Genomic DNA, 140,001 nt, shown 5'->3' with positions numbered 1-140,001 from the left:
TGTATCGGGTCTCGGGCCCCTTCAAAGCATGGCTTACGTAATAAACTGGCTTTTGATCTCCTCCCTCTTCCTTTATTAACACCGTGCTCACAGCAAACTCTGTCGTGGAGATATAAACCCACAATCTCTCCCCTGGTTCGGGCTTAACCAGGATGGGCAGATTTGCCAGATGCTCCTTTAATTCCTGGAAAGCCCATTCACAATCCTCACTCCATCCAAATCTCTGAGCCTTCCTCAACACCTGAAAGAAAGGATGACTCCGGTGGGCAGACCGAGCAATGAAACGAGATAGGGCAGTGACTCTTCCAGTCAACAGCTGCACTTCCCTAATGGATGAGGGTGATGACATCTCCCTCAGGATTTTTACTTTCTCCGGGTTTACCTCTATTCCTCTCTCGGTCACTACAAATCCCAAGAATTTCCCATTTTTCACTCCGAACACGCACTTGGCCGGGTTAAGCTTCACCCCGTACCTTCGCAAGGTACCAAAGGTTTCTTCAAAGTCAGGAATAAAATGGTCCCGGGTCCTGGATTTCACCAGAATATCATCCACATATACCTCGACATTCCGGCCCAATTGATTTTTGAAAACTCTATCCATCATTCTTTGATAGGTGGCTCCTGCATTCTTTAACCCAAAAGGCATAACCACATAACAAAATGTTCCTCCTGACGTAACAAAACTGACCTTATCCTGATCCTCCCTAGCCAGGGGAATTTGATGGTATCCCTGGTAAGCATCCATAAAGCAAAGCAGCTCATAACCAGAGGTAGAATCTACTAACTGATCAATCCGGGGCAGGGGATAGCAGTCCTTGGGGCAGGCTTTGTTTAAGTCTCGGAAATCTATACACATTCTCCATTTCCCTGTACTTTTGGGTACCAGCACTACGTTAGATAACCAAGTAGGAAACTGTACCTCTTTAACGTGCCCTGCTTCCAGAAGTTCCCGGACTTGCTCAGCAATGACCTTGTCTTTTTCTGCCCCAAAGTGTCTCTTCTTTTTCCTGACGGGCAGGGATCCTGAGAGGATATTTAGCCTATGCTTTGCCAAATGGGCCGGGACTCCAGTTATCTCCTTAGGAGACCAGGAAAACACACCCGCGTTCTGGGTCAGATAGTTCTTTAATTGCTCAAACAAAGCAGGCTCCATCCCCCGAGCCACCCGGGCGATCTTCCCTGGCTGTCCAGGCACTACCTCCACCTCCTCATATTCTTCTTTTACTTCTCCTACTGCGCACACCTCTTCTTGTCTGGAACCATCTCTCCTATCCGTCCCTCGTGCCCTCTTTTTATCCACCCGGATGGTGTCCGCATAACACCGTCGGGATGAGTGTTGATCTCCCTTTACTTTGCCCACTCGATCCCCCACCGGGAATTTGATCTTTTGGTGGTAAGCGGAAGCGACAGCCCTAAAGGCATTTAAGGCCGGCCTTCCCAGGATAATATTGTAGGAAGATGGGGCCTCCACCACGGTGAAGAGGGCCATGACAGTCTTCTTTGTATCGCCCGATCCTAACGTAATAGGCAACCGCACTTCTCCTTTAGGCCGAATGGTATGTACTGCAAACCCATACAGGGATGTTTTTACAGGGTTAACCTCACATCCCCGCAAGTCCATTTGCTCAAATGCATCCTGAAAAATGACATTCACAGAACTCCCCGAATCCACAAACACCCTTCTTATGTCATAGTTAGCCACCTGCGCTCGGATGAGTAAAGCATCGTTGTGGGGTAGACACACTCCCTCCAAATCCTCGGGCCCAAATGTAATGACTAGGCAGGGATCTGGTCTTCGGGCCTCGATTCCTAGGACCTCTCTTTAGCTCCAAGATTTCCGAGCCCTATTAGAGTACCCGTCAGTGGATCCTCCCGAAATCATGTTGATCACCCCTTTGGAAGATCCCTCTCGGGGTCCTTTGTCAGGCCCCCGTGGCGTTACCTCCCGGGCTTTTGAGGGGTCAGGCCTATTGTTTCGCGGGGTGTCAAACCGGGGTACCCAGGGGCGTCTCCGCTGTTTTTTCTCCACATGCTTTGTTTTTTCGGGTATAGGCTGCCCTGGTTCCACGATGAGCCTCCGGCACTCATTAGTATCGTGTGTGTTAACCCAGTGTATCGAACAATATTTTCCCGGCCTTTTTGGTGGTAACGGCTGAACATTCTCCTCACACAAGTGGATTTCCCTATCCCGGGTTACCCTGTGAGGAGCAAAAGTGTAGTGACCCTTACCCGGATCACCTACTAAACAGAACTTAGGCATGCAATTAACTTAATTAAACAGATATCAGAATAAAACTGCGGAATCCAATAACATTATACAATCCCAAGTAAAGGAATCTGTAATTATCCAATAATATACAACCAAATCGAATAGCTGTATAAACCCAAACAACAGTAATAAAACCTAAGCGAAGCTCCAGCCGGCCAACCACTGACTAGCCTGTCCTGGATCCACCCTCCTCGTCCAATCGCAAACCTGCCCCATGGAATAGGGTGTCCAGAAAATACAGAGTACGAGACGTGAGCATAAAACGCTCAGTGCGAGAGTATGAGTATACATGCATGCAAAGTGAACTCCCTATAGACTCGAGGTCAAGGATCAGATAACAGAGACAGACCGGGCCCTGGTATGTAGCACGCTGTGCCGTCGCTTCAGGAGGTGGCTCCCATACCGAGATAATCGTGGAAACGCCGGACCCAAATCGATGGAAGTCCATCCACTAACAGGATAGGGTACAACCCTACTACAGACATCTCGAAGGAGATACAGCAAGATGCAAATGAATGCAGCATAATATCATGGCATATAAATCATGCAGTCATATAATACATGCATACTCAGTTAGGATATCTCGAACAGTACTTTCGTACCTCAAAACAGTGAAAGCTCTACCAACTCTAGGTCCACGCCTATAGTCTGCTCTACACTGTCAAATGATACCACTATCATTAAAGTGCTCTAAAAGCCTTAACTAAGCTATTGCATACTCCTAAATATTTATAGGAAGCAAAAGCTATACCTTCGTCCGTCGTTAGCCCTTTGATGTCGATGCCTCCAAAACTTGGGCACAACTCCGCTACGACTACCGAACGCCTCTCCGACCTCCGGACCAAGCCTAAGAAGACTAGAACAGCTCCAAAAGGACTAGAAAGGAAAGGAGAACTCGGAATTGGCAAAGAGAAATGAAGCCTCGGCCTTCTATTTATAGACAACGATCGGAACTTCCGATCCCTGATCGGAACGTCCGAACCTCGATCGGAATGTACGATCCTGCCATCGGAGCTTCCGAAGATCCTGATCTGCCACGTGTCAAAATATCACTTGTTGACTCCGGATAGGGGTGATCGGAGCTTCCGGTCCTGATCGGAGCTTCCGATCCAACCACACGTCATGCCTGACGTAATATCGATCGGTGCCTCCGATCGCTTATCGGAGCTTCCGGTCCTGATCGGAGCTTCCGATCGTGCCTTCGGAGCTTCCGATCCGTCCGATGCCTAATTCAATTAATTAGCATTAGTCCTTTAATTACCCAAATAGGGCACGGGCTACTACATTCTCCCCCACTTAAGATATTTCGTCCTCGAAAACAGATCTTAAGTACCGAACGCAAATACAGAAATCAGAAACATTCTTTATTCAAATCAAACGTTTACAGAGTTTGCAACTGAATACAACTTAAAGAATGAAATCAAAACAACTCAGGATGGTCTTTACGCATCCTGTCCTCAAGCTCCCAAGTAGCTTCCTCAGTGCCTCGGCGCTGCCACTGAACTAAAACTAAAGGAATGACTTTGTTCCGTAAAACCTTATCCTTATAATCAAGGATGCGAAGAGGTTTCTCAACATAAGTCAAATCCTTGTCTACCTGAACCTCAGATCGCTGCAGAATATGAGATTCATCCGCCACATACCGTCGCAACAGAGATACGTGGAACACGTCGTGAATGCTGGATAGATGCGGTGGCAATGCTAGTCGATAAGCCAAATCACCAATGCTCTCCAAGACCTCAAACGGACCGATAAATCTGGGAGACAACTTGCCCTTAAGGCCAAATCTGAGAATCTTGCGGAAAGGTGACACTCTCAGAAACACTTTCTCCCCGACCTCGAACTGCAAAGGCCTACGCTTGATATTAGCATAACTGGCCTGACGATCCTGTGCAGTCTTAATCCGTTTCTTGATTTGATCAACAATATCTATCGCCTGCTGGATAAACTCCGGTCCTTCAGCCTGTCTCTCCCCCACTTCTTCCCAGAAGAGTGGAGTACGATAACGTCGCCCATACAACGCTTCAAAAGGTGCCATCCCAATACTAGTGTGATAGCTGTTGTTGTAAGCGAACTCGATCAACGGCAAATGATCCTGCCATGCTGAACCAAAATCCATGACGCACGCTCTAATCATATCTTCTAACGTACGGATAGTGCGCTCTGACTGACCATCAGTCTCCGGATGATAGGCTGTACTCAAACTGAGAGTAGTACCCATCGCACGCTGAACACTCCCCCAGAATCTAGAAGTAAACCTGGGGTCCCGATCGCTGACAATGCTCACAGGCACTCCATGAAGTCGGACGATCTCCTGAATGTACATCCGTGCCATGCGATCCACAGAGTACTCTCGGCTATAGGCAATGAAATGCGCTGACTTGGTGAGTCGGTCCACCACCACCCAGATAGCATCACAGTTCCTCGGGGATACCGGCAAATGGGTCACAAAGTCCATAGTGATAAACTCCCATTTCCATTCAGGAATAGGCAGACTGTGAAGCAATCCTCCAGGTCGTCGGTGCTCTGCCTTGACCTGTTGACACACCAAACATCTCGAAACAAACTGATAAACACTGCGTTTCATTCCCTTCCACCAGAAACGAGTACGTAGATCCTTGTACATCTTGTTGCTCCCAGGATGAATACTCAACTTAGTGCGATGCGCCTGAGACAAAATCTCCTCTCGCAACTCTTCATCCTGAGGAATCACAAGCCTACCAGACAAACACAGAAAGCCATCTGACTGATAATGAAATCCAGACGAGCTACCCTCGTTAGCTAGACGAGCTAAACGCTGGGTCTTTGAATCAGACATCTGAGCATCTCGAATCCGCGAATACAAGGCTGGCTCAGATAATATTGCAAACATCTGGATACTCTGCATACCTTTCTTATGCTTGAAGGTAAAACCTGAAGTACAACAGTCACTGATCGCACTAGACATCGAACAAGTCTGAAGTGCGGATAATCGCACCTTGCGACTCAAAGCATCAGCAGTGAGATTAGCAGCTCCCGGATGGTACTTAATCTCGCAATCATAGTCCTTAAGCAAGTCCATCCAACGTCTCTGTCTCATGTTCAATTCCGCCTGAGTGAACAAATACTTGAGACTCTTATGGTCGGTGAAGATCTCAAATTTCTCGCCATAAAGATAATGACGCCAGATCTTCAAAGCGAACACAATGGCTGCTAACTCCAAATCATGGACTGGGTAGTTGTCCTCGTGAAGCTTCAGCTGTCTAGAAGCGTATGCGATCACATGCCCATTCTGAGTCAGGACACAACCTAACCCCTGAAGAGAAGCATCCGTGTAAACTACATACCCTCCAGATCCTGACGGTAATGCCAACACCGGCGCAGAAGTCAACCGCCGTAGAAGCCTTACGGAAATTCTCCTCACACTCGGAGGACCACTCAAAATCCATACCCTTGCGGGTAAGCTGCGTCAACGGTCGAGCTAACTGAGAGAAGTTCAGAATGAAGCGACGATAATACCCTGCTAGACCCAGAAAACTACGGATCTCAGCAACTGTCGTCGGACGCGACCAATTAAGTACCGCTTCAATCTTGCTTGGATCAACAGAAATCCCCTCCCTGGATATGATATGGCCAAGAAAGACCACTCTATCCATCCAGAACTCACACTTGCTCAGCTTGGCGTACAATTGCTCATCTCGAAGAGTCTGCAGTACTAACCGCAAGTGAGAAACATGCTCTTCCGTATTACGTGAATAAACCAGGATGTCGTCAATGAAGACCACGACAAACTTGTCCAAATACTCCCTGAAGACACGGTTCATCAGATCCATGAATATAGCCGGCGCATTAGTCAAACCAAATGGCATCACTAGGAACTCGTAATGCCCATAGCGAGTACGGAATGCAGTCTTGGCTACGTCCTGATCACGGACTCTCAACTGATGATACCCAGATCTCAAGTCAATCTTGGAGTAAACTGATGTGCCCTGCAGCTGATCAAACAAGTCATCAATACGAGGCAACGGATACTTGTTCTTCACAGTGACTCGATTCAGCTGCCGATAGTCAATGCACAGCCGCATCGACCCATCCTTCTTCTTCACGAAGAGAACAGGAGCTCCCCAAGGAGATACACTAGGACTAATGTACCCCTTGTCCAAAAGATCCTGTAGCTGATTCTTCAACTCACGCATCTCTGACGGTGCCAGACGATACGGTGCTCTAGAAATAGGCGAAGTACCCGGCATCAACTCTATGCCAAACTCGACTTCCCTAGCAGGAGGAAAACCCGGAATCTCATCAGGAAACACATCTGGAAATTCATCCACAACAGGAATGCTCTCTATCCCAATACTCTCAGCGGACAAATCAACTGCATAGATAAGGTAGCCTTCCCCGCCAGACTCTAGAGCTCGACAGGCTCTCAAAGCTGATACCAAAGGCATCGGGGGCCGCGCTCCCTCACCATAGAAAAACCAACTCTCACTCCCTTCCGGATGAAAGCGTACTAATCTCTGATAGCAGTCCACTGAAGCTCGATAGGTAGTCAGCACATCTATTCCCAGAATGCAATCAAAGTCGTCCATCGCCAGGACCATGAGATTCGCTAACAGAATGTTCCCTTCGAACTCTAAAGGGCAACCCATCACTAGACGCTTAGCCAAAGCAGATTGGCCCGTCGGAGTAGAAACAGACATCACTACGTCTAGTGCAATGCATGGTAACTTATGCCTCTTAACAAAACGTGCAGAAATGAAGGAATGAGATGCACCAGTGTCAATAAGTACAAGAGCAGGTATACCATAAAGCATAAATGTACCTGCGATGACTTTCTCATTCTCCTCCACAGCCTGATCATGTCTCAGGGCAAACACCTGGCCAGAAGCTCGTGGCCTCAAATGAGAACTCCCAGCAGACTGTCCCTGCGACCTCTGCTGTACGGTAGCCTGAGAACCCGATCCTGAACCAGAACCGCCTCCCCCAGACTGTGGACAATCCCTCCGGATATGACCAGTCTCTCCACAATGGAAACAAGCTCCAGAAGCTCTGCGGCACTTGTCGGATGGATGGTTCTTCCCACAGTGATCACACTTGTCCTTCTTACCATAACGGACAATACCTCCAGAACCAGAGGAAGAAGAAGATCCAGACTTCTTGAAAGTTTGGGCACGGGGACCCAAAGAACTAGTAGGCCTCGACTGAGGGAAAGACCTGTTCCGCCGAATGCTGTCCTTCGCTTGGTGACAACGACTCACCAAACCCTCGTAGGACATGTCGTCACCAACCGCCACACGGTCATGGATCTCAGGGTTAAGGCCCTGAAGAAACAGATTATACTTCATCTCTGAGCTATCAGCAATCTCGGGGCAATAGGATAGCAGATCAAAGAACCTCTGCTGATACTCATCGATAGACATGGTTCCCTGTCGCAGACTCAGTAGCTCGCCTGCCTTCGACTGACGGAGTGCAGGAGGAAAATACCGCTTTTTGGAAAGCTGTGCGAAACTCGGCCCAGGTGGCCACTCCTCTTGCCGCAACAAAAGGTGTAGAAGTAAACCTCCACCACCTGCGCGCACGCCCATCCAGAAGATAGCCAAGGGTCTCCACCTTCTGCTCATCGGTGCATTGGAAAGTCTGAAAAGTCGTCTCCATGCGGTCTAACCAGTTCTCCACATCCTTCGGAGACTCACCTCCAACTAAGGGCTTAGGACCCATAGCTAAGAATCGACGCACAGTGAAACGCTCGTCGTCATGGTGACGATGACGCCGTTCTCGACGAGGCTCCCGGTCGGCATCACCCCAACGTCCGCCAACACTGCCATGAGAACTCTGGTCGTCACGATTTGACATCTACAAAAATACCTCAAGATGAGACTAAATCCCAAGAAATCTTTTGCATGCTCTGATACCATAAATGTAGTGACCCTTACCCGGATCACCTACTAAACAGAACTTAGGCATGCAATTAACTTAATTAAACAGATATCAGAATAAAACTGCGGAATCCAATAACATTATACAATCCCAAGTAAAGGAATCTGTAATTATCCAATAATATACAACCAAATCGAATAGCTGTATAAACCCAAACAACAGTAATAAAACCTAAGCGAAGCTCCAGCCGGCCAACCACTGACTAGCCTCTCCTGGATCCACCCTCCTCGTCCAATCGCAAACCTGCCCCATGGAATAGGGTGTCCAGAAAATACAGAGTACGAGACGTGAGCATAAAACGCTCAGTGCGAGAGTATGAGTATACATGCATGCAAAGTGAACTCCCTATAGACTCGAGGTCAAGGATCAGATAACAGAGACAGACCGGGCCCTGGTATGTAGCACGCTGTGCCGTTGCTTCAGGAGGTGGCTCCCATACCGAGATAACCGTGGAAACGCCGGACCCAAATCGATGGAAGTCCATCCACTAACAGGATAGGGTACAACCCTACTACAGACATCTCGAAGGAGATACAGCAAGATGCAAATGAATGCAGCATAATATCATGGCATATAAATCATGCAGTCATATAATACATGCATACTCAGTCAGGATATCTCAAACAGTACTTTCGTACCTCAAAACAGTGAAAGCTCTACCAACTCTAGGTCCACGCCTATAGTCTGCTCTACACTGTCAAATGATACCACTATCATTAAAGTGCTCTAAAATCCTTAACTAAGCTATTGCATACTCCTAAATATTTATAGGAAGCAAAAGCTATACCTTCGTCCGTCGTTAGCCCTTTGATGTCGATGCCTCCAGAACTTGGGCACAACTCCGCTACGACTACCGAACGCCTCTCCGACCTCCGGACCAAGCCTAAGAAGACTAGAACAGCTCCAAAAGGACTAGAAAGGAAAGGAGAACTCGGAATTGGCAAAGAGAAATGAAGCCTCGGCCTTCTATTTATAGACAACGATCGGAACTTCCGATCCCTGATCGGAACGTCCGAACCTCGATCGGAATGTCCGATCCTGCCATCGGAGCTTCCGAAGATCCTGATCTGCCACGTGTCAAAATATCACTTGTTGACTCCGGATAGGGGTGATCGGAGCTTCCGGTCCTGATCGGAGCTTCCGATCCAACCACACGTCATGCCTGACGTAATATCGATCGGTGCCTCCGATCGCTCATCGAAGCTTCTGGTCCTGATCGGAGCTTCCGATCGTGCCTTCGGAGCTTCCGATCCGTCCGATGCCTAATTCAATTAATTAGCATTAGTCCTTTAATTACCCAAATAGGGCACGGGCTACTACAAAAAGCGGCAAGCCTCCCTGGTTGATCCTGCCTTCTTCTTCCTTGATTACTCTTGTTTCCTTTCTCCTTCTGTTCTTCCCTCCTGTCCTTTTCCCTATTCTGTCGCTGGGCCTCCTCCATATTGATATATTTCTCGGCTCGAGACAAGAGGTCCTCAAAATATCTGGGAGCCCTCTTGACTAAAGACCGGAAGAATTCTCCTTCTTTAAGCCCTTGCGTGAAAGCAGTGATTTTGGTTTCAGGTGCACACGCAGGCACTTCCAGGGCCACTCTATTGAACTTTTTAATATAATCTCTTAGAGACTCCTCGTTTAGCTGCTTTATCTCGAAGAGGCTAAGAGTGGTTTTCTTGTATCGCTTGCTGCTGCTGAAATGTTGCAAAAAGAATTCCCGGAATTCTTTGAAAGTCTTAATGCTTCCTTCTTCCAGATTTTTGAACCATCTCTGGGCGGAGTCCACCAAGGTAGTTAGAAACACCTTGCACTTGATTTGATCGCCATAGCAATGCAACATTGCCACGTTTTCAAACCGGGTTACATGCTCCTCGGGATCAGCGCTGCCATCATACTTCTTGATTTTGGCGGACTTGAAATAGACTGGCAATGGCTCTCCAATGATTTCCGAAGAGAAGGGACAGCCCAAACTTTTGACCCGCGAAGATTCCCGCGGGTCAGTATTCTCCAGTTTTTGTATTTTTTGTTTCAACATTTCCAGCTCCCCTGCCATGGTGACATTTGCCGATCCTGCATGTGAATTTCCCTCCTCCTCCATGTGTATGCCTTTATTCTTCTCTTTCTCGGGCCTCGGCCCTGGTTCTTCTTCCCCTTCTATTTCCTTTTCATTATCCTTCCCTTGGCCTTCTTTTTCTCCTTGTTGTATCGCCATGATTCTTTGTACAGCCGCATCCACCATAGCGTTCATTTGTTCCTGGAGTGCAGCCACTGTTCGACGAGAGCTTTCAGGATCATCCATGATGGTCATATCTACGCCTTAGACTCACTTCCCACAGACGGCGCCAATGATGCGATTATCACAAAATGACTGCCCGGGGATGGGTAAATTCCCGAGCGGAAAAGGTAGGTGAAGATACAAAATATATGAATATCTTATCCGTTTGGAGACGAAATTCTACCAATATTTTTTAGAGAGTGAGTCCATAGCCCTACCTTGCCCCACAGGATGGGCTTTTATACTCGCCCACCCGGGTCCTCAATGATTACTGGGTATGGCCTTACTGACAACTTTTAGGGTGATAAGATGGTTATCACGTGTGATTTAGACCCCCACAATTTTCGGACAGAGCCCACTCCTTTGGATCGTGTTTAGTAATGATTGGATTTGTGATTTGTACCTGACACACTTCAAATAAACGTGGCCATTTCTTGGCCCTAAAAATAGAAAGGCCGGGGCCCCACTGGTTTTCCTTTCCTTTCCTAACTTCCGAAGGCTTACTCCGGGAGGTTCTAGCTCCCAGGCCCCTTACCTGGGTTCCTTTCGATCTCCTGTATCGGTCCGGGTGTGGGGACCCGGGTTGCTAATCTCATCTTAGGGCAATGAACGATTAATAGACAATTAATCGAACAATAAAAGAATATTCAAACCAAGAGCAAACAAATTTTTTTTTTTTAAAAAATCTTAGCACCTCGCTCGATCGGGTAAACTCACCCGATCGAGCGAGCAAGAAAATCCTGCTCTCGGGGCTGAATCCATATTGGCCTCGCTCGATCGGTGGAAATCACCCGATCGAGCGAGCCCAAAAACTCACTTCTCGGCTTTGGAAAATCACAGGCCGCGCTCGATCCGCAAAAGTCACCCGATCGAGCGGGCTCCAAATTCTGGAAATTCTGCTGCAACTTAATGCTGTCAAACTTGGAATATAAAGATATCTAGTCTTATACAAGCTACAAAATAATATACATGCATTGAAAAATAAATCCTAACTCATAAATACATCAATTCATGAATATAAACTAGGATTTACCAAATAGAAACATGTACAAAATTCTTTGTCTTCTAACATGTTATTAACAATACATATCATCTGCTTAAAACCCGAATCACCACATGCTATCTCTCTTCTCAAGCTATCCAAGCCAACTCTAGCTTGATCATGCTCCAACCTGATGCAATGCACACATACAAACAAAACAACAGCCGGATAACTCCGGTGAGAATAAATCTCAGTATGAAAGACATGCATATACATCATGAAAGCATATGGAATCTATATGCCATACTAATCTAAAATCATAAAACATGTAATAACATGTAGATCATAGAATCATCATCTATTCTTAAATTCTTAAAGCATAACGATTCATCTACAACAATAGCACACATTCATATCTAGAATAGCGTATTACAACATGCTAGCATTTATATCTGCATAATCTAAATCATAGAAAACTCTAGGTTAATGCATAAATGCAATGCATGTGCCAAGGAATAGGCTATCAAATCTGATACCAATAAGCTTAGTTCTTGGGATCCCGAGGAATAAAATCTTCAACAAACATCAACTCACCCAATCGAGGTGAAGTTGAATACTTCATTTCCCTTGACTTTGGTGAAACTATAGTGAGTCTTCTGGCTCTGGATATAAATCTATATTTCGTGCCATGAGTCATCTGACTTTGGAAGTAAATCTACATTCTATGCCACTCAACTACAGTTCTCCAAACGTCATATGCACTCTAGGCCATTCTGCCCTCTGTGCTATTCAAGGTAGGGTTCAAGATGAATGCAACATAATCTGTATGCATTAATCAAATAAATACTGATAAAAATCTTGAACACATAAGTCAATATTCATAGCAACAAAAGCAAGTAAATCACATAAGAGCACTTAAACAACTAAGTATGTGATTTCAGGTTAACTCGAAAACCACCACGTTTCCGAGTTGTTCTACCTAGCAATAATAATGTCAACTCATACCTTTCATCGCGCTTCAAACATCTTGAATCTGTTGCCAATGCTGAGTATCTCAAAGCTAGCCAAATCAGTCATACAATGCTGCTTATTTCAATCAGTGCTACTTGAAGGTAGTCTTGCTTCAACTTCAACACTTCAAGTCATTCGAACTCGAACTCGTCGATTCGACTTCGATAATCTTCAATTCAAATCTGAAATAGATTATACCATATCTAAAAATCAAGTTCCAATCTGAATCGATGATTCTTTAGAGCTTATTCAATTCAAATCTTGCTAAGACAATCAGAATTCAAACCGACGTCGCAACTATTCGAGTTCGATAAATATTTCGATTCAAATATCATTATATCTTCATTCTCAACATAATCACATATTCAATTCATCCACAATAAACTTGAAGATGAGCTCTAGACATTGAGAATGCATAACAATTCAAAATCTTGAACCGACGACGTAACGGTACGATTTCGAAAATCCCAAAGGCTTTAACATCTTCATAACAAGCATTTAAACTCAATAGCATTACAAATTCAGTAGCTTACACACGTGCATATCAATCCCTAAATTTCAGATTTTTGATAAATCTTTCAAAATTCATAAACATGTTCTGTGAGACCTCGGTTCCAAACAACTAATCTCGGGATTAAACAACAATAAGGCATACAATAACCAAAGGTTAAAAGCAATAAAGGTTTTTTTTTTTTTTTTGAAATAGTGCCTCGCTCGATCGGTAAGATCTTACCGATCGAGCGAGCAACTTTTGAAAAAGCTACTGCCCGAGAAAACCCATCGCCACTCGATCTGCAACATTTTGCCGATCGAGCGGCCAACAAAATTTCAAAATAGAAACTGCATCAAAATGCCCTCGCTCGATCCGCAACATATTGCCGATCGAGCGGCGACAGAAACAGAGCAAAAACAGCAGAATTCATGCTAGAAACTTAAGTCCAACATCAACAAAATATAATCATGCATTACAATCCAAAATTCTCCAATTAATGCATGAAGTACTGGAGTTATACAACCGTTCCAAATATAGAATATGCAACTATAACAATTCAACAAAGCTCGCATAATCAATACAACAACATAACGAAGTTTGATATCTAAACATGTTCCAATATCACTAGGTAGACATGCTGACATGACTTCTAAACCGAGTCTCACTACTAGCTCTCCCTCTTGATGTTAACCAGGCCTTCGCTGACTTGGTCCGGCCCCACTGTTGGAAAAATACGTGTTCAGATCAATTAAGAATTGATACCCGGTGCAGCGGAAGTTTAAAAATTTTATTTTTATATATGGAACGGTTCCATATCATGGGTATCAAAACTTTACGATTAAATTATGCAAGTAAAAATAAAATCACAATTAAATTTTTTCCTCTTCAAGCAACGGCTTGATTATGGACACCAACAGAATTTAATCTGCTCTTCTTGTATATCCCGGGAATGGATGGCTTCACGATCAATCTCCGGAATAAGGTCCACGAACAGAAAACAGAAACCCTCTGATTGATTGCACTATAAATCAATCAGATGTTTATCGATGAGAATAAACAGATTTGATATGTTAATTCGGAATGTAATTTTTCACAAAAATCACAGACCGAATTTTTTCTAAAGGGACAGAGGAATTTTCGAAAATTCCCCTTGAAAATATATGTGTGATTTCAAAAATTGCAAGAGTGAATTCTTGTGATTTTCGAACACTACTCATCTATTTATAGATAATTTCTAGACTAGATTAAGTTATGATTGTATTAGGACTCTAACTCCTTAAGGCCCACAATCCATAACTTAAGCCCAACAAGCCAAGCCCGTTATTATAGAAATTAATATAAAATTCATCATGACTCCGATTGATAAACCGATTTCACCAATGTGCACAAAAACCATTTCTGCACCTTTTAAAGTCAAGATAATTTTTCTGAATCCGAATTCAGTGATTTCCAAAAATGCTCATCCCTATGTCATTTTAGGAAATTTCACTCCCTTTTAGTTAAGAAGTCTAACTTCTCTTTCATTAAATTTAACTCTTTAAATTTAACTATCTCAACGGGGTTTAGTAATCCATTACTTGTGTGACCCTCAATGGTTCAGGGATACAGCTAGCCGTGGGCTCACAACTCCTTGTGACTCGGAACAACAATTTCCGACTTGCCCAACGAATCATGGTAAGAGCGTCTAGCAACATCGCCCCATGATTCCCTAGGTATCACTGATAGTGCCTGCAAGAACCAGTAGATTTTGGTTAGCGTACAGTACGGTCCCTTCATCCATATATCCCGATCGAATCAACAACCATTGGTGCATCGAGAGTCGTTCGAGATTCGATAACTATGCATTACATCTTGAAGATCAAATAGTGACATCGCATGTGTTACTAGGAAAACCGAGTAACCTAAAACACATCATGTACTCTGGCCAGAGATTCGTCACACTAATATCTCCTCAGATCGCATAGGATATCCACACTCGCAAGTATGTGGTGAATCCTTGACAACAAAGCATCGACTCCTATATGTGTCGTAACTGTACCCAATCCCGACACCTGATGACCCCAATAGAGTCAGTAAATGAGTCAAAGTACAGTACTAGCATATAGAGTCTCAATGATGTTTCAAGTAGTAAGGACTAATGGTGTACAACCAAAACCGCGGACTTTATCCACTCGATAAGTGATAACCACTTGGAAAGTCCGAATAGGGTAGTTCGATCATTCATCATATGAATATCCATTTGCATGCTTTGAACATCTCCATGTCTATTACCAATGAAACATGGTACTTGGCATCACAAATGCTAGTCTCAATCTCGAGCGATCCTTATCCTTATTAGCGGACGACTCAATTGACTAGGAACTGTTTAGAATATACAGTGACTATAAGATGTGTTTCATAATAGTGATCTCTCTTTATTCACTATCTCATCTTACTTACACTATAGTATATTCAAGGTCTTTATCAAAACAACAATAGTATATCACAATATAACAATATGAAGAAAGACAAAGATAATGCCATTAATGAATGTAAATTATATTAAACAAAGATTGTTTATACATAGAGTCACAAAAGCCCTTAGCCACAAGTTGGCTAACCGGGCACCCACTCTTTCAATCTCCCACTTGATCTAAAGCCAACTAGTCATACTACGCAATCCCATTGCTTCGCGATGTTTGTCAAACAATGGTCCTGGCAAGGGCTTAGTAAGTGGATCAGCGATATTGTCTGTAGAGGCCACTCTCTCGATAGTGATGTCTCCTCTTTCCACAATCTCCCGGATGATTTGGTATTTCCTCAGTACGTGTTTGGATCTTTGATGAGACCTTGGTTCCTTTGCCTGAGCAACGGCACCAGTGTTGTCGCAGTACACCGGAACTGGACCAACAGCTTCAGGAATTACGCCCAACTCTTGAACGAAATTCCTCATCCAAACAGCCTCTTTAGCAGCAGCTGATGCTGCAATGTATTCTGCCTCAGTGGTGGAATCCACTGTGGTGTCCTGCTTGGAACTCTTCTAAGAGACAGCACCGCCATTGAGCATGAATACAAATCCAGAGGTTGACTTCGAGTCATCCACGTCGCTTTGGAAGCTAGAGTCGGTATAGCCTTCCAATTTCAATTCTCTTCCTCCATAAACCATGAATATATTCTTAGTCCTTCTCAAGTACTTAAGAATATCCTTCACGGCTTTCCAATGCATTTGACCGGGGTTGGCCTGATATCTGCTCGTGACACTCAGAGCAAAGGCTACATCCGGTCTGGTAGATATCATCCCATACATAATACTACCTATGGCTGACGCACATGGTATGTGTGTCATTTTCTCTATCTCTTCGTCAGTCTTGGGACATATAGAATTGGATAGAGAAACTCCATGACACATAGGTAGATGTCCTCTCTTGGACTCATCCATAGAAAACCTTTTCAATATGGTGTCGATGTAGGTTGCATGAGTGAGTCCTATCATTCTCTTAGATCTATCTCTATAGATCTGTATCCCTAGAATATAGGATGCCTCACCCAAATCCTTCATCGAAAATCTACCTGATAACTATATCTTTGTTGACTGCAACATCCCTAAGTCATTCCCAATGAGTAGGATGTCATCAACATAAAGCACTAAGAACGTCACCGCATCCTTAACTACTTTCTTGTACACGCACGGTTCCTTCGGGTTTTTGATGAAACCAAAATCCTTTATTGTTTCATCAAATTTCTGGTTCCAACTTCTTGATGCTTGTTTGAGACCATAAATTGATCTCTGAAGCTTGCATACTTTATGCTCGCTTCCCATGGATGTGAATCCCTCGGGCTGCATCATATAGATTTCTTCCTTAATGTTTCCATTAAGAAATGCAGTCTTCACATCCATTTGCCATATCTCATAGTCATACCATGCTGCTATGACAATAAGGATTCTTATGGACTTGAACATTGCGACTGGTGAAAAAGTTTCATCATAGTCAACTCCTTGTCTTTGAGTATAACCTTTTGCTACCAATCGTGCCTTGTAGGTAAGTACCTTACCATCAGGCCCAAGTTTTCTCTTGTAGATCCATTTACACCCTATTGGAACAATTCCATCGGGAGGATCTACTAAAGACCAAACTTGGTTTGTATGCATCGAGTCTATTTCCGACTGCATAGCTTCAAGCCATAAATTAGAATCCGCATCAGAAATTGCTTCCTTGAAGTTTCTTGGATCACATCCAATGTCGGGTTCACTTTGATCCCCTTCAAGAAGAAGACTATATCGAATAGGAGGTCTAGAAGTCCTCTTGGATCTCCTAGATATAGGCGTGTCCGTTGAAGGTTCTTGAGGTGTGTGGTCGTTATTTTGTATCTTGGGTTCTTTTCGAATTTCTTTGAGTTCCATCATCTTGCCTTTCTTATCTAATAAGAACTCCTTCTCCATGAAGGTGGCATTCCTCAAAACGAACACTTTTGTTTCAGTAGGATGATAGAAATAATATCCGATTGAATTCTTTGGATATCCTACAAAATAACATAAGGTGGATCGACTATCCAACTTATCTTTCACTGTCTGCTTCACGTAAGCAGGACATCCCCAAATCCTCAAGTACGAATACTTAGGAGCTTTGCCATTTCATAACTCGTATGGAGTTTTATTCACTGCTTTGGTGTGAACATTGTTCAACAATAATACCGCCGTTTCAAGTGCATAGCCCCAAAACGAAGGTGGGAGCTCAGTGAAGCTCATCATAGATCGAACCATGTCCAAAAAAGTTCGATTTCAACGCTCCGAGACACCATTCAGCTGAGGTGTCATAGGAGGAGTCCACTGAGAGAGAATCACATTCTCTTTTAGATAGTTCAAAAACTTGGTACTTAAGTATTCTCCACCTGATCCGATCGAAGTGCTTTAATACTTCTACCTTGTTTGTTTTCTACTTCAGACTTGAATTCTTTGAACTTTTCAAATGATTCAGACTTATATTTCATTAAATATAAATACCCATACCTAGAATAATCATCAGTAAAGGTAATGAAGTAGGTGTGACCAAATTTAGTACCGATACTAAATGGTCCACAAACATCTGTATGGATCAAATCCAACAGGTTTTGACTACGCTCAGGCTTTCCTTTGAAAGGAGATTTAGTCATTTTTCCTTTTAGATAGGACTCACAAGTAGGTAGAGAGTTAATATCAGACATATAAAACATGCCCTCTCCCACTAGCTTGTTCATCCTCCTTGAGGAAATATGACCTAGCCTAGCATGCCAAAGGTTTGCCGGGTTTTGACTATCGTTTTTCTTTTTATTACCGGTTTATCAACATAATCAACTGGAACATCTTTTAATTTTAAGTTATATAGATCGTTTTTAAATTTTCCATTTCAAATCAAACATTCATTCTTGTAAATATTGCAAATCCCATTCGCAAATTTTCAAGAAATATCTTCTCTATCAATAATAGAAAAAAAAAAATGTTTTAATGAAATCTTGGTATAAATAAAAAAAACATCTCTCTCAAAATATAGCTTAAAATTGTTTTTGCAAAATTAAACAAATTTTTTCCATAGCTTTTGGATTCAACTCTGGAATTATTCCCGAGCCTTAACTGGGTCTCACCCATCCTAAGCTTACGACTTCTTGTCATCATCTGCAACTCATTGCAAATGTGAGATCTACATCTGGTATCCAATACCCAAGAAATAGCATTAAGTGAAATATTTATAAAATATATCCTTTGTAGTTTGTAACTACTCGATATACATTCTTTGCAGTTTTGCTTCCAGTAATCGGGTTTCTTGCAATGATGGCAAACTTATTTAGACTTGTCCATCTTTGCATGTAACATTTGGACTTGAGATCATGGTCCTACCATTTCTCTAGTTCGGCCAACCTTTCCGAAGTTACATCAGCCGAGGCTGTTTTCGGAGGAGCCTTTTCTAACACTTAGAAAATCTTTTCCGAGCTCAAGACAATCTTAACTTATGGAACCATTCCGTATAGTTTGCGCCAGAAAGTTTGTTTTGTTCGAGAATTGAAACATGTGGATTACGAAGATTCATCATAATGATATACTGAGATGAAACAGACAATAATCGATGATTGTTTAATTAATTTACTAAGACATAAAATATGGCGAAATTTATTTTATGAATTTCACTCCCACTATTTTAACGATTTCACTATCCTCTATTGAAAACGGGAAACTCCTTTCCTTAGTGGGAACATGGAGTCCAATTGACAAATCATAGTCCCGAATAATATCAGCCAACCATAATTTTCAAAAGGTAGAGCCCAATTACTTCCAAAGTAACCCCCATGTTTTTACCTCATGTCCAATAAGGGCCCAATAATATGACGCCGCTTATTGTGACATGTCAAGATAACCCATCAATATTAAGTTGAAATGGACGGTCGCCATGTGGATCCCCCAATAATATGAGCCAATCCCATGGGAGTTCCACCCAACTTACATAATGTGTCGATCCAATGTACAACTTTCCGACGAACGGGCCCCCCCAATAATATGAGCCGGACCGTGCCCGCGGGTAGCATCTCATACATTGATCGTTGATGGAAGGTAGGAATATTTAAACAATATTTAAATTCCCTTTTGTTTATCTTGATATCAATTTTAAATCATATTTGAAATGAAGGATTTTTAATTTTTGAAAATTTGTCTCATCATGCAATTTATGTATTCTTGTGGGATTCATACAATTTAGTCTAAACATGCATACATCAATAATATCATATATTATTTAAGGATGATCGATCCCATTATTTAATCGACTCGTGGTTGTCAATCACGAGTTTAAGTCCAATCCTAGGTGATATGCAAGTATTTAATATAATCCTATTACATTGAGCTTCCATTTACATTTATTCGGTCTTTATCGTCTGCTGGGCCCACCATTGTCTTCAAATCTTTATCTCCCACTAAGTTTAACAAATTTACAATAAATTTCGATGAAAAGTAGGGGATACATATTTAAGGGGTGGGAACGGGCCATAAACCAAGCCCACTTTTTATTACAAATGACAATTCAAATTGGGCTATAAACCAAACCCATTAATAAAACCCAACAACAATAAAACCAAATGTAAATAACCTAACATACACCTACAAACTTGGTCATGACAATCGATCATCCTTTTATCCAATAATTAAATTAATAATTAAATAATTGGATAACATGCAATGGCATCATATTTAAAAAGATAAAATCAAATTTTATCTTATCCTTTCATAAGATCATATCTTATCATCAATTGTACCAAAATAATTGATTTTATAAAATCTAATTTAATGGATAAAATTTATAAATTTTCCAAAAATTCAAATTTATCCAAAAATTAATTTTAAAAATTTCGGACTCGAACAATTCGATCCGATGCCTCGTGAACCAATCAAAAACAATTTTCGATCGGAACAAAAACTAGAATTTCAAAATTTTAAAATTTTAATTAAAAATGAATTTTAATTTTCCCGGACTTCCCGGGACATTCCCGGGCAGCCCCCTCCTCCACGTGGGCAGGGCTGCCAACGTGGAGGCGGGAAGCTTCGTCGCTGCCCTGGGCAGCGACGATCGCTGCCCCGATGCCCCTGTTCCGTCAAAATTTTAATTTTTTAAAATTCGTTTTGTTTTTCAAAAAAACCGAGGCCAAATATTTTGTACAGTCGATTAATTTAATCGTTTGATCTGAGCAACCTGTCTCTGATACCACTGTTGGAAAAATACGTGTTCAGATCAATTAAGAATTGATACCCGGTGCAGCGGAAGTTTAAAAATTTTATTTTTATATATGGAACGATTCCATATCATGGGTATCAAAACTTTACGATTAAATTATGCAAGTAAAAATAAAATCACAATTAAATTTTTACCTCTTCAAGCAACGGCTTGATTATGGACACCAACAGAATTTAATCTGCTCTTCTTGTATATCCCTGGAACCGATGGCTTCACGATCAATCTCCGGAATAAGATCCACGAACAGAAAAAAGAAACCCTCTGATTGATTGCACTATAAATCAATCAGATGTTTATCGATGAGAATAAACAGATTTGATCGTTTAATTCGGAATGTAATTTTTCACAAAAATCACAGACCGAATTTTCTCTAAAGGGACAGAGGAATTTTCGAAAATTCCCCTTGAAAATATATGTGTGATTTCGAAAATTGCAAGAGTGAATTCTTGTGATTTTCGAACACTACTCATCTATTTATAGATAATTTCTAGACTAGATTAAGTTATGATTGTATTAGAACTCTAACTCCTTAAGGCCCACAAAATTCATAACTTAAGCCCACAAGCCAAGCCCGTTATTATAGAAATTAATATAAAATTCATCATGACTCCGATTGATAAACCGATTTCACCAATGTGCACAAAAACCATTTCTGCACCTTTTAAAGTCAAGATAATTTTTCTGAATCCGAATTCAGTGATTTCCAAAAATGCTCATCCCTATGTCATTTTAGGAAATTTCACTCCCTTTTAGTTAAGAAGTCTAACTTCTCTTTCATTAAATTTAACTCTTTAAATTTAACTATCTCAACGGGGTAATCCATTACTTGTGTGACCCTCAATAGTTCAGGGATACAGCTAGCCGTGGGCTCACAACTCCTTGTGACTCGGAACAACAATTTCCGACTTGCCCAACGAATCATGGTAAGAGCGTCTAGCAACATCGCCCCATGATTCCCCAGGTATCACTGATAGTGCCTGCAAGAACCAGTAGATTTTGGTTAGCGTACAGTACGGTCCCTTCATCCATATATCCCGATCGAATCAACAACCATTGGTGCATCGAGAGTCGTTCGAGATTCGATAACTATGCATTACATCTTCAAGATCAAATAGTGACATCGCATGTGTTACTAGGAAAACCGAGTAACCTAAAACACATCATGTACTCTGGCTAGAGATTCGTCACACTAATATCTCCTCAGATCGCATAGGATATCCACACTCGCAAGTATGTGGTGAATCCTTGACAACAAAGCATCGAATCCTATATGTGTCGTAACTGTACCCAATCCCGACACCTGATGACCCCAATAGAGTCGGTAAACAAGTCAAAGTACAGTACTAGCATATAGAGTCTCAATGATGTTTCAAGTAGTAAGGACTAATGGTGTATAACCAAAACCGCGGACTTTATCCACTCGATAAGTGATAACCACTTGGAAAGTCCGAATAGGGTAGTTCGATCATTCATCATATGAATATCCATTTGCATGCTTTGAACATCTTCATGTCCATTACCAATGAAACATGGTACTTGGCATCACAAATGCTAGTCTCAATCTCGAGCGATCCTTATCCTTATTAGTGGATGGCTCAATTGACTAGAAACTGTTTAGAATATACAGTGACTATAAGATGTGTTTCATAATAGTGATCTCTCTTTATTCACTATCTCATCTTACTTACACTATAGTATATTCAAGGTCTTTATCAAAACAACAATAGTATATCACAATATAACAATATGAAGAAAGACAAAGATAATGCCATTAATGAATGTAAATTATATTAAACAAAGATTGTTTATACATAGAGTCACAAAAGCCCTTAGCCACAAGTTGGCTAACCGGGCACCCACTCTTTCACCCACCTGTTGCCAAGTACAGATACAAAACAAAGCAACAGCCGGATAACCGGTGAGAATGATAATCCCAGTAAAAGAGACAAACATGCATATCATAAAAACATCTCAAACGAAATGCATCAACTTCCAGATATTCAATTAACAACCATGCAATTCCAAAAGCATATATAAACTCAATTCAGATGCATAAATGCAATGCATTTCTTTAAATCTGGGATTATCAAGTCGGATAATCAAAAGAGTTGCTGCTTTTGCTTTTGGGATCCCGAGGACGAGATCACGTAAACAACTCACCGACTCTCCCGATCGAGGTGGTGCTACGTATCTCCATCCTCTAGACTTTGGTACGACTATAAGGAGTATGCTAGCACTAGGTGAAATGGCTACACCCAGGCCACTCACAATATAATCCCCAAAACGTCTATCATAAAAGGGCCGTCCTGCCCACTGCTCAAATCAAGGATTTTTAGCTCAATATGAATGCAATGCAAAACATAACTCAAATAATCAAATAACATGCAAGTACGTGATTTTTCCGAAACACTCGAATCAAGTCGGATTCGAGTCACACGTTCCATTCCAGTCTAAGTCATATTATACCTCTTTCAACAACGTCGATGCTCCAAAACCTGGAAACAACAATGATTCCTTAATTCAAGATTCATTCTAACATTCAACGATAATAAGCAAGTCGATACTATACCGGCTACAATCTTCAAAGCGATACAACTCTTGAAATCTCGAAACTCAACGGAATCCAAACGAATCTGTAAAAGAAGTAATAAAGGCTCGAGATCAATATCGACAATCCAACTCGACTGAAAATGGTTCGATTCAATTCAAACCAAACTATAGCCCAAAATTCAAACCGACGGCATAACGGCTATAATCTGATAAAACCGGAAATGCAAACAGCATAATATCAATCCAATAGACTCCATTCAACCAAAAATCCATCAAAACAACCAATTCTAACAAATCACAAACTCACTTTTCGAATAATCTTCCAAAATTCACAACAAATCCGAACGACGCTCTATTTCAAAACGACAGATAATAAATGATCAGAACTCTGCCGAGATCAACATACTCGAATCTCGAACGATTCTAACAACATCCAAAAACTAGAATGAACCTGATCTTAGAAAAACTTACGATAGAACAAAGCTCTCGCAGCTGTGATCGCTAATCTGCCTTCAGAAATAAATTCCAACGGACGGATCGAGCTCGGGAGGAAATCTGGAAAGCTTGGGAGTTTGGGAATCGTCTTCAATGGCGTAATCGGTGGAGAGGGTGAAGAGGAAGGAGAAAGAATAGTCAAAAAGCTTATAAATTGTTTGAAAACTGGCGAGTTCCCAGACCAATTACGATTGATACCCGGTGCAGCGGAAGTTTAAAAATTTTTCATGGAACGTTTCCATGGTATGGGTATCAACCGTTCATCAATTGAATTACGTGTGTGTGTAAAAATTTAAATAACAATTAAATAAATTTTACCTCAAATCTCGCAACGAGATTAATGGACACCAACAGAACAATTCTGCTCTTGTTGTCTCTCCCTGGAACCGATGAACGCCTTCAATCAGGTCCACGAACAGAGGTTTAATCCCTCTGATAGATTGCACTAGAAAATCTATCAGAAGTTTTCTGCGAAGAGAATACACGAATTTGATTCGTTATTCCTTACTGCGATTCAAAATCACAGACCGGAATTTTCTCGGGCAGAGGGGGAGGGTTCGGCCGATTTGTTGAGAGAGAGGCTAGGGTTCGATTTTTGCTCTGTCTCAAAAATTATGACCTGTTGTGTATAATTTCTGTACTGAAATAACTTATTTATAATGCAGGCCACTAACACCTTAGGGCCCATTAGTCATAAGCTGGGGCCCGACAAGCAAAGCCCGCTCGTTCAGAAATTAATATAAAATTCATCGTGACTCCGATTGATGAAACAATTTCACCAATGTGCACAGAAACCATTTCTGCACGTTTTAAAGTCAAAATAAATTTTCCTGAATCCGAATTCAGTGGTTTCCAAAAATGTCCATCCCTATGTCATTTTAGGAAATCCTACTCCCTTACTCTTATTTAAGAAGTCCAACTCCTTAGTTCATTAAATTTAACTCTTTAAATTTAACTATCTCAACGGGGATTAAAACTCCATTACACTGTGTGACCCTCAATGGTTCAGGGATACAGCTAGCCGTGGGCTCACAACTCCTTGTGACTCGGAACAACACTTTCCGACTTGCCCAACGAATCATGGTAAAGCGCCTAGCAACATCGCCCCATGATTCCCTAGGTATCACTGATAGTGCCTACAAGAACCAGTAGATTTTGGTTAGCGTACAGTACGGTCCCTTCATCCATATATCCCGATCGAATCAACAACCATTGGTATATCGAGAGTCGCTCAAGATTCGATAACTATGCAATACATCTTGAAGATCAAATTAGTGACATCGCATGTGCTACTAAGAAACCATTTCTTAAATCACATCAAGTACTCTGGCCAGAGATTTGTCACACTAATATCTCCTCAGATCGCATAGGATATCCACACTCGCAAGTATGTGGTGAATCCTTGACAACAATGCATTGACTCCTATATGTGTCGTAACTGTACCCAATCTCGACACCTGATGACCCCCTCAGAGTCGGTAAACGAGTCAAAGCACAGTACTAGCATATAGAGTCTCCATGATGTTTCAAGTCGTAAGGACTAATGGTGTACAACCAAACACGCGGACTTTATCCACTCGATAAGTGATAACCACTTGGAAAGTCCGGATAGGGTAGTTTGACTATTCATCCTATGAATATCCATTTGCATGCTTCGAACATCTCCATGTTCCCTACCAATGAAACGTGGTACTCCGCATCGCAAATGCTAGTCTCAAACTCGAGCGATCCTTATCCTTATTATCGGACGGCTCAATCGACTAGGAACGGTTTTAGAATATACAGTGACTATAAGATGTATTTCATGATAGACATCTCCATGTTCTACCACATCTTACATACACTATAGTATATTCAAGGTCTTTATCAAAACAACAATAGTATATCACAATATAACAATATGAAGTAATATAAAGTCATTGCCATAAAAGTGTAAATAATATTAAACAAAAGATTGTTTATACAAAGAGTCAACAAAGCCCATAGCCACACAGTTGGCTCACTGGGCACCCACTCTTACAATCTCCCACTTGCCCTATAGCCAACTAGTCATACTACGTAGACCCATTGCTTCGCGATGTTTGTCAAACAATGGTCCTGTCAAAGGCTTAGTAAGTGGATCAGCGATATTGTCTGCAGAGGCCACTCGTTCGACACTGATGTCTCCTCTTTCCACAATCTCCCGGATTATGTGGTATTTCCTCAGTACGTGTTTGGATCTTTGATGAGACCTTGGTTCCTTTGCTTGAGCAACGGCACCCGTGTTGTCGCAGTACACCGGGACTGGACCAACAAATTCAGGAATGACGCCCAACTCTTGGACGAAATTCCTCATCAAACGGCCTCTTTAGCAGCAGCTGATGCTGCAATGTATTCAGCCTCAGTGGTGGAATCCGCTGTGGTGTCCTGCTTGGAACTCTTCCAAGAGACAGCACCGCCATTGAGCATGAACACAAATCCAGAGGTTGACTTCGAGTCATCCACATCACTTTGGAAGCTAGAGTCGGTATAGCCTTCCAGTTTGAGTTCTCGTCCTCCATAAACCATGAACATATTCTTAGTCCTTCGCAAGTACTTAAGAATGTCCTTCACGGCTTTCCAATGCATCTGACCAGGATTAGACTGATATCTGCTCGTGACACTCAGAGCAAATGCTACATCCGGTCTGGTAGATATCATCCCATACATGATACTACCTATAGCTGACGCATATGGTACATGTGTCATATTCTCTATCTCTGCATCAGTCTTGGGACACATAGACTTGGATAGAGAAACTCCATGACACATGGGTAGATGTCCTCTCTTGGACCCATCCATTGAAAACCGTTTCAATATGGTATCGATGTAGGTTGCTTGAGTGAGTCCTATCATTCTCTTAGATCTATCCCTATAGATCTGTATCCCAAGAATGTAGGATGCCTCACCCAAATCCTTCATCGAAAATCTACCTGATAACCATTTTGTTGACTGCAACATCCCTACATCATTCCCAATGAGTAGGATGTCATCAACATAAAGTACTAAGAATGTCACCGCATCCTTAACTACTTTCTTGTACACGCAAGGTTCCTCCGGGTTCTTGATGAAACCAAAATCTTTAATTGTTTCATCAAATTTATGGTTCCAACTTCTTGATGCTTGTTTTAGACCATAAATTGATCTCTGAAGCTTGCATACCTTATGCTCGCTTCCCATGGATGTGAACCCCTCAGGCTGCTTCATATAGATTTCTTCCTTAATGTCTCCATTAAGAAAAGCAGTCTTCACATCCATCTGCCATATCTCATAGTCATACCATGCAGCTATGGCAATTAGGATTCTTATGGACTTGAACATTGCGACTGGTGAAAAGGTTTCATCATAGTCAACTCCTTGCCTTTGAGTATAACCTTTCGCCACCAATCGCGCCTTGTAAGTCAATATCTTACCATCAGGCCCAAGCTTTCTTTTGTAGATCCATTTACACCCTTGGAACAATTCCTTCGGGAGGATCCACTAAAGACCAGACTTGGTTAGTATGCATCGAATCCAATTCTGACTGCATAGCTTCAAGCCATAAATTCGAATCCGCATCAGAAATTGCTTCCTTGAAGCTTCTTGGATCACATCCAATGTCGGGTTCATCTTGACCCTCTTCAAGAAGAAGACCATATCGAACTGGAGGTCTAGAAGTCCTCTCGGATCTTCTAGGTGCAGGCGTGTCCAGCAATGGTTCCTGAGGTGTGGGATCGTTATTTTGTATTTCGGGTTCTTCTCGAACTTCTTCGAGTTCCATCATCTCGCCTTTCTTATCCAATAAGAACTCCTTCTCCAAGAAGGTGGCATTCCGTGAAACAAACACCTTTGTTTCAGCAGGATAATAGAAATAATATCCGATTGAATTCTTCGGATACCCCACAAAATAACACAAGCTGGATCGACTATCCAACTTATCTCCCACTGTCCGCTTCACGTAAGCAGGACATCCCCAAATCCTCAAGTATGAATACTTAGGAGCTTTGCCATTCCATAACTCGTATGGTGTTTTGTCCACTGCTTTAGTGTGGACGTTATTCAACAACAATACCGCCGTTTCAAGCGCATAGCCCCAAAACGAAGGTGGAAGCTCAGTGAAGCTCATCATGGATCGAACCATGTCCAACAAAGTTCGATTACGACGCTCCGATACACCATTAAGCTGTGGTGTCATAGGAGGAGTCCACTGAGAGAGAATCCCATTCTCTTTTAGATAGTCCAAAAACTCGGTACTCAAGTATTCTCCACCTCGATCCGATCGAAGTGCTTTAATACTTTTACCTAGCTTGTTTTCTACTTCAGCCTTGAATTCTTTGAACTTTTCAAATGCTTCAGACTTATATTTCATTAAATATAAATACCCATACCTAGAATAATCATCAGTAAAGGTAATGAAGTAGGTGTGGCCATGTTGAGTCCCTACTCTAAATGGACCACAAACATCTGTATGGATCAAATCCAACAGATTTTGACTACGTTCAGGCTTCCCCTTAAAAGGAGATTTAGTCATTTTCCCTTTTAGGCAGGATTCACAAGTAGGTAGAGAGTTAATATCAGACATATCAAACATGCCCTCTCCCACTAGCTTGTTCATCCTCCTTGAGGAAATATGACCTAGTCTAGCGTGCCAAAGGTTTGCCGGGTTTTGACTATCGATTTTCCTTTTGTTTGTTGTCGCCGGTTTGTCAATACAATTTACTGGAACGTCTTTTAGTTTTAAATTGTATAGATCGTTTTCAAGTTGTCCATTTCCAATTAAACATTCATTCTTGTAAATATTGCAAATCACATTCACAAAATTACAAGAATAACCATCTCTATCAAGCATAGAAATAGAAATAATGTTTTTAATTAAATCTGGCACAAATAAAACATCTCTCAACAATAATTTAAAAACCATTCTGCAAAATCAAACAAACATCTCCAATGGCCGTAGCTTCAACTCTGGAACCATTCCCGAGCCTCAGCTGGGTCTCACCCATTCTAAGCCTGCGACTTCTTGTCATCACCTGCAAATCATTGCAAATGTGAGATCCACATCCGGTATCCAATACCCAAGAAGTTGTATTAAGTGACATGTTTATTTCGATATAGAACATACCCTTTGCAGTTCCCAACTGCTCAAGATACTCCTTGCAGTTGCGCTTCCAATGACCCGGCTTCTTGCAGTAATGGCAAACATCCTTGGATTTTCCATCGTTTGAAGCCTTTGTCTTTTGCTTCTTCTCGGGTTCCACTTTCTTGGGTGGGGCAGAACGTTTCTTGCCCTTCATACTTGGCCCCTTCTTAGCAGAAGATGAGGAGCCCACCAAGAAAGCTGGCTTATCCTTCTTAAGTGTGGATTCATATGTAACGAGCATATTGACCATCTCTTCAAGGGTGGCCTCTATCTTGTTCATATTAAAATTTATCACGAATCCATCAAATGAAGAAGGAAGAGATAGAAGCAGCAAGTCCACATTGAGTTCATGCTCCAACACCAAATCAAGGGTCGCTAACTTCTGTATGAGCCAAATCACTCGTATCCCATGATCACGGACCGAAGTCCCTTCACGCATGCGGCACGTCATCAACTCCTTAACAGTAGAGAACCTTTCAGCCCTCGACTGAGCCCCAAAAAGTTCCTTGAGTTGCGTGTGAATGTCAGCAGCATTCACCGTGTCCTCAAATCGCCTCTGGAGTTCATCAGACATCGAGGCTTGCATATAGCATTTGGTCTTGATGTCATGGTCACACCATGCATCAAGTTTGGCCAATTCCTCCGGACTTATGTCAGCTGGTGCTTCCTTCGGAGGTGCTTTCTCTAACACGTAGAGCATTTTCTCCGAAGTTAAGACAATCTTCAACTTCCGGAACCATTCCGTATAGTTGGCGCCAGTCAGCTTGTTTTGTTCGAGGATCGAGAATAAAGGATTTCGCGAATTCATTGTATGAAATACTGAAAAGGAAAAACAGACATATATCAATGATTGTTTAACAATTTACTAAGACATAAATAGGCGAATTTAATTTTATGAATCTCACTCCCACTATTTTAACGATTTCACCACCCTCTAGTGAAAACGGGAAACTTTTTCCTTAGTGAGAACATGGAGTCCAATTGACAAACTTATGGTCCCGAATAATATCAGCCAACCATAATTCTCAAAAGGTAGAGCCCAATTGCTTCCAAAGCAACCCCCATGTATTTACCTCATGTCCAATAAGGGCCCAATAATATGACGCCGTTTAAAGTGACATGTCAAGATGACCCATCAATATTAAGTTGTGATGGACGGTCGCCATGTGGATCCCCCAATAATATGAGCCGATCCCATGGGAGTTCCACCCAACTTACAACATTTGTCGATCCAATGTACAGCTTTCCGACGGACGGGCCCCCCCAATAATATGAGCCGGACCGTATCCGCGGGTAGCATCACATACATTGACCGTTGATGGAAGGTAGGAACATTTAAACAATATTTAAATTTCCTTTATTTATCTTGATATAAATTTTAAATCATATTTAAAATGAGGGATTTTATTTATAAAAATATTTGTCTCATCATATTTAATTTATTGCATGCATTGCCGGATTCACGCAATTTATGTCTAAACATGCATACAATCATAATATCACATATTATATAGGATGATCGATTCCATTTCTAATTGACCGTGGTTGCCAATCACGGGTCTTAGTCCAATCCTAGGTAATATGCAGTATGCAAATGCAATCCTATTACATATGCTTCCAATTTACATTTCTTCAGTCTTCATTGTCTGCTGGGCCCACCATCTTCAAATCTTGATCTCCCACTAAATCTAATGTATTTACAATAAATAACAATGACAAGTAGGGGATACATTTTTAGGGGGTGGGAACGGGCTATAAACCAAGCCCACTTTTATTACATATGACATTCATATCGGGCCATAAACCAGGCCCATTAATAAAACCAACAACAATAAAGACAAAATGTAAATTCCTAACATACACCTACAAAATTGGTCATGGCAATCGATCATCCTTATCCAATAACATTTAATTCAAAATTAATTTATTGGATAACATGCTGTGGCAATTCAAATTTAAACAAGATAAAATCATATTTTATATATAAAATCACATTTCACATATAAAATCATATTTTATCTCCATATCAAATAAAATCATATTTTATCTATAAAATCCAATTTTACAAATAAAATCATATTTTATCTAATATATCATAAGATCATATCTTATCATCAATTGTACCAAAATAATTGATTTCAAAATTCAATTTACGGATAAAATATTAAAATTTTCCAAAAATTCAAATTTATCCAAAATCAATTTTAAAATTTACGGACTCGAACAATTCGATCCGAAATCTCGTGAACCAATCAAAAACAATTTTTGACCGGACCAAAAATAAAATTTTAAATATTAAAATTAATTTTTAATAAAATATTAATTTTTCCCGCGGGCCACCCGGGACACTCCCGGGTTGGCCCGCACCCGGGGCGCGGGCCGGGGCAGCCCGGCTGCCCCCTTAGGGCAGCGCCTGGCGCCGCCCATGGCCGGCGCCGTGCGCTGCCCTGGGCGGTGGGCGGCGACGGTCGCCGCCTTGGGCGGCGCCGTGCGCCCCCTTTGGGCGGCGCCGTGCGCCGCCCGGGGCAGCAACAATTGCTGCCCCACCGGGCAGCGATCCAATCGCTGCCCGGGTTTTGCCCCGAAAATTTTTTTTTTTTTTATTTAAAAATATTTATTTTGTTTCATAAACCGAGACTGAAAAATTTTGTACAATTGATTAATTCAATCGATTGATCTGAGCAACCTGGCTCTGATACCACTGTTTGAAAACTGGCGAGTTCCCAGACCAATTACGATTGATACCCGGTGCAGCGGAAGTTTAAAAATTTTTCATGGAACGTTTCCATGGTATGGGTATCAACCGTTCATCAATTGAATTACGTGTGTGTGTAAAAATTTAAATAACAATTAAATAAATTTTACCTCAAATCTCGCAACGAGATTAATGGACACCAACAGAACAATTCTGCTCTTGTTGTCTCTCCCTGGAACCGATGAACGCCTTCAATCAGGTCCACGAACAGAGGTTTAATCCCTCTGATAGATTGCACTAGAAAATCTATCAGAAGTTTTCTGCGAAGAGAATACACGAATTTGATTCGTTATTCCTTACTGCGATTCAAAATCACAGACCGGAATTTTCTCGGGCAGAGGGGGAGGGTTCGGCCGATTTGTTGAGAGAGAGGCTAGGGTTCGATTTTTGCTCTGTCTCAAAAATTATGACCTGTTGTGTATAATTTCTGTACTGAAATAACTTATTTATAATGCAGGCCACTAACACCTTAGGGCCATTAGTCATAAGCTGGGGCCCGACAAGCAAAGCCCGCTCGTTCAGAAATTAATATAAAATTCATCGTGACTCCGATTGATGAAACAATTTCACCAATGTGCACAGAAACCATTTCTGCACGTTTTAAAGTCAAAATAAATTTTCCTGAATCCGAATTCAGTGGTTTCCAAAAATGTCCATCCTATGTCATTTTAGGAAATCCTACTCCCTTACTCTTATTTAAGAAGTCCAACTCCTTAGTTCATTAAATTTAACTCTTTAAATTTAACTATCTCAACGGGGATTAAAACTCCATTACACTGTGTGACCCTCAATGGTTCAGGGATACAGCTAGCCGTGGGCTCACAACTCCTTGTGACTCGGAACAACACTTTCCGACTTGCCCAACGAATCATGGTAAAGCGCCTAGCAACATCGCCCCATGATTCCCTAGGTATCACTGATAGTGCCTACAAGAACCAGTAGATTTTGGTTAGCGTACAGTACGGTCCCTTCATCCATATATCCCGATCGAATCAACAACCATTGGTATATCGAGAGTCGCTCAAGATTCGATAACTATGCAATACATCTTGAAGATCAAATTAGTGACATCGCATGTGCTACTAAGAAACCATTTCTTAAATCACATCAAGTACTCTGGCCAGAGATTTGTCACACTAATATCTCCTCAGATCGCATAGGATATCCACACTCGCAAGTATGTGGTGAATCCTTGACAACAATGCATTGACTCCTATATGTGTCGTAACTGTACCCAATCTCGACACCTGATGACCCCCTCAGAGTCGGTAAACGAGTCAAAGCACAGTACTAGCATATAGAGTCTCCATGATGTTTCAAGTCGTAAGGACTAATGGTGTACAACCAAAACCGCGGACTTTATCCACTCGATAAGTGATAACCACTTGGAAAGTCCGGATAGGGTAGTTCGACTATTCATCCTATGAATATCCATTTGCATGCTTCGAACATCTCCATGTTCCCTACCAATGAAACGTGGTACTCCGCATCGCAAATGCTAGTCTCAAACTCGAGCGATCCTTATCCTTATTATCGGACGGCTCAATCGACTAGGAACGGTTTTAGAATATACAGTGACTATAAGATGTATTTCATGATAGACATCTCCATGTTCTACCACATCTTACATACACTATAGTATATTCAAGGTCTTTATCAAAACAACAATAGTATATCACAATATAACAATATGAAGTAATATAAAGTCATTGCCATAAAAGTGTAAATAATATTAAACAAAAGATTGTTTATACAAAGAGTCAACAAAGCCCATAGCCACACAGTTGGCTCACTGGGCACCCACTCTTACATAAATATCTAACAAATCCCAAATTTGCATTTTAGTCCCTGAAAAATCCAAAATTTGCAAAAAGGACCCTGATCAAAATCAAGTCGGCTCTTGAACTCTGGAATCTCCGATTATCTCAAATAAAGTCGATTAAGATAAAATCGGGACGTTACAATTCTCCCCCTCTAATAAAAGATTTCGTCCTCGAAATCAACACGATTCCAACACGAACTGTGTCTCTCAACTTACTCCTTCAAGTACGTCAATCCAAAGTCGACTCATTCTCGTCAGAATAATCTTCCTCTGCTTAGTCACAATTCGTTTCATCTCTGGTTCCAAAACAGGTGACACAGAAAATCACTTCCAAACAACGGGGATCTTCTTCTCTTCTCGTACAACTCTTGAAAAGTGCATTCAAGAATTTACCAAAAAGCTGTCGTTGTACGAAGTCTCCACAAGAATCCGGAGTTCTGCCAACTAGTGCTAAGTCGAGCACTATAACTCCTGAAATAACGTCAAAAGTTCAACTCGTCTAATCTGGCTGTCCGTCGTTCTGAGGATATCGAACTGAAAAAGTTAAAATCAGACAACAAAATTTCATCGAAGTCCTTGCCGAAAGCATGAGTGCATCAAGGATCTCTGTCTAAACTGACAGACTTTGGCAAAACATGACATCTGACGACCTCTGACAAGATCTCAATCCTCTAATCTTGAATGAAAGTCATTCTGTACGGAATACGGTTGCAGATTCCAACAATCGGTCAATCAAATCAAATAGTAGATAAAATAAGAACAGCTCAAAACATCGGTTGCTGCATACAATTCCTCAGTTAAAAATTCGCAGTAAGAAATCTCATACAATCTAATCCTCTTCTCTGCTTTCAAATCAGTTCCATCTGCTAAAATAATTACTCCAACTCTTAAGATTAGAGCAGATAACGCGAATTTCCTCATAAGACAATAGAAAACAGATCTTCTAATCAATAAGATCGCTGCGAGCTCAAAGTCCATATTCAGACATTGAGTCTCGAGCGTCTTCAACTGTCTCTACGTCTAGACTATAGCGCAATTCCAATTAATAAGAATACATCCCCAAAATCTCGATAAGAAAATATCGCTGATCGGCATAAATTCCATCATCAAATCATACAATCGAAGAAGACCATTCGATCCAAAAGAATTCAGACATCGAAGAAAAACATACAACTGCTCGGCACAAACATCTGCTATACGATTCTCAAAAGCTCTGAAAGATCAGTATAATTCTCATTCCAAAAAGATAAGAAATCAACGATAAGAATTCCTAGTCTCAACTAATTCTTCTAAAAGATCCGGTTAACAGAAGTTAACAACACTACTGGAGTATTCATCAATTCGAACGATTCAACAATTTAAAAGAGGCACGTTAAACATATACAGATTCTTCAATAAGAAGGCAAGAGATTCGCCAGTATCTAACAGTCCAATAAGAATAGGAAACTCAATATCGAACGTTACCTGATCTGTCATTATCGGGTGCAGCCTGAGTCTGCGGATCCTCAGACAGAGCAAAAACTCGTGCCTGCTGTCTGGGAGGCTGACTTGCATACTGATTACCTTCCTGCACATTCTGTTTCTGAGGTTGGAAAGAGTGGACAGTAGGTGCTTGCTGTTGAGGCTGAGCTATCTGTCTCGGGAAAATTCCACTCTGAGCTTGCTGAGGAACACGCTGAGGACACGTTCTCGCAAAATGCCCCGCCTGGTTACAAATATGACACCTTCCAAAAATACCTCTACATTGATCACTGTACTATCCCGAACTCTGTCCCGATCCATACTGCCTCGAACCACTAGAGCTCGAAGAACTGGTTCCGTGCTTCTTAAACTGCTTTCCTTTCGGATGATAGTAATCCCTCTTATTACATCCACTACTACCACCTTCCGAACTCGGTGGTTGATTCTGAAATTGAAAGGACTGGTTCTGGTAATACGATGGTTGGTTCTGATATTGGTAAGGTTGTGCCTGAAACTGTCCTTGCTGTTGCTGCGGCACAAACTGACCTCCTCTCTGTCTCCACAAACCTGCTTCAGCTCCTTTTGCGTGATTCATGGCATTCGCAAAATTATCTGGCCTATGTTGGAAAACTGGCGTTCAGATCAATCACGATTGATACCCGGTGCAGCGGAAGTTTAAAATTTTATTATGGAACAATTCCATAGTGTGGGTATCAACCGTTCAACGATTAAATTATAAGTGTGTGTAAAATTAAATAACAATTATTAAATTTTACCTTCAATCTCGAAGCGAGATTATTGGACACCACACAGATTTCTCTGCGCTTCTTGTATCTCCCAGGAACTGATGAACTCCTTCTATCAGGTCCACGAATAGAGGTTTAATCCCTTTGATAGATTGCACTAGAAAATCTATCAGAAGTTTTCTGCGAAGAGAATAAACGAATTTGATTCGCTATTCCTGACTGCAATTCAAAATTACAGACCGGAAAATTCTCTGACAGAGAGGGAGGGGTCGGCCGAATAGTTATGAGAGAGAGCTAGGGTTTTTTCGATTTCTGTCTCTCAAATTAATGACCAGTTGTGTGTAATTTCTGTACTGCAATAACTTATTTATAATGCAGGCCACTAACAGCTTAGGGCCCATTAGTCATAAGTTGAGGCCCGACAAGCAAAGCCCACACGTTCAGAAATTAATATAAAATTCATCGTGACTCCGATTGATAAACAGATTTTACCAATGTGCACAGAAACCATTTCTGCACATTTTATAGTCAAGATAAATTTTCCTGAATCCGAATTCAGTGGTTTCCAAAAATGTCCATCCCTATGTCATTTTAGGAAATCCTACTCCCTTACTCTTATTTAAGAAGTCCAACTTCTTTATTCATTAAATTTAACTCTTTAAATTTAACTATCTCAACGGGGATTAAAACTCCATTACACTGTGTGACCCTCAATGGTTCAGGGATACAGCTAGCCGTGGGCTCACAACTCCTTGTGACTCGGAACAACGATTTCCGACTTGCCCAACGAATCATGGTAAAGCGCCTAGCAACATCGCCCCATGATTCCCTAGGTATCACTGATAGTGCCTACAAGAACCAGTAGATTTTGGTTAGCGTACAGTACGGTCCCTTCATCCATATATCCCGATCGAATCAACAACCATTGGTATATCGAGAGTCGCTCAAGATTCGATAACTATACAATACATCTTGAAGATCCAATTAGTGACATCGCATGTGCTACTAAGAAACCATTTCTTAAATCACATCAAGTACTCTGGCCAGAGATTTGTCACACTAATATCTCCTCAGATCGCATAGGATATCCACACTCGCAAGTATGTGGTGAATCCTTGACAACAATGCATCGACTCCTATATGTGTTGTAACTGTACCCAATCCCGACACCTGATGACCCCCATAGAGTCGGTAAACGAGTCAAAGTACAGTACTAGCATATAGAGTCTCCATGATGTTTCAAGTAGTAAGGACTAATGGTGTACAACCAAAACCGCGGACTTTATCCACTCGATAAGTGATAACCACTTGGAAAGTCCGGATAGGGTAGTTCGATTATTCATCCTTATGAATATCCATTTGCATGTTTCGAACATCTCCATGTTCCCTACCAATGAAACGTGGTACTCCGCATCGCAAATGCTAGTCTCAAACTCGAGCGATCCTTATCCTTATTCTCGGACGGCTCAATCGACTAGGAACAGTTTAGAATATACAGTGACTATAAGATGTATTTCATGATAGACATCCCCATGTTCTACCACATCTTACATACACTATAGTATATTCAAGGTCTTTATCAAAACAACAATAGTATATCACAATATAACAATATGAAGAAAGATAAAGTCATTGCCATTAATAAAAGTGTAAATTGTATTAAACAAAAGATCGTTTGTACAAAGAGTCATCAAAGCCCATAGCCACAAGTTGGCTCACTGGGCACCCACTCTTTCAGCCTAGCAGTGTTTACCAGCGTGAAGATGTCAGGGTTCAAGCCATTAATGAAATGGTCGGCTTTAGCTTCCTCATCACCGGAAATAAGTGGTGCAAAACGCAACAGACTATCAAACTTGGCTACGTACTCCTCAATATTCAAATTCCCCTGCTTCAAATTGGCAAACTCTGCTCCCTTGTCCTTTCGGTACGACACTAGGAAAAACCTCTTATAGAATTCAGACTTAAACAGATTCCAGTTAATAGCTGTACCTCGGTTCTCAATGGATCTCTTCGTCGTGATCCACCAGTTCTTAGCCACACCACGTAGCTGATGAATGACCAACCTGGTTCTGCGGTCATCAGAATAGTCAAGGGAATCGAACAACTGATCTACGTCATCCAACCAACTCTCACAATCAACTGGATTTTCTGTACCCAACAACAAGGGAGGATTAAATGACTGAAACCTCTTCAGCAAGGTTTCCATCGGCGTCGCTGTAGCATCCAACTGATCAATCTCGGTACTAGCTTGCTCAGTCGCAGGAGTAACTAGCGGTGGGTTCCTATTAATAACTCGTCGAGGACCCATATGATAATCAAAGGTTAGGACACAGGATATCTCAATCGCTGCAATCGGTGCCCTTGCAACCTCTCAGAATTCCGGATACAGGTGAAATACAGTTCATATCTCAAATAATTCATGCTTTATAATTCAAATCACAAAATCATGTAACTCAAATAATTCTCAACAATAAAGCATGCTCGCATGGTATTTAAATAATTAAATTTAAATAACTCAATCACATGCGAGAATCAATTCATGCGGACTCGATCTACCCCGCTCACTTCTAAATTCAGTCCAAGAATCTTATCGCTCTGATACCACTTAATGTGAGACCTCGGTTCCAAACAACTAATCTCGGGATTAAACAGCAATAAGACATACAATAACCAAAGGTTAAAAGCAATAAAGGTTTTTTTTTTTTGAAATAGTGCCTCGCTCGATCGGTAAGATCTTACCGATCGAGCGAGCAACTTTTGCAAAAGCTACTGCCCGAGAAAACCCATCGCCGCTCGATCTGCAACATTTTGCCGATCGAGCGGCCAACAAAATTTCAAAATAGAAACTGCATCAAAATGCCCTCGCTCGATCCGCAACATATTGCCGATCGAGCGGCGACAGAAACAGAGCAAAAACAACAGAATTCATGCTAGAAACTTAAGTCCAATATCAACAAAATATAATCATGCATTACAATCCCAAATTCTCCAATTAATGCATGAAGTACTGGAGTTATACAATTGTTCCAAATATAGAATATGCAACTATAACAATTCAACAAAGCTCGCATAATCAATACAACAACATAACAAAGTTCGATATCTAAACATGTTCCAATATCACTAGGTAGACATGCTGACACGACTTCTAAACCGAGTCTCACTACTAGCTCTCCCTCTTGATGTTAACCAGGCCTTCGCTGACTTGGTCCGGCCCCACCTGTTGCCAAGTACACATACAAAACAAAGCAACAGCCGGATAACCGGTGAGAATAATAATCCCAGTAAAAGAGACAAACATGCATATCATAAAAACATCTCAAACGAAATGCATCAACTTCCAGATATTCAATTAACAACCATGCAATTCCAAAAGCATATATAAACTCAATTCAGATGCATAAATGCAATGCATTTCTTTAAATCTGGGATTATCAAGTCGGATAATCAAAAGAGTTGCTGCTTTTGCTTTTGGGATCCCGAGGACGAGATCACGTAAACAACTCACCGACTCTCCCGATCGAGGTGGTGCTACGTATCTCCATCCTCTAGACTTTGGTACGACTATAAGGAGTATGCTAGCACTAGGTGAAACGGCTACACCCAGGCCACTCACAATATAATCCCCAAAACGTCTATCATAAAAGGGCCGTCCTGCCCACTGCTCAAATCAAGGATTTTTAGCTCAATATGAATGCAATGCAAAACATAACTCAAATAATCAAATAACATGCAAGTACGTGATTTTTCCGAAACACTCGAATCAAGTCGGATTCGAGTCACACGTTCCATTCCAGTCTAAGTCATCTTATACCTCTTTCAACAACGTCGATGCTCCAAAACCTGGAAACAACAACGATTCCTTAATTCAAGATTCATTCTAACATTCAACGATAATAAGCTAGTCAATACTATACCGGCTACAATCTTCAAAGTGATACAACTCTTGAAATCTCGAAACTCAACGGACTGCAAACGAATCTGTAAAAGAAGTAATAAAGGCTCGAGATCAATATCGACAATCCAACTCGACTGAAAACGGTTCGATTCAATTCAAACCAAACTATAGCCCAAAATTCAAACCGGCGGCATAACGACTATAATCTGATAAAATCGGAAACGCAGACAACATAATATCAATCCAATATACTCCATTCAACCAACAATCCATCAAAACAACCAATTCTAACAAATCACAAAACTCACTTTTCGAATAATCTTCCAAAATTCACAACAAATCCGAACGACGCTCTATTTCAAAACCGACAGATAATAAACGATCAGAACTCTTCCGAGATCAACATACTCGAATCTCGAATGATTCTAACAACATCCAAAAACTAGAATGAACCTGATCGTAGAAAAACTTACGATAGAACGAAGCTCTCGCAGCTGTGATCGCTAATCTGCCTTCAGAAATAAATTCCAACGGACGGATCGAGCTCGGGAGGAAATCTGGAAAGCTTGGGAGTTTGGGAATCGTCTTCAATGGAGGAATCGGTGGAGAGGGTGAAGAGGAAGGAGAAAGAATAGTCAACAAGCTTATAAATATCTAACAAATCCTAAATTTGCATTTTAGTCCCTGAAAAATCTGAAATTTGCAAAAAGGACCCTGATCAAAATCAAGTCGGCTCTTGAACTCTGAAATCTCCGATTATCTCAAATAAAGTCGATTAAGATAAAATCGGGGCGTTACATGTTCAAACGACGATCTTTTCTCAATCCGTCTGAGATGTGCTATCGTCGTATATGCTAGAACATATTTATACAATCAAATCTTAATTCTAACAACACTATAAAATTCAAACATGGTAGAAATTCATAACACTTACGTCAAAACGTAGCACTCGGAGCTGTGATCGCAAATATACGATCAATCGAAAATTCTACCGGACGGATTGATTTTTATCGGAGCTTAAAGAGGAGCAAAAATGGCGTGTGAAGCTTCTGATTTCTTTTCCCCCTTAAGTCTGCTGATTCACGTGAGAATCAGAAGGAAAAACGTGAAGTTTAGATATATATTAGTCTATTTGCAGTTTAGTCCCTGAACTATGGCATAATTGCAATTCAGTCCCCGGACAAGCGATTTAATTCAATTTCAATCCTAAATAATTTAAGAATAATAGAATTTAATTCTAAACTCTAAATATTCTCAAATTAAATATTCTTGGATTAAAATTAAATCATTTCGGACCTTATCGCATTTTAGTCATTGAACTACTCAATATTTGCAAATGGGTCCTTGCTCGGATTTCATCCTCAAATTCAATCTTTGATATTTATCATCTTGGAATTCACATCTTAAATTCCATAAATATCAATTCAAATATTTTTAATCTTTTCATTTAAGAATTCCGGATATTAAAATCTTAAAATCCGAAAATCCTCAAATTAAATATTTCTGACCCGTAATTGAAATCTCTAAGTTCCATACATTCTTAAATTCATCTTTTCACTTTTATTCGGAATTTAAATCTTAAATCCCGTCATTAAGAACTTAATATTTTCGGGCCTTACACCGGGTGCTAAGGCCTCCCAGGTTAAGCCTTCCTCGTAGATCCCATGTTACTGCCCCCTAGTCCCGGGTTCCTTAATATGTTGCGGTTACACCATTCTCTCGGGTCCAATCCACCCGGGATATCGTAATATGATATCACCACACTTTCTAAAGATAGTCGGGCTAGGACCTGCTCCGCTGTTCCGAGAAGCTAATACCATCTTCCCGGGTCCAATCCACCAAGGTATCGTCATCCCGGGTATGTGATATCACCACACTTCCTAAAGATATTCGGGCTAGGACCTGCTCCGCTGTCCCGAGAAGCTAATACCATCTTCCCGGGTCCAATCCACTCGGGGTATCATAATATGATATCACCACACTTCCTAAAGATAGTCGGGCTAGGACCTGCTCCGCTGTCCCGAGAAGCTAATACCATCTTTTCGGGTCCAATCCACCCGAGGTATCGTCATCCCGGGTATGTGATATCATATATATATATATATAGATATATTTCTTTTTTTTTTTATAATCTATATTAAGACTCGTGCAAAATTTAGATTCACGGGATAGCTTGCGGGGTTTAGGAAGCTAAAATATTTTATCGATGAGAATTTGATTTGAATGTTTTTGTAAGACTGAGCGCTTGCTGCTTTACCAAAAGCTATATGTAACGCCCCAAAATTATCTTAATGGACTTTATTTGAGATAATCAGAGATCTTAGAATTCGAGGGCCGATTCGATTTTGATCAGGGACTAGAATGCAATTTTTGAAATTTTCAGGGACTAAAACGCAATTTTGAGAATTGATAGATATTTATAAGGGATTGTCTTATTTCTTTCACTTCATCCCCTCCACCATCTCGCCTCCCTCCATTAAAGAACCACCCAAACCTTCCAAGCTTTGGGATTTCGGTTTCCGGACGATCCATCCGTTGGAATTTATTTCTGAAAGCAGATTAGCGATCACGACTGCGAGAGCTTCGTTCTATAGTAAGTTTTTCTTATATCAACTAGACTTCTATTTTCGGATGTTTTTAGAATCGATTGAGTTTGGAGTATGTTGATCTTGGCAGAGTTCTGATCGTTTATTCTCTGTTGGTTTTGAAATAGAGCGTCGTTTGCAATTGTTTTGATTTTTGGAAGGTTATTTCGAAAATGGAGATTTTAGATTTGAAGAATTTGAATTGTTTTGATGATATTGAGATGATTATGAGTTTATTGAATTGATATCTTGTTGTCTGCATTTCCGGTTTGATCAGTTTATAGCCGTTATGCCGTCAGTTTGAGTTTTGGACTTCGTTCAATATTTTGATCGTATCGAGTTTGATTGAGCTTTTGAATGTCGATATTGATCCTTATGACTTCTTCTGATAGATTGAATTGAAGTCAGCAGAGTTGCGAGATAGCAGCTTTGGCCAGTTGGAAGATTGAAGTCGGTATAGTATCGATTTTCTTATTTATCGATTGAAGAAGTTGATTGAGTTTCGAATGAATTTGTTTGGATATTGATTATTATCCTTATTATTGATTTTCAGATTTCAGTACCTTCGAAGAGAATAAGGTAAAATACGACTTAGAATTGAATGGAACGATTAACTCGAATTAGACTTTATTCGAGTGTTCCGAAGAAACCACATACTTGCTTGATTGAATGTTTATTTGAATGCATGAGATTATATATGCATTTATATTGACGAAATCATGTTTGAATGATTATTTGAATTGATGAATGAAAGCATGATTGAATGCTTATATGAACTGATGATTGAAATGATATTAGAATGCATGAGATGACATATGCATTCATATTGAGCCTTGATTCATTTCAATTTGATTAGACGATCTAGAGATTGTAGTTGAGTGACCTGGTTGGAGATTTTATACCTTGTCAAATAAACTCTCTATAATGCTCTGGAGTCTAGAGGATTAAAATATGCCTCGTCCACCTCGAGAGGGGAGTTCGGTGTGATTGTTGGATATTTTAACCTCGGGATCCCAAACCGAAGAAAGAAAGAAGAATTCCATTTGATTATCTGAGTCTGATAATCCAGAAGTTTTAAAGACATGCATATCATTTTAATTCAGTACTTGGATTAATTACTTGAATTCTATCTTGATGTGATAGATATATGGAAGTTGATATATGTCATGACTTGATATGTTTACTTGATTTATATCTGAAGTTGATATACGGGGTGAATTGATGCATATCATGTTTGATATGTTTATTTGATATAGCATGTTGTCTCTTTTACTGGGAATTGTATTCTCACCGGATTATCCGGCTGTTGTCTTTGTTTGTATGTGTACTTGGCAACAGGTGGGGCAGGGCCGAGTCAGAGGCAGCATGGCTAGGTGATTGAGAGGATAGAGTGAGGCCCTTGGTTTTAGGGGTTGAATTGTATTCAAACTCTTGTTGTATTTTGGTGTTGTAAACCCTTAACCAAATAATGTTCTATTAGTTTGGATGAATGTATAACTCTAGAACTACCTTGTATTTGATTATGCATGATTTTTGGATGATTGTTGCATGTTGAATGGTGTTAGTTTGAAAGAATTGGATTTGAATGAGTTGAGCAGCATCTGTTCTTTTCTGCAGAATTGGTGCCGCTCGATCGGTAGGATCTTACCGATCAAGCGAGCACCTTTGTTCAGAGGCAGAGGTGAGTCATTTTGCTGCCGCTCGATCGGTAAGTTTTTACCGATCGAGCGGGCACTGTTTCTTTAAAAAAAAATTATTTGTTTTAGTCTTGTTCTTGTATTGGAATCGTTGTTTAGTTCCGAGATTAGAAGATTAGAATCAAGGCCTCACATTAAGTGGTATCAGAGCGATAAGATTCTTGGACTGAATTTAGAAGAGAGCGGGGTAGATTGAGTCCGCTTGAATTTAATTTCTCGCATGTGATTGAATAATTCTATGATTGAAGAATATGCGAGCATGCTTTATGATTGAGAATTTTTTGAATTACTTGGATATGTGATTTAAATTTTAAAGCATGAATTAATTGAGATATGAACTGTTTCGAGTTACTGGTTGCACTGAATACTCTAGAGATCGAATGAGTATGTCGATCTGAGGTTGTTGGACACCGGATAGATGTATTTGAGATGTTGTGTCCTAATCCTCTTGAATAAGATTTTCTACTCGGCAAGTTTGAACATGATTCAACTAGTAGCGAACCCGATTGTACAGATTTGTTTTGTGACTGAACTGATGGAAGCATTACTGATGAGATTTCAGTCTATTAACCCTTCAACTCTGAGGAGTTCTGAGAATGAGTTTGGGTGCGAAAGCTGATTATAAGAGATCGATCAGTTGTTTGATTCTTTTAAACTACAGCGACGAATGACGGATTCAGTTAGTTGGTTACCAACTGCAAGGCTTTAGTACTTGCTCGAGGATTCACAGACTCTAACTGCTCTTGACGATGATGAAGTAGGTAACTATTCGATTCTAGTCTTTCGACTCTGTTGCTGTTAGATATTGATGCAACTTTTTCTTCGTATTGAGAAGTTAGATTAATACTTCCTCTACATTTGAGTATCTGAATTAGTTGCGGTGAGTTTAGTTCGAATTTTTGAACTTTGATTTGATGGGAGTTGATTGTACTGAACAGTACTATACTTCGGTTATCAGATTTGATTATATTATCGATGCAGTATATTAACCGAGTACAGGGCAACCGAGGTTGATTTCAGACAGTTGCCAGATTCAGATCCGAGACGATAGACGAATGGATTTCCTCCGGTAAAACTCCTGAATTAAGAATTCCTTTCTTATTGATTGTTGATTACCGTTTGTTACAGAATAGTACAGAGGAATGTTTGATGTATGTAGATGATGTCTTCAATCAGCCCGTGTTGGTTGATTTAACAGAGATGTTAAGTTTGCTGATATTGTCTAGTTGAGATTCCAGATTTGCCTCTGAGTCGAGAGGATGAGTTCAACATTAATTTTAGATCAGACATCATCGACTGATGATCTGAAGGGAAGAAGTTTCAGAGATTGAATTCGGAATGAGGTACGACCGATTTGAATTTTTATCGTACAGATTGAATTGGAATTGCATCTGCAATAATTATGAGTCCTTTGAACCGAATCTTCCAGAGAGTTGTAGATAAGTTCTTGAGTATTCTTATCGATGAATCTCTTATCCTTCGAAGAGCCGTATTGATCTTTCAGATTCTTTAAGGATTGTTCGCAGATTTTCTTGTCGATCAATTATGCTATTCTTCTGACGTCTGAATCTTGTTGAGAACGAGTTGTCTTTTCCTCGATTTTTTCTTTAAGAAAATGGAATTTTATTGAATACCTCAAGACTAGAGCTGTTATGAAATGATTGGATCGACGTCCTTATCTGAATTTGAAGATTTTTGGATTTAGCGAACTCTATCGCGAATACTTTGAAGAATTCTTATTGTTGATTAGACGAATACTCAGCAGATTATGTTCTTCTGTTTAGTTTGTATCTTGAGACCAGTTCTTATTGAATTGAAGGAGAGATTGATCAGCACCTCAGTATTATTGATTCTTCGGTATTGATGACCTTTCGGTGCTTTGCACTCCTTCTTATTGAGAGTTGAGACTTATTCTTGTTCAGAAGAACTCCTTGTTATCTTGAGCATCGAAGAAGTTGAAGACGCTCGAGATGCATTATTAGTTTCCGATTCGAGTCTCACAGAGATCTTATTGCTTGTAAGATTTCAGTAATCTGTTCTGATCTTAAAAGATAGAAGTTTTGATTGTCGCAGTCCGAACCGATTATGAATTGGGAAAGAGAGTTTTAGAGGACGATTTATCTGACTGCGAATTCTATTGTTATCCAGAGAACTGATTGAAACAGCTAAGATTTTGAGCTGAATGATCTGATCTTATTTTATCTACTTCAGTTGTCCTCTTTGACAAATGATTGCCGCATTTCTGATAGAGTCTGGAACAGATGGAACGTTTATTTTGACTCCTTCATTCGACTTCGAACCAGAGTTGATTGAGAAGATTGAGAATGCTTTGGAATATGATTTGACCTTTCAGAATCCGATGAAGATAGATCTGATCTGAGTATAATCTGAGTTTCAGGTTTTTATTGATGCCTTATTAGCGAATAACTTTTGTGGTGCCAGATGTTTTGGTTTGAGGCAGAGTATCAGGAGATTGGCACTTTGAAGTTTATTCAGAGTTCTTCCAAATGATCGGAATATGTTTGATGAATTGAGGAATCAGATCGAATAGAGGATGATGAAATATGAAGTTCGATGTATGGATTCTGATGTTTTGAACTGTCAGCAGTCAGAGAGAGAACAATTTAAATTTCTGTTGTACAGTCTATTCTGATTCAGAATGGAATTGGGATCACAATCCGATGATTTGTAGCAAGGCTAATTTGTGAGTCCGAGATGAGATGTTATCTGATTATTGTTGATCGAGTAATGGAATCTTCCATTAAGAATTCTCGATTCTAAGAATTCTTGATTTATTCTGTTGAATGACTGCTGTTACAGAATAGTATGAACGAACTCTCGAAGCTTTACATTTGATGTTTTGAATTGTAACCTGAACTGGTTGATGTGCCAGTGGTTATTGAACGACTGAAGTTGTTCGGATTGAACTTCTAGATTGGTTCCGATTGTCAGAACGATTTCGACACTGAATGGGGATCCGAATTTTATCTTCAGGAAGTTCGTGAAGAGAATTTTCTCAGAATCGTTTCCGAATTGAGAAGGAGCGAATGCAGCAACTGATGTTTAGAACCGAAGAATTTGTTCTTATTTTATCTACTGTCTGATTTTGATTGACCGATAGATAGGATCCGTTACAGTTTTCTGTACAGAATGATTTTGATGAAGAACAGAGAATTGATATCTTGTCAGATGTTGTCAGATGTCATGAATTGCCGAAGTCTGTCAGTTTAGACTGAGATCCTTGATGCATTGTCCTTTTGGCATAGACTTTGAAGAGAATTTTGTTGTCGATTTCAACTACTTTTGATTCGATACCCTTAGAACGACGGACAGCCAGATCAGATGAGACGAACTTTAGAAAAATTGCATTGAGTAGTAGTGCTCTAATTAGCACTAGTTGACAGAAATTCTTGATGTTTGTGAAAATTTCGTGCAACGACAGAGTTTGACGAGTTTTTGGAGGCACATTATAGAAGTTGTGTGAGAGTAGATGATGATCGAATTGAATTTTGAGATTAATTCCCTTTGTCTCTTGGTTTAGAACGTAAGATGATTCGAATTGTGACTGAGTTTAGAAGAATTTTCTGACGACGATGAGTTGACTTTTGATAGACGGACGGAATGTTGATGAATTATTCGACTAGAGTTTCTGACTTCTCTGATTGATTGAGATGTCGAGCTGTTGAGACGAACGATTCAGAGTTAAATTGGAAGAAGATTCTGGACTTAGTTCCAAGTTGTAAATTCTTATTGCAGTCCTTTGATTCAAGCCTCGACCTTGTGATAGAATCATATTTGATTTCGAGGACGAAATCGATTCTTAGAGGGGGAGAATTGTAACGCCCCGAAATTATCTTAATGGACTTTATTTGAGATAATCAGAGATCTTAGAAGTCGAGGGCCGATTCGATTTTGATCAGGGACTAGAATGCAATTTTTGGAATTTTCAGGGACTAAAACGCAATTTTGAGAATTGATAGATATTTATAAGGGATTGTCTTATTTCTTTCACTTCATCCCCTCCACCATCTCGCCTCCCTCAATTAAAGAACCGCCCAAACCTTCCAAGCTTTGGGATTTCGGTTTCCGGACGATCCGTCCATTGGAATTTATTTCTGAAAGCAGATTAGCGATCACGACTGCGAGAGCTTCGTTCTATAGTAAGTTTTTCTTTGATCAACTAGACTTCTATTTTCGGATGTTGTTAGAATCGATTGAGTTTGGAGTATGTTGATCTTGGCAGAGTTCTGATCGTTTATTCTCTGTTGGTTTTGAAATAGAGCGTCGTTCGAAATTGTTTTGATTTTTGGAAGGTTATTTCGAAAATGGAGATTTTAGATTTGAAGAATTTGAATTGTTTTGATGATATTGAGATGATTATGAGTTTATTGAATTGATATCTTGCTATCTGCATTTCCGATTTGATCAGTTTATAGCCGTTATGCCGTCAGTTTGAGTTTTGGACTTCGTTCAATATTTTGATCGTATCGAGTTTGATTGAGCTTTTGGATGTCGATATTGATCCTTATGACTTCTTCTAATAGATTGAATTGAAGTTAGCAGAGTTGCGAGATAGCAGCTTTGGCCAGTTGGAATATTGAAGTCGATATAGTATCGATTTTCTTATTTATCGATTGAAGAAGTTGATTGAGTTTCGAATGAATTTGTTTGGATATTGATTATTATCCTTATTATTGATTTTCAGATTTCAGTACCTTCGAAGAGAATAAGGTAAAAGACGACTTAGAATTGAATGGAACGATTAACTCGAATTAGACTTTATTCGAGTGTTTCGAAGAAACCACATACTTGCTTGATTGAATGTTTATTTGAATGCATGAGATTATATATGCATTTATATTGACGAAATCATGTTTGAATGATTATTTGAATTGATGAATGAAAGCATGATTGAATGCTTATATGAACTGATGATTGAAATGATATTAGAATGCATGAGATGACATATGCATTCATATTGAGCCTTGATTCATTTCAATTTGATTAGACGATCTAGAGATTGTAGTTGAGTGACCTGGCTGGAGATTTTATACCTTGTCAAATAAACTCTCTATAATGCTCTGGAGTCTAGAGGATTAAAATATGCCTCGTCCACCTCGAGAGGGGAGTTCGGTGTGATTCACTACAAGATAAAAGGCAAACCACAACGCTTTTTCCGCGTTGTTGTTGTCCCAAAAAAAGCGTTGTCGTAGGCAGTGTTGTAAAAGACTGCGGTCAAAGACAACGCGGAAAAAGCGTTGTGGTATTTAAAAAAGACAACGCTTTAAAAGCGTTGTGGTATTTGGAAAAGACAACGCTTTAAAAGCGTTGTGGTATTCGGAAAAGCGTTGTGGTATTCGGAAAAGACAACGCTTAAAAAGCGTTGTGGTATTCGAAAAAGCGTTGTGGTATTCGAAAAAGACAACGCTTAAAAAAGCGTTGTCTTTTTTTAAATAAAAAACAAAAAAAAAAATTAAATCACAACTTTTTAATATTATCAATCACTCAAAATTCAAAAAATTCTAAAATAAAATTTAATATACAATCTTCCAATGTTATATATAATTCAAATATAAAAAATAATCGAATTCTAAATTAATGAACACAAGGAAAAAAATATGCATTAATCTTGAAAAACTTTGATTCATCACTTCAGCACATGCTAACATCCCGAGCTTTCATAAAAGCCGCAACAATCTCTTTTCCTTTAATTTGTATCTCCATACTGTAAATTATTAAAAATAAAAACAAACATAAAAAAAATATGAATAGATTAAAATGAAAAGTAAACTTAAAAAGATATTTATCAGTAAAAGAACATGAACTACGACATAAAATTATCATTAATACACTGGTTTGATAAGTACCTGTTCTTGGTCACATATTCTCGAATGGAAGATGCCATCTTTTTATGTATAAAGCATAGATGGCCAAAAAGCCAACTATTTGTACATCGTGTAGGTAAGTATAAAGCCATCCATCATGTAAAGAATACAAATTAATGCGAAAATGCTTTCATTAATGAAGAGCAAAAGGTTCCTCCAAAAAACTAGTTCGATTGCCTACATTTTCCCCACTGACCATCTCCTGACCTCAATATTTCTTCCATTTCCCTATCATATAACCCCACTGACGGAGCCGTTGGTTTACCAGGACAGAAGGCTTGAAGTCACACAAACACGTGAATTGGAAATTGAAAAAGGAAAAAAACCACTCAATGTATTTTCTTCCTCATCAGCCTTCAAAAAACATAAGCTTCAACACCCCAAAACGAATACTTTATCATTTATCGTCCTTGAGAATTACTAGCCAATTTAATCCATGAATGTGGAGAAAGGCAGCAGTACAGCATCAACATTTAATTTTTCTGATATATCAAATGTAATAAACATGTCACAAATCATTTGGGACTTGCAAAATTTCCTTTTGTTGCTAGAATCAAATTCCAAGGAATACAAAATGGAAAATTTAGATTCTTCATAAACAATTAGCTTACTAGTGCAACCATAAGATATTACTAAAGACGTTAACTTTCAAAAAGTTCTCTTTTCGATGACCAAACAAATTATATTCATAACAAACTTATATGATCTAATTAAGTCGATAACAAAAAAAAATCATGGGGATGTAACGGAATAAAAAATGTTACCTCTGTAATATCTCAATTGCAAAGAAATCTACCTCTCGTACTTGAGCTGGTTACGGAATTTTTCGATAAATGCATCCGCCCTTTTATCTATGTCAACTTCCACGGGATGACTATGAGTCCGATGATGGAGCTGCCGACTTGATCCGGGGAGATGATCACCGCCGATCGAATCCGAATCTTCCGCATATTCCTTCAACACTGGCCTCACGTTGAAACTCAGCCTTGATCTCTTCCCCAGCGACTTCCCCAACAAGGATGGGTGGATCTTGTTTAAACATAGAGACCTAAAGCAAAGAGGGTCATGGATTTATTTAAGCATTCATTGTCCGATTCAAGATTGTAAAATTTCATATCTTATACTCAGATATAGTGATATACTATGATATGAGGTACTTTCTACCTACCAAATCTATTTGAATCATGCAATTTCATAAATTTTGGATGCCTACAAGATCCATTTGCATCTACACAGAAGTAGAAAACATAACGTAAGTATTAGTCCTTAGCAAGGTTAGAAAAATAAATGCAAAATCGGCTGCAAACCTTCTTTGTTATCTTCAAAAGCACATCAGCCTCTGCCTTTGCCACAGATAGTTTTGCTTGTTGCAACTCATCATTCGATGGAATAGCAGAGGGAGGTTTTTCTCGGGAAAGATTTTAGTAAAAGAATCTCAGCAGGTTAAAAGAGTCGTAGGATAAAATATAACTCATTTATAAAAATCAACTATATGATAATATAATATTAAATAATATGAAATATCAAAATATGAACATATGATTCAAGATGCAAAACCTTGATTATGTCGTGTCATTCGGTGGACAATATGATAATATAATATTAAACATCAATCATGCCGTGTCATTCGGATATCTACAAGAAATAATCAAATATATACTGAAATAAATATTGCTATTACAAAGATAAGATTTAGCTGGAAAGAATATCTGGGCTATTTAATAGCATTAAAGTCTTTAAAGTATTTACGTCAAGGAACAAAATGGGAGAAAAAGGAAATAAGGGAAAAGCTAAAGTTACAAACTTTTAGCTTTACTAATTTAAGGTGTTCTGGAATCTCTGCATCTGAGTCTTCTACTAATTCAGTTTTCAAAAGGCCAGCCTGTGATTCAAATAAAATTAAGTTTTAGAAAAAATGACTATATTATCACACAATCTATAAGACCAATAAATTAATTTATCAGCATCCTAATGAACGTTGTCTTCCCTGCACCTTTTTCACCAAGCATGACAATGACTTGAGAATAAGTGAACTCCCCTTCCACGACCTTAGGTTAAAAATTACCCTGAGTCTTAGTCATGATTGGATTCTTGTACCTTGCATATGTCTCAATTTCCTCTGCACTTTCCTGGGGAGTTTCTGGGACCTGAAAATAAAAGAAATGTACTAATTCAATCTCGCATAATACAAAAATTCCTGTTATGAGGTATATATTCACAAATGAATCATTGCAAGTTACCTTACAAGTAAGAGATTCATCCCCAAATCTTAGATTCTCTGTTGGGACAAAACCAGAAACAAAAATATAATTGTTTTCCTGTATTTATTATTCATAAATAACTCGCACTCCCCTAAACACTTCACCATATTTCTTTGTCATTATATACACATAATTTTCATAGCCAGTAGCATATCTCCTATGAGCAAGTGAGGAAACAAAATCTCATACAAACAATTATTTCTAAGAACTATGGTTTCTCCAACAAAACAATAGGTTTTCCTAATACAGGGGCTTTGCCCAAAGTACTCCATCCGTCTTGGTCAAAATTCATCGGTTGGCCCCAATTTTTGGGAACAATCAACTAATTATGCACAAGACAAACTAATCAACATCATCCAGCATTATATATACAACACAAAATTGAATTTTTCTGTTGACATTGATGCATACGCGACACGAAATTGAAAATATCAAATAAAGATGTTAAACATGAAAGAAAAAAGGCTTAAATTTTCTTCCAAACTTGAACTTGTTTCTCCTTGCGTTCATACTCTTGTTTGATCTTCTTCTTCCACCAGATGTAATTTCTCGATATTAAATTCCCGTATAAAAAACAAATCGATGAAATAACTTCCACTCCAAACCAAAAACATATGCAAAACGCATAAATCCAACAACTAAATTGACGCATACTTCGTCAGCGGAGACGGAGATCTCATTAGCTTTCTCCTCCGCCTCCTGGAGGATGAATCGCTTCATCTGCTGGACCTGCTTTGAAAAACATCTGCATCGTTCATCGTTCAATCTTAAATTTTGTGATTCCGGTGAAAGATGTACGACAATGGAAAAGAGTCCGTGAAGCTTTGAGGGAAGAAAGGACCGACAGATCTAGCTTCGAGGTCGTGATTTACATACCTTGAAATATAAGTAACAAAAGATATCCCAAATCTTGCTTCATCCGAATCTGTAATGCTTTTGAGTTTTCCGGCGATACAACGGGTTGAAGTGGACGGCTATGGTTTTGGGAAAAGGGTATCGGGTAAAAAAAAGAGTAAATAGAAAGAGAAATGGGAGAAAATGGCATGAAATAAACGTAAGCAATGGAAATTTGAGAAAGAGCAGATGAGAAATCGAAGAACAAAAAATCGAAGGATCTTACACTTTGAAATCTTGAATCGCGCAGCTAGATAGGGTTTTCGATAATGTGTGAAAAGGGCCGATAGAAATTTGGGTTTAATTATTTCTTCTATTTACATTATACTTTTTAAACAAAGCGTTGTGGTTTTTCAAGAAAAGAACGCTCATCTACAACATTTGTTAAAAAGCGTTGTGTTTTTATAAATTAAAGAAACAAACACAACGCTTTTAAGTAAAAGCGTTGTGTTTATGTCTTTTACAACGTTTTTTGTAAAAAGCGTTGTCTTTCAACTGTTGTCAATGACCATTTTTGTTGTAGTGATTGTTGGATATTTTAACCTCGGGATCCCAAACCGAAGAAAGAAAGAAGAATTCCATTTGATTATCTGAGTCTGATAATCCAGAAATTTTAAAGACATGCATATCATTTTAATTCAGTACTTGGATTAATTACTTGAATTCTATCTTGATGTGATAGATATATGGAAGTTGATATTTGTCATGACTTGATATGTTTACTTGATTTATATCTGAAGTTGATATACGGGGTGAATTGATGCATATCATGTTTGATATGTTTATTTGATATAGCATGTTGTCTCTTTTACTGGGAATTGTATTCTCACCGGATTATCCGGCTGTTGTCTTTGTTTGTATGTGTACTTGGCAACAGGTGGGGCAGGGCCGAGTCAGAGGCAGCATGGCTAGGTGATTGAGAGGATAGAGTGAGGCCCTTGGTTTTAGGGGTTGAATTGTATTCAAATTCTTGTTGTATTTTGGTGTTGTAAACCCTTAACCAAATAATGTTCTATTAGTTTGGATGAATGTATAACTCTAGAACTACCTTGTATTTGATTATGCATGATTTTTGGATGATTGTTGCATGTTGAATGGTGTTAGTTTGAAAGAATTGGATTTGAATGAGTTGAGCAGCATCTGTTCTTTTCTGCAGAATTGGTGCCGCTCGATCGGTAGGATCTTACCGATCGAGCGAGCACCTTTGTTCAGAGGCAGAGGTGAGTCATTTTGCTGCCGCTCGATCGGTAAGTTTTTACCGATCGAGCGGGCACTGTTTCTTTAAAAAAAAAATTATTTGTTTTAGTCTTGTTCTTGTATTGGAATCATTGTTTAGTTCCGAGATTAGAAGATTAGAATCAAGGCCTCACACTATAGCTGGTGGTAATGGTGCAATAATCTTTTAAACCGTACAACAGCACAAGCGTCATGATTCGATCTCTCTATCCAGCAGGGACAATTATTATACTTCAACAATCTCCATCCCAATAATTGCACTCCTTGCAATCAATGAGAATCGAACGCATGACCTTGACTCTGATACCAATTGTAGGATCAAGTGGTTGTCGTTTTACCAAAAGCTATAGCTGGTGATAATGGTGCAACTCAAATCTTTTAAAGTGCACAACAGCCTTAGCATCATGATTCGATCACTCTACCAAGCAGGGACAAATATTACACTCCAATAGTTTTAATAAATCAGTAGAAATTTTATATTATTCTCCCATAAAACTCAAGAATTGACCTCATATTTGCTGCTTATGATTCACCCAATGAAGGTTTGAGGTTGTCATTCATTTTGCTGGATTAAAAGCAGTCTGATAAAGTGTGCAAAACTGTCAATTGACGGACATATGAGACCAATTGGGCTACAGACCTGGTTCAATAGCTTTTGAACAATTGGAATTGAGCATGGTCTTTTGACCATACATTTTGATTATTACATTCAAATATGTGATCCGACCGGTGCCAATTTTCGAGAGAATCAGCGCATTTCCAACGAGATGTATCCATTGACAAAAAAGTAAAAACTCAATTACTTTAATTATTGAATATTGAATATTGATCATCCTAATATAAAATGGGCACAAAAAGTTTTGAATATCTGAATTTTTTTAAAAATTAAGAACTTCTACTGAAAAAAAATAGTTCTAATAATATTTCTCCTTTTCCCTCTAGTGCAAACTTGTGATTTCTTGATCCATTGAAATTCAAAAAAGTGTAAAATTTGAATTTTCGAGATTATAGGTTTGTATTATGGAAGGTTAATTCCTTGACAAACAACATCTATGAGATGAATTGATATCTTTATAGAAATAATCAATTTGGTGGGCCAAACCTATATATATGAATTTCATTTGCATTCTTGTATTCTTATTTTACATAACAATTTTTTTATTAACCGGTGTCAATTAGAAAATTTTATTTGTTGTACGAGTAGTAATGAAATTATATGAAAAAAGGAATTTCTTTGGGATACAAAGGAGAGCAAATTTCGGAGGTGATCCAAAATAAAAGGAGGCCCGTGGCGAAAATTAAAACAAATTTGCATTCTACATTTGAAGTACAGTGTAGGTAATACAAAATAAAATGTAAATATCAACTCTTATTTAAAAAAATCAAATATAATTAAGCTATATGAAATTATCTTCATATTTTATGAATATAATTATGAAATTATCCAAAAAAAATCACATTGAACTATAAAAACTCACAGTTTAAGTACTAATTTAATTTAAAAGTAGTTAATTTATCCATTCAATGATAAATTTCAAAATTAATTTTTGAAATTCGTACCTTCAATTCATAAATTTTCAACCACGACATTAAATTAATTATAAATATTAAAATCTAACATTAAATCAAAATTAAATTGAACGAGTAATAAATCAAATTTTAACTCACACAGAGGCCGAGAATAAATTGATCGAACATCAAATTCTATAAAACTCAAGGCTAAAAAATTCGATGATCGAGAGAGGCAATGAAAAGTGATGGTAAACGAAAAACAACGCCAAACTGAGAAGTGATGAACGAAGCAAATATTAAACATATCAGTTTGGGTGATAACTTTATTGTTGACGATGCATAAATATTATTCGATTTTTTTTAATAACTATTATAAAATAATAATAATTAATTGAACAACATAATAAATAATATTTATAATATATATAATAAATGTTTTTAATACATTTGAGGCCCCACAATGGCATGGCCCCCGCCCGCCCTAGGACAGGACCGCCCCTGGCAAATATATAGCAGTTTTTGCCTTTTTTCTTAGTCCGAAATTCGTTACAAACATAAGATTACACATGGAGTAGCCCTTTCTATTGATTATATCTCGACGAAAATCATCTATTAATTGTGTGTTTTCTATTTCTCTTTTTTTTTTTGTGGCGAGGAATCCGCAGCCGCTACCCTTAGATACGCTCTGGGTAAACCCCCGGACTAATGCAATAGTCTGCAAACTACGCTAGTCAGGTAAACCACACTAGGCAAATCCTGTGTGACATGCTAGTCCAAGAAAGTGTTGGCAGGGGGAATCAAACTCCTAAATTTTGGCCAAGAGTTCACCTGCTCCACCAACTTGGACACCCTCTTGGGAACGTGTTTTCTATTTCTCTTGTTCCATATCACGGAAACCTAAGAACATTAACTTTGTTTTAGAAGAATGTCCCAAATCTTATTCGAAGTATGATGTGATTGTGGTTGATGCATGGCTGAAATCATATTATAAAACAAGATAAGGCCAGATTTGGGGTTGTAGGATTTGTTACTTGTTATTTGGGAGGATGATAATCTAGAATTTACAGACTTGTGGTGTAATTAATGCACAAATTGGGAAATATATATATAAATATATATATATATATATATATATATATATATATATATATATATGAAATAAAAGACTAAATGAGACTCTCATGAGCTTAACTTTGGACTAAAAATTTGTGACGTCGACGATGAATTTATGAATGTGTTCGAAGGACACATGTGAAAGCTCATTTTGGTAATGATATTCGTTTAGATGAAATATATTTATGATTTAACAAATAATGGCGGGATTGATATTCGTTTAGATGAAATATATTTATGATTTAACAAATAATGGCGGGATATAAACGATAATTATGGACAAACGATCACAATGATTTTTTTTTTAAAAAAGTTGTGAATGATTGGAATTGGGATTTAAACTTGAGGATAAAAGTAAATTTAGAAATATATTAATTTAAATCGGCTCATCAAGATACTTATAATTTAATCAAGTGTTGTAGGACCGAGCGCTTGTCGTTTTACCAAAAGCTATAGCTGGTGGTAATGGTGCAACTCAAATCTTTTAAACCGCGCAGCAGCCCAAGCATCATGGTTCGATCGCTCTACCAAGCAGGGACAATTATTGCACCCCAAAAATCTATCTCCCAATAATTGCACTCCTTGCAATCAATGAGAATCGAACCCATGACCTTGGCTCTGATACCAATTGTAGGACCGACTGCTTGCCGCTTTACCAAAAGCTATAGCTCGTGGTATTGGTGTAACTTAAATCTTTTAAACCGCACAACAGTCCAGATATCATGGTTCAATCATTCTACCAAGCATGGACAATTATTGCATCTCAACAAGTGTATTCGGGATTTGAGTGACACGAGAAAACGAGTTTGGAATCCACAAGTATGAGTCATTCATAAGTCATTTCTATATTCATCTTTTGTCATTTATTTACTATTTTACAGTTTAAATCTAAACGGTAACTTTTTACTAACTTTAAAAATATTAATATGTGCATCTAATGATTATGATGTGTCACACTAATTATTGTTACTAGAAGAAATACACTTATTTTATTGAATTTTCCCAATTATAAATTACTTTGGATATATTTTTTGTCTCCTCTGAAACAATGTCTATCTACTTCCTTTTATCACAATAGTTTTTTTTTAAAATTTATTAATTAACCGCTCTTGAATTATCATTTGGATTCACCTAATTTTTTTTATCAAGTACTTATATAAGGAGAAATGTATTTTTTGATTTTTAAACTATATATGTATTGTTATAACATATATTTTTTTCTTCAAAACTATACATAATGCATGTATTTTGTCTGTATATATTATTCTTTATTAGTTATTGAATTATGTAAATGTAAATGTATGTTTTGTCATTTAATTTTTACATCATAAATCTAAAAGGTAACTTTTTACTAAATTTAGAAATATTAATATGTGCATCTAATGATTTTGATGTGCCACAGTTATTTTTGTTACAAGAAAAAATATATTTTATTGAAGTTTCTCAATTATAAATTCCTTTGAATATATTTTTTTTGTCTCATCTCAAATAATATTTATCTATTTCCTTTTATCACAATAGTTTTTTAATCTATTAATAATTGTCATTTCGATTCACTTAATTTTTTTTTATCAAATATTTACAAATAATTTTGAAATTTATTATGTACATTTATTTTAATTACTTAATTTTTTTTTCAAGTTTTTTTTATTCAAATAGAAAATTCAGACATTATCTATGTTATATAATTCAAATATACTTTTAACACATATAACATAATTTTTGGCAGATCTTTGAGACGTGAGCTCGACCGTAGGAGTGCAAACGAGTCGAGCTACTCGTGAGCATCGCGAGTAGCTCGGTCAAAACTAGACTCGAGCTCGAGTTCGAGTAGCTCGAACACACATCGAGCTCGAGCTTTTCAATGCATGTGATTGAGTAGCTCACGAGCTACTCGATCATATATATGTATATATATAATATAATATAAACATAAATAAATATATATTATATTATATTATATTATATTTATTTATTTATTCATATATTATTTATTTATTTACTTATTTATTTTTCGAGCTCGAGTAACTTGAACTATAGTTGAGCTCGAGCTCGAGCTCGAGTACAAAAATAATTATTCGATTGAGCTCGAGCTCGAGCTCGAGCTTGAGTAATCAAATACGAGTCGAGCTCGAGCTCGAATAGTATGATACTCGGCTCGACTCGACTCGATTGCACTCCTACCCGACCGACTCGTGTTGCTCGAGTGGGCGCATGCATTTATACATAAACCGTCAAAAGTAGCATCGTGATCGTCGATCATAAACCAGATCTTTGATTTTTATTTTTTAAATTTTCTGACCTTTTACGTTCATTAATACAGAAAAAGATAAATGGGTTAAATGACACCAGAATCCAGATAATGGAGATGATCTTTTATCGACGACTCTTCCTCCCCGAAAGCAACAGTTTCATTATAAAATTAGTATTTCACGTTGGTTTACTCATGGCCCTTTTGTCTCTCATCAATAATATTAAATTCTTGATAATGTTTTGATTGAACGGGTGATCGCCAACGACCGAAACCCGTCTGTTCTTCACTAACTATACATGTTCGGATTGGGCTTTAAGATGCTGTTTGCGGCGGTGCTTGCGGCTGCCGTCGGGGTCCTCGGTGCTGATCAGTACAGTCGAGCTGATTTTCCGGCGGACTTCGTTTTCGGTTCTGGAACTACAGCTTACCAAGTTAGTTGGTTTTCCTTCCCTTTCCATATGGCACATGTTAAGAATCTTGGCATCAAGATGATAAATTGAATGGATCATGCTTACCAAAATGATGATATTAATTACTTGCACTTTTGTCTATTCTGAATTTTGATGCGTTCAAAAATTTTCGCATCAAATAAATTACCTCGAATCGTAATCAACGAAATGATCCCAAATATTTATGTGTATAAAAGCAAATATGTGAGATGACTCGTCGGAAGACGAAACCACTACGACGCCAATAAAAAAGGTATGAAAATTGAAAGTGATGGAAAACATGTAAAAGACGTATGAAAGATACATGAGAAAACATATGTAAAAGCTTAGGTAAAACTTACTACCTTAATAAGAATTAGAGACCCCTATTAAATAAGATAGTATCATTCCATGTATATAAGTCAACTAGAACTATGAATATTCTAATATATCAAGATATAATAGGAATTTTATCATATTATCAGATTCCAATGAAAATATGAGCCAAATCATTCGGTGATATTAGGATATCGATATGATTAATTAGATGACCCCGTGTAGCAAGCATAATTTGAGCTTTAACTTGTGAAATCTTCAACTCCTGACAATCATTTGAAACTTTAGTACGAGGGTGCAGCATTTGAGGATGGAAGAACACCAGGCGTTTGGGACACCTATTCTCATTCTGGTTTGAACTTTGAACTCCACTTTCTTCCTCCGCCAGTATCTTTTAATAGCTGAAATGACATGATGTTTCTCTTCTTTTTTTTTTTTTTTTTTTTTTTTTTGGTTTTCCCTCTGTTACTTTTGATGGAAAAAGGACACGACTGCATCTTTTAATTAAGAGAAGGGTGATGATCATGAAATTAGAAGTTAATTACCACAATGTCTACTGTTATTTGATACTGGATATACTAGACTCTTACTCCAAATTTCAGATCGCTTCGATGGAGCCAATGGCGACGTAACGTGTGATGGATATCACAAGTACAAGGTGTTTACTCTCAGCTATGGAAGGATTTAAGAATAACATTTTTCCTCATATCATGATTAGTTTTCTTTATACCTGAGGTACAAAAGCACATTGGTTTTTTGAAATATTGAGCAAACTGATACGTGTCAGGGTTCTTCAATTCGACGTGTTAAAAGTTTTTATAAATTGGAAAGGGAATACATGTCCTTGAAGCTCCTCATGGTTGTGGTCTACACTGTTGAATATTGTCCCACATCGGTTGGATAGAGTTCCTGGAAGCCCTTAATATAGACAAGGACAACCCTCACCTCTTGAGCTAGCTTTTGAGGTGAGTTAGGTCCTAGTCTCAATTTCTAACATGGTATCAGAGCCCAGACCCTCCGTGTGTGTTGGACCGCCCATAATTGTTCTGCCTATAGTTAGGCCACCCGGGACATCGGTTGGATAGAGGGGTGTGTTGAATATTGTCCCACATCGGTTGGATAGAGAACTTTTGAGGTGAGTTAGGTCCTAGTCTCAATTTCTAACATACACAATATACATTATCAGAAAATATGTTCCCATGTTCAATGTTATTTTTGTTCTCTACATTCTTCTCTATTCTTCATTTCAGCAAACCTTTTGAAATCATGTAAATAGGAATTTGGGCGACGCATGGATCTTATAAAAGCATATACTTTGATTTTCTGCAAAATGATCATACTTATCCAAACATTTAAAATATGCGTGAAGGACTGAAGGCTACTGAACTTTTGCAGGAAGATATAAAATTGATGTCTGATATGGGTTTGGAGGCTTTTAGAATCTCCATATCATGGTCAAGACTCATTCCCAGTATGTATACTTGCACCGTGATAACGATGAGGAACCTGCAGTTTTTTTATTTGATTTGTTACTTACATGATGTTTGCTTTCTTGCAGATGGAAGAGGACCGGTAAATCCTCTGGGATTGCAATTCTATAATAACTTCATCAATGAACTAATAAGTCATGGTGATAACTGGTTTTCCTTCAAAATTTGATCAGAGAATTTTTCCATTTCACTTGCATGTTAAAAACTTTGCACGTATATAATCATGCAGGAATCCAACTGCATGTCATTTTGCATCATGCTGATCTGCCACAAGTGCTTGAAGATGAGTATGATGGATGGATTAGTAGAAAGATAGTGTATGTCTGAATTCATCACCACATTACTACAATATATTATGTTTTTTATCTGCTAATTCTCTGTTTGTGCCTACAGGAAGGACTTCACCGCCTATGCTGATGTATGTTTCAGGGAATTTGGTGACAGGGTTTTATACTGGACCACAGTTAATGAAGCCAATATATTTGCAATTGGCGGTTACGACCAAGGGGCTATGCCCCCAGGACGGTGTTCAATGCCGTATTCAGATCTTTGTTCGAAGGGCAATTCCACTACTGAACCATATCTTGTGGGGCATAATATTTTGCTGGCTCATTCAGCTGTTGTGAAACTCTACAAGGAAAAGTATAAGGTAAAATTTCTGACTTTGTACTGATTATTTTTGCTCGATGAAACTATTTGGTTTTATTCTTGAGTCCTCATGTTCATGTTTATCAAATGACGTGTTAGTGGAAATGTGTGTCTATGATTGCTTCTAAAAAATTTTGGTAATTTATAAAGAAATGTAGCATAAGATAAGCTAAAGCTTGTTTGAGTTTGTGAGATCTTGTTGTCTCAAGGCGGACTGAAACAACCCTAACTTTCTAAATAATAAATAAATATGCGAAATTTTTTTTTTATATATATACTTACTAAGTAAAAATATGTACATACATGCCCATACATATATGCACAGAATAAATAGATTTAAAAATAAATAAACTAAATAAAAATACAACCTTTAATAAATTAGATATCTGAGTCAAACATTTAATAAAATACTGACATAAGCAAAAATAAATAAAATTTGCATGCACTGAAAACATTTAAATAGAATATCCCATACTGTCAACCACTGAAAATAAATAATTGTATAACATGCTAAAATATTCAAAACATGCATAAAGACTCAGACGACTATCACGGTCACGGGGTCACTGCATGTCCGCTCATATGTCCTCGCCGCCGATGGGTACCACATCCTCCTCTACGTACTCACCTGCACCATACCAGTGTAGTGAGCCTAGAGGCCCAACATGCTAACATAACAAGAGTTTAAAATAATTTAAATCACTTTAATACTAATACATAACATATACATGAATGAGCATGCTTAAAAATATCATGACATAACATAACTTAAATTAACTTAAATATCATAATCATACATAATACATAAACTTTGTTGAGCAAAGTATTTTCTAACATCGCATGGTTGTATCCATAGTGTAACCTTAAATCATACATTAAATACTGATCAGCGTGGAAACCAACGTACGTGGCGGTGACGAATAACCTCTTAAATTGGCAGTAAACTGCCCTTCAATAGTTCACATATGGGGACGAATCCCCCTCAAATTGTCACACTACTTCAACTTCCAACATAAAAATTATTTTTCTTTTGCTCAACCTTAAACATTAAATCATGCCATAAAATTATTTCATGAATGTATGTACTTAAATAAAATGTGTGTCCTTCATATATATTTAATTTAATTTTTATACTAACATATAAATACTAAAATAACATTCATGCATAAAATAATTAAATATATATTTAGGACACATGCAATTTCTCATGGTTTGTGCTGAACTGCTGGCCCTAACACTCAAGCTCATTTTCTTAAATTCTGGCCCACTAACACTGAGACTGACCCATTAACATACTTAAGCCCAATAATTAATTATTCTAAGCCCACTTAATTAATTAAAGCCCATTAAAAGATTCTTGGCCCAATAACATTATATTCCGGCCCAATGGGCCCAAAAGCCCAAAGTCTGGCCCAATAATTCCCATGGGCTCTCAAGCCCATAAAAATTAGTGGACTAACTTAAATTAATTATTCAAGCCCATTAATAAACTTAAATGTAGCCCATGAATTTAATTAATCTAATTAGCCCAATAAAACACTTAAACGTAATAATTAACTTAAAATTAAAAATACTCGAGCCCAATTAACTTAACCCGGACCCGGACCCAACTAACTTAACCCATGACCCACGGACTTGACCCGGACCACTAACCCGACCCGAAACCCACTTGGAACCCTAGAACCCGACGCCCCCTACTCCCGTTTTCCCTTCGGCCGCGAGCAGCTCTTGCTGCACGCCTTCGGCCGGCCGGCTCCGACCGCCCCTGGCCGGAGCATCACCGCCCAGACGTCGCCCACGTCTGGGCGGTCCAAACCAGCCCCTAGCCTTGACCCCATGCTCCCTTATGACAGCACCACAATCATCCTTCCATCAAACCCTAAACTGCACCCCCCTTGGACCAAAATCGAACCAGCGTGCCTCGGCCCTTTTCCAGCCCAAAACGGCCGAACCACACCAACCTAGGGACCCTAAGGAACCCCCTGCAACCTCTGACCAGCAGCCATACGAGTCATGAAGCAAGAAAACGTGAGCATGGAAGAAAAACATGAACAAGGTGCATACAACCAAAACTAAACAATTTTTCTGAAATTTCCTTGATTAATTCTAATGCATACACACGCACACTATTAACCACTGATATGACACAAATTTGAAAAAGAAACATGCCTTGCACCGAAGTTTGAAGAGAAAAAGGCGCGTGGAACGATTCCGGAACGACGGGGCGATGACAACTTGCTTTGGACCTTCAAAAACGTGGCTATGGAGTCTTCCTTGGCTGTTGGATCGACGAAGAAGATGATGGAGATGGGGGTGAGGCGGCTGATGGAGAGTTTGGGCGTAGGGTTGGGTAGTTTTAGGATTAAAAATTTTAAATATAATTACACTACATAATTTACTTAATTAATATACCAAAATATATAATTTAAAACTCCACTTAAAATATTTAAATCTGATACTAAATCATAAATCTCGAAATATATAATTAAGGAAATTTTAAAAATACTAAAAAGTCATTATTTTGGCTTATTTTGAATAAAAACGGACTCCTAAAATTATATAAAATTAAATTTTAAAAATATTGAGGAAATAAAACTCAAAATAATATTTTTGGGCTCTAAAAATGCTCATTAAATAAATTGGATAGAAAGTTGTCATCTCGTCCGTCCACGGTCCCGTCAACGCGATAAAATAATTCAAATACCAATAATTCATAAAAATCACTAATTATGGGTTAAATGCTTAAAAATCAATTAAATCATGCACAAATAATTCACATAAATATTTAACCCATAAATCTAAAATTTTAAATAAATAATTTCCCTAATTATGCATGCGAATTTACGTATTAAAAATACCGGGTGTTACAATTCTCCCCCCCTTAAATTGGATTTCGTCCTCGAAATTAAAGTACTTACCCGAACAACTCCGGGAAACGAGTCCTCATCTCTGCCTTGGTCTCCCAAGTAGCTTCCTCCTCCGAGTGATTCAGCCACTGGACTCTGACCATCGGTATGACTCGCGTCCTCAATCTGCGCTCCTCCCTAGCCAAGATCCGTATAGGCCTCTCCTCAAATGCTAACTCCGGTGTCAACTGAAGAGGCTCAAAATCCAACACATGTAACGGGTTCGAGATGTATCTCCGAAGTATGGATACATGGAATACATTGTGCACTGCCGCTAGCCCTGGTGGTAGAGCTAAACGGTAGGCCAACGTGCCAACTCTCTCCAAGATCTCGAATGGCCCTATATATCTCGGATTAAGCTTGCCTCTCCGGCCAAATCGCACTACTCCCTTCATAGGTGACACCTTCAGGAATACGTGATCACCTACAGCGAACTCCAAATCTCGTCGTCGAGTATCTGCATAACTCTTCTGACGACTCTGAGCAGTCCTCATGCGATCCCGAATCTGTGTCACAATATCAGCTGTCTGCTGCACAATCTCAGGTCCAAGTAAAATCCTCTCACCGACCTCATCCCAATGCACAGGAGATCTGCACCTCCTCCCGTACAATGCTGCATAAGGAGCCATACCTATAGACGACTGAAAACTGTTGTTATAGGTAAACTCCACTAATGGCAGTCTAGTCTCCCACGAGCCCTGAAAGTCAATGACACAAGCTCTCAGTAGATCCTCGAGAACCTGGATCACTCTCTCAGACTGACCATCTGTCTGGGGATGGAACGCTGTACTGAACAAAAGTCTAGTCCCCAATGCAGTGTGCAAACTCCTCCAAAACGCAGATGTAAATCTCGGATCTCTGTCTGATACTATCGACACTGGTATGCCATGCAGTCTAACAATGTCCTTGATGTAAAGCCCTGCATACTGTGTCAACGAGTAAGTAGTCCTCACCGGTAAGAAATGAGCTGACTTGGTGAGTCTATCCACGATCACCCAAATAGCTGTGCATCCTCTGGCACTCCTCGGTAAGCCAACTACAAAGTTCATAGTAATATTCTCCCATTTCCATTCCGGAATAGGAAGAGGTCTAAGAAGTCCTGCTGGACGCTGATTCTCGGCCTTGACCTGCTGACAAGTCAAGCACTCTGCCACAACTCTCCCGATGTCTCTCTTCATCCCAGGCCACCAATACAATAGCTGCAAATCTCGGTACATCTTCGTACTTCCGGGGTGAATGGAGTACGGAGATGTGTGAGCCTCTGCTAGAATCTCAGCTCTCAACTGATCGACGTTCGGTACCCACATCCTACCACGGTACTGAACAATGTCATCCACAACTGTATACAGAAAACCACCCTTAGCCTCATCTCTCTGTCTCCAACGCTGCAACTCCTCATCAGTAGGCTGTCCCTCTCTGATCCGATCCCATAGAATCGGCTGCACCGTCAATACTGACAAGCTCGGTGCATGACCACTCGAGTAAATCTCCAAGTCAAACCTCTGAATCTCACTCTGCAGTGGTAACTGCACTGACAAACACGATACCACTGACGACTTCCGACTCAAAGCATCGGCCACTACATTAGCTTTACCTGGATGGTAGCTAATGTCACAGTCATAATCCTTCACCAACTCCAACCATCTCCGTTGCCTCATGTTCAACTCCTTCTGAGTGAAGAAGTACTTGAGGCTCTTGTGATCCGTGAAAGTCTTGCATTTCTCTCCATACAGATAGTGCCTCCAGATTTTCAAAGCGAAGACCACTGCCGCTAACTCCAAGTCATGTGTCGGGTAGTTCTGCTCATGAGTCTTCAACTGCCTCGACGCATAAGCAATAACCTTATCACACTGCATAAGTACTGCGCCTAAACCTAGCTTAGACGCGTCGGTGTACACCACTAACTCCTCGTGTGGTACTGTCATCGCTAAAACCGGTGCGGTAGTGAGTGCTTCCTTCAGCTGATCGAAGCTCCTCTGACAGTCTGAACTCCAAATAAACTTCGCGTTCTTCTTGGTTAAGGAAGTCAAGGGTACTGCAATAGAGGAAAAACCCTTGATAAACTTTCTATAATATCCTGCCAAACCTAAGAAACTGCGAATCTCCGAAGCATTCCTCGAAATATCCCATTTCTGCACTGCCTCAACCTTCGACTGATCCACTGCAATCCCATCTCTCGAAATAACGTGGCCAAGAAATGCCACCTGCTCTAGCCAAAACTCGCACTTGCTGAACTTGACATGCAAACGATGCTCCCTCAAAGTCTGCAAGACTGTCTGTAGATGTTGCCTATGCTCCTCAATGCTCCTAGAGTAGATCAAGATATCATCAATGAAGACTATGATGAACTGATCAAGATACGGCTGAAATACCCGGTTCATGAGATCCATGAAAACCGCTGGAGCATTAGTCATCCCAAATTGCATCACTAAGAACTCGTAATGCCCATAACGTGTCCGGAAAGCAGTCTTGGACACATCTGCCTCTCTAACTCGCAGCTGATGGTAACCAGATCGCAGGTCGATCTTGGAGAACACTGAAGCTCCCTGCAACTGATCAAATAAGTCCTCTATCCTCGGTAGTGGGTACTTATTCTTCACTGTGACCCTGTTGAGCTCTCGATAATCGATGCACAGTCTCATACTGCCATCCTTCTTCTTCACAAATAACACTTGAGCTCCCCATGGAGAAAAGCTAGGATGAACAAAGCCTTTCTCTAATAATTCCTGTATCTGCTCCTTCAACTCTTTCATCTCGGTAGGAGCAAGTCTGTATGGTGCCTTAGAGATAGGCACGGTGTCTGGCACTAAGTCGATGCTGAACTCCACATCTCTCACTGGTGGAATTCCTGCAACATCCTCCGGGAAGACGTCCAGAAAGTCACGAACCACCTCTATCTCTGATAATGATCTGCTAGGTGATTCTGAGGCCGTGACAATACTTGCTAGAAAACCTTGGCAACCCCGTTTCAACAACTTTCTCGCCTGAATAAGAGATATCACCTGAGGAATATCACTGCTTTGAGATGCATGAAAAGTAAACGGGTCGCCTCCCGGCGGTTTCACTGACACTGTCCTCCGACGAAAATCAATCGAAGCTCCATTGACTGTCAACCAGTCCATACCCAATATCAAATCAAATCTACTCAACGGAAAAACCACCACATCTGCGCGAATAGAGTGCCTCTGAAGCTCCAACTCCAGTTCTCGAATGACACTAGAGGTAGAAATAATCTGTCCTGACGGCATAGTGACATCATAACCACTGTCAACAATCTCGGGTGTGATGCCTATCCGTCTGATAAACTCCAGGGAGATAAACGAATGCGTAGCCCCTGAATCTAGCAATGCAAACGTGGAGTTGCCTCCAACTAAAATTCTCCCTGCACGCAGAAGAATCCCAACAATTTCATACCACTACTAAACTTTTCCCCCCAAAGATATGTCACTAACCCTTAATTCTAGTCACAAGTAAAACATGCTTCTTATTCTAACATGCAGATAGAAAATCCCAAATACAAATTATTTTACAAAGAATAATCGAAATTCTTAACCAAAGGAAGAAATTATAAAATACTAAGGGTAAGATATACCGGTGATCAAGGAGGTGTCTGGGTCTGCCTCCTCTGCCTGCATAACGAACACTCTACCAGTAGTGTTCTTCTTCCTCGGGCAACTAGCTATCTGGTGCCCCGGCTCTCTACAGTGGAAACAAACTCCTGCTCCCAAAAGACAAGGTCACGAATGCATCTTCTGACACTTCGGGCAAGTAGGAAAACCTCCAGTATTAGGGGGCCCGCCCCTCGGCTGCTGTGGCCTTTGCTGCTGTGGATTCCCCACGTCTGTTCATCGGTCTGGGAGGCATTCTGCACCACCACATATTTCTTTACGTAAATCGTCATGCATAACTAAGTGTTTTAACATTAATGCTAACTTCAATTCTTAAAAGTAAATCATGCTATAAACACTTAAAACTTACAGACCGGTAGCGTGGATTTCTGAGCTCGCATAGCAGTAATGACCCCTCCAAGGACCGTGCTTTGATACCAACTGAAACAACCCTAACTCTCTAAATAATAAATAAATATGCGGAAAATTTTTTTATATATATATACTTACTAAGTAAAAATATGTACATACATGCCCATACATATATGCACAGAATAAATAGATTTAAAAATAAATAAACTAAATAAAAATACAACCTTTAATAAATTAGATATCTGAGTCAAACATTTAATAAAATACTGACATAAGCAAAAATAAATAAAATTTGCATGCACTGAAAACATTTAAATAGAATATCACATACTGTCAACCACTGAAAATAAATAATTGTATAACATGCTAAAATATTCAAAACATGCATAAAGACTCAGAAGACTATCACGGTCACGGGGTCACTGCATGTCCGCTCATATGTCCTCGCCGCCGGTGGGTACCACATCCTCCTCTACGTACTCACCTGCACCATACCAATGTAGTGAGCCTAGAGGCCCAACATGCTAACATAACAAGGGTTTAAAATAATTTAAATCACTTTAATACTAATACATAACATATACATGAATGAGCATGCTTAAAAATATCATGACATAACATAACTTAAATTAACTTAAATATCATAATCATACATAATACATAAACTTTGTTGAGCAAAGTATTTTCTAACATCGCATGGTTGTATCCATAGTGTAACCTTAAATCATACATTAAATACTGATCAGCGTGGAAACCAACGTACGTGGCGGTGACGAATCACCTCTTAAATTGGCAGTAAACTGCCCTTCAATAGTTCATATATGGGGACGAATCCCCCTCAAATTGTCACACTACTTCAACTTCCAACATAAAAATTATTTTTCTTTTGCTCAACCTTAAACATTAAATCATGCCATAAAATTATTTCATGAATGCATGTACTTAAATAAAATGTGTGTCCTTCATATATATTTAATTTAATTTTTATACTAACATATAAATACTAAAATAACATTCATGCATAAAATAATTAAATATATATTTAGGACACAAGCAATTTCTCATGGTTTGTGCTGAACTGCTGGCCCTAACACTCAAACCCATTTTCTTAAATTCTGGCCCACTAACACTGAGACTGGCCCATTAACATACTTAAGTCCAATAATTAATTATTCTAAGCCCACTTAATTAATTAAAGCACATTAAAACATTCTTGGCCAAATAACATTATATTCCGGCCCAATGGGCCCAAAAGCCCAAAGTCTGGCCCAATAATTCCCATGGGCTCTCAAGCCCATAAAAATTAGTGGACTAACTTAAATTAATTATTCAAGCCCATTAATAAACTTAAATGTAGCCCATGAATTTAATTAATCTAATTAGCCCAATAAAACACTTAAACGTAATAATTAACTTAAAATTAAAAATACCCGAGACCAATTAACTTAACCCAGACCCGGACCCAACTAACTTAACCCATGACCCACGAACTTGACCCGGACCACTAACCCGACCCGAAACCCACTTGGAACCCTAGAACCCGACGCCCCCTACTCCCGTTTTCCCTTCGGTCGCGAGCAGCTCTTGCTGCTCGCCTTTGGCCGGCCGGCTCCAGCCGCCCCTGGCCGGAGCATCACCGCCCAGACGTCGCCCACGTCTGGGCGGTCCAAACCAGCCCCTAGCCTTGACCCCATGCTCCCTTATGACAGCACCACAATCATCCTTCCATCAAACCCTAAACTGCACCCCCCTTGGACCAAAATCGAACCAGCGTGCCTCGGCCCTTTTCCAGCCCAAACCGGCCGAACCACACCAACCTAGGGACCCTAAGGAACCCCCTGCAACCTCTGACCAGCAGCCATACGAGTCATGAAGCAAGAAAATGTGAGCATGGAAGAAAAACATGAACAAGGTGCATAACAACCAAAACTAAACAATTTTTCTGAAATTTCCTTGAATAATTCTAATGCATACACACACATACTATTAACCACTGATATGACACGAAAATTTGAAAAAGAAACATGCCTTGCACCGAAGTTTGAAGAGAAAAAGGCGCGTGGAACAATTCCGGAACGACGGGGCGATGACAACTTGCTTTGGACCTTCAAAAACGTGGCTATGGAGTCTTCCTTGGCTGTTGGATCGACGAAGAAGATGATGGAGATGGGGGTGAGGCGGCTGATGGAGAGTTTGGGCGTAGGGTTGGGTAGTTTTAGGATTAAAAATTTTAAATATAATTACACTACATAATTTACTTAATTAATATACCAAAATATATAATTTAAAACTCCACTTAAAATATTTAAATCTGATACTAAATCATAAATCTCGAAATATATAATTAAGGGAATTTTAAAAATACTAAAAAGTCATTATTTTGGCTTATTTTGAATAAAAACGGACTCCTAAAATTATATAAAATTAAATACTAAAAATATTGAGGAAATAAAACTCAAAATAATATTTTTGGGCTCTAAAAATGCTCATTAAATAAATTGGATAGAAAGTTGTCATCTCGTCCGTCCACGGTCCCGTCAACGCGATAAAATAATTCAAATACCAATAATTCATAAAAATCACTAATTATGGGTTAAATGCTTAAAAATCAATTAAATCATGCACAAATAATTCACATAAATATTTAACCCATAAATCTAAAATTTTAAATAAATAATTTCCCTAATTATGCATGCGAATTTACGTATTAAAAATATCGAGTGTTACAGGCGGACATTTTCCGATGCAGGCCTCACAAAAAGGTTATGTTGGATTTAACATCTATAACATGTGGATGGTTCCTTACACCGATTCAAAAGAGGATGTAATAGCAACTCAAAGAGCTAATGATTTTTATACGGGTTGGTAAGATATATGGCCTGTTCTTGTACTTGACAATTTTTTTCATTCTATGCACCTCCCCAGTATCTCTAATCAATATCCCTCGGCATAGACGAAAATTTCATCCTGGATCTTACTTGTACATCCTGCAGGTTACTCGATCCCCTGATTTTTGGAGATTATCCTGAAATAGTGAAAAAGAATGCTGGGACAAGGATTCCAGTTTTCACCAAGGATGAGTTGGAGCAAATACAGGGTGCCATCGACTTCATCGGAGTGAACCACTACACAATTGTTCTTGTCAAGGACTATCCCCTTGCCCTTCAAACAGATAACAGGGATTTAATTGCTGACATGGCGATTGAGTTAAAATGTATGTATGACTTCTGCGATTAACTTGTCTGGCCTCCTCGCACAATCACGCCATTCCCTTACATGCATCGTCATAGCTTTTCCTATGTTCTTTAATTTCTTTAGAAAGATTGGACTTTGGAATTGCTCTTTGAGGCACCTTACTTTGTTCATACATGTACCTGTCTCTGTGGACTGATATTTTAAGTTGCCAAAATGCACTTACTCTTTAGTTTCATTTTTCAGTGGTTGTAGAGGGCAAACCCCCTTTGCCGCTGCCTGATGAGGTGAATTTGAAACGCAATATCGTCCATATATCTCTACTTCTTTGTAAATAAGTTGCTATCACGGTGGTTTTTTCTTATTTTTATTTTTGTTTCAGTATCCGGTGCGGCCGTGGGGTCTTTATGGATTGCTGGAGTATATAAAACAAGTTTATGGCAATATTCCTATTTATGTCCATGAAAATGGTTATCTCTCTGTCTCTCAAACACACTAACATTCGTGTTTGCACACCAAACAAGAACTCACAGCAATTAGTATCATTACAAATAGGGGATTTAAATTTTCCTCTTCAATTCAATATTCATAAAAAAAAGGGTATGTTTGAACTATTTCGCAGGTCAGAGGACACGACGCAATCAAACTTTGGACGACACCACGAGGGTTGAGTATTTGCATGGTTACATCGGGGCAGTGCTTGATGCTGTTAGGTAAGCCCACTCAAATTCTAACAGAGCACTTTTAAAATATCAACATTGCATTACAATTTTACATGGAACAAGCTAGCATCTGCAAATCCTTAATTATCCTTGCTCGGGCCTTGAATCCCATGCATCCTTTATGGTTGAAGGAATGGATCGAACACGAAGGGATACTTTGCATGGTCCCTGTTAGATTGTTTAGAGTTATTGGACGGCTTCGACTCGAGCTTCGGGTTGTGCTATGTAGATTTGGATGACAAAGACTTGAAGAGATATCCGAAGCTTTCTGCTCGTTGGTATTCTAATTTCTTGAATGGGAAAAGCATCTTGTCACCCAATATCACCAAACTAGGGGATAACCCTTCTGTTCTTCTATAATCATGGTTACATCTGTGGTTCTTATTACTGACCTATATGGCTATGAAAACAAGTTGGGATTTTGTTTTTCTTGCATCCTCTGTTGTTGGAAAATGAAGTGATTGTAATTTTACATTAATTAATGTGTTTGTACTTGCATATGGAATTTTTAAATGGAGAAAAACATTTCTCTTCGGTTATCTGGATAAGTTCATGTATTACCAGAATTTCCATAATATTTGCATATCCTAAAAACATTATTTACTGCTCAAAAGAATTATTTTCCTATAGATATAATAAGTGTAATTTGGGATTGTTGTGTATTTCGACAGAAGATGAACACAATTTAAATTTATGGGTCATGACTATCTATATGGGCTAAGTAGATTATGATCCACGAATACTTGCAACTCGTGCTTGTTGCGTATTTTGACAAAAATTAAACAAGTTTTAAATTTATGGGTCATGACTTCATATATATATAGGATAAGTATATTAAAAGGATTAAAAGAATTGGGCAAGAGTCTGCTGGGCAAAACCTACTCTTGGGCCACACATTAGTCCGCCCTTGCTCTACTTAGATGAATTAAAAAATATTTTAAATTATCATTTTATTGGATAAACTTAAAATTCATCCTAATTATAATGAATTACTATATAAACATAAAATAAGTAGATTTGATATTTGTGGTGCTACTTCTCTAAACAACAAAAAATACATTTGAAATCCATTAATTTGAAATATTTGTTTGAACAACAAAAATAAGTTCTTTGTTTTGCACTGACCATGAGAAAGCTATATATATGGATTTAGATGGTGGATTGTCAGAGTTAAGTCTATCATTTTAACAGATTTTAGCCAACATTTTTATTTTCAACTTTATAGTTTATTTTCAAATTCGATGGTTTGGGAAGAAATAATTTTTTTTGCATGAATTTGTCTCATGTAGTGATCACTAAACATTCAAATTTTGGTTTTACGTATGTTTAAAATTTTTTAATGTTAAAAAGGAAAGAAATAATTGACATTCATATTTTCTTTAAAACTATATGTTATGTTACGAAATCCAGATTGATAAGATTAATAATATGAATAGATGAATTAAATGCACAAGATAGCATATGAAAATAAATTTGAAGAAGTCGTCATTAATAATGATATTAAAGTGAGAATTAGGGAATGGATTACATGCATATTCCATAATCATGAATTTAGCAAAACAGAAGGGTCATCTCCCAGCTTGGTAATATCATACGACCCCAAGCTCACCCCTTTCAAGAAATCAGAATACCAATGCGCAGAAAGCTTAGGGTATCTCTTCAAATCTTTGTCGTCCAAATCCACGTAACACAGTCCCAAACTCGTCTCGAATCCGCCCAGTAACTCCAGACAATCTAAGATTATGACCATGCAAAATATCCTTTTGTGTTTGATCCATTCCTTCCAAACACAATGACCACGGGAGTCAAGAAATGAGTAAAACTGAAAATCTTGGTGAGGAGAGAAAGAAAAAAGAAAGAAAGAAATTTGTATCCACTATTATTATAAGTATGTTATGATCATCAATCCTCATATTTCAAATTATAAAACAAAAGAACGAAATGCATACAAATGTGAATAAAAATCCCAGAGTAAGCTTCTGTAGCTCCCTAGCTAAGCTAGTAGTTTTCCAATGACAAATATCCTGTATGAATCTCTACATTCTCCCGCCCCTTAGAATATATTGGCTTCCGTAAGTATCTATCAATCCCAACTATCTTAAGCCCATAATAATATAGGCCCAATATTGGACTTCTAAGCCCAATTCCCAGGTACGTAACAATACTCCCCTCCTTCAAATTAGCCTTGTCCTCAAGGCTAAGAGTCATTGGTTGATTCTTGTTCTCTTCCATTGCTTCAGCAACCAGTTGTTGGAACTTGACTGCAGCCTAGCCTCCAGTGCCCATTGTGTTGTCATCACCGCTGTTACGAACATCATGTCTATTTCTCTCCCATCCTCTCCAGCCTCTGCGATCATTTGAAACCAAACTCCCACCACCAGTACACCTATCTCTTCCATTTGGATGAAGTAGTTGTTACCATCATCATGTAATTTACTAATTGAACAATCAACTCGGCATATATCCATCTCCTCACCCACAATTCATTTTCATTGGCACAGAGGGTAACTTCTTTCCCTCTGTCCCATATCTTGTTAGCATCAATCAACCCATCAACTCGGATAATAAAGGAACAGCCATTTCCCCCTTGTCCAGCCAATACAATTGTTGAAACCCAGCATTTATGGCAAAAATCAGTCCTTGAATAGCATGGCTATCTGCATCTAATTTATTTCCGACATCAGCCCAGAATTTTGCAACAGGACCAAGTGATATGGTCCCAGTAATCACTGAGCATGGAGCATGTAAGCCAGGAACAAAGTCAATCCTCTCCTGTTGAACATCAGCCATCACGTTAGTCATGGATAATTGCACTTCAATCCAACTCTTTGAGGCCAATGCAAACCTTCCACTATGCAAGATCTCACCAAGATTCGTGTCTTCACGGACTGCAACTGGAAACATGTAGGTTTCCATCCCAATAACAATATGAGCACCAGCATATCGACTTCCAAAACTTGGACAAAACCCACTTAGACCCTTCCAACCAATATAGTCTCAAAACCAAGGTTAGCCAAAACATTACCAAAATCCAGAAAAGGAAGAGGATCAACAGCAAGAGTAATACCCTCAACTTCTACCCGATACATCAGCAACCCAACCAAATTGAATGTGCAACTTACCACACTTTCTCCTCTCAATTCTTTTTGTCTTCTCAACTCTTCTGCCCTAGCTTTTTCCCACTCTTGTTCGGAAAACCTTTTCCCGATTGATGGCAACAAAAATCCATCTGTTGTTACGTTCCTCACCTGGCCCATATTGAAGTTTTTGTCGCGCTGCTCACCAATATTTTCCTCTATTAATCGCAACAAACAGTGGGCCGCTGGGATCATTTCTGAATTCCTACACCTAAAATGGTTAATAAATGGTTTATCTAGGCCCAGCCCAATGTATCTGTAAAGACCCAACCCATTGCTTCTCAATTCGTCCTCAATCTCGCTACTCATCTCCCAAACCCTAATAATTGTAATTGGGCCATGGGCTTCCTCTTCTTTCCAATAGACAAGTTTAGGCTTAATAGAAACATAGCCCATGTATCCCTTTTCGGTCTTAGCCCACTCTTGGGTTGCCCAATACTCATTCCTTACAATCTGAAGTCCTAACCTCTTGCACTCTTTCGACCACGTCACAACAGTAGCCTGGGAATTCACCACCTTACGACCATCGGATGGGTCAATTGAAACCATCGGAGCTTTGGGTATACATCTGAAACTCGCACGGGAATTCTAACCACCGGATCCCAACCAACCGCCGATTGCTCTCGATACCTCTTTGCCATATCTGTGAGGTTAACAAACTGGAACTCCTTCGCCTCCTTCCTTTTGGTCCATGATTCCATGGATGTTTCTATCAGAGTACGCTTACCATCGAAGTTGCACCGTAACTCCTCTGCCCACTCACCTATGGCAACAACTCTTCCCAACCCATGATGTTCAAGTTTTCTCACGGTCTGGCTCGATTTCTCACTGCCTTGGACCTCCTTGTTCTGAACCGAGATCTCCTCTTCAACAATCTGGTTAGTCTCTTGCACTTCGGTTGCCAGATCTTTGGACTTGTCGACCAAATTTTGCTTCCCTTTCTCATTTTTATTTTGTGCTTTTTGTGATTCTCGGCCTTGGATCACAGAACGAATTCTAACTGCCGCTGGAATGAGTTGTTCTACCAATGGCTTCAATCCCAGCAGAGATCTGAGAGAGTGGTTAAGTGATGTCATCTCCTCCGCCATGTTTTTTGTAGTTTCTGTCATACTTTTCATTTTCTCCCTCATTTCGATCAACGCCGTCTCCATGACTTCCAATCTTTCTTCCTCGCTGGCTGTCAGATCGTCTTCTTTCTCGAACTGATCCGGCAGGTCGGACCAATTGTTAGGATCCTCAATCCTCATATTTCAAATTATACAGCAAAAGAACGAAATGCATACAAATGTGAATAAAAATCCCAGAGTAAGCCTCTGTAGCTCCCTAGCTAAGCTAGTAGTTTTTCAATGACAAATATGCTGAATGAATCTCTACATTCTCCCGCCCCTTAGAATATTTTGGCTTCCGTAAGTATCTATCAATCCCAACTATCTTAAGCCCATAATAATATAGGCCCAATATTGGACTTCTAAGCCCAATTCCCAGGTACGTAACAAAGTACCTCACAGCATCAAGCACAGCCCCAATGTAAGCCTGAAAATATTCTGAAACATCTAGACCTTCTTAAAACTTAAAATGCGGAAAACTTTTTTATTTTTTTATATACTATACATATATGCCCATACATATATGTATCACATTTAAAATCAACTACTGCTACACGTAGTAATTTAAATAAAAATAAACAATTAAATAATTTAAAAGGGTTTCATGCATGAAACAAAATAGTAAGTATTCCATGTTTAAAACTCAACATAATAAAATAAATGTATCTTATAACATCCCATAAAAACTGCAACAGTCACGGGGCCACTGTTCCATGAACTCATACGTCATCACCACCGGTAGGATCTATATAAATATCATCTGACTCACCTGCACCATATAAGCATAGTGAGCCTAGGGGCTCAACATTTCTAAACTTGAATATCAAGGTTTAAAATAATACATCACATAATCATATACTAATACATATACATGATACATGAACATGCATGACAATATTTTCCATAACATAAATACTGAAACATAAATCTTAATCATAAACATCATCTTTCTTCATCATAACATAACATAATTGAGCATGGTATTTTTGAAACAGTCTATAGTCCTATCCGTAAGTGTGACGCTTATCTGTGCCGACTGATCAGTCTCATGAACCAACGTACGTGGCGGTGATAAATCACCTCCTATGGTAGTAAACTACCTCATAAATCATATATCATATGGTGGATAACCATCCTTATGTCACACTACTTCAATTTCCATCAAGAAAATATTTTTGCTCAACTCATACATAATCATAATCATATAAAATTTCATGAATGCATGCACTGAAAATTTGTCCGTAATATATATTTAATTGATTTTTTCATAATAAATATACTTATACTTAAAATATAAACTTCATGCATAAAAATAATTAAATATATATTCTGGACTTAATTATTTTTCATGGGTTGGTCCAGACTGCTGGTCACTCACTCTAAGCCCATTAAACTTAAATAAGAGCCCAATTATCATATTTTAGCCCAAATAACTTAACTAAACTTAACTGGGCCTAAATAAAAATATTTAAGCCCATTAACTTAAATAAACCCAATAAGACACTAGACTGGCCCAAAAATCCTCTGACTGACCCAAAAATTCCCATGGGCTCCCAAGCCCATAAAAATCATTGGGCTAACTTAAATAAATTATTTAAAGCCCAAAATAAAATTATTTGGAAGCCCAAATAATTTTATTTCTAATTAATTGGCCCAAAAACCAATTAAAACCTTAAACACGTAAAAATTAAAAATACTCAAGCCCGGCCCACCTAACCCGGACCCGGACCGACCTGAACCGACCCACAAATTACCAGACCCGATCTTGGCCCCAAGACCCGACCCGGACCTGCCCAAAACCCTAAACCCATTTCCCTCTTGTTCCTTACTCTTGGCTGCGACCAGCTTCTGTTCAGAGGCATCGGCTGCCCTACTCCGGCCACCAAATGGCTGGAGCACCACCAGCTACACCTAGAAGACTTCAATACGTTTCCAAAAAGCTAAAAACCAGCCCAAACGGAGTCCTAACAAAGGAGAACAAACCAAAACAAAATCTGCCTAATTTCTGCTCGCGCGCTGCGCGCGACGCCGGACTTCCGGCCGTTCGGCCGCCCAAATCCGACCATCACTGGCTAGAGAACTACCTGAGATAACTTCCTCTATGTCTTGGGGTTCTAACCCAATTGGAATCACCCTCAAACCCTTCCTATACAGTGCACACAAACCGTCCACGGTCCCGTCTATGCGATCAAAAATAATAAATTTCTTAAAAATCTAGAATTTCCATAATTATGGGTTAAATGCTAAAATAAATTAAATCATGCATATAAATCACATAATATCACATAAATATATTTAACCCTTAATTAAAAATTAATTTCTCCTAATTATGCATGCGGATTTACGTTTTAAAATTTTCAGATATTACAATTCTCCCCCCCTTAAATTGAATTTCGTCCTCGAAATTAAAGTACTTACCCGAATAGCTCTGGGTAGCGAGTTCTCATGTCTGCCTCGGTCTCCCAAGTGGCTTCCTCCTCGGAGTGATTCAACCACTGGACTTTGACCATCGGTATGACCCGCGTCCTCAGTCTCCGCTCCTCCCTAGCAAAGATCCGAATCGGCCTCTCCTCAAATGCTAAATCCGGTGCTAACTGTAGAGGCTCGTAATCCAACACATGTGTCGGATTCGAGACGTATCTCCGTAGCATGGATACATGGAAGACGTTGTGCACTTCCGCAAGCCCTGGTGGCAAAGCCAAACGGTAGGCCAACGTGCCAACTCTCTACAAGATCTCAAAAGGCCCAATATACCTCGGATTCAGCTTACCTCTTCGACCAAATCTCATCATCCCTTTAGTAGGTGATACTTTCAGAAACACATGATCACCAACAGCAAATTCAAGATCTCGTCGTCGAGTATCAGCATAACTCTTCTGACGACTCTGAGTCTGAGCAGTCCTCATCCGATTCCGAATCTGAATCACAACATCCGCAGTCTGCTGTACAATCTCAGGACCAAGTAGAATCCTCTCGCCAACCTCATCCCAATGCACGGGAGATTTGCATCTCCTCCCGTAGAGAGCTGCATAAGGAGCCATACCTATAGATGCGTGAAAGACGTTGTTATAGGTAAACTCCACCAATGGCAATCTAGTCTCCCAAGAGCCCTGAAAGTCGATGACACAAGCTCTCAGTAGATCCTCAAGAACCTGGATCACTCTCTCAGACTGACCATCTGTCTGGGGATGGAACGTTGTACTGAATAATAATATAGTCCCCAATGCTGTGTGCAAACTCTTCCAGAAAGCAGAGGTAAATCTTGGATCCCTGTCTGAAACTATTGACACTGGTATGCCATGCAGTCTAACAATCTCCTTGATATAAAGCTCTGCATACTGTGTCAACAAGTAAGTAGTCCTCACCGGCAAAAAATGAGCTGACTTGGTGAGTCTATCCACGATCACCCATCTAGTTTCCAAGTTTCAGTATCTCAAAAGTCATGCTTCTGCTGCGCACTCTGATAAACAAAATATTAACTTTACTAATCATTTTTTCCTAAACACAATAATCACACTATGCCAAAACTTGACTGATTTTATATGCTTATACACTCTACTTATCAATCCTCCAACATTCGTGAGCCGAACTTTTGTTCCCAAGTTTACTTATTAAAGCATATGATTACAATATCAACCCCAATAAATTCAACTTGTAAAGCTTATCCACTGTAGTGACCCTTACCCGGATCACCTACTAAACAGAACTTATGCATGCAATTAACTTAATTAAACAGATATCAGAATAAAACTGCGGAAACCATTAACATTATACAATCCCAAGTAAAGGAATATGTAATTATCCAATAATATACAACCAAATCGAATAGTTGTATAAACCCAAAACAACAGTAATAAAACCTAAGCGAAGCTCCAGCTGGCCAACCACTGACTAGCCCCTCCTGGATCCACCCTCCTCGTCCAATCGCAAACCTGCCCCATGGAATAGGGTGTCCAGAAAATACAGAGTACGAGACGTGAGCATAAAACGCTCAGTGCGAGAGTATGAGTATACATGCATGCAAAGTGAACTCCCTATAGACTCGAGGTCAAGGATCAGATAACAGAGACAGACCGGGCCCTGGTATGTAGCACGCTGTGCCGTCGCTTCAGGAGGTGGCTCCCATACCGAGATAACCGTGGAAACGCCGGACCCAAATCGATGGAAGTCCATCCACTAACAGGATAGGGTACAACCCTACTAACAGACATCTCGAAGGAGATACAGCAAGATGTAAATGAATGCAGCATAATATCATGGCATATAAATCATGCGGTCACATAATACATGCATACTCAGTCAGGATATCTCGAACAGTACTTTCGTACCTCAAAACAGTGCAAGCTCTACCAACTCTAGGTCCACGCCTATAGTCTGCTCTACACTGCCAAATGATACTACTATCATTAAAGTGCTCTAAAAGCCTTAACTAAGCTATTGCATACTCCTAAATATTTATAGGAAGCAAAAGCTATACCTTCGTCCGTCATTAGCCCTTTGATGTCGATGCCTCCAGAACTTGGGCACAACTCCGCTACGACTACCGAACGCCTCTCCGACCTCCGGACCAAGCCTAAGAAAGACTAGAACAGCTCCAAAAGGACTAGAAAGGAAAGGAGAACTCGGAATTGGCAAATGAAAGTGAAGTCTCGGCCTTCTATTTATAGACAACGATCGGAACTTCCGATCCTTGATCGGAACGTCCGAACCTCGATCGGAACGTCCGATCCTGCCATCGGAGCTTCCGAAGATCCTGATCTGCCACGTGTCAAAATATCACTTGTTGACTTCGGATAGGGGTGATCGGAGCTTCCGGTCCTGATCGAAGCTTCCGATCCAACCACACGTCATGCCTGACGTAATATCGATCGGTGCCTCCGATCGCTCATCGGAGCTTCCGATCCTGTTCGGAGCTTCCGATCGTGCCTTCGGAGCTTCCGATCCGTCCGATGCCTAATTCAATTAATTAGCATTAATCCTTTAATTACTCAATTAGGGCACGGGCTACTACATCCACACTCTAGCCTTCTATAACAAGTTAAACATCTTTGAGTCGAACATCTGTCATTCATCGCAATTTTCTTCAACTTATCCATTTACCACTACACTTTCAACTATCGAACGCTTGAAAATCTTAAATCTCGAGTGCTATAAATCCATGAAACCCAAAAAGTGAATTTAGTGTCAAACGTCATGCACAACATAAATTCTCCTAACATCAGGAATATGCTTAAAATATATGAATTCTAATTATGTGGTTAGTTTAGGCTTAAGGCACTTAGATTCTCCTATTGGATGAGTGAAATTCCCCGAATAGTATTTACATGTCATCATCTCTAAATAGCATAATAATATAACATTCAATAGTTAATTTCATATCATTTCCTAGTTGCCTCTATTTATATTCCATGGAATCTGAACTCCTCAAAATCAAAATACTAAGTCAATTACCTAATAAACTGAATAATCCGCTCACAAGTAATACATGTTGGTCCCATGTACAGTCAAAACACAACCAGTACCTTTTTGCTCATGCATCCCAAAAATTTTGGTGGAGACACTCCTATAACATGACCCAATAATTTAAGTTTATACAACTCAAGGATATTGAAAGAACATCCATACAAATACTTATATACAATTAACCCCAACGTAAAACGAAAGTATCGAGATAACAATTATAATATCAAGTCATTACGCTGACTCATGATTATTCCAAGTGCTTCAACTACCCATATAAGCGTAGAACCAATAACCCAAATTCTCAAATGACTCAACTCTTAACAAAAAAACTCACTCCATTAAATATATATATATATATATATATATATATATATACCGTCAACTCTTAGGTCATATCTAAAGCTTATATTACACTTGACATCGAAACCAAAATTTTATAACAAGTGTTATGCCACACCTGACCAATTACACAAGCCTATAAAAATTTACACCTACATCATTCAGTCATCACAATATCTATAAGTCAGGCTGACAAGTTCCCAAATCTATTTATTTAAACGTAGTGACTTGAACGTCAAACTCAATACAGCTTACTTGGTAACACAAACCATGCGAACCCTTAATTCTTATCAAAGATTACCCAATTCTTTATCAAACTAACTCCACGATTATTTTTTTATTCTCAAAGATTCAAGAATCTAATACAAAACATACTTATCATCAATTTATACCTCATATAATTAAGAGTACAAACTTAAAACTACAAACCATCAAACTATAACCTTATGGTACCAGTGTCATCTCCAAAAAAAAAAAATCATGACTTCTTCGTCAAGGGAAAAACCTTAATAGTTAAATGAATGACAATATGATATCTGTGAACCCAACTAGCATAAATTGACACATGCGGACTTAATTCCCAAAAATATATACTAGCCTCTAAAAAGTAACATTTTTAATTCACCAAAGAAGAAAAAGATACAACCTTCGATTAATCATTCTTGCGAGAAATCCTACTCTCGCCTCAAGCAATAATTCTATTGCTATTACATAAACTTAAAACCTCTTATCGGAATGTACTTTTATTGTTATATCTATCGCTATACATTCATAAAAATTTTCTAGATAGACCCGCTACCTCTTACCATCACAAACCCAATAATTTACCAATGAAATCATTCTAACTTAAAAATCAATAAGTTACTACAAAAATTCAAGTGACAACCCATATATCATAAATATCAAACTTAGTTTCAACAAAATAAAACCGAATTCCCAAATTCGAAATTCCTTGTGGTCAACCTGTCGTATAACATGTCTAGGGGCATACTGCATCACCAAACATTCTTCACGTAAATCGCAATGCATAACTAAGTATTTTAAAATTTTGCTAACATGAAATCTTAAATCGTTACATATGCTCCTTATAGATCATAAGAAAAACAATTTAAAACTTACAGACCGATAGTGAGATTTCTGAGCTTCACATGGTAGATGGGCACCCTCCAAGGACCGTGCTTTGATACTAATTGAAACATCTAGACCTTCTTAAAACTTAAATGCGGAATTTTTTTTTTTTTAAATAATAACAATACATATATGCCCATACATATATGTATCACATTTAAAATAAAATACTACTTCTTAGTAGTAACTTAAATAAAAATAAACAAATAAATAATTAAAAAGGGTTTCATGCATGAAACAAAATAGTAAGTATTCCATGTTTAAAACTCAACATAATAAAATAAATGTATCTTAAAACATCCCATAAAAACTGCAACGGTCACGGGGCCACTGTTCCGTGAACTCATACGTCATCACCACCGGTAGGATCTATATAAATATCATCTGACTCACCTGCACCATATAAGCATAGTGAGCCTAGGGGCTCAACATGTCTAAACTTGAATATCAAGGTTTAAAATAATGCATCACATAATCATACTAATACATATACATGATACATGAACATGCATGACAATATTTTCCATAACATAAATACTGAAACATAAATCTTAATCATAAACATCATCTTTCTTCATCATACATAACATAATTGAGCATGATATTTTTGAAACAGTCTATGGTCCTATCCGTAAGTGTGACGCTTATCTGTGCCGACTGATCAGTGTCATGAACCAACGTACGTGGTGGTGATAAATCACCTCCTATGGTAGTAAACTACCTCATATAAATCATATATCATATGGTGGATAACCACCCTTATGTCACACTACTTCAATTTCCATCAAAAAAATATTTTTGCTCAAGTCATACATAATCATAATCATATCATATAAAATTTCATGAATGCATGCACTGAAAATTTGTCCGTAATATATATTTAATTTATTTTTTCATAATAAATATACTTATACTTAAAATATAAACTTCATGCATAAAAATAATTAAATATATATTCCGGACTTAGTTATTTTTCATGGGTTGGTCCAGACTGCTGGTTACTCACTCTAAGCCCATTAAACTTAAATAAGAGCCCAATTATCATATTTTAGCACAAATAACTTAACTAAACTTAACTGGGCCTAAATAAAAATATTTAAGCTCATTAACTTAAATAAACCCAATAAGACACTAGACTGGCCCAAAAATCCTCTGACTGACCCAAAAATTCCCATGGGCTCCCAAGCCCATAAAAATTATTGGGCTAACTTAAATAAATTATTTAAAGCCCAAAATAAAATTATTTGGAAGCCCAAATAATTTTATTTTTAATTAATTGGCCCAAAAACCAATTAAAATCTTAAACACGTAAAAATTAAAAATACTCGAGCCCGGCCCACCTAACCCGGACCCGAACCAACCTGAACCGACCCAAAAATTACCAGACCCGATCCAGGCCCCAAGACCCGACCCGACCCGGACCTGCCCAAAACCCTAAACTCGTTTCCCTCTTGTTCCTTACTCTCGGCTGCGACCAGCTTCTGTTCAGAGGCATCGGCTGCCCTACTCCGACCACCAAATGGCCAAAGCACCACCACCTACACCTAGAAGACTTCAAGAAGTTTCCAGAAAGCTAAAAACCAGCCAAAACGGAGTCCTAACGAAGGAGAACGAACCAAAACAAAATCTGCCTAATTTCTGCTCGCGTGCTGCGCGCGACGCCGGACTTCCGGCCGTTCGGCCGCCCAACTCCTACCATCACTGGCTAGAGAACTACCTGAGATAACTTCCTCTATGTCTTGGGGTTCTAACCCAATTGGAATCACCCTCAAACCCGTCTTATACAGTGCACACGAACCATTCTCTCAAAACCGCTCAAACTGCGACCTTATATGCAACCAGAAGATATTGTTTCGGTTCAGACCAACCTTGGCTCAAAACACTCAAACCACTCGACCCTAAGGCACCCTAGGACACCCCTTGACCGAGCCCCAGCCTCTGGACCATACCATGCTTGGCAAAAACGTGAGTCATGACCAATCAAGCAAGAACATGCATCAATACAAGGCATACGTGCATAAACTCAAAATTTCCATGAAAAATCTGGAATAAAACACATCATGCAAGAGTAATAGCTTATATGGTGACCAAATAAAAGTTTTAGACATGCCTTTTAATCTTTGAATGGAGATTGATGCGTTTACGAGACTCCGGGACGATGAACGGACCAAAATCTCCAAAAATCTATGAAGGATCGGCTATGGACTGTGTTTTCTGCTGGAAGCCGATGCAAAATTGAAGAATGGGGTGGGGGAGGTGGCTGATGGGAGAATCAACGTAGGTTTAGGGTAGATAAGATAAATTTTTGGTTAATTAGAATTTAACTAGGATAATAACTAATTTAGGATAAAATCATACCTAAAATATAATATTTAAAACTCAAACATAATATATTATTCTGATAATGAAAACAAAATCCCGAAATTAATAATTAAGGGATTTTTAAAAATCAATAAAAGTTATTAAAATGACTTATTTTGGCCAAAAATCAATTCTTAAATAAATATGTAATTAAGTACCTAAATTTTCTTGACAAAATACCTTAAAAATTATTTTAAGGCTCATAAAACTCATAAAATATTTTTGGCTAAGAATTTTGGTATCTCGTCCGTCCACGGTCCCGTTTATGCGATCAAAAATAATAAATTCCTTAAAAATCTAGAATTTCCATAATTATGGGTTAAATGCTAAAATAAATTAAATCATGCATATAAATCACATAATATCACATAAATACATTTAAACCTTAATTAAAAATTAATTTCTCCTAATTATGCATGCGGATTTACGTTTTAAAATTTTCGGGTGTTACATATTCAACCCTTCCAGTGTCTTCCAGAGTTCCATTGCGCCGCGTCCCCCGACCTGCAATATATATAGTTGGAACTAAAAAAGTGAGCTGTCAACTACCCTTTCTGATAACACTTAGCGAGGCGATTGAAGCATGGATGAAGACGTTTAATCCGGAAAACTGGTGGAATGTTAATCAAATTCTGACAACATGTGTGAGGTTTAATGGTGCATGTGAGAAGGGAGATGGAGAAAGAACAAACCATTTTCATGGACATAAATAGGGATATTGCCATAAACTTGTTTTAGATACTCCAGCAATCCGTAAAGGCCCCAAGGATGCACAGGAATCTGAGACAAACAAACAAAAAAACCAAGAAAAAAGAGAGTTAATTATTTACAAAGGAATAGAGATATACATTTTGCTGTTGAAATTTTACCTGTTCCGGTTGTGGCACAGGGGCAAGGACGTTTTTCTCTGCACCAACTGGGGCAAAAAAAAAAAAAGAAGATTAAGAATGTGTATATGTATGATCAAAGTACAGTGCCTCAACTAGTCTAATACAGATTGCACAGCACAGAACGCATCCCAAAGATTAATCCATCTAAAAAACAGAAGAACATAGACACGACAGGAATTCACACAAACTGGATAAGCTCTGAGAGCACATCTAACGAAATGACATGATTGAGAAAGACAACACGATAAATTTGAGTTTGGTTCAAGAAAATCTGAGAAAATTCAAGGGAATCATTGAGGCTATACTTATCAACTTAATTGCCATGTCAGCAACTAAATCCCTGTTGTCCGTTTGAAGGGAACTTGGATCATCCTTGACTAAAGCAGTTGTGTAGTGGTTCACTCCAATAAAATCGACGGTATTCTTTATTTGCTTCGACTCAGCCTTTGTGAAGGCTGGAATTCTTGTCCCGGCATTCTTTTTTACTATTTCAGGATAGTCACCGAAAATCAGGGGATCAAGCAACCTGCAAGAAGTGCCAGTAAGCTCACGAGTAAAATTTTCTTGAATGCCAAAGTGATCATGAGAGATCACTGGAACGTATACAAAATACAAATAAAAAAGACAAACTAATGTTTGTTATGTATGAGAGGCCATCTTACCAACGCATATAAAAAGCGTTGGCTCTTTCAGTTGCAATCACATCCTCTTTTGAATTTGCGAAAGGAACCATCCAAACATTATAGACGTTAAATCCAATGTAACCTTTCTGGGTAGCCTGCATTGAAAAAATGTCACATTGAGACAACATGAACTCAAAACCTCAAGAATGGTTTGGCTTCTCCGATTTAGTGCATCTTCTTAATCACAAAATGCTAGAAGCAACCACAAACATGAATTTCACTGATCGTATGGGATTTGATGAAGAATGTAAACTTCAAGACAATCCATCATAACCATATGCTATAATCTAACAAAATTAATCAGAAAAGACAGATAAATACCCTGTATTTTTGCTTATACAATCTGGCAATAGCTGAATGAGCCAGCATGAGGTTATGCCCCACAATGTATGGTTCAATGGAGGAATTACCCTTGGAACAACCATATGAGAATGGCGGCGAACACCGTCCTGGGGGACTGATTCCTTGGTCATAACCACCAATTGCGAATATACTGGCTTCGTTAACAGTGGTCCAGTAGAAAACCCTGTCCCCAAATTCCCTGAAACACACATCGGCATATGCTGTGAAGTCCTTCCTGCAGTTGCAAACAGCGAGTTGGTACATATATAAAACCATTATATACTACACTTGCATGGCAATTATAGATTCAGACATACACCATCTTTCTACTAAGCCATCCACCGTACTCATCCTCAAGTGCTTGTGGATGATCAAGGTGATGCAAAGTAACATGCGGTTCAATTCCTGCATGATTATAAATGTAGAAAATTTTAATCTCGCAAGTGAAATATAAAATTCCCGCCAAAAATATTTGAAGGAGAGTCGGTATTCACCATGGCTTATTAGTTCATTGATGAAATTATTGTAGAATTGCAACCCTAAAGGATTTACCGGTCCTCTTCCATCTATAGACCAGCAAACATCATATAAGGAAAAGAATTAATAAAAAAACCACAGGTTTCTCATGTCTATCGTGTGGCAAGCATACATACTGGGAATGAGTCTTGACCATGATATGGAGATTCTAAAGGCCTCCAAACCCATGTCAGACATCAGTTTCATATCTTCCTGAAACAGAAAAAGTAACCTTTGAGCATAGAAATGCTTATGTATTCCATATTGGCACAATTGTTATTTTTGCGCAGCAAATCAATGTATATTCTTTCGCAAATCCCATGTGTCTGCCTCATTATGTTTTCAAGCACTAAAAACTTAGCATAAATGAAGCACAGTGACACGCGGACGCTGATACTTCCTAAATAATTGAGAAGACTACAGAAACCAAAAACATGATTGATACCCGGAGGAGAAAACCGCCTCAGCTCATCGATGATCCTAAAAAGGAACATCCCCTTAATCAACCATAGCTGGTTCAGGAGTTCATCTCGCGAAGCTCGGCCAAGCTCCTCCACCATCACCTCCAGCTCGGGTCGGAAGCTCAGCCAAGCTCCTCGACCATCACCTCCAGCTTGGGTCAGGAGCTCAGCTGTTGGAACACGGTCGTTCTCCGGATTAAAAAAAAAATGATATCCGATGCAGCGGAAGTTTTAAAGTTTTATATGGAACGATTCCATATGGGTATCAAATTCCTACGATTAAAATTGATAGTATAAAATTTAAACAATATAAATTTTACCTTAAAATCTCGAAACGAGATTATGGACACCAACAGATTAAACTGCTCTTGTCATATATCCCAGGAACTGATGAACGAACAATTCTTCAATCAGGTCCACGAACAGAAGTTTAATCCCTCTGATAGACTGCACTAGAAAGTCTATCAGAAGTTTCTACGGAGAGATAGAACAGATATGATCTGCTAATTCAGACTGCAAATTCGAAATTTGCAGACTGAAAATTCTCTAAGACAGAGAGAGGGGGCGGCCGAAATTCCTAGACTGGAGGCTAGGGTTTTCAAAAATCTGAGTGTAAGTTGTGTGTAATTTCTGTACTGCAATAACTTATTTATAATGTGGGCTGCTAACAGCTTAGGACTCATTAGTCCTAAGTTCAAGCCTGACAAGCAAAGCCCGCATGTTCAGAAATTAATATAAAATTCATCGTGACTCAGATTGATAAACCAATTTCACCAATGTGCACAGAAACCATTTCTGCATCTTTTAAAGTCAAGATAAATTTTCTGAATCCGAATTCAGTGGTTTCCAAAAATGTCCATCACTATGTCATTTTAGGAAATCTTACTCCCTCTACTCTTAAATAAGAAGTCCCACTTCTTTATTCACTAAATTTAACTCTTTAAATTTAATTATCTCAACGGGGATTAGAAATACATTACTTGTGTGACCCTCAATGGTTCAGGGATACAGCTAGCCGTGGGCTCACAACTCCTTGTGACTCGGAACAACAATTTCTGACGTGCCCATCGAATCATGGTAAGAGTGCCTAGCAACATCGCCCCATGATTCCCTAGGTATCACTGATAGTGTCTGCAAGAACCAATAGATTTTGGTTAGCGTACAGTACGGTCCCTTCATCCATATATCCCGAACGAATCAACAACCATTGGTAAATCGAGAGTCGTTCGAGATTCGATAACTATGCAATGCATCTTGAAGATCAAATAGTGACATCGCATGTGCTACTAAGAAACCATTTCTTAAAACACATCATGTACTCTGGCCAGAGATTCGTCACACTAATATCTCCTCAGATTGCATAGGATATCCACACTCGCAAGTATGTGGTGAATCCTTGACAACAAAGCATCGACTCCTATATGTGTCGTAACTGTACCCAATCCCGACACCTGATGACCCCAATAGAGTCGGTAAACGAGTCAAAGTACAGTACTAGCATATAGAGTCTCAATGATGTTTCAAGTAGTAAGGACTAATGGTGTACAACCAAAAACGCGGACTTTATCCACTCGATAAGTGATAACCACTTGGAAAGTCCGGATAGGGTAGTTCGATCATTCATCGTATGAATATCCACTTGCATGCTTTGAACATCTCTATGTTCCATACCAATGAAACGTGGTACTCGGCATCGCAAATGCTAGTCTCAATCTCGAGCGATCCTTATCCTTATTAATGGACGGCTCAATCGACTAGGAACTGTTTAGAATATACAGTGACTATAAGATGTGTTTCATGATAGCCATCCCCATGTGCCACCACATCTTACATACACTATAGTATATTCAAGGTCTTCATCTAAACATCTTATAGTATGTCACAACATAATAATATGATAAAAGATAAAGTAAATGCCATTATAAAAGTGTAAATTATATTAAACAAAAGATTGTTTATACATAGAGTCATAAAAGCCCTTAGCCACAAGTTGGCTCACCGGGCACCCACTCTTTCAATCTCCCACTTGCCCTAAAGCCAACTAGTCATACTACGTAGTCCCATTGCTTCGCGATGTTTGTCAAATAATGGTCCTGGCAAGGGCTTAGTAAGTGGATCAGCGATATTGTCTGCAGAGGCCACTCTCTCGACAGTGATGTCTCCTCTTTCCACGATCTCCCGGATGATGTGGTATTTCCTCAGTACGTGTTTGGATCTTTGATGAGACCTTGGTTCCTTTGCCTGAGCAACGGCACCCGTGTTGTCACAGTACACCGGGACTGGACCAACAGCTTCAGGAATAACGCCCAACTCTTGGACGAAATTCCTCATCCAAATGGCCTCTTTAGCAGCAGCTGATGCCGCAATGTATTCTGCCTCAGTGGTGGAATCCGCTGTGGTGTCCTGATTGGAACTCTTCCAAGAGACAGCACCGCCATTGAGCATGAACACAAATCCAAAGGTTGACTTTGAGTCATCCACATCACTTTGGAAGCTAGAGTCGGTATAGCCTTCCAATTTCAGTTCTCTTCCTCCATAAACCATGAATACATTCTTAGTTCTTCTCAAATACTTAAGAATATCCTTCACGGCTTTCCAATGCATTTGACCGGGATTGGCTTGATATCTGCTCGTGACACTCAGAGCAAATGCCACATCCGGTCTGGTGGATATCATCCCATACATGATACTCCCTATGGCTGACGCATATGGTATGTGTGTCATTTTCTCTATCTCTTCGTCAGTCTTGGGACACATAGACTTGGATAGAGAGACTCCATGACACATAGGTAGATGTCCTCTCTTGGACTCATCCATTGAAAACCTTTTCAATATAGTGTCGATGTAGGTAGCTTGAGTAAGTCCTATCATTCTCTTAGATCTATCTCTATAGATCTGTATCCCTAGAATATAGGACGCCTCACCCAAATCCTTCATCGAGAATCTACCTGATAACCATATCTTTGTTGACTGCAACATCCCTACATCATTCCCAATGAGTAAGATGTCATCAACATAAAGTACTAAGAATGTCACAGCATCCTTAACTACTTTCTTGTACACGCACGGTTCCTCCGGGTTCTTGATAAAACCAAAATCCTTTATTGTTTCATCAAATTTCTGGTTCCAACTTCTTAATGCTTGTTTGAGACCATAGATCGATCTCTGAAGCTTGCATACCTTATGCTCGCTTCCCATGGATGTGAATCCCTCGGGCTGCATCATATAGATTTCTTCCTTAATGTTTCCATTAATAAATGCAGTCTTCACATCCATTTGCCATATCTCATAGTCATACCATGCTGCTATGGAAATAAGAATTCTTATGGACTTGAACATTGCGACTGGTGAAAAAGTTTCATCATAGTCAACTCCTTGTCTTTGAGTATAACCTTTTGCCACCAATCGTGCCTTGTAGGTCAGTACCTTTCCATCAGGCCCAAGTTTTCTCTTATAGATCCATTTACACCCTATTGGAACAATTCCATCGGGAGGATCTACTAAAGTCCAAACTTGGTTTGTATGCATCGAATCTATTTCCGACTGCATAGCTTCAAGCCATAAATTCGAATCTGCATCAGAAATTGCTTCCTTAAAGTTTCTTGGATCACATCCAATGTCGGGTTCACTTTGATCCCCTTCAAGAAGAAAACCATATCTAATATGAGGCCTAGAAGTCCTCTCGGATCTTCTAGTAATAGGCGTGTCAATCAATGGTTCCTGAGGTGTAGGATCATTATTTTGTATCTTGGGTTCTTCTCGAATTTCTTCGAGTTCCATCATCTTGCCTTTCTTATCCACTAAGAACTCCTTCTCCAAGAAGGTGGCATTCCTTGAAACAAACACTTTTGTTTCAGTAGGATGATAGAAATAATATCTGATTGAATTCTTCGGATACCCTACAAAATAACATAAGGTGGATCGACTATCCAACTTATCTCCCACTGTCTGCTTCACGTAAGCAGGACATCCCCAAATCCTCAAGTACGAATACATAGGAGCTTTGCCATTCCATAACTCGTATGGTGTTTTGTTCACTGCTTTAGTGTGAACGTTGTTCAACAACAATACCGCCGTTTCAAGAGCATAGCCCCAAAACGAAGGTGGGAGCTCAGTGAAGCTCATCATGGATCAAACCATGTCCAACAAAGTTCGATTGCGACGCTCCGAAACACCATTAAGCTGAGGTGTCATAGGAGGAGTCCACTGAGAGAGAATCTCATTCTCTTTTAGATAGCTCAAAAACTCGGTACTCAAGTATTCTCCACCTCGATCTGATCGAAGTGCTTTAATCCTCTTACCTAGTTTGTTTTCTACTTCAGCCTTGAATTCTTTGAACTTTTCAAATGATTCAGACTTATATTTCATCAAATATAAGTACCCATACCTAGAATAATCATCAGCAAAGGTAATGAAGTAGGTGTGACCAAATTTTGTACCAATACTAAATGGTCCGCAAACATCCGTATGGATCAAATCCAATAGATTTTGACTACGCTCAGGTTTTCCTTTGAAAAGAGATTTAGTCATTTTTCCTTTCAGGCAGGACTCACAAGTAGCTAGAGAGTTAATATCAGACATATCAAACATGCCCTCTCCCACTAGCTTGTCATCCTCCTTGATGAAATATGACCTAGCCTAGCATGCCAAAGGTTTGCTGGGTTTTGACTATCGATTTTCCTTTTGTTCGTTGTTACCGGTTTATCAACATAATTTATTGGAACGTCTTTTAATTTTAAGTTATATAGATCGTTTTCAAGTTGTCCATTTCCAATCAAACATTCATTCTTGTAAATATTGCAAATCTCATTCACAAAATTGCAAGAAAAAACCATCTCTATCAAGCATAGAAACAGAAATAATGTTTTTAATCAAGTCTGGAACAAATAAAACATCTCTCAAAAGTAACTTAAAATCGTTCTGCAAAATTAAATAAACGTCTCCCACGGCTTTGGCTTCAACTCTAGAACCATTTCCGAGCCTCAGCTGGGTCTCACCCATTCTAAGCTTGCGACTTCTTGTCATCACCTGCAAATCATTGCAAATGTGAGATCCACATTCGGTATCCAATACGCAAGAAGTAGTATTAAGTGAAACATTTATTTCAATATAAAACATACCCTTCGCAGTTCGCAACTGCTCTAGATATTCCTTGCAGTTACGTTTCCAATGACCGGGTTTCTTGCAGTGATGGCAAACATCCTTGGACTTTTCCATGTTTGAAGCCTTTGTCTTGTTCTTCTTCTCGGGTCCAATTTTCTTGGATGGGGCAGAACGTTTCTTACCCTTTGTACTTGGCCCCTTCTTAGCAGAAGAAGAGGAGCCCACCAAGAGAACCGGTTTATCCTTCTTTAAAGTGGCTTCATAAGTTACAAGCATATTGATCATCTCTTCAAGGGAGGCCTCTATCTTGTTCATATTGAAATTCACCACAAAACCGTCAAACGATGAAGGAAGAGAGAGAAGTAATAAGTCCACATTGAGCATGCTCCAATACCAATTCAAGCGTTACCAACTTCTGAATGAGCCAAATCACGCGTACCCCATGATCACGGACCGAAGTCCCTTCACGCATGCGACACGTCATTAACTCTTTTACAGTAGCGAACCTTTCAGCTCTCGATTGAGCCCCAAAAAGTTCCTTGAGTTGTACGTGAATGTCAGCAGCATTCACGGTATCCTCAAATCGCCTCTGGAGTTCATCAGACATCGAAGCTTGCATATAGCATTTGGCCTTGATATCATGGTCCCACCATTTATCAAGTTTGGCCAACTCTTCCGGACTTATATCAGCTGGTGCTTCCTTCGGAGGAGATTTTTCTAACACGTAGAACATCTTCTCCGAGGTCAAGACAATCTTCAACTTACGGAACCATTCCGTATAGTTTGCGCCAGTCAGTTTATTTTGTTCGAGAATATAGAATAGTGGATAGCGCGAATTCATCTTAATGAAATACTGAAAAGAAACAGACAATAATCAGTGATTGTTTAATTAATTTACTAAGACATAAAATAGGCGAAATTTATTTTATGAATCTCACTCCCACTATTTTAACGATTTCACTACCCTCTAGTGAAAACGAGAAACATTTTTTTTAGTGGGAACATGGAGTCCAATTGACAAACTATAGTCCCGAATAATATCAGCCAACCATAATTTTCAAAAGGTAGAGCCCAATTGCTTCCAAAGCAACCTCCATGTTTTTACCTCATGTCCAATAAGGGCCCAATAATATGACGCCGTTTATTGTGACATGTCAAGATGACCCATCAATATCAAGTTGTGATGGACGGTCGCCATGTGGATCCCCAATAATATGAGCCAATCCCATGGGAGTTCCATCCAACTTACAACATGTGTCGATCCAATGTACAGCTTTTCGACGAATGGGCCCCCCCAATAATATGAGCCGGACCGTATCCGCGGGTAGCATCTCATACATTGATCGTTGATGGAAGGTAGGAACATTTAAACAATATTTAAATTTCCTTTATTTATCTTGATATCAATTTTAAATCATATTTAAAATGAGGGATTTTAATTTTTTGAAAATTTGTCTCATCATTTAAAATTTGTATGCTTGCGGGATTCATACAATTTAGTCTAAACATGCATACAACGATAATATCATATATTATATTTTAGGATGATCGATTCCATTACTAATCGACCCGTGGTTGCCAATCACGAGTCTAAGTCCAATCCTAGGTGATATGCAAGTATGCAATGCAATCCTATTACATTGTGCTTCCAATTTACATTTCTTCCGTCTTTATCATTGCTTGCTGGTCCCACCTCCATCTTCAAAAACTCCCACTATTTCTAGTGAATTTACAATAAATTACTATGACAAATAAAGGGATACATTGTAGGGGTGGGAACGGGCCATAAACTAGACCCACTTTTATTACAAATGATAAAATCAAATTTGGGCCATAAACCAGGCCCATTAATAAAACCCAACAATCAATAATAAAGTCAAATGTAAACAACCTAACATACACCTATAATATTGGTCATGACAATCGATCATCCTTATCCAATAATATTTAATTCAAAAATTAATTTATTGGATATCATGCAATGACAATAAATATAAATAGATAAAATCATATTTCATACATAAAATCTTATTTTATATATAAAATCATATTTTATCTAGTTTATCCATAAAATCATATTTTACATATAAAATCCAATTTTATACATAAAATCATATTTTATTATCAATTGTACCAAAATTAATAATTAAAGATTTAATTTATGGGATTAAATTTATAAATTTCCAAAATTCAAAATTTATCCAAAAATTAATTTTCTTAAAAATTTTGGGCTCAAACAATTTTGACTCATTGCCTCGTGGACCAACTGAAACAATTTTCAATCGGGCCAAAAATTGGGCCCAAAACCATTTTGGGCTAGAATTCATAATTCACGAAAAAATTTAATTTTTAATAAAAAAAAAATTTCTGGGCAGCCCGGGACAATCCCGGGTTGCCCGCCCGTCGCTGGGCAGGACTCGTCCAGCCCAGCCGCTGGGCCGCTCCATGCGGCCCAGCTGCGCGGGCTAGGGCAACGCTTGCCCTAGCTCGCGCAGGGCTGCTGCGTGCAGCCCATCTGCGCACAGCCAAGCTGCGCGCAGGGCTGCACGCGGCGCTGCTCGCTGCCTTCGGGCAGCGGGCAGACCTGAAAATATTTTTTTTTTCTTTTCCGTTTTATTTTTCTGAAAAATCGAAGCTTTGTACAATCGATAAAATTTTAATTGTAAAATCCGAGAACAGCCTGGCTCTGATACCACTGTTGGAACACGGTCGTTCTTCGGATTAAAAAAAATGATACCCGGTGCAGCGGAAGTTTTAAAGTTTTATATGGAACGATTCCATATGTGTATCAAATTCCTACGATTAAAATTGATAATATAAAATTTAAACAATATAAATTTTACCTTAAAATCTCGAAACGAGATTATGGACACCAACAGATTAAACTGCTCTTGTTGTATATCCCAGGAACTGATGAACGAACAATTCTTCAATCAGGTCCACGAACAGAAGTTTAATCCCTCTGATAGACTGCACTAGAAAGTCTATCAGAAGTTTCTACGAAGAGATAGAACAGATATGATCTGCTAATTCAGACTGCAAATTCGAAATTCGCAGACTGAAAATTCTCTAAGACAGAGAGAGGGGGGCGGCCGAAATTCCTAGACTGGAGGCTAGGGTTTTCGAAAATCTGAGTGTAAGTTGTGTGTAATTTCTGTACTGCAATAACTTATTTATAATATGGGCTGCTAACAGCTTAGGGCCCATTAGTCCTAAGTTCAAGCCTGACAAGCAAAGCCCGCATGTTCAGAAATTAATATAAAATTCATCGTGACTCAGATTGATAAACCAATTTTACCAATGTGCACAGAAACCATTTCTGCATCTTTTAAAGTCAAGATAAATTTTCTGAATTCGAATTCAGTGGTTTCCAAAAATGTCCATCACTATGTCATTTTAGGAAATCTTACTCTCTCTACTCTTAAATAAGAAGTCCCACTTCTTTATTCACTAAATTTAACTCTTTAAATTTAATTATCTCAATGGGGATTAGAAATCCATTACTTGTGTGACCCTCAATGGTTCAGGGATACAGCTAGTCGTGGGCTCACAACTCCTTGTGACTCGGAACAACAATTTCCGACTTGCCCATCGAATCATGGTAAGAGCGCCTAGCAACATCGCCCCATGATTCTCTAGGTATCACTGATAGTGCCTGCAAGAACCAATAGATTTTGGTTAGCGTACAGTACGGTCCCTTCATCCATATATCCCGATCGAATCAACAACCATTGGTAAATCGAGAGTCGTTCGAGATTCGATAACTATGCAATGCATCTTGAAGATCAAATAGTGACATCGCATGTGCTACTAAGAAACCATTTCTTAAAACACATCATGTACTCTGGCCAGAGATTCGTCACACTAATATCTCCTCAGATTGCATAGGATATCCACACTCGCAAGTATGTGGTGAATCCTTGACAACAAAGCATCGACTCCTATATGTGTCGTAACTGTACCCAATCCCGACACCTGATGACCCCAATAGAGTCGGTAAACGAGTCAAAGTACAGTACTAGCATATAGAGTCTCAATGATGTTTCAAGTAGTAAGGACTAATGGTGTACAACCAAAAACGCGGACTTTATCCACTCGATAAGTGATAACCACTTGGAAAGTCCGGATAGGGTAGTTCGATCATTCATCGTATGAATATCCACTTGCATGCTTTGAACATCTCTATGTTCCATACCAATGAAACGTGGTACTCGGCATCGCAAATGCTAGTCTCAATCTCGAGCGATCCTTATCCTTATTAACGGATGTCTCAATCGACTAGGAACTGTTTAGAATATACAGTGACTATAAGATGTGTTTCATGATAGCCATCCCCATGTGCCACCACATCTTACATACACTATAGTATATTCAAGGTCTTCATCTAAACATCTTATAGTATGTCACAACATAATAATATGATAAAAGATAAAGTAAATGCCATTATAAAAGTGTAAATTATATTAAACAAAAGATTGTTTATACATAGAGTCATAAAAGCCCTTAGCCACAAGTTGGCACACCGGGCACCCACTCTTTCAGCAGCTCGGGAGCTCAGCCAAGCTCCTCCACCATTGCCTCCAGCTTGGCTCGGGAGCTCAGCTAGGGAGCTCGGGAGCTCAGCCAAGCTCCTCGACCATCGCCTCCAGCTCGGGTCGGGAGCTCAGCTCGGGAGCTCGGGAGCTCAGCCAAGATCCTCCACCATCGCCTCCAGCTCGGCTCGGGAGCTCAGCTAGGGAGCTCGGGAGCTCAGCCAAGCTCCTCGACCATCGCCTCCAGCTCGGGTCAGGAGCTCAGCTCGGGAGCTTGGGAGCTCAGCCAAGCTCCTCGACCATCGCCTTCAGCACGGGTCGGGAGCTCAACTCGGGAGCTCGGGAGCTCAGCCAAGCTCCTCCACCATCACCTCCAGCTCAGGTCGGGAGCTATGGAGTTCATCTCAGCTCCAATGTCAGTAGGGAGTTAGCTTAGTAGAGGGGTTGAACAACCTTGGTGAGCTAGCTAAGATGTTAGGATCAGTGTTCAGGTTGAGTTCAGGGGTTCAGCAATAACTCACTCACCCCTTTTTCATATGAACCTAGGGAGAGCAGCAATATAGTGTCCTCATGATGACAGTTCAGCTCAGATTAAGTGTATTGTTATTTCCTTTATTGAGAAAAGATTCGGGCGAGATCTCAGCCTAAATATTCGGGATTGTGATCCCAGGATTCGCGGATTCTTGATAAGGAAGGTAGGCGATAAATCCGGAGCCCTCTCCTATAAATATGAGGTTCATTTTCATTATTTGAATCCTAATTTTTCACTCGTGCACACACCACTCTCTATATTTTCGCTATCCTAGCATCTGACTTGAGCGTCGGAGGGGATACACCGGAACACCTTCCGGCCCCCCTTAACACTCTTGTTAGTGGTTTCAGGTCAGCAACATTTTATCTTTTATTTGGAGGAGCTTCTTCAGCTCGTCCAAGGAGATCACTTTATTAAGGTATATCAATTGGCGCCGTCTGTGGGAAATTCAAGCTAAGACGTAGATATGGCAGGAAGAGGAAGAGGAAGGGGAAGAGGAAATGTGGCTGATATGACTGTAGATCAGCTCAGCCAGTTCATCACTCAAACGGTGCAAGCGGCCATGGGTCAAAATCCACCACCTCCTCCCGTAGGTCAGCCGAACCCAATGGATGTGGTGTGGGAAGAGATCAGGAGACTAGGTCGGCAAGTTGGAGGTCGGCCTGTGCCTATACAGAGGGAAAGTCCTTTTGCTTGGGCTATTCTAGATGAAGAACTCTCTGCAAATTTTAAACAGCCTACTTTAGGGGAATATGACGGGAGCTCAGATCCGGAGGAACATTTGGGGAGATTTGAAAATGCAGCCTTGTTGCATAGATATTCAGATGCAATTAAATGTCGGGTCTTCCTCACTACTCTGGTAAGGTCAGCCCAGCAATGGTTCAACCTTTTACAGCCTGGTAGTATTCAGAGTTTCAATGACTTCAGCTCAGCTTTTCTACACCAATATGCGAGTAGCAAGAGATATTTGAAGACTTATCCCAGTTTGTTCAGTATAAAGCAATCTGAGGTGGAACCATTGCGGGAGTATGTTCAGCGCTTCAATACAGCAGCTCTGGAAGTACCTGCTGCCACTGCTGACACCTTGGTCAACTCTTTCACTCAAGGGTTGAGAGGAGGAGAGTTTTTCAGATCCTTGGTCAAGAAGTCTCCTTTGACTTATGATGAGCTCTTTAGTCGAGCTGAGAAGTACGTGAATTTGGAGGATACACAGAGGCAGAGGAGACAGGAAGGAACGTCTGGGAGTAAGCCCAGTGCCAAGGTGGGAGCAAAGGCAGAGGGGAAGACAGAAGGAGGAAGGAAGAGGGTTGCAGAAGATATTAACAGGGTCAAAGGACCCTACCCCTATGTACCACTCTCGGTAAGCCTGGAGAAGGCAATGCAAGTATGTGAGGATAGGCGAGCACTTGTGAGGCCCTGTAATGCTGAGAAAGGTCCGCGGTTACCGCCATCTGACAAGTTTTGTGATTTTCATCAGGAGTATGGGCATATCACCAATGATTGTCAGAGGCTAGGTGAGGAGGTTCAAAGAATCATGTATGATGACCCTCGAATCAGAGCTGAGCTGACTCAAAGGGCAAATCCTCCTCGCCAAGTCCGAGCTCCCCAATGGAGGAATCAAAGGAATGAAGTTAGAGAGAATCAAGGTGATCATCAAGGAAGAGCTCCTCAAAACGGTCAAGGAGATAGGGTGCAGAAAATTGCAAATCATCCCAATCGGGGTGTTATCCATATGATCTCAGGGGGTAGTACGGATGGAGATTCGGGAAGGGCTCGCAAAGCTCACGGGCGTAGGTTGGAAAATTTTGAGATAAATTCTCAGCTTAGCTGTCCCACTGATCCGAACATCAGTTTTGAAAGGGAAGATTTAAAGGATGTGGTGCTACCTCATAATGATCCCTTACTGGTCACCTTGACCATATCCAATTATGACGTGGCTCGTATCTTTGTGGATACTAGGAGTTCAGTAAACATTATCTTTAAAGAAACTCTGGACCAAATGAAATTGGAAGGATTTGAGTTGGATCCAATCACCACAGAGTTGTATGGATTCACGGGTCATGCTCTGCAACCGTTGGGACAGATAGTGCTCCCCTTGTCCCTTGGGAGTGGAGAGCAGAGAGTAACCAAAATGGCTTGCTTTACAGTGGTGGATGCCCCATCTTCTTTCAATGGAATATTGGGACGCCCTGCCCTGAGTGATTTCCGAGCTGTGGCTTCCACCTACCACCAGAAATTGAAGTTCCCAAGTGGAAAAGAAGTGGGGGTTGTTAGGGATGATCAAAAGGCAGCACGTTTGTGTTATGTGAATGAAGTGAAGGTTGATGCAAAGAGAAGTAGGAGGGAAGTAGGAATGGTTTTGATAGGCCGAGCACCAAGGGTGTTGGGTCAAAAGGTATTTTTAATGTCTGAAGAAGATCATGAGAAAGTAGAGCTAAGTCCTGGAGCTCAGATGGTGAAGTTAGCCGCTGATCTAAGTTCTTCAATGAGGCAAAGCTTGATTGATTGCTTGAAGGAGAACAAAGATGTTTTTGCTTGGTCTGTTTCAGAGCTCACAGGGGTTAGTGCAGACGTTATGGTTCATCGGCTCAACATTTTCGCGGGAGCGAAGCAGGTAAAACATAAAAAAAGACACTTTGGGCCTGAAAGGATAAGGTTATTAAGAAAGAGGTGAATGAACTCCTTAAGGCAGGTCATATTAGGGAAGTCCAGTTCCCCTTCTTGGTTGTCAAATGTGGTCCTTGTCCCTAAGAGTTCAGGCAAATGGAGGATGTGTGTTGATTTTCGAGACTTAAATAAGGCATGCCCAAAATATTGATATCCACTGCCTCGAATTGATCAGTTGGTTGATTCTACGGCAGGTCATCAGTATTTGTGTTTCATGGATGCCTATCAAGGGTACCATCAAATTCCGTTGGCAGAGGAAGATCAGGATAAAGTAAGTTTCACTACCTCTCATGGAATTTTCTGTTACAGAGTGATGCCTTTTGGTTTGAAAAATGCAGGGGCTACTTATCAGAGTCTCATGGATAGGGTGTTTGCTTCCCACATTGGCCAAAATGTGGAGGTTTATGTGGATGATATCCTGGTAAAATCCCAGGATGATGCAGGTTTGATGACCGACTTGAGGGAGACCTTTGCCACGCTCAGGTCTTACGGAATAAAGCTCAATCCTGAAAAATGTGTGTTTGGAGTAAGAGGAGGCAAGTTTTTGGGATACATGGTGACTGAGAGATGGATTGAAGCAAACCCCAAGAAAGTGCAAGCTATCCGATCCATGTCTCATCCTCGAAACCTGCAGGAAGTTCAGAGGTTGGCAGGAAGGATAGCAGCTCTATCTCGGTTCATATCCAGATCAGCTCATAGAAGTTTACCTTTCTTTAAGGTTCTTCGGAAAGCTAAGAAGTTTGAGTGGGATGCTGAATGTGGGAAAGCGTTCGAGGACTTAAAAAATTATTTAGCCGAACTTCCTGTATTGGCTAAGGCAGTTCCGGGTGAACCGTTATACATCTACCTCTCAGCTTTGGAGGGGGCGATCTGAAACATCTACTACTAATAAAATGCGGAAAAACCATTTTTTTTTAATAATACTATACATATACGCCCATACATATATGTATATAAAAATAACATATATTTCTTAAATAACCTGAAAAATATTAAATAAATAAATAAATCCTTAAAAATGTTTCATGCATCAATTTAAAATGATAAACAATGCTGCTGAAAAATCTCATATGCGAAATAATAATAAAATAAAACATGTTTCAAAATTCCATCATAATAAACTAAATAACTGCGACGGTCACGGGGTCCACTGCTCCGTGAGCTCATACGTTCTTCCCACCGGTAGGAGCTACATAAATGTCATCATGCTCACCTGCACCATATAAGCGTAGTGAGCTTAGGGGCTCAACATGTCTAATCCTTTATAACAAGGTTAAAAATAATGCATCACGTAGATACTAATACATATACATGTACATGAGCATGCATGGAAACATTTTTCATAACATAAATGCTGAATCATAAATCATAAACATAACATAACTTTCTTCATCATACATAACATAATTGAGCATGTCATAAACATAAAAACTGAGTATGGTCATATCCATGAATGTGACTAATAACTGTGCCGACTGATCAGTCTAAAGAACCATCGTACGTGGCGGTGGATAAATCCACCTCTATGCTGGTAGTAAACTACCTCTGTGTCAGTGGTAAAACCACTTCTATGCCGGTAGTAGAACTACCTCTGTGTCAGTGGTAAAACCACTTCTATGCTGTCACATCACTTCAATTTCCATAAAAATATTTTTCATGCTCAATTCTTAATCATAAACACATCATAAAATATTTCATGTATGCATGCACTTAAAATATGTCCGTAATATATATTTAATTAATTTTAATAATAAATATACTTTTACTTAAAATAGACTTCATGCATAAAAATAATTAAATATATATTCCGAACTTAGTTTATTTTCATGGGTTGGTCCAGACTGCTGATCACTCACTCTAAGCCCATTAAACTTAAATAAAATCGAATAATCATATTTTAGCCCAAATAACTTAATTAAACTTAACTTGACCTAAATAAAATATTTAAGCCCAATTACTTAACTTAAGCCCAATAAAACTCTAGACTGGCCCAAAATCCACTGACTGGCCCAAAAATTCTCATGGACTCCCAAGCCCATAAAAAAATCATTGTGCTAACTTAAATAAATTATTTAAGGCCCAAATAAAATTATTTGGAGGTCCAAATAATTTTATTTCTAATTAATTGGCCCAAAAACCAATTAAAATATTAAACATTTAAAAATTAAATACTCAAGCCCGGCCCACCTAACCCGGACCCGGACCGACTTAACCCGACCCATGACTACCTGACCCGACCCATCACTCAACCCTGACCCATAACCCGACCCAGCAACCCCCCCAAACCCCAAACCCGATCACCCCTCTCCTTCTCTTCTCGGCTGGGCGAGCAGCAGCCATTCCATGGCTGCTGCCGCCCTGCTCCGGCCGCCCCTGGCCAGAGCACCACTGCCCATGGATAGCCCACATCTAGGGGGTTCTAACACAATAAGAATCAGACCAAACCATGGCCCGAGGAGTGAGAACGAAGCTCTGCACCAGACGCCTTCCTCCTCCTCGCGCGCAGACTGAGCAGTCGCCAAACTTTCGTTCGTGCGGCTTCCTCCGACAACCAAAGACCGTGAAACCACTTCTCAATTTTAGCCAACATCTAAATCTTTTAAACCCAACAAACCACGCACAAATCCATGGCCTGAGGAAGGATAACGACCCCTCTCTTCCCAAAGCCCTAACCTGCGCGTCTGTGTGCATCAGAAGTGAATAGCTTCGTTTCCAGCCTATGACACCTTAAAACTCTGAACAAACTCGACCCTAAGGAACCCTGGGAACCCTCTGACTCGATCCCTCAGCCCTGGACCATACCATGCTGAAGAAAAATGTGAGCCATGCCAAGTAGACACTCAAACATGCATCAAACATCCATGAAATTGCATAATTCGAAAATATCTTATAAAACTCTGAATAAAACCCAACATGAATGGTTAATAGCTTATATGGTGTTCAAACGAAAGAATAAACATGCCTTAAACGAAGATAGATTGAGAAACGAGATAATAATCGCGTGTACGGTGCTCCGGGACGACGAACGAACCAAAGACTCCAAGAATCTATGAAGGATCGGCTATGGAGATTGCTTTTTGCTGAACGTGAGAATGGGGGTGGGAGGAGATGGGAGTTGTCGGCTGAGTGGGGTTAGGGTAGGGTAGGTTTTTGTTTTAAATTTTTGTAACTAGGAATAGTTTGGGATAATAACTAGTATAAAATAATTAGGTAGATAATATAACATAAATATAAGATTTTAAACTCTTAAAAATACCTACTAATCTGAACTAATCAAAAATCCCGAAATACTAATTTATAGTATTTTTAAAAATTAATAAAAGTCATTAAAATGACTTATTTTGGCTAAAAATCAACTCTTAAATAAATATATAATTAAATACTAAAATTTTCTTGACAAAATTCCTTAAAATAAGATTTTAAGGCTCATAAACTCATAAAATATTTTTGGCTAAGAATTTTGGTATCTCGTCCGTCCACGGTCCCGTCTACGCGATCAAAATAATAAATATTCTCAAAAATCCAAAAATACCATAACTGCGGGTTAAATGATAAAATAAATTTAAATCATGCATATAATTCACATAATAACACATAAATGTCATTTAACCCAAATATAAATTTTTAAATAATTATTTTCCCTAATTATGCATGCGAATTTACGTATTAAAATTTTCGGGTGTTACAATTCTTCCCCCCTTAATTTGAATTTCGTCCTCGAAATTCGACTGATCAAATTCTAATAACGAAGTCCCTCAAAATTTTAGTTTACTAACTCCACGATTACTTATCTAGTTACAAGTTTCAGTATCCCAAAGTCACGTAAATCGCAATGCATAACTAAGTATTTTAAAACTTTGCTAACATAAAGTTTTAAGTAATAACATATGTTCCTCATAAATCATAATAAAACATTTAAAACTTACAGACCGGTAGTGGGATTTCTGAGCTTCACGTGGCAGATGGACACCCTCCAAGGACCGTGCTTTGATACCAATTGAAACACCTACTACTAATAAAATGCGGAAAAACTTTTTTTTTAATAATACTATACATATACGCCCATACATATATGTATATAAAAATAACATATATTTCTTAAATAACCTGAAAAATATTAAATAAATCCTTAAAAATGTTTCATGCATCAATTTAAAATGATAAACAATGCTGCTGAAAAATCTCATATGCGAAATAATAATAAAATAAAACATGTTTCAAAATTCCATCATAATAGACTAAATAACTGCGACGGTCACGGGGTCCACTGCTCCGCGAGCTCATACGTCCTCCCCACCGGTAGGAGCTACATAAATGTCATCATGCTCACCTGCACCATATAAGCGTAGTGAGCCTAGGGGCTCAACATGTCTAATCCTTTATAACAAGGTTAAAAATAATGCATCACGTAGATACTAATACATATATATGTACATGAGCATGCATGAAAACATTTTTCATAACATAAATGCTGAATCATAAATCATAAACATAACATAACTTTCTTCATCATACATAACATAATTGAGCATGTCATAAACATAAAAACTGAGTATGGTCATATCCATGAATGTGACTAATAACTGTGCCGACTGATCAGTCTAAAGAACCATCGTACGTGGCGGTGGATAAATCCACCTCTATGCTGGTAGTAAACTACTACTGTGCCAGTGGTAAAACCACTTCTATGCCGGTAGTAGAACTACCTCTGTGTCAGTGGTAAAACCACTTCTATGCTGTCACATCACTTCAATTTTCATAAAAATATTTTTCATGCTCAATTCTTAATCATAAAAACATCATAAAATATTTCATGTATGCATGCACTTAAAATATGTCCGTAATATATATTTAATTAATTTTAATAATAAATATACTTTTACTTAAAATAGACTTCATGTATAAAAATAATTAAATATATATTCCGCACTTAGTTTATTTTCATGGGTTGGTCCAGACTGCTGATCACTCCCTGCTTCCTCAGCCCCGGGCGTCACATGCCCACCAGCTTTCGCTTGGTTCGTCCCCGAACCATACCGTACTAAGAGAGGTCGGCTTTGATACCATTTGTAACGACCCACTGTATCAAAACAGGTCTTTTCAGCGTGCTTATGTCCTCACTCACACGCACCCTGGAAAACTTCACAGGGGGTCACCCATCCTATAATTGCCCCAAGTCAAGCACGCTTAACTTTGGAGTTCTTATGTGATGAGCTTCCGAAAAGAAGATGCACCTTCTTGATATGAGCAGTACATATGAAATCTTTTAAACCCTCCTCAACTACATGACGCCCGGGGCTGAGGAAGCAGGGAGTGATCGCCGGTGCCAAGAGGTTGCACGGACAATGAGCGGCTCCTGGTAGGCTTCTAGGCGGAGGGAGACATGAATGAACCGATCTCGTGCCGGAATGAGAGGGGATTCTGAGACTGTGTAGGTATGGGACTACATAGTTGAGGAGGGTTTAAAAGATTTCATATGTACTGCTCATATCAAGAAGGTGCATCTTCTTTTCGGAAGCTCATCACATAAGAACTCCAAAGTTAAGCGTGCTTGACTTGGGGCATATATAGGATGGGTGACCCCCTGAGAAGTTTTCCAGGGTGCGTGTGAGTGAGGACATAAGCACGCTGAAAAGACCTGTCTTGATACAGTGGGTCGTTACACGGTCAGTTCGGTACTCATTAGGTAGGAGGGAGCGGCTCAACATCCTATCTACTTTTTCTCACATGCTCTCAAGGGTGCTGAGCTCCGGTATTCAGAGGTCGAGAAGTTGGCACTTACACTTGTTATGATGACCCGGAAGCTCAGACCTTATTTTCTATCACATCCTATTGTGGTGTTAACCAATAGTCCCATAGAAATGATATTAACTCACGCTGACATTTTGGGACGATTGGTGAAGTGGACTACTGAACTCGGTGAGTATGATATTCAGTATGAACCAAGAGCAGCGATTAAAGCTCAAGCATTGGCTGATTTTTTAGCCGAAACAAAACATATGGAAGGGCAGGGCTTATGGAAAGTGTATGTTGATGGTTCTTCTAACAGCGAAGGATGTGGAGTGGGGGTGCTTCTGATATCCCCTCAGGGAGTTGAGATCTGATTGGCAGTCAGGTTGGATTTTTGAGCTTCCAATAATGAGGCAGAATATGAGGCCGTGTTAATTGGCCTTCGGGCAGCTAAGCAAGTTGGGGCAGCCCGGATACATCTCTATTCTGATTCGCAATTGGTAGCTCAGCAAGTGAATGGGTCTTATGAGGTGAAAAGTGAGAAGTTAAAAGAGTACATGAAGGCAATAGAGGAAGCTCGGGGCCTCTTTGATGAGGTAATGTTTGAGCAGATCCCTAGAGAGAGCAACGAAAAGGCGGATGTTCTGGACAAGATGGCTAGCTCACTTCATAACTGGAAAAACAGAGAGGTAGTCGTACAAGTGGAATTAACACCTTCTACTGAGCTCACACCATTAGCTCCGGAAGAGAGTGACTGGAGAAAAGAGCTCTTGAAATACATGGAGAAGGGCGAGTTACCAAAGGATCCAAAGAAGGCATATCGGTTGAAACAGAGGAGTCTCCGCTTTGTGATGGTGGAGGAAGTTCTTTATAAGAAGTCATTTTCTGGACCTCTTCTCAAGTTTTTGGGTCCTAAGGAAGCTCATTATGTCCGGAAGGAGATACACGAGGGGTGTTGTGGCAATCACTTAGGATCTTATTCTCTAGCTCGTAAGGTTCTTTTAGCAGGATATTTTTGGCCTACTATTTTGAAAGGTGTCATACCTTTGGTAACTTCTTGTGACAGTTGTCAGTGACATAGTAGACTTCAGCATCGGCCAGCGGTGTTAATGAAAGGAATCGTGGCAGCGTGTCCTTTCGATCAGTGGAAAATGGATATTGTGGGTCCTTTCCCTCTAGCCCTAGCTCAGAAGAAATTCTTGTTGGTCGCTATAGATTACTTCTCTAAATGGGTGGAGGCGGAGGCCTTGGCACGAATTACTGAAGGAGAAGTTCTGAAATTTCTGTGGAAGAATATTGTGTGTAGGTTTGGAGTACAGCGGAAGATTTTCTCCGACAATGGGAGACAGTTTTAGGGATCCCGGGTGCAAGCTTGGTGCAAAGAGATGAAAATTCAATAACACTTCACATCTGTCCATTATCCTCAAAGCAATGGTCAGGTGGAGGTCACTAACAGATCTTTGGTGCAAAGCTTTAAGACCCGATTAGGAAAAGCCCAAGGAAATTGGGTGGAGGAACTCCCTAGTGTGTTATGGTCATATCGTACCACACCCAGAATTAGGACAGGAGAGACTTCATTTAGTCTGGTTTATGGAAATGAAGCGGTCTTGCCAGCAGAAATTGGAGAAGAGTCAGCTCGGATCATTTTCTACGATGAGAAGAATGGAGAAAAGAGAATGGAAGACTTAGACTTTATGGAGGAGAAGAGAGAAGTCGTTGCCATCAGAATGGAGGCATACAAGAACAGGGTAGCTCGATCATATAATCGTCGGGTGCGCAGGAAGGGAATACAGGTAGGATATTTGGTACTCAGAAGAGTTCAAGATGCAGCTGTAGGGAAGCTCGACCCTAAATGGGAAGGACCATACAAGGTGGTGATGAGGCTCAGTTCAGATGCTTACTACTTAGAAGATTCAAAGGGAAAGATGTTGAAGAGACCATGGAGTGCTTATAATTTACGCAAATATTATTCTTAAATGTTGCAAGAACAATTTTTCTTTAAGTTGTAAATCATGCAAGCTATATTTTGTTTTTATCTATAAGCAGTTATTCTTTCAGAAATATTGATGTAAACATTGCCTTAGTCACGCCTGTTAGGTCCCTGACTTTGGTTCAGCTCATCACCTTAGTCAGGCCTCTGAGGCCCCTGATTTTGGTTCAGCTCATCACCTTAGTCACGCATCTTAGGCCCCTGGCTTTGGTTCAGCTCATGCCTTAGTCACGCCTGTTAGGTCCCTGACTTTGGTTCAGCTCATCACCTTAGTCACGCCTCTTAGGCCCCTGACTTAGGTTCAGCTCATCACCTCAGTCACGCCTGTTAGGTCCCTGACTTTGGTTCAGCTCATCACCTTAGTCACGCCTCTTAGGCCCCTGACTTTGGTTCAGCTCATCACCTCAGTCACGCCTCTTAGGCCCCTGGCTTTGTTTCAGCTCATGTCTTAGTCACGCCTCTTAGGCTCCTGACTTTGGTTCAGCTCATTACCTTAGTCACGCCTCTTAGGCCCCTAACTTAGGTTCAACTCATCACCTCAGTCACGCCTGTTAGGCCCCTGACTTTGGTTCAGCTCATCACCTCAGTCACGCCTCTTAGGCCCCTGACTTTGGTTCAGCTCATGCCTGAGTCATGCCTCTTAGGCCCCTGACTTGGGTTCAGCTCATGCCTTAGTCACGCCTCTTAGGCCCCTGACTTTGGTTCAGCTCATCACCTTAGTCACGCCTCTTAGGCCCCTGACTTAGGTTCAGCTCATCACCTCAATCACTCCTGTTAGGCCCCTGACTTTGGTTCAGCTCATTACCTTAGTCACGCCTCTTAGGCCCCTGACTTTGGTTCAGCTCATCACCTCAGTCACGCCTGTTAGGCCCCTGACTTAGGTTCAGCGAATCACCATAGTCACGCCTCTTAGGCCCCTAACTTTGGTTCAGCTCATGCCTGAGTCACGCCTCTTAGGCCCCTGACTTGGGTTCAGCTCATTCCTTAGTCACGCCTCTTAGGCCCCTGACTTTGGTTCAGCTCATCACCTTAGTCACGCCTCTTAGGCCCCTGACTTAGGTTCAGCTCATCACCTCAGTCACGCTTGTTAGGCCCCTGACTTTGGTTCAGCTCATCACCTTAGTCACGCCTCTTAGGCCCCTGACTTTGGTTCAGCTCATCACCTCAGTCACGCCTGTTAGGCCGCTGACTTAGGTTCAGCTCATCACCTCAGTCATGCTTGTTAGGCCCCTGACTTAGGTTCAGCTCATTGCCTTAGTCACGCCTCTTAGGCCCCTGACTTTGGTATAGCTCATTGCCTTAGTCACGCCTCTTAGGCCACTGACTTCGGTTCAGCTCATCACTTTAATAATGCCCCTTAAGTCCAAGAATTTGGTTCAAGCTCATTGTTCTAACCAGCTTAACCCAACTCGCTTATTTTAATTTAAGCACATCCAGTGTTGGCAGCTTAATTCAGTACATACTTGAACAAGAAGGGTAAATTTCATAGTGAACTCGTTGAGCACACTTAACAAATAATAGAGGTTACTTCACCTCAAGCTCATCAAGGTAAACTTGGAGCTGGGGAAGGTCAGGTCGGGAGCTCGGGAGTCCATTCAAGCTTTCGGGTCACATAATCCAGGTCAAGTCGGGAGCTCGGGAGTCCATTCAAGCTTTCGGGTCACATAATCCAGGTCAGGTCGGGAGCTCGGGAGTCCATTCAAGCTTTCGGGTCACATAACCCAGGTCAGGTCGGGAGCTCGGGAGTCTATTCAAGCTTTCGGGTCACATAATCCAGGTCAGGTCGGGAGCTCGGGAGTCCAAGCTTTCGGGTCATATAATCCAGGTCAAGCCGGGAGACCGAAAGCTCGGCCAAGTCTCCCCGGTATATTTGGAAGATCAGCTCGACATTCGACACGGGAGCTCAGCTCAGTCATTCGGAAGCTCAGCTCGGCATACAGGAGCTCAGCTCAGCTCACCTTTGGGAGTTAGTTAAATTCTAAGTATTTAGCTTGCCTCCCTTCAGGAGCCCAGCTCCGCTCACCTTCGAAAGTTAGTTAAATTTTAAGTATTTAGCTTGCCTCCATTCAGGAGCTCAGCTCAGCTCACTTTCGGGAGTTAGTTAAATTTTAAATATTTAGCTTGCCTCCCTTCAGGAGCTCCGCTCAGCTCACCTTCGGGAGTTAGTTAAATTTTAAGTATTTAGCTTGCCTCCCTTCAGGAGCTCAGCTCCGCTCACCTTCGTGAGTTAGTTAAATTTTAAGTATTTAGCTTGCCTCCCTTTAGGAGCCCAGCTCAGCTCACCTTCGGGTGTTAGTAAATTTTTAAATATTTATCTTGCTCTCCACTGGAGCTCAGCTCAGCTCAGCTCACCACCTTTGGGTGTTGGTTTATTTTTAAGTGTGTATAGTGTCTTAGCTCAGCTCGGTCACCCAGAGCTCAGCTCAGCTCAACGCCTTTTGGGTTTTAGTTTATTTTTAAGTGTTAATTCTGCCTCCCTCCACGGGGCTCGGCTCAGCTCATTTTAAGGTTTGTAATCGCAACTCAAATTGTGATAGCCTAAAAGAATAATAACAGAACTGAGTTTGCATAATCTGACAAAAATTTAAGTGTTTACATAAGCAATTATAAAAATTAATTTTCATTCTCCCCTTCACCCTCGCCTCCCTCGGCTTCGGCCTCGCCCTCCTTGGCTGCCTCTCCTGAGGTGAGGGAGAGGGCAAATCCATCCAAGTCTAGAAAATCTAGAGAGATCCCTTCAGGAGGATAACCTGCTGCCCTGAACTGCTGGGTGCAACCCTCGAACCCTTTGGATAGGTAGCCATAGGCTTGGACAGCAACCTTATCCATAAACTCGTCCGACTTTAGGAAGCTTTCTTTAAAGCCTTCAGCTCCCTTAGCCAGCTCGGTTCGGGATAAACTCTAGCTCTTGGAGGGCTTGAGCAAGCTGATCCTGAGAGCCTTTGAGCTCCCCCTGCAAAGCTTCCTTTTGTACCTCGTAAATCCGGAGGTCATTTTGCAGCTTCAGCCTCTCAGCTTGGGAGCCCATCCGCATCTCCTCCATTTGGGCTCGGAGATTAGCCACCTCTTTTTCATAACCAAGCTTTGCGTCCTCCGCTAACTGATTAAGCTCAGCAAAATGAGCTTCATAATTTCGGGTATCCTTAGAAAATGAGTCATGGAAGCTCGGAGGGACATCTCGGCGTTCAGGACGGCGGCCTAAGAAGGAAAAAGAATAAGTAAAGGAGAATATAAAAGGGGAACATGAAATAATGGAGAAGGGAAGGTTACCTCAGCTGAGGCAGTGTTAGAACGTTGCATCAGCTCAGCCCATCCAAGGCTCTTCACATAATCGGCGTCAGCCTGGGAGATCATATCCCGGAGGACTGACCCAGCAGTTGGAGTAGGCCCGACTCCCACAATACGCAGGGCATCGTGGTACATCTCAAAGAAATTGGTCCTGCACCGGACCACGGGAGTATGAGGTTTATCTGCCCTAAATTGACGAAGGGGTGTCACCTCGGGAATAGAAGAATTCCCGGAGTCCAGCTCCACCACTTCAGGGGGGAGGGCTCGACGTTGCCCGCCTTTTCGAGCCTTTAGACTAGGTGAAAGAAGGCTTAGGCTTGCTAGTAGCCCGGGGCGAGAGGGCTTTAGACTTGGCTGAGCTCCCTTCAGCCCTGCCCCCAAATGGGGCAACTGTTTTCTTCTTCTCCAGCATTCTCTTCATAGCAGCATCCATAACTCTTTTTTCTGCACAAGATAAATGGAAGGTCAGGGCAAGGAATAATAAGGCATAACATTAGGAAAGCAGAGCACGGGCGGGGGAAGGGCCATACCTAAGTTTCCCCGGACAGAAACATCTGCCGAGCTGAGCCCATGGTGGCAGAGTAAGTCCTCTGCCAGAAGGGCAGAGATATTAAAGCACCTTCCCCCTATGGCCCTTAGGGCTCCAGTAAACAGCTCCCCCTGGTGGAAGCCCGTGGCAGGAACAAGCAGGAGAGGGAGGGTGTCCCTCCAAACTGAGCATATGTCCCAGGCATCAGTAGGGTGAACAAAGAAGGAGTTTTTCCAATTTTTGTTGGAACTGGGAGAGCCCTTGAAAAAATTTGCAATTAGGGCGGCAAGAAAAGTAAAAGAGGCCCTCCTCAGAGCGTTTGGGGAGCAAGAAGTTACATATGGTAAAACAATTTACTTCAAAACCTAAGGTTTTAAAAAGGACCACAAAGCTACACAAGGTCCGAAAGGAGTTAGGAGTAAATTGTCCTAAGTGGAGCTCATAGTAGCGACTGAGCTGCTGGAAGAGAAGGGGGAGGGGAAACCTAAGGCCAGCTTCTAGCTGATCTACATAAAAAGTATAATATCCCATAGGGGGATTGTCAGCTCGGTCATCAAGGTCAGGAATGGTGAATTCATAGCCCTCGGGAGCATGTGATAGAGCCCTTATTCTCTCCTCATCTGAGGCATCTAGCTCAGAAGAGTATAGATCAAACCAGGGGACGGGGGGATCCTCGGGGTCATTCCCCAAGTCATCATCCCGAGCGGAAGGAGAGGCGGGAGCAGGATCCTTGCCCTAGGGCTCTCCTGCTGGGGTAATTTCGAGGGAATCATATCGATCCACCTCAACAAACACCTCATCTGAGCCCTCCTGGTGAGGGTGGGATGAAGAAGTCATTAAAGGGGTTTAAACTTACTCAGGGAGCTCGGAAATTAGGAAGAAAGGAAGAGCGCGGAGGTAAAAACTAGAGAGAGAAATTATGCAAGAGGAATAAAAGCGAAAGTGAAACAAAATTTTACAGTAAGGCCTATTTTTAGAAAGCACGGATCAATCCAGGCCGTTGATTTTAGGACAGGTGGACGGCTCAGACCGAGTGGAATTCGAAAAGTTATCGTTGGGAGAGCGAAACAAAGTACGTCTTGTCAGAATTACAGCATGGCTCAGCAGGCACCTCAGGTTGGCATTCTCTCAGGATCATCTCAGAATAAAAACGAATTTCGAGTCTTTGACCTCAATTTGACTATTATGGGAGGGACTTGTGATACCCGGAGGAGGAAACCGCCTCAACTCATCGATGATCCTAAAAAGGAATATCCCCTTAATCAACCATAACTGGTTCAGGAGTTCATCTCGCGAAGCTCGGCCAAGCTCCTCCACCATCGCCTCCAGCTCGGGTCGGGAGCTCAGCCAAGCTCCTCGACCATCGCCTCCAGCTTGGGCCAGGAGCTCAGCTCGGGAGCTCAGCCAAGCTCCTCGACCATCGCCTCCAGCTCGGCTCGGGAGCTCAGCTAGGGAGCTCGGGAGCTCAGCCAAGCTCCTCGACCATCGCCTCCAGCTCGGGTCGGGAGCTCAGCTCGGGAGCTCAGCCAAGCTCCTCCACCATCGCCTCCAGCTCAGCTAGGGAGCTCGGGAGCTCAGCCAAGCTCCTCGACCATCGCCTTCATCACGGGTCGGGAGCTCAGCTCGGGAGCTCAGCCAAGCTCCTCCACCATCGCCTCCAGCTCGGGTCGGGAGCTATGGAGTTCATCTCAGCTCCGATGTCAGTAGGGAGTTAGCTTAGTAGAGGGGTTGAACAACCTTGGTGAGCTATCTAAGATGTTAGGATCAGTGTTCAGGTTGAGTTCAGGGGTTCAGCAATAACTCACTCACCCCTTTTTCATATGACCCTAGGGAGAGCAGCAATATAGTGTCCTCATGATAACAGTTCAGCTCAGATTAAGTGTATTGTTATTTTATTTATTGAGACAAGATTCGGGCGATATCTCAGCCTAAATATTCAGGATTTTGATCCCGGGATTCACGGATTCTTGATAAGGAAGGTAGGCGCTAAATCCGGAGCCCTCTCCTATAAATATGAGGTTCATTTTCATTATTTGAATCCTAATTTTTCACTCGTGCACACACCACTATCTATATTTTCGCTATCCTAGCATCTGACTTGAGCGTCGGAGAGGATACGCCGGAACATCTTCCGGCCCCCCTTAACACTCTTGTTAGTGGTTTCAGTTCAGCAACAGTTTATCTTATATTTGGAGGAGCTTCTTCAGCTCGTCCAAGGAAATCACTTTATTGAGGTATATCAATGATTAAATCGAGTAGTATAATGTCGAATAATGGAGTCTATTTCTATGATGACATAATGTTTTAACTAGATAAAAATTAATTAAGAATATTGGAATTCTTCATTTCATAGAAAATTTCCAGATCAAATGATGGTATGCACCAGAAGGAAAAGACAAAATTGAACGGAGAGCTAATCTTAAAAAGGACCAACAGGTGGAGTATACAGACCTTGTACTTGTGATATCCACCACATGTTACGTCTCCATTGGCTACGGATCCATCTGAAAATTTCGAGTAATAAGAACATAAGGGCCTCTAAATATCACAAAGCAATATACATATAGCAAATTCTCCACCAACAAACTAAAACACCTTCACCAAGAAAGGAGGCATAGGGACACTTTAATATAAAATAATAAATAAAAAAACAAATATAATGACCTTTCAACTTTTCAAGAATACTAGTGTAAGAAGAGAGTAAAGTAAAGACCAGAATGAGCAAAGGTGTCCCAAACGGTTGGAGTTCTTCCATCATCAAACGCTGCCCTCTCATACTTTTTTCAGATACAGTTCAAACAAGTGTTAGGAATGGAAATGCAAATTGGAAAATGGATTATCTCCTAAATTATTACCCAAGTTTTGGATCCAGAATCACAGAAAGAGTGAGAAAATCATCAACAAGAAGAATGCACAAAAATGGATCAAACAGTATTTTACCAAAATTAGTAAAAGAGAAAAAACAATACTATGAGGAGAAAAAAAACCGCGAATGAAAAGAACAGAAAAAGGAGGGGAAAACACTGACTTGATAAGCCAAAATTCCCGACCCAAAAACGAAATCCGCCGAAAAATCATCTCTACTGTACTGGTCAGCGCCGAGAACCGCCGTAAGAACCACCGCAAACAAGAAAAGCAGCGATTTCAATCTCGATGTGATCATAACTTGCAATAACCCGCCGGATTCCGCCATAGCCATACAATACTGCGTGGTTAAGTGTAAAAAGTAAACAACCACGTTTGCCAAAAAGGATGAGAATGAGAATCCAACGGGACCAACCAAATTCGGACAAACATTGCAAATCTTTGTCACCATCGTTGCTTTCAGTGGGGAAGCTCGCATTCTTAGCTTGTCGTGTAACTAGAAATAATGTGTTTGATATTATAAGATTTTTTTATTGTTAAAATTATCAAAAATGGTATAATATTATGAAAATAATTTGAAATATAGTTATATATACAAATATAGTTTTAGAATTTTATCATAAATGTTAAATATATATTTATGAAATAACTATTTTATATTTTAATTTAGAAAAAAATTGATTACATAAAAAAATGGGTGGAGGGCAAGTTGAGTATTTAAGAAATTATGTAAGGTAACATGGAAAAGTAATATATTCAAATAATATTTTTTTTAAAAAAAAAAATATAAGGTGTCAAATAGCTTATTTTAATAGCTTTTAAGCTGTTTGAAAAAAAAAATTGTCAAACAAATATAAAGAGATTATGAGCTCGCTTTTAGCTATTTTCAAGAACTTATATAAGCTCAAAAAAACCTAATTTACACCATCGTAGATTGTTATTTTATCAATCTTCAAATTATCCGGCCTACCCTTGTCCCAATAATAAATCAAACTGATAATAACCACAAAATAAATATAGTTAAAATATTATAACCATACTCAAAATATTTCTAAGTAAATAAAAAAAAAAAGTATCTCTGAAAATTTAAAGTTACTTTATTAATAATTGATTTGATATAATTTCAAATATTTATTGTAGAAAATAACTGTATGAGGAAAAAAAATTCTAGTTTTATCCAAGTGGAAGCTATTTTTGTTTTCTTCTGGTTGCGGGCCTACGGATCAACTCGGCTTACTGAACATTTAATGTTAGAAGGTCCAAATTGGGAAATTGAACTCGTGCGCTAATGGGAGAATTTCCATTTATTTACATGTATTAGGGCTTCTCCAACCGTTCAGCAATATGGAGAATTTCTCCATTTTGGAGGATGACTTGAGCTCCAACCATGCTCCAAAGTCATCCTCCAAAATGGAGGATGCTACAGTGGTTCTTCATATTTAGCTTTGCCGAATTATTTTGGAGGATGTCATATTTACGAAAATGTCATCCTCCAAAATTATTAAATAGTTTTTTTTGAAAAATAATATTACTTTTTGGTCCTTATTGCAAATTATTTTTTTATTTCAGTCTTTATATTATTTTATCTTTGATTATTTGCTCCACTTTTAATTAATTTGATTTAATTGTTTTATTTTACTTTATTGTAATTGTAATATTTGGATCAAATCAAATACAAATAATAAACAATATCATTAAACCATATATTACATATTTTGATACGGAAACATCAAATTACTTAATTTAAGATCAAATAAAAACACAACAAATTAAAAATTTCACACAACACCAAAGGAAAAAAAATACAGACCATAAATAAAAATAAGCATATTATTTTATGGTTTACTGCAATCATGACAACATGCTAGTATGGTGGAAGGTCGGAGCCAGATGAAGAAGTTCCACCTAAGAATTGGCCAAACGTATTAGATTCGTGGTAGAGTCATCCCCTTCTGCGACTCTTTTCTTTCAAATTTGTAGTTGCTCTTTGACCAAGTATGCACGGACTGATGGATCAAGACACATAGGGTTGGTCCGTAGCATTTTATTTTCTTCTTTAATAGCAATTAGTTCATTCCTGTGTTTCTCAACATCAATGAGAACTTGTCGATCGGCCTCGGCCTTCTCCATCACAGCTACCATTTTGGCACTAGCAAGGGCCAAACATGATCAAATTTCCAAGATGACCTGGATAGCTTGAATAAGTTCTTCGCTTGATCCAACTGTAATAATGGTTAAATTTTGCATACTTTGGATACTAGAAAACAAATTTTGAAATAATTATATTATCAAAATTACTCACAATGTCTTTCTCCGAAGTACCATTTGGGCGTCTAAGTTCCACCTGAGAAACACTTCCAATAAAATGTTGGACACTCTTGTTTATATTGGACCATCGACATTGGAGGGCTTTCACAGTGCGTCGATCTTGTGATTGAGTGGGGAATTGTTCGTGAAAACTAGATGCAACTCGTGACCAGAACTTATCCTGCGACTGGTTTATTCCAATAATTGGATTCTGAGAGATGTCAAAATAAGTTGAAACGAGTATTATGTCCTCCTCATTTGAGAAAGCAATACCACGTTTAGATGAACTCATTTTGGAAATAGATGAAACTTCAACGTATTGTGATACGCATCAATGATCTTAGATGACACTTGCATTTATAGAGGAAACGATGGATAAGAATTATGGATCGACAGTCTGGATTGTAAGACTGTATCACAACAGTTGGAATCGTTGATGCATATCACTGCTGGAATCATATTGTGGATGATATGATGGTATCAGTAGCTAGAATCACACCATATCTAATAAAGATATCTAATAAAGATATTGTGGATGATATACAGATGTGACAATACAATTCAGAAAAAGCCAAGACCTTATTATATGCTCCTATACGTAGCTTTATGTGGATGCTCCTATTCATAGCTTTGTTATATGCACCTACACATATATTTGATATTAAATAATCAAACAAAGCTTTATTATATGCTCATACACGTAGCTTTTATATTAAATAATCAAACAAAGCTTTATTATAATGGATGCTCCTACACATACCAATGGCTGGAATCGTACGTATAGTCTGACATAGCTTTTATTTTGCCCGTTGTACAGATGTATCAAAACAGCTGGAATCGCACAACACTTTCAATAGATGTGGATGATATACAGTTGTATGCCAATAGTTGAAATCGTGCAAAGCAAGCCTTATCTTGGTGAATTGTGGATAGGACATCTCATTCCCCTATTACTCTATTTAAGGCAATTTACTTGAAAACAATATCTTCATCATTTTAGTTATCAAAGTGAATGTGAATTTCAACGAGGGAGGTCCTTCAACATATTCAGTCTACGCGGATTCTTCCTCATCTGATGGCGAGCAGGATTTTGGTACAGTCATAAAAAATGAGCTTAAACTCATTGACATGCAACAAAATATGGTTTCTTCCCAAGTCATGAGAAATGCAGTCGTCGTCTCCAAGTACTACAAACAAATTGATAACATGCAGCATGGAGGCTCGGTTCCTGGACATGCAGTTATCAATAGAGATAGATCGGTCGCTGAACAACGCTTATACCATGACTATTTTTCAGATTCTCCAATGTATACCGAGGCAATGTTCAAGCGACGATTTCGAATGTCCCGTCGCCTATTCCTACGAATTATGGAATCTGTTCAAGAGCATGACAATTATTTTGTGCAGAAAGTGGATGCGTTAGGTCGACCCGGGTTGTCCCCATACCAGAAGATAACTGCTGCAATACGTGTCTTAGCATATGGTGTGGCGGCAGATACAACAGATGAGTATATTAAAATTGGAGAGTTTACTACGATTGAAAGTGTTAAAAGATTATGTCGAGCTGTGGTGGAGGTCTTTGGAGAATTGTATCTCCGTTCTCCCAATGCCAAAGACATTGAAAGGCTTCTTTATATTGGAAAAGAACGTGGATTTCCAGGGATGTTAGGAAGTCTCTATTGTATGCATTGGAAGTGGAAAAACTGTCCAACAGCATGGGCAGGACAATATGCCGGTCGCAGCGGGAAACCAAAAATTATTTTGGAAGCTGTAGCTGATTATGACTTGTGGATATGACATGCATACTTTGGTCTGCCAAGTTCGAATAACGATATTAATGTATTGTCAAAATCTCATCTCTTTGCTAATGTGGCCAATGGGGTAGCTCCTCCAGCTAACTATGTCATACAGGGAAAAGAATACACCATGGGATATTATCTTGCGGATGGTATATATCCAAAGTGGGCTACTCTAGTGCAAACAATTCACAACCTACAAGGTCCAAAGAAGAAATATTTTGCAGCAAGATAAGAAAGTTGTAGAAAGGATGTAGAACGAGCATTTGGTGTATTGCAGTCAAAGTGGGCGATAATCACTGGCCCTGCATGATCCTGGAGCAAACGCGTATTACATGATATCATGACAACCTGCATTATAATGCATAATATGATTATTGAAGATGAGCGAGATGAGGAGGCACCAGTCACAAACTTTCAAGAAACATCAACACCAAATGTTGAAATGGCGTGTGATGAACATGTCCGGTTTGATGAATTTCTTGCACGCCATCGTCAAATCAAAGATAGGTCGGCTCACTATGCACTTCGAGATGCTCTAATTGACCATTTGTGGGAAGAATACAGTAGTTCGGAGTATTAAATTTAACAATTGTCTCAGTTTATTTTTATTGTTTATAGAATTAATATTGTGTGTGGCTTGCAATTTCATGGAAAAATAAATTTATTATTTAAAAAGTAAGTCATGAGATACATATTTAATTTGTTTGATTTTATAATGTGGTACACAATTATCAATCTATTTCATAAATATAATGGTTAGTATTGGAAAAAATATAAAATTGAGAATTTGATATAATTTAGAGAATATGAGTTGGAAAAGATTTTTAAAATGGAGAATGTGGTTCTTTATTTTAGAGGATGGAGAATGAAAATATGGAGAATATGGTTGGAAATGGCCTTAGGGCATCTCCAGCCCTTCTCCATTTTGGAGATAAATGGAGAATATCTCCAAAATGGAGAAAGCAACTCACTCCAACCCATCTCTATTTTGATTCTCCAAAATAGAAATGACTACAGTGATATAGAATGTGGATTTATTTACACAAATGTCATATTGTATAAAATAGCAATTTAATCATTTTGTATTTTGTGAATTATTTTTTGGTTCAATTATATATATTTGTTCATTTCAATCCTTTTATATAATTTATTTTTTAATTTTTTGGTGTTTGTTAAATGTATTCAATGTTTTATTCTTATTTATTTATTCTAATTAAATTATATTGAAGACAAAAAATAATAATAATAATTAAACAAGATCGTGCTTAAAAAATATATTACATACTTGATCACGAACTGAAATCAAATTAATTAACTTGAAATAAACATGCAATCATATTAAAACATAAGAAAATAGACAATCATTTGTGGGAGAAATATTCTAATTCGGAATATTAGTGTTTAATTATATGTGTATTTTATAATTATCTCGATTTATGCGTGTAATTTAATGTTGTGTGTGTGCTTGCAATTTGATGTAAAATAAATATATATATATTTAAAATAATCAAGTCATCTTTAATTTAGTTTATTTATTTTAATATTATTTTTTTGTTAAATAAATTTAGAATTAAAAATAATAAAATATAGAATCTTATTAAAAATAAAGAATATTGGTTGAATAAGATTTTTGAAATAGAGAATTGAATAGTAGTATTTTGAAGAATAGAGTACTCCAAAATGGAAAATTGCGCTGGAGATACCCTTAATGACATTATTTTTTTTTTATCCAAATACATAAAACTAGGGGTAATCACATTTTTTCAAAAACCGCCCGAACCGACCACCCCGCACCGCCCCGCACCGTCGTATTTCATTTTTTGAAATAACCGCGGTTTTAAAAAAAATAAAAACCGCCCCGCCGCCATGGTTCGGTTATAATTTTTGGCCCAAACCGCCCGCACCGCACCGCCGTGTATAGTGGTATTTAACTAGGGTTATATTTATAGAACATTGTATATACATTATACACAATAGATTCGATCATATGCCGTCTCCACTCTCTTCTCTCCCAACTCTTCTTCAAAAAAATTTCCCCTCTTTCCCTCTTCATAATATATTTACTACTTCTCTATACAAATATTAATCTTCAACTTGCCTAAACATATTATAGTTGAATAAATTTATTTTGTCGCTTGATTGTTATTTTATTTAGTTTTATTTTGTTTATTATAGTTTTCATTCATTATTCTAATAATTTGAATAGCTTTATTTTTTTTTTCATTTTACCTATCATTAAAAAAACCGCGAACCGACCGCAACTGCTTAAAACCGTCGAAAACCGCGAAAATGATTTTACATATAAAATCGCAACAAAAAAAATATAATATAACCGAACCGCAATTGGCAATTCGGTTTGAATTTCTTATGAAAAGCCGCCAAACCGCACCGTGATCACCCCTACATAAAACCCTTAAATTTTACATACTACTGCATGAGAATTATCTTTGTGTTATTTAATTCATCAATTGTAGCCATAGTGCTCCACCCAACCAACTAGTTTCGAACCTTCAAAGATTTGTTTGATATTTTTTAGTGGATTATAACTTTTTATTTTATTATTTTATTTTTAAAAATTTAAGGAGATGTATAAGTTATATATCAATGTAACATAAATTTAAGGTGAAATTAAAAAAAAAAAAAAAAAAAACCCAGCCAAAATGGAATCGGTTGTTCTGACTAAATTAGTTAGTTTTTTTTTAAATAAATTATTTGAGGAGACTTGCATAATGCGATTTAAGTATAATTCATTTATAATTTTATATTATATTTTTCATAATTTTCGTTTTCAAACTTAAAGTTAGTATGATACAATACTTTTTTTTATCGATATCATATATATATATATATATATATATATATGTATATATATGATTTGAAATTAATTTTGTCCACCAGAGAAAAAGATGAATGGCTACGCCCTGTACAGATAAACATATGATATAAATGATAACAACTCCACATATTCCATAATATCTTATGTACTTATTTCTATGCAGTATTTCTTAAAACTTATTTAATTGAGAAATATAATCATATTTATGGAATAATTAAACGGATAAATCATGCAAACATCTTAATTAAATTAATTGCAATCCACTTAAATCAAGTAGCGGTTTAATCAACAAAGGTGCTCTCATTAATTTAAAACAAGGCCCAAATCCGTTTTCTTCAAATAAATGAAGGTGGATTTGAAATTTTACTTGCATTTGTACAAATCCAAACAATGGATTAAGGCGAAACCCGACGTTAACATGAAAGACCTATTTCTTCTTCCGGAGCGATCATAAAAAACATTATACGAGGGGATGAAAAATTAGATGTAACGTCTGTCTACAAAATATTGATTGATAAGAATATGTCTTTCGGATAAATCAAAGATAAAAATTTCTATGAGACAATCTCACGAGTTAATTTTGTGAGACAAATCTCTTATTTGAGTCACTCATGAAAAAATATTATTGTTTATGTCAAAAGTATTACTTTTTTTTTTATTGTAAATTGAGATATGTTTGTCCGTCCGTGAGACCGTTTCACAAAAGTTCACAAAAGTATTAACTTCGAGTTTTACTTGAAATTTAAATTTTTGTCAAAGCCTACTAGATTACTTACCAATAATATAAATTTGTGCTTGAGTTCATACCGTGCATGATGTCCAACTGCATATGTATCATATAAATGATAAATCTATAATTTTTTGTTTTTTAAAGTTTGACAAGCTTTTACCTAAGATATATATATGACACCATCTTCGGTAACCAAATATGTTTCACACTGGGAAAAAAGAAAAAAAATCAATGTGAGTAAACTTTGTCTCATTAGGCCATTAATCAAATGGGTGGCATGCATGCTTTGAAGATTACCAAAGTCAAAACAGTTGCGTTAATTCCATATAATTTCATGGTGTTTTTCATAAGTTAATCGACATCGACATAATACTAACTATAATAATATATAACGTTGTTTGGATATATTGATTGACGTATAGTTATATTACACCAAGAATTTTAGTTCGGAATCGCGTTACGAAATTTCAAGACTTAAATATAACAAAACTTTTTAAGCTTAATCATTTTCATATATGAGTATATATAGTAATTAAGCCAACAATAAAAATACATACAGAAATTAAAATAATAAGTTCAAACTTATATATGAAACTAAAATCGGAAAACGAAACATTATCTATACTATTATATAAAACTTGGGCACCCTTTAATAACTACTTTTGGTGTGTCAAGATGACACCAATTTTTTTCTCTATTTTACCCCTCTTCATTGAGAGTTCTCTGCACAGCTTCTTTTTTTTTTTTTAAGGCAAATGCAAAATAACATTTTAACAATTTACATAATTCTAATTTCATCACACGTCTCTCTCACATGTCTCCCAAACGAACGTTCTTTCTCCCAACCTAGAAATAAAAAACAAATTTTATTTAAAAAATACTATGTTGCGTGTTTCGGATCACTAGTAACCTTAATATTTCTCTTGATCAAATACATATGATATCCAAATTTTTTGGAAGCTTTTGATGTTCATATTACCCTTATTTAAGGGTCTTACTTCACACTACAAACACGAAACTGAACAAACATACGTCTTTTTTTCAAGCACTGAACATTACCGTTCTTCATGATCAGTTCTTGGGATATATAGTGAAATACTATTTTTATTTTTTGAACCCTGTAAAATACTATTATTTAAAAATATTAAATCCGAACATGTAATTGTTTTTGCCTTGCCCCACTTTTGTGTCTTGTCATCATTAATAAGGTTCCTTGACTTTTGAGGAATTAGGAATTTTTTCCATTTCTCGAAAAAACTCAAGTCCCACAAATAATTGGTCATAAATTAATTTTAATTTTTCGAATAAAAAATTTTGAATTTAATTTTAATTAAATAATATTTTATTTTAATACATGCGCTCTGACTCAGTCTAATCTGCCTGAAATCATTTAATTTTTTTAAAAAAAAAAATCAGATTAAATTCGATTTACTATAATGAAAAAGCCATTTACTTAATTTGCTTATGATCGTAATTGATCATATAAGTCCACGTGTTGGGGGACAACCTAAGATAAAGTTCCGGAATCCTAAAAGTTTTCCTTACCAGCTAAACACAAATTGCAACACAAAACGAAGATTTCGGATCAAATATCATTAGTGTTTAATTAACCTAATCCCCCACGCAAATTATCACCAAGTGCGCTGTATAAATACAGTAGAAGACTGCACGCAAATCAACCGTAGAAGATAGTTCCAAAAAATCTGCAGAGGTCTCGCATTTTACACGTAAATTACACTGGATCGCTACTGCAGTTTGAGTTTGGTATATATATATATATATCCCAACAACTGGTCAGCTTTTTCACCTTTAAAAAACACAAACACAATTTATGACCATATAATTATTTATATTATATTTTGTTATCCCAACGACTGATCATGAAGAACAGTAATGTTTAGTAATGTTTAGTGCTCGAGAAAAAGACGTGTGTTTGTTCAGTTTCGTGTTTTATGATATATTGTCTATCTATTAACATGCCTTATTTCATTTGTCAAGTCCATGTGATAAATAAATATGAAACCAGTATGTTTTTATTTTATATTATATTATATTATATTTTAAAATTATAAATATAGCTAGAAAGTGGGAATCAAACTCAAATATCCAAGTATTGAGAATTTAATTAACAAGGTTTTGCCTAAGATATATATGTTATCTTCGGTAACCAAATATGCTTCACACTGGGAAAAGAAATAACTCAATGTGAGTAAACTTTTTTCCAATTGATCAAATGCGTGACATGCATGCTTTGAAGATTACCAAAGTAAAAAACATGAGTTGTGTTAAATCCATGTAATTTCATGTTGTTTTTCATAAGATAATCGACATTGACATATCACTAACTATAATAATGTATAACTTACGTTTATATTACTCAATGTGTTATTAGTAATATATTAATTATTACGGAGATTCATTCGATTGCCTTCACGACTCTTTTAAAATCTAAAAATGTGCAATTACTTACTTTCAGAAATTTCTTGCCTAAAGAAAACATAAATTACACATGGGAATTACCTTTGGAGTAAAAACCTTTTTTTTTTTCTCGCAACTTGTTTAATATTTTTCCTTATTAATTAATTACAAAACTTTTTTTTTTACCAACGGGATATTTTTTTGGGTAATTTGTACTAAATGAGAGAAATTAGAAATTGTTGTAAATCAAAGCTACAAAATTTACATTTAGAATTTTTCAATTTATTTTAGTCCTGCTTTCCTAGGTTGCTGGTATAGAAGTTTATGAACTCTAATATTCTAATATGAACAATCAATACATAAATACAAAGAAATTCCTATTAAAGCGTATTTATATACATAATATAAATATCAAACTTATATTGTGATATACATGAAACTGTTTAAGAGATAAGGATATAAATACAAGGCAAAAACTCATATGAAATGGTCTCAATGGTCATTTTTTTGAGACAGGTCTCTTATATGAGTTATCCATTAAAAAGTATTATATTTTATATCAAAAGTATTACTTATTATTATAAATATGGATAGAATCGATCCATCTCATTTGTGAGACCGTCTCACAAGAGTGTTACTCTAAATACAAATATTATGAATTATATCTACAAGAATATTTTCTACTGGCAAGTACACATAATAATTTTAAAAATACAATACAGAGAAGTGGGTAATTTCTTTTTTTTAAAAAAAAAAAAATTTAAAATACAATACAAGGAGCCGTACGTATGGAATACCTAGGCAGTTGGCACACAGCTCTCAACCAATCACCTAACTCCTCACGTATCGAATAGCTAGGCACAGAGCTTTATCTATAAATTGCTAGCTAAATGAATGATACAGCTCTCTACCAATCCTTATTGCTACAATCACCGATCATGTTCGCCGTTTTTTTTTTTTTTTTTTTGGTGACGTGGAACTCGCAGCCGCTATCTTTTGATGCGTTTTGTGTAAATCTCAACCTGCAAATTACGCTAGTCAAATAAACCACACTGAATGGCCTTGGCGTTTGGCATTTTTGGTAACAGATGCAAAATTCTACATGTCAATTGTTGTATCTAAACTAGATTTATTATACTAAAGCCATCACTTCTTTTTTTTTTTTTTTCCAATTTTTGGAGGCCACTTCGCGTCATTGTTGGTTTACTTATCACCAGTGTAAGAACCCCATTGAAATAAATATATCATCTGCATGTGAGATCTATTAATTTCTTAGCTAGTTTTTTGTTTACTTGCAGCCCCGACATTTCACAAAATTTTCAAGAAGAAGTCCACCGAGGGATTCCAATCAATACCTTATTCAGTGGCTTTGCTGTACATGTATTATGTGTTTCTGAAGCCGAATGCCATTAATCTCGTCATAAACAGTGTTGGCTGCGTGTTCGAGCTTTCCTATCTCCCTGTTTTCATGCTACATGCGAAAAAAGAATCAAAGGTTTGTTATTCCATCATTGATAATCCCCTAGTTCTTCATTTTATTTTCTTGAAATTTACTTCACTTTTTAAATATATTTTTGCAGATTTCAACAACAAAAATTCTCCTTCTCTTCAATACATTAACATTTGGATGTATCGTTGCTTGCTCCTATATGTTGTTTACAACATATAGGATAGTGACAATTATTGGTTGTATATGTGTTGGCTTCTCTGTTGCTGTTTTTGCTTCTCCTTTTGGAATCATGGTATAATCACAAACATTTTAAGTAACACATATTTCGATTTTTCTCGTGTCCGGCCGTGAAACTTTCATATATAATTTTCATGCAGAGACGAGTTATGAGAACCAATAGCGTGGAGTTCATGCCAACCCGCAGCCGCTACATTCGGTGCACACTGGGTAAACCATCAGACTAACGCAATAGCCTGCAAACTACGTTAGCTAGGTAAACCACACTAAGCAAGCCCTTTTGGCTCTCCTTAATTATTGCTCATGTTATCTGCGGTGATACGGTTAATTTATGGTCTTTTGATCGAGGATTACTATATTGCAGTACTATATTGCAGTATAAGTGGAGAAAATATTTTGTTATGTATATAAATAACTGTAGAATCTTTTAACAGTATATATACTGATATTATATATTTTCTATGATTTCGTAAACAGGCACCAAACATTTTAAGGTTGACGTTGGGAATCGGTGATCAGATGATTCTATACATAGCATACAAGAACCGTAAACAGCATATTGTACCTGATCATAAAAAAACAATGATGTTTAGTGCTTTAGGAAAAGACGTGTTTATTCAGTTTCGTGTTTGTACTGTGAAATAAGACCCTTATTTGACAAATAAGGGTAATATGAAGTTATGAACATCTACAGCTTCCCAAAAAATTTGGATATCATAATTCACATGTATTTGATTAAGAGAAACATTAAGGTTATAATACTTCGTTTTCCCGATTTTAGTTTCATATAACTCTGAACTTATTATTTTAATTTTTAATTATAGAAATCGAATTATGATTGAGGATTCAAAATATTTCTCACTCAAAATTCGAACAAAATCCTAAATAATAAATATTTTGGGAAAATGATACATGCAATGCTTTAAAATAAAAGGTCGAAAGAAGAAAAAAAAAATCGAAATCAGACAAAATTACAAGACGTAAATTGTTGTTTCCTGTATTAAACGTGACACTGATATAAGAGGGAAAGAAACTACCAAAGTGGCAATTAGATGAGATATGTGTGAGAGATAAACCTTTAACTCACAAACTGCCGCGTAGCTTATCATTCTCGAAGAATTTTCAAGAGGCTTTCACGACTTCCCATTGGTCTCGACTTTGGGGGAATATTAAGTTTCCAGAAATTGATCATTTCAGTTTTTAATTTTAAGGTGATTTATCATTGAACTTGTCTGAGATCCTATCTTATCTTTACGACAAATATTGATATCAAATTAAGCAATAATAGACAAATTAAATGACAACTCTCCTAGGATGCTTCGTGGTGTCGTCCTCGAATCAACAAAGAATCTAAGGGACATTAATTATGCATGGGATCAATAACAACGATCTCGAGTTCTTTGCCCTTGAATCCGGTTTTTTTATGCCGTTGATGGGCAAAGATCAACTCGATCGAGATCGTTGTTATTGATTATCATGAACATTGGGATAATTGTACTACAATCTAATGAATCCAATGCCGTAGATTCATGTAATAATGAATCTCAAGTAGTTATTGTTGGAATAATTGAATGGAAATTAACATTAAAAACTATAACATTCAAAATCAACGAATAATACTGAGTTCATTATTGAAAAAAAACTTTAGTAAGTAGTTGTTCATATAAGATAATCTTGTATTTTAGTTTCAAGTGAATTTATTGTTTTATTTAATTATTTAGGATAGGAAATTTCGTTATCTCTCTCCAAATTAAAAATCATAATAAAAATTATCAAACCATTGTGTGGGCAAGAGTAGGCTTTTGCCCAATTCTTTTAATATACTTAGTTCATGAGTTATTTGCATCAAACATATCCCTGTGAAATATTGAAAATGCACACATCTCTCATGTGACATTTTAATAGGCATCTTCAACCCTAACTTTTTAAAAAATTAGCACACTCGTTCCTTCAGATGAGTGATTGTTGCGCACGCGCCCCTCATGCGTCTGGAAAAAGATTTTGATATTTTTTTGCACCAAATACCCCTGTGAAATATTAAAAATGCATATTTGACCCCTGTGAAAATAATTTTTAAATCTATTCAACCCATAATACACAATTTTTATTAAAATCTAATTATAAAATATTTAGCAAACACTTTTTGTTTATTAATTTTATTTTTGTTTTTAAATTTATTATGATTATATAATTATTTTTTAAAAAATATTATTGTTTTATCTTGTTATCATTATTTTATTAAACTTTCTTCTTGTTTTTAACTTTTTCATTAAACATGCATTCATAAACAAGTATTTAAATAATTTCAAGTACCAAAATATTAAAATAAACCGATAAGTTCAAACATATTGCTTTTTCGATTTAGGACTATATATTATTGAACCAAAATTTAAATTTTTCGCGATTATGCATTGCACAATTTGTAATAAATAATAAAAAATAACATGCTTATATAATTCTAAATCGAAAAAGTAGCATTCATGAACTTATCATTTGGTTCAATATTTTGGTATTTTTAGATATTTAAATCCTTATTTATGAATCATGTTTAATGAAAAAGTTGAAAACACGGAGTGATTTGATAAAATAATGATAATGAGATAAAATAATAATTTTTTAGAAATAAATTAATTAAAAATTATAAATTTAAATTTAAAAATAAAAATAAATAAAATTAAAAATGTTTGAAAAATATTTTTATAATTAGATCTTAATGCAAATACTGCAATCCATTTTAAAAATTTTAGATTTTGGCTCAAAAATATATAATACTAAATTGAAAAATAATATGCATGAAATTATCATTTTGATTTAATATTTTGGTACTTTTAGGTATTTAAATCTCGTTTATGAATGCATTTTTAATTGAGAAGTTGGAAACAAGAAGAAAGTTTAATAAAATAATGATAACAAGATAAAATAATAATATTTTTAAGAAAATAATTATATAATCATAATAAATTTAAAATTCAAAATAAAATTAATAAAACAAAAAGTGTTTGCTAAATATTTTATAATTAGATTTTAATAAAAATTGTGTATTATGGGTTGAATAGATTTAAAAATTATTTTCACAGGGATCAAATATGCATTTTTAATATTTCACAGGGGTATTTGGTGCAAAAAAAATATCAAAATCTTTGTACAGTCATATGAGGGGCGCGTGCGCAACAATCACTCATCTGAAGGGGCGAGTGTGCTAATTTTTTAAAAGGTCAGGGTTGAAAATGCCTATTAAAATTTTACAGGAAAGAAATGTGTTTTTTCAATATTTCACAGGGCTGTTTGATGCAAATAACTCCTTAGTTCATATATATATATATATATATATAGCCACGACCCATAAATTTAAAACCTGTTTATTTTTTGTGAAAATACCCAACAAGCTCAAGTTGAAAATATTTATGGATCATAATATACTTAGCCCATATAGATGATCATGACCCGTAAATTTAAATTGTGTTCATCTTTCGTCGAAATACATAACAATCTCAAATTACACGTATTAATGACATTTTTTTTTTTATCCAAATACATAAAACCCTTAAATTTTACATACTACTGCAAGAGAATTATCTGTGTGTTATTTAATTCATCAATTGTAGCCATAGTGTTCCACCCAACCAACTAGTTGCGAACCTTCAAAGATTTGTGTGATATTTTTTAGTGGATTCTAACTTTTTATTTTATTTTTTTTATTTTAAAAAATTTAAGGAGATGTATAAGTTATATATCAGTGTAACATAAATTTAAGGTGAAATTCCAAAAAAAAAAAAAAAAAAAGCCAAAATTGAATGGGTTGTTCTGAATAAATTAGTTAGTTTTTTTAAATAAATTGATTGAGGAGAGTTGCATAATGCGATTTAAGTATAATTCATTTACAATTTTATATTATATTTTTCATAATTTTCTTTTTCATAATTTATTTCTTTATGTTTTATGGTCACTAAAATTATAATCAAAATCTATGAATTTGAAATATTTTAATTCAAACACAAATTTAATATCACAAAAAACAAATACATTTGAACCTAACTTCAATTCTAAAACTATAAAATAGGCCCAAATTAAATTAATTCGGGCCTGAAAACTAACTGCGACCAACCATCATACCATCCCCGGATATTAATGCTAAACCGGAAGAGATATACTTCTTAGTGTTTTTTAGATGTTCCCGCAAACATCACACTAGATGTTCGCGTGAACATCTCACTCTGAAAAAAAACATGTAGACCCCATCAATAACTTTTTTATTTTTTTACCATAATGCTTGTGTCAACATCTAGAAAAAAATGGGATGTAACTCTCCCGCTATAGGATAGACCAACCTATCCATCCCAACTGTCGAAAGGTTTTTCTCAATTTAATCTGTGTGTATTGTGACTTGTGATGATTAAAAAAACTGAAAAAAAAATCCAAATTACTGAATATAGACCGAAAAATTAGTTACTGAATTAAATTAAGACCAAAAAATCCAAAAAGTTACCTGGCTAAAAAAAATATATGCGGCTTAATCACTTCTCCCCTTTTCGTTCACGAAATTTTTAAGCTCGAAATATTTAGTAGAAACTTGTGGAACCTGAACTTGCAATCTCACATGAAAAGATCTGCCACCTGTGTGGATGTGGTGGGATCGCGGATTGCAGCTATCTGAACCCATGCTTGAAGAATCTCACCCAAACTGCATATGATAAATACATCAATTTTGTGCAGAGGGAATGTAATCCACCGAGCTTTTGCCTAGCTATGATTGGATTATGCTTTCATCGGTTGTTTCTGGTGCTTGCGGCGGCGCTTGCAGTGGTACCGGTGGCGGTTCTGGCCGCTGATCAGTATACTAGAGCCGACTTCCCGGTGGACTTCGTTTTTGGCTCTGGATTATCAGCTTATCAAGTCGGTTAAGTTTTTTTTTTGCCCCCCAATTTTCAATTTGCATTGGCCACGCCCACTGCTAACACTTGTTTGAAACTTTGCATGAAACAAATGCTGCACCTTTTGTCTTCTTTGACGCAATCAATCTATCCAAAAAGTACGAGGGGGCAGCGTTTAAGGATGGAAGAACTCCTAGCATTTGGGACACCTTTTCACATTCAGGTCTCTCTTTTATCATCTTCGTCCACTTTATATTTTTTTAGTAGTTGAAACGTTGAAGGTTTGATTTTACTTCTGTTCGTTTTCCTTGAAATGTGAGACCATTTCATTTGTGTATTTGACCAAATGCTTGAAGATTTGTGTGTGTTTTGTTTTTTCTTTCTTCTTTTTCCCCTTATAATTTGAGTTTTGCTTCGACTGTATATTTTAATAGTGCATAGTTAGGGGGATTGGTAAGTAGCGGAGACAGGAATTATATTTATGGGAGGCGAAACCAGAAATCTCAAAAATTCAAATGTAATGGGACCAAATTCTATATCTTAATAGTAAACATATATTCAAGGAAGATATAAAAAAAATAAGAGGGACGATGGCCCTTGCTGGGGGTGAGTTCATGGTTTAATTAACGTGTATTGTTGTATTATTGGTGAATATTTCAGATCGTGCAAATGGGACCAATGGAGACATTACATGTGATGGATATCACAAGTACAAGGTATTCCCTCGGCTCTAGCAGAAGGTTTAAGGTTCATGATTTTCCTTAATTTTGAGATACAGATGTCATTCATTTGGGAAGTATTCAATGATTGAGGAATTTTAACGAGGATGAAACTGAATTTAGCTGAAGCAAGGATGTGCCATTATGTATCAATGGTCTTGGTTAGTTTGGTTTGCCTCTGAGTAGTATGCTTCATTATCAGAAAGAAGCAGATAATGTGTTCCACTATTTATCTTTTTCCTTTTTCCTAAATTCCCTACCATTTGGGAAGTGATGAGCATGAAGAGCTTTTCATCTTGCTTACAAAATTTTTAATTTATGAAATTCCTCGCACTCATTCATTTCATAAAACAATTTATGGACATGTCCTCTATTATTATTTTTTTTACAAATATCATAATCAAACGACCATGTACAATGGTGCAGGAAGATATAAAATTGATGTCTGAAATGGGTTTGGAGGCTTTTAGATTATCTATCTCATGGGCAAGACTGATTCCTGGTAAGTTTTCCCTCCAAGTTGTGTCCTGATGAGGACAAAAACTCACAAGCCTTCAAATTTCTTAATTACTTCTGCCTACTCATGCTTGCTCTCTTGCAGATGGAAGAGGATCTGTAAATCCACTGGGATTGCAATTCTATAATAATTTCATTGATGAACTAATTAGACATGGTGACTATTTTTTCTCTTCTACTTCGCCTTACAAAAAAAGGCGCCGGCAACCTCAAAATCGATGTTCATGTTCATGCAGGGATCCAACCACATGTTTCTTTGCATCACCATGATCTGCCACAAGCTCTTGAAGATGAGTACGAGGGATGGATTAGTAGAAAGATAGTGTACGCTTTGCCGATTTGTTAATGAACCAATGCATCATATGATGGTTTCACATGTTACTCAAAATTTAACTGGAGCTTGAAAAAGGCGGCAACTGACCATCTGTCTTGGCTGCAGGAAGGACTTCACAGCATATGCTGATGTGTGTTTCAGGGAATTTGGTAACAGGGTTTTGTACTGGACCACTGTGAATGAAGCCAATATATTTGCGTTGGGTGGTTATGACCTAGGAATCATTCCCCCAGGACGTTGTTCGAGCTCAGTCTCAAATGCTTGTTCAGGGGGTAATTCCTCTACTGAACCATATATTGTGGGTCATAATATCTTGCTGGCTCATTCAGCTACTGCAAAACTGTATAAGAAAACATACCAGGTTCAATTTTGTGGTTCTTATTCATGAATTATGCTTGATAGAATAATTTGATTATGAAATGCAGAATAACAGATATTAAAGCATGTTTCAATGCAGGTTATTCAAAAAGGTTACATTGGATTTAGCATCTATAATATGTGGATGGTTCCTTACACGAATGCAAAAGAAGATGTAACTGCAACAGAAAGAGCGATTGATTATTATATCGGTTGGTAAGATGAGGTTAATTGTATAGAGCGGATTTACCTGTCCCTCATTTTCATCTATATGATGCAGGGTTAATCATTTGGTGTTCAAGAAAAATTCCAATCTTAATCTTAAGAACAACTGCTGCAGGTTAATTAATCCTTTGATGTTCGGAGACTACCCTGAGATAGTTAAAAAAAATGCTGGGACAAGAATTCCAGCCTTCACAGAGGATGAGTCGAAGCAGGTAAAGGATTCCATTGACTTCATTGGAGTGAATCATTACACGACTAATTTTGTCAAGGACAATCCCAGTTACCTACCGATGGATAACAGGGATTTTGATGCTGACATGGCGATACAACTAATATGTATGACTTTCAATTTTTCCTCAAGTGTCTTCTTCTTTTGCTCTTTAGTATTTTAAAGGAGGATCAAGTCATTACTACACATGAACTCCGTTTTACTAAATTAAGATGTCATTTTATGATGTCTTATCGGCTATCGCAACTTATCCAACTCTATGATTTTGTTCCTCCGAAGAGATTAATCAGAAGTTTTTTTGGTTCCGTTGTATACTTAATCATGCAGAGATACTTCTTGTTTTTACCAAAACTACTGACTCTTCTTCATTTTCCGTTGAAATTCTGTAGATGAAAAGGGTGATACTCCACCTGGTCAGGTGAAATTCGAAAAGCAATATTTCGATATTGGTCCGATCTTTTGTGCTTTACTCACAAAACAGAATGGAACTTTTTGTTTGGCACAGTTTCCTATAATGCCTTGGGGTCTCTATGAACTGCTGGAGTATCTTAAACAAGTTTATGGCAATCCCGCTGTTTATGTCCACGAAAATGGTTCTTTCTTTATCTTTAACTTTCTCTCGCACATTTAAAAATTACAATTCGTACATCATCAAATGGGGGTTCGTTTAATCCTAGGACCATTTTCTTGAGCTGATTATAATTCATCTCCAGTAAATTATCTATCTGTAGTTGTTTTTTTCTAGACAATTGTAGTTTTTAAATTTGGAGGTTTGTTTTGCACTGCGTCTTCAATCACACTAATAAATGTACATATTGTTGCTCATTTTCTTAACTTCGAGTAGCTTGGTCCAAACTTTTTTTCTTGTACAGGTCAGGTAACACCGCGCAATGGAACTCTGGAAGACTCATCAAGGGCTGAATACTTGCATGCTTACATTGGGAGTCTGCTTGATGCCGTGAGGTAAGCCCCACATGTTCCAAACGGAGGTTCTTGAAATATTTGGAGAGAATTCAATCATAATTATTTTGACTTCATTTATCATGCTGTAGTAGAAATTAATTTTTTTTGTGATTCCTAATCAATAATTGACTCGGAAATGTTTCTCTCTCATGCTCACTTCCTCATGCATCTATATAAAATCTCGGAAATAAAACGCATCCAAAGCACTGTCTTGTCTACCTTTGACATTTACATATAAGCTTTGTTCATCAATTCGAATGTTTGTTCTTCCATTGCCCAAAAGTCAATCCTGTACTGCCGGTTAAGTAACTGATGTACAAAAAAATTCTTCTGTTTTAAATGCCCTGATGTTGCAATTGGTTGTGCAAAAAGTCGACGGGACATTAGCTTGCATGGCAGCATGGGATTATGATTTGCAGATAACTTTTCTTCAATTTTTCGTTTTGTTCTCATCTTATTTCTTGAATTGTGTTGTTATGCTTGAAGAAATGGATCAAACACAAAGGGTTACTTCGTGTGGTCATTATTGGATTGTCTGGAGTTACTGAATGGATTTGAATCCGGCTTCGGGATGTATTATGTAGATTTGAACGACAAAGATTTGAAAAGATACGAGAAGCTTTCTGGCCTTTGGTATACCAACTTCTTGAAGGGAAACAACGTCAATCCACTGGACTTGACTCTTGCAGGGGATAAGCTATCTGGTTTTCTAAGATGACGTTCTTCTCACTAATTCTTATCTGGTTACTATGAATGGGAAAAAAAAAATCGGGATTTCTGTGTTATATTTGATCTTGTGTTGGATATTTTATTTTTCTAATCATTATGGTGAAATTTTTTATTTTATCAATTCTTATGTCCTTTCATCCTTGAGCAGCCGAGCTAGCAACTATCTTGTATTAGTTTTGATGTCACTTTTTCGTGTGATGTGAAGGAAACCGGCTCTAAATTTCGCTGCGTTTGACCTTATTTAACAAAAATGGTTGCATTTGTATAGTATCTAAGCCATATGCTTTTATAATGGGCCTTGATAATCACTTATCAAGTTTGCAAGCTCTTTGAACAGTTTTTGCACCAAATTATATGATTTTTGCATCAATCACACAACTAGATTATCTTCGACTCGTCTGTTGAAATTTTATAGTAAAAGAAATGCATACAAGTTGAATCAAAGATGACATATGACAAAAGAAATGCATCCTTGCCAAACAAAACTGGGAAAAGGGTGTTATCAAAGTTTAATGCATCCCTACAATTAGACTGAATCATTTTCAAGATCCTAGGATCAACGGATTTTTATCTTTGAAGGTGTGGTACCGTTTGCAGAGTTTTTCGAGTGTGGCCACCGAATGCTGCATTTGGTTTAGTTTAGTATCCATGAACATGCTCTGCAAAACAAGAAATCTTTCAGAAAAAACGGAACAAAACCATCAAATTGAGAAGTACCAAGACAACTCCAGACTCATCCTCCAAACCTGATAGTCATCACCGTATTTCTTCACCAATTTACCAACATGAATCCTTTGAATGGCTGTAAGTGGTTGAAGGGATCCAGATTTGCCATCAGTGCGCGTTTTACCAAGTGCAGACTTTAAATCTACATTGCTTCAAGCAAATCATGCTATTAATACATAAAATGGTTTCAAAAAGCTCTGATGCGAGAAGCACAAAGGAAAATCATGCTATCAATGCATACATCCAACACACGAATCAATGGGTAAATAGGATATAAAGATTGATAGGCTTCGTGTAGAATAAACTCCGAAGTGAATATAGAACATATTTTTTGTAGAACGTTGTCAAAGACAAACATGTAATGAATATAACTTGGTTTCACAAGTGCAGTTAAAGAGTATGCATCCATTTGTTCAGGGAAATTACGAAGGTAAGCTGGAATACTTGAGTGACCCTTTATGTATAAGTATCCAATTAGACGATTTCAAAAAAACAAGAGCTGAACTAACTCAGGTGATCGTGATTATCGTCTTCCGGTAATTATCATTCAACCATCAGAATTGCCTGAAACTCACGAAAATAACTTTCACCAGGATAAGAATAACCTTTACCATTAAAAGATTTAATTTTTTTTAATCAATCACTATGTCCATAAAATACTGCTAACACAAGATACCATCACCACCGAGAATAAGAGTCAAAAGTAATGAACGAAAAATAATATAACATGCAAAAAAATGTAATAGAATCATTATAACCAAAAAAAAGAAGAAGAAAAGAAACCCACCATCTTCTTCGACGTCACTGCCGGAACCAATCGGCTCGAACTCCGATACAACGGAGTCGCCGGGGGGAGGCATCTGGAGAGAGTCGCTTTCCACGATGTGAGATGTACGAGATCGGACGCCGAGAAAATTAGGGTTCGAGACAACACCGAATGACTTGTAATTCTCGATGACGCTTCCCTTCTCATCCCATTTGGAAAGGGGATCAAGTAGTGATTTCAACTTCGGGGGGAGATTGAAAGCCGGCTTGAATATGTGAGGATTCTTCCTGGGCAACGCCACTCGCACCTTGGCCTTCGATCTCTTGTACTTCCTCCTTGAACCCCCCATTACTACTGCTGCTGCTCCCTCTCTCTTCCCTTCCGAATTAGGGTTTATTATCTGCTCATATTTATTTTATTGTCGAATTATAGTACTTATATTTAATATTTATTTATTTTTAAATTTTTTGTTAATTTTGATTATTTGAAAAGTTATCTTATTACATCAAAATAATTATTTTAGCTTACTTAATCTTAATATTATAATATAATTTTAACTCATTTTTTTCGTCATAATACCAATTTTAATCGTTTATTTTACATTTTTTTTTGTAATTTGTCGTGGCGATAATGCAAGTTATGGGAGGATATGAAAATATTTTTAACAAATGAAAAATAATAATATAAGCTATTTTTCTCACCTTTTTATGTTGAAGGTTAGCTTTGATATATTATTTATTTTAGTAGGTCGTGAAACGTGTGATAGTACTTATGACGTGTATCTGGTCTCAATTAGTAGACAAGATCTCTGAGTTTCAGAATCAATTATGGCAATCAACTCCACTGCAACTAAAATAAAACGCTACAAGAAAAAGTAAGAAGAAAACAAAATTAACGGGAATATGAAATTAGATTAATAGAATTATTTTTTATTATAAATATGAATATAATTAATTTGTCGTGAATAAAAAATACGTGAAAGTGAGTGTGTATTAAGGGTGCAAACGAATCGAATCGAGCCGAATAATGGTAAAATTTTAAGGTTTGAATTCGGCTCGATAAGAGTATATTTGAGTTCGAGCTCGATTCGAATTTCGATAATTTCAAATATTTTGGCTCGAGTTCGGCTCGAAATGAAGTTCGAATTCGAGTTCGGTTCGAAATATTCGAACCTATTCGTGAACTATTCGGATATTATGGTTCGAAAAGCTCGAAATGTATATATATTATTGTATAATTATATTATATTAATTAAATATTAAGGCTCGCGAACTATTCGCGAACTATCGAACAGAGTAATTTCGGCTCGAGCTCGGCTCGAAAAAAAGTTCGAACATGTTCGAATTCGGCTCGAGTTCGATAAGCTCGAATACGAATCAAATATTTATCGAGCGGGCTCGTAAAGCTCACGAACAAGTTCGATTCATTTGCACCCCTAGTGTGTATCAATG

The 140,001-nt window shown here is 38.5% G+C and overlaps 5 protein-coding genes, 1 long non-coding RNA gene and 1 pseudogene across 17 annotated transcripts; 4 read left to right on the top strand and 3 right to left on the bottom strand.

The window, feature by feature from the left end:
* Positions 1–49,023: 49,023 nt before the first annotated feature.
* LOC140887704 (uncharacterized) lies at positions 49,024–53,200 on the bottom strand. 12 transcript variants are annotated; one of them, XR_012151971.1, is made up of 9 exons: positions 53,086–53,200; positions 52,842–52,939; positions 52,620–52,710; positions 51,945–51,982; positions 51,698–51,851; positions 51,509–51,586; positions 51,012–51,339; positions 50,873–50,932; positions 49,973–50,752 (listed from the first exon to the last, which is right to left on the bottom strand). It is a non-coding gene; the product is annotated as an uncharacterized lncRNA (long non-coding RNA). The 12 variants fall into 12 exon arrangements; XR_012151975.1 differs by having other exon boundaries at positions 51,802–51,851; XR_012151979.1 differs by adding an exon at positions 49,024–49,761 and having other exon boundaries at positions 50,469–50,752; positions 51,012–51,851.
* A 6,091-nt stretch (positions 53,201–59,291) lies between these two features.
* LOC140887664 (beta-glucosidase 11-like) lies at positions 59,292–73,215 on the top strand. The gene is made up of 13 exons (XM_073295069.1): positions 59,292–59,405; positions 60,027–60,090; positions 60,341–60,396; positions 61,134–61,209; positions 61,297–61,368; positions 61,458–61,545; positions 61,622–61,877; positions 71,512–71,627; positions 71,756–71,976; positions 72,201–72,241; positions 72,337–72,424; positions 72,577–72,667; positions 72,808–73,215. Exons 1-13 carry the CDS (start codon positions 59,292–59,294, stop codon positions 73,034–73,036), a joined length of 1,512 nt encoding a protein of 503 aa, XP_073151170.1. The 3' UTR covers positions 73,037–73,215.
* A 4,423-nt stretch (positions 73,216–77,638) lies between these two features.
* On the bottom strand, positions 77,639–116,573 carry LOC140888821 (beta-glucosidase 10-like). Its single transcript, XM_073296524.1, has 14 exons — positions 116,502–116,573; positions 116,187–116,250; positions 115,925–115,965; positions 88,779–88,854; positions 88,620–88,691; positions 88,443–88,530; positions 88,105–88,360; positions 87,763–87,878; positions 87,406–87,626; positions 87,080–87,126; positions 86,903–86,990; positions 86,662–86,714; positions 78,653–78,824; positions 77,639–77,688 (listed from the first exon to the last, which is right to left on the bottom strand). The coding sequence occupies exons 4-14, from the start codon at positions 88,846–88,848 to the stop codon at positions 77,639–77,641; spliced, it is 1,233 nt and encodes a 410-aa protein (XP_073152625.1). The 5' UTR covers positions 88,849–88,854; positions 115,925–115,965; positions 116,187–116,250; positions 116,502–116,573.
* Positions 116,574–119,385: 2,812 nt separating this feature from the next.
* Positions 119,386–121,064, top strand: LOC140888820 (protein ANTAGONIST OF LIKE HETEROCHROMATIN PROTEIN 1-like; annotated as a pseudogene).
* A 6,373-nt stretch (positions 121,065–127,437) lies between these two features.
* On the top strand, positions 127,438–128,879 carry LOC140888819 (bidirectional sugar transporter SWEET14-like; the record flags this gene model as incomplete). The annotated part of the gene is made up of 6 exons (XM_073296523.1): positions 127,438–127,509; positions 127,610–127,646; positions 127,727–127,923; positions 128,009–128,170; positions 128,256–128,371; positions 128,593–128,879. Coding segments are annotated over 5 exons (555 nt in total), but the record flags the coding sequence as incomplete, so codon positions are not given.
* Positions 128,880–132,609: 3,730 nt separating this feature from the next.
* On the top strand, positions 132,610–137,175 carry LOC140893608 (beta-glucosidase 10-like). Its single transcript, XM_073302694.1, has 13 exons — positions 132,610–133,008; positions 133,146–133,209; positions 133,647–133,702; positions 134,132–134,207; positions 134,307–134,378; positions 134,458–134,545; positions 134,661–134,916; positions 135,013–135,128; positions 135,253–135,473; positions 135,756–135,784; positions 135,872–135,959; positions 136,239–136,329; positions 136,816–137,175. The coding sequence occupies exons 1-13, from the start codon at positions 132,862–132,864 to the stop codon at positions 137,045–137,047; spliced, it is 1,536 nt and encodes a 511-aa protein (XP_073158795.1). The 5' UTR covers positions 132,610–132,861; the 3' UTR covers positions 137,048–137,175.
* A 241-nt stretch (positions 137,176–137,416) lies between these two features.
* Positions 137,417–138,942, bottom strand: LOC140892669 (uncharacterized). The gene is made up of 3 exons (XM_073301617.1): positions 138,572–138,942; positions 137,805–137,926; positions 137,417–137,717 (listed from the first exon to the last, which is right to left on the bottom strand). The coding sequence occupies exons 1-3, from the start codon at positions 138,897–138,899 to the stop codon at positions 137,601–137,603; spliced, it is 567 nt and encodes a 188-aa protein (XP_073157718.1). The 5' UTR covers positions 138,900–138,942; the 3' UTR covers positions 137,417–137,600.
* Between the last annotated feature and the right edge of the window lie 1,059 nt (positions 138,943–140,001).

This window comes from Henckelia pumila, chromosome 3 (genome assembly GCF_033568475.1).
Source record: "Henckelia pumila isolate YLH828 chromosome 3, ASM3356847v2, whole genome shotgun sequence".
Classification (NCBI taxonomy): Eukaryota; Viridiplantae; Streptophyta; class Magnoliopsida; order Lamiales; family Gesneriaceae; genus Henckelia; species Henckelia pumila.
This window is presented reverse-complemented; position numbering and strand designations above follow the sequence as displayed.

What these genes read in the sequence shown, in the direction of transcription:
- LOC140887664 (XM_073295069.1), top strand. Translation starts at nt 59,292, where the DNA reads ATGCTGTTTGCGGCGGTGCTTGCGGCTGCCGTCGGGGTCCTCGGTGCT. An exon ending in TCTACAAGGAAAAGTATAAG is followed by an intron (nt 61,878 to 71,511) that starts GTAAAATTTCTG and finishes TTTCCGATGCAG; the next exon opens with GCCTCACAAAAAGGTTATGT. An exon ending in TATTTATGTCCATGAAAATG is followed by an intron (nt 72,425 to 72,576) that starts GTTATCTCTCTG and finishes ACTATTTCGCAG; the next exon opens with GTCAGAGGACACGACGCAAT.
- LOC140888821 (XM_073296524.1), bottom strand. Translation starts at nt 88,848, where the DNA reads ATGAAACTGATGTCTGACATGGGTTTGGAGGCCTTTAGAATCTCCATA. An exon ending in ATGGTCAAGACTCATTCCCA is followed by an intron (nt 88,692 to 88,778) that starts GTATGTATGCTT and finishes GCTGGTCTATAG; the next exon opens with ATGGAAGAGGACCGGTAAAT. An exon ending in CAATGAACTAATAAGCCATG is followed by an intron (nt 88,531 to 88,619) that starts GTGAATACCGAC and finishes ATAATCATGCAG; the next exon opens with GAATTGAACCGCATGTTACT.
- LOC140893608 (XM_073302694.1), top strand. Translation starts at nt 132,862, where the DNA reads ATGATTGGATTATGCTTTCATCGGTTGTTTCTGGTGCTTGCGGCGGCG. An exon ending in CTGGATTATCAGCTTATCAA is followed by an intron (nt 133,009 to 133,145) that starts GTCGGTTAAGTT and finishes CTATCCAAAAAG; the next exon opens with TACGAGGGGGCAGCGTTTAA. An exon ending in ATGGGCAAGACTGATTCCTG is followed by an intron (nt 134,208 to 134,306) that starts GTAAGTTTTCCC and finishes GCTCTCTTGCAG; the next exon opens with ATGGAAGAGGATCTGTAAAT.
- LOC140892669 (XM_073301617.1), bottom strand. Translation starts at nt 138,899, where the DNA reads ATGGGGGGTTCAAGGAGGAAGTACAAGAGATCGAAGGCCAAGGTGCGA. An exon ending in CAGTGACGTCGAAGAAGATG is followed by an intron (nt 137,927 to 138,571) that starts GTGGGTTTCTTT and finishes GAAGCAATGTAG; the next exon opens with ATTTAAAGTCTGCACTTGGT. An exon ending in AATACGGTGATGACTATCAG is followed by an intron (nt 137,718 to 137,804) that starts GTTTGGAGGATG and finishes CTTGTTTTGCAG; the next exon opens with AGCATGTTCATGGATACTAA.